Source organism: Pristiophorus japonicus, chromosome 6 (assembly GCF_044704955.1).
Source record: "Pristiophorus japonicus isolate sPriJap1 chromosome 6, sPriJap1.hap1, whole genome shotgun sequence".
Classification (NCBI taxonomy): Eukaryota; Metazoa; Chordata; class Chondrichthyes; family Pristiophoridae; genus Pristiophorus; species Pristiophorus japonicus.
The window spans coordinates 19,356,209-19,500,387 of record NC_091982.1 but is presented as its reverse complement, the minus strand read 5'-3'; the positions used below and the strand labels follow the sequence as shown (position 1 = coordinate 19,500,387).

Sequence of the window (144,179 nt, the reverse complement as noted above, 5' to 3'; positions counted from 1 at the left end):
GACAGTCTAGGGGAGGAGGAACTTAACACAATCACAATCACTAAGGAGGTGGTACTCAGTAAGATAATGGGACTAAAGGCAGATAAATCCCCTGGACCTGATGGCTTGCATCCTAGGGTCTTAAGAGAAGTAGCGGCAGGGATTGTGAATGCATTGGTTGTAATTGACCAAAATTCCCTGGATTCTGGGGAGGTCCCAGCAGATTAGAAAATTGTAAATGTAATGCCCCTATTTAAAAAAGAGGCAGACAAAAAGCAGGAAACTATAAACCAGTTAGCCTAACACTTGTGGTTGGGAAAATGTTGGAGTCCATTATCAAAGAAGCAGTAGCAGGATATTTGGAAAAGCAAAATTCGGTCAGGCAGAGTCAGCATGAATTTATGAAGGGGAAGTCATGTTTGACAAATTTGCTGGAGTTCTTTGAAAATTTAACAAACAGGGTGGATAAAGGGGAACTAGTGGATGTGGTGTATTTGGACCTCCAGAAGGCATTTGACAAGGTGCCACATAAAAGGTTACTGCACAAGATAAAAGTTCACGGGAGTGGGGGTAATATATTAGCATGGATAGAGGATTGGCTAACTAATAGAAAACAGAGAGTTGGGATAAATGGTTCATTCTCTGGTTGGCAACCAGTAACTAGTGGGGTGCCGCAGGGATCAGTGCTGGGACCCCAACTATTTACAATCTATATTAACGACTTGGAAGAAGGGATTGAGTATAACGTAGCCAAGTTTGCTGACGATACAAAGATGGGAGGAAAAGCAATGTGTGAGGAGGACACACAAAATCTGCAAAAGGACATAGACAGGCTAAGAGAGTGGGCAAAAATTTGGCAGATGGAGTATAATGTTGGAAAGTGTGAGGTCATGCATTTTGGCAGAAAAAAATCAAAGAGCAAGTTATTATTTAAATGGAGAAAGATTGCAAAGTGCTGCAGTACAGCAGGATCTGGGGCTACTTGTGCATGAAACACAAAAGGATAGTATGCAGGTACAGCAAGTGATCAGGAAGGTTAATGGAATCTTGGCTTTTATTGCAAAGGAGATGGAGTATAAAACCAGGGAAGTCTTGCTAAAGCTATACAGGGTATTGTTGAGGCCACAGCTGGAATACTGCGTGCAGTTTTGGTTTCCATATTTACGAAAGGATATACTTATTTTGGAGGCAGTTCAGAGAAGGTTCACTGGGTTGATTCCGGAGATGAGGGGGTTGACTTATGAGGAAAGGTTGAGTAGGTTGAGCCTCTACTCATTGGAATTCAGAAGAATGCGAGGTGATCTTATCAAGATGTATAAGATTATGGGGGGGCTTGACAAGGTGGATGCAGAGAGGATGTTTCCACTGATGAGGGAGACTAGAACTAGAGGGCATGATCTTAGAATAAGGGGCCACCCATTTAAAACAGAGATGAGGAGAAATTTCTTCTCTCAGAGGGTTGTTAATCTGTGGAATTCACTGCCTCAGAGAGCTGTGGAAGCTGGGACATTGAATAAATTTAAGACAGAAATAGACAGTTTCTTAAACGATAGAGGATAAGGGGTTATGGGGAGCGGGCGGGGAAGTGGAGCTGAGACCATGATCAGATCAGCCATGATCTTATTAATGGCGGAGCAGGTTCAAGGGGCAGTATGTCCTACTCCTGCTCTTCTTTCTTATGTTCTTATTGTTGTGTTCCTAACACAGATGAGACTGCACACAGGGAGGTTAAAGTAACAGTGACCTCAGTCTTTATGAAGACACTACAGAGTGAGTAACAGGCCTTAGGGGCCGGCCTATATACAGTGCTCCCAAGGGATTTTGGGTTCCCTTGGGACTTCAGGGGATGCGCTCTCTGATGGCGAAACATGGGAGTGCATGCTTTACAGATACACAACATCACTCCCCGCCAAAGTCAAAGTGAAAACTATTTACAAGGTGAGGCGATCAGGAGCCTTTCTTTCCCTGGTGGAACGCCTTGGTACAAATGTCTGTTCTGGTGTGTTGGCTGTACCCTCGCTGGGCTGGCGTGTTGTTGGCCCTGCAGGGCTGCTGGGTGACCCTGGCCTTGCTGGGCTGTTGGGCATGATGGGTTTTTATTTCCTGGTCCTGCGTGGTGTTGTTGATCCTTTGGGTGTGTGTTGTGGGCTCGAAAAAGGTGGTGTCTGCTGTGGGTTGTTCAGGGCAGTCTGTGAACAGCAGCCTCGTTTGGTCCAGGTGCTTTCTGCAAATTTGTCCATTGTCTAGTTTGACTACAAACACCCTACTCCCTTCTTTAGCTATCACCGTGCCCGCGATCCACTGGGACCATGTCCATAGTTTAACACATGCATAGGGTCATTCAGATCAATTTCCCGTGACACAGTGTCGCGACCATCATTTACATTTTGTTGCTGCCGCCTGCTCTCTACCTGATCATGCAGGTTGGGGTGAACCAGCGAGAGTCTGGTTTTAAGTGACCTTTTCATGAGTGGCTCAGGCAGTGGTACCCCTGTGAGCGAGTGGGGTCTCGTGATGTTGTTGATCCTTTGGGTGTGTGTTGTGGGCTCGAAACAGGTGGTGTCTGCTGTGGGTTGTTCAGGGCAGTCTGTGAACAGCAGCCTCGTTTGGTTCAGGTGCTTTCTGCAAATTTGTCCATTGTCTAGTTTGACTACAAACACCCTACTCCCTTCTTTAGCTATCACCGTGCCCGCGATCCACTGGCGGGTTTGGAGTGAGCCTTCTGTGACTCGTTTAAGGCTCTGTTTGATTGTTTGTACTGCCCACTCTGCCTGCCCATTGGAGGCTGGTTTAAACGGGGCCGAGGTGACATGTTTGATCCCATTGCGGGTCATGAATTCTTTAAATTCGGCACTGGTGAAACATGGCCCGTTGTCACTGACCAGTATGTCAGGCAGGATGTGGGTGGCAAACATAGCCCTCAGGCTTTCAATGGTGGTGGTGGCGGTGCTTCCCGTCATTATTTCACATTCAATCCATTTTGAAAAAGCATCCACCACCACCAGGAACATTTTACCGAGAAACGGGCCCGCATAGTCGACATGGATCCTCGACCATGGTCTGGAGGACCAGGACCACAAACTTAGTGGTGCCTCTCTGGGCACGTTGCTTAACTGAGCACACACGCTGCATTGCCGTACACAGGACTCTAAGTCAGAGTCGATACTGGGTCACCACACGTGGGATCTGGCTATCGCTTTCATCATTACTATACCCGGGTGTGTGCTGTGGAGATCCGAGAGGAACGTCTCCCTGCCCTTTTTGGGTAGCACTACACAGTTACCCCACAACAGGTAGTCTGCCTGAATGGACAGCTCGTCCTTTCGCCGCCGGAACGGCATGATCAGCTCTTGCATTTCAACGGGGATGCTGGCCCAGCTCCCATACAGTACACAGTTTTTTACTAGGGACAGCAGAGGATCTTGGCTGGTCCAAGTCCTAATCTGGCGGGCCGTGACAGGTGATTTATCATTTTCAAACGCTTCCATGACCATCAACAAGTCTGCGGGCTGCGCCACCATCAGCAAGTTTGCAGGCTGTGCCATTTCCACCCCCGTGGTGGGCAATGGTAGCCAACTGAGAGCATCCGCACAGTTCTCGGTGCCTGGCCTGTGGTACATGATATAGTTATACGCTGATAGCGCGAGTGCCCAGCTTTGTATGCGGGCTGAGGCATTAGTATTTATCCTCTTGTTTTCAGTGAACAGGGATATGAGCGGCTTGTGATCAGTTTCCAGCTCAAATTTGAGACCAAACAGGTACTGATGCATTTTCTTTACCCCGAACACACATGCTAATGCCTCTTTCTCAATCATGCTGTTGGCCCTCGGCCTTAGACAAGCTCTTGGAAGCACAGGAGACAGGTTACAACTTCCCCGCAACGTTAGCTTGTTGCAATACACACCCGACTCCGTGCGACGACGCATCACATCCTAGCACGAGTCTTACACGGGTTATACAATACAAGTAGCTTGTTGGAGCATAAAATGTTTCTGGCTTTCTCAAAAGCAATTACTTGTTTTTTTTCCCATATCCAGTTCTCACCTTTACACAATAACACATGTATGGGCTCTAAGAAGGTGCTTAACCCCGGTAGGAAGTTACCAAAATAGTTGAGGAGTCCCAGGAACGACCACAGCTCCGTGACATTCTGTGGCCTGGGCGTGTTCCTGATAGCCTCTGTCTTGGTGTCTGTGGGCCGAATGCCGTCCGCCACGATCTTTCTCCCCAAAAACTCCACTTCTGTTGCCATGAAGACGCATTTCGACCTCTTCAGCCGCAGCCCTACGCGATCCAGTCGCTGGAGGACCTCCTCCAGGTTTTGTAGGTGCTCGACGGTATCCCGACCAGTGACCAATATATTGTCCTGAAAAACCACCGTGCGTTGTACCGACTCGAGTAGGCTCTCCATGTTTCTCTGGAAGATCGCTGCAGCCGACCGAATTCCAAATGGGCATCTGTTGTAGATGAACAGTCCCTTGTGCGTGTTGATGCAGGTGAGGCCCTTCGAAGACTCCTCCAGCTCCTGCGTCATGTAGGCCGAAGTCAGGTCGAGCTTGGTGAACGTCTTGCCTCCTGCCAGTGTCACAAATAGGTCGTCTGCCTTAGGTAGCAGGTATTGGTCCTGTAGCGAGAAACGATTAATAGTTACTTTATAACCGCCACAAATCCTGACCGTGCCATCACTTTTGTGTACTGGAACAATCGGGCTGGCCCACTCGCTGAATTCCACTGGGGAGATGATGCCCTCACGTTGCAGCCTGTCCAGCTCGATTTCCACTCTCTCCCTCATCATGTACTGCTCGCGCCTTGTGGTGAATGGGTCATGCCTCTGGGACCGAGTGGATCCGCACCTTCGCCCCGGAAAAGTTTCCAATGCCTGGCTCAAAAAGGGAAGGAAATTTGTTAAGAACCTGGGTATATGAGGCCTCTTCGACATGTGATAACACTCGGATGTCATCCTAGTTCCAGCGGATTTTGCCCAGCCAGCTCCTTCCAAGCAGTGTGGGGCCATCGCCCGGGACAATCCAGAGTGGCAGTTCATGCACCGTGCCCTCGTAGGTGACCTTGACCATGCCACTGCCCAGGACAGTGATAAGCTCTTTGGTGTACGTTCGCAGTTTCGTGTGGATGGGGCTCAGGGCTGGTCTGAATGCCTTGTTGCACCACAGTCTCAAACATCTTTTTACTCATGATGGATTGGCTAGCGCCAGTGTCCAGTTCCATGGCTATGGCTAAGCCATTCAATTTTACGTTTAGTATTATAGGTGGACATTTTGTCGAAAATGTGTGCACCCCGTGTACTTCAGCATCTTCCTCCTCTCTCTGAGGCTCGAAATTGCTTTGATCCACCATGGAGCAATCTTCCTCTGCCACGTGGTGGTTAGCAGGTTTTGGAGAGCTTGCAATGGTGCCCCATTGTTCCACAGCTCTTGCAAACATACCCTTTGAAGCAGCATGAATAGGCTGAATGGAAGCCTCCACAACGCTAACAAGGTGTGAATTGCCTTGCATTCATCCTTTGTTGGGGACTCTGAGACATCTGGGTCACCTGAGGCCTGCTGGCAGTTGCAGACTCGTGGTTTCTGCCCTGTACATTTCTGCTTGCAAACACAGTTCCAGTTAATTTATGAACATTGTGTGCTGAGAGACTTGTTTGGTGTTATCACTGGTGGACACAAACGCCTGTGCTATTGCAATGGCCTTACTGAGGGTTGGTGTCTCTACGGTCAAAAGTTTTCGTAGGGTGGTGTCGTGGCCAATGAACAGTACAAAAAAGTCTCTGAGCATTTGCTCCAGGTAGCCATCAAACTCACATTGTCCTGCAAGTCGCCTTAGCTTGGCGACGTAGCTCGCCACTTCCTGAACTTCAGATCGCTGGTACGTATAGAACCGATACCTCGCCATCAGCACGCTCTCCCTTGGGTTAAGATGCTCCCGAACCAGTGTACACAGCTCCTCATACGACTTATCTGTGGGTTTCACCGGAGCCAGAAGATTCTTCATGAGGCTGTAGGTCGGTGCTCTGCAGACCGTGAGGAGGACCGCTCTCCTTTTTGCAGCGTTTCCTTCTCCATCCAGCTCATTGGCTACAAAGTACTGGTCTAGCTGTTCGACATAGACTTCCCAGTCCTCACCCTCCGAGAACTTCTCCAGGATGCCCACAGTTTGCTGCATCTTTGCATTGGGTTTTTGTACTCGTCACCAGTTGTTGTCCTAACACAGATGAGGCTGCACACAGGGAGGTTAAAGTAACAGTGACCTCAGTCTTTAATAAGACACTCCAGAATGAGGAACCGTCCTCAGGGGCCGGCTTATATACAGACTTCAGGGGATGCGCTCCCTGGTGGCGGAACATGGGAGTGCATACTTTACAGATACACAACACTTATGTTCTAGGATTTGACTTCTCAAAAATCATTGACGAGTTTATCCGACAAAAATGTAGAAAAAGACCAATGTAATGTTATACTTGTAGTTGCTTCTGTGGAGAAAATGGAATGCAAATGACAAATGATGGTCTTCCAAAGGAATTGCGCTGCATTGTTCTAAATTGTTGTCATTGTCAATTTAGTTTCAAAATGTAAAGATTTTGTTTTATTAAAGCGTATTTGTTTACTGTTTATACAGGGTTTCATTAAGGTATCGATTTGATTGTTTGGAAACATAATACAATATTAAATGAGTGCCATCATAGTATCAATGAGAACATAACCTGTAGACCTGATCTGACCATGACCTGATGCATATTGAGGATAATGCCCTATGACTTAGCTCACTAATGTCATTTACTGCAGGATGTGAGTGGAAGTAGGGGCCCATGGCCAGGGTACTGCCCAGGGCCCGTAGCACCCTTAATCCATCCCTGACTCCAAGGAAGGAATCTCAGTTGAAGGACAACAGAACTGTTGCCCAGAGCCTCCAATCTATGCACCCTTAAAGGATCGCTGGGCGCATAGAATTGAGGAATTTTGTATTTCGTACTCATCGTAGGCGGTCCCTCGAACGAGGATGACTTGCTTCCACGAGAGTTCATAGGTGTTTCAATAAAGGACCCGATGTTCCAGTCCTGAACTCCAGTTGAGGGAGTGGAAGATGCCTGTGTGTGGATTTTTTTTTAATGTGTGGTGACCGTTGCACATCAGTCACCACACGGGCTCGACAGAGCTGGACCTTTATCCAGTGGCAAGGATTAACCAGGATGACTGGAGACCTGTTCTGCTGCACGGACCTAGTGCGCACACATATCGCAGTGTGGGCAGATCCATGCTGCCCCTGGGCCCTCGGCTCTTCTGGGCCCTGTACCCTCATTCGCCGCACCTCTGCCACGATGTCCCAGGGCCCTGCGCTCCAGCTCTATTTATAGCCCCGACCTGCGGTGTTCTCACACAGAGTGGGACGGCCCACTAAGTACTAAGTATAAAATGGGTGACGTAAGTACTTTATGAATGTTATTGAAATAGCTAGAAATGAAACAAAAAGATATTCAGGGATGTTAGTTGACTCAATCCCCTTCTGTGCAATCAATGTGGACCAACATTGAATAAAGCAAGTAGAATACTAAACTATACAATAGATTACAAGTTGGAGGAATTCAAACTCTATTATGCTTTGGTCAGATCAACCCCTGGCTTAGTGATGCACTGGGCAGTACTTTTCATAGAATCATAGAATGGTTACAGCACTGAAGAAGGCCATTCGGCCCGTCGAGTCTGTGCCGACTCTCTGCACGAGCACCTTAGCTAATCCTACTCCCCCGCCCTTTCCCTGTAGCCCTGTAAAATTTTTCCTTCAGGTACTTATCCAACTCCCTTTTGAAAGCAGTGATTGAGTCTGCCTCCACCATCCTTTAATGATCTGGATTTTGGGGTTGGGGATACAATTTGCAAATTTGCAGATGGTACTACGATCTGTGCGAGTGTTAGAACTGTAGAAGATGCTCATCTGCTTCAGGCAGATCTTAATGTGTTGGGAGATTGGGCTCCAGACTGGAAAATGATGTATAACTTCGATAAGTGCAGTGTTATGCATGTGGGCAGGGCAAACGCCCAACACTCATACACCTTCCAGAGAAAGGCATTAAAGATGGTGGAGATCGAAAGAGATTTGGCCATTCTAGTGCATACATCCGTAAAGCTACACGAGCAATGCCATGCAGCAATAGGGTGCTGGGATGTATCCATAGGACAATTGAGTAGAAGACGAGGCGCACTGTTTTGTCCTTGCACAAGACCTTAGTCAGGCCGCACTTGAAATACTGTGTCCAGTTTTGGTCTCCTCACATGGTGGGTGATATTGAGGCTCTGGAAAGGGTGCAGAAGAGGGCCACTAGAGTAATTCCAAGCCTAAAGCGTCTTAGTTATCAAGATAGGCTAAAAGAGTTGGGACTCCATACTTTAGAGCAGCGTAGACTTAGGGGGGATCTGATTGAGATTTATAAGATAATGAAGGGAATAGACGGTGTCCCAGATGACAGTTTATTTCAATTAAATAGGTTAGGCAGGACCAGGGGACACAAATTTCAGTTGTATAAGGCTAAATCTAGGTTAGGTGTCAGGCTAAATCTAGGTTAGATGTTAGAATCTAGGTTCTCTTCCTAGAGAATAGTAGACCTCTGGAACAAGCTGCCGTTCCATGTGGTGGATGCAGACTCACTGAATTCCTTCAAGCAAAAGCTGGATTTGTTTCTGGCTGCGGCAGAGATCACCTCTCACAGAAGGTAGGTACAGAGGGGACTTCAAGGCCATAGTGATCTCCTGGACTAGTTTCGATCACCTAGGTGGATCGGAGAGATATTCCTCAGATTTCTTTTCCCCAAATTGGCCTGCGTTTTTATCTGTTTTTATGCCTCTCCCAGGAGATCACATGGTATTGTGTGGGGTAGAGTTCATATGTTGTGATACACAAGGTATCGCGATAGTGTGGGGCAGGCTCAATGGACCATATGGTCTTTACCTGTCCGTCATTGTTTGTATGCTCGTATGTAGTCCAGATCCTAACCACTCGCTGTATACAAACGTATTTTCTTATGTCGCCTTTGGTTCTTTTGCCAATCACCTTAAATCTGTGTCCTCTGGTTCTTGACCCTTCTGCCAATGGGAACAGTTTCTCTAGATCTACCCCTCATGATTTTGAACACCTCTATCAAATCTCCACTCAATCTTCTCTGCTCTAAGGAGAACAACCCCAGCTTCTCCAGTCTATCCACGTAACTGAAGTCCCTCATCCCTGGAATCATTCTCGTAAATCTTTTCTACACCCTCTCCAAGGCCTTCACATCCTTCCTAAAGTGCGGTGCCTTGAATTGGTACAGAATACTCCAGTCGAGGCCGAACCAGTGTTTTACACAGGTTCATCATAATTTCCATGTTTTTGTACTCTACGTGCTAGATTTTCGGCTTTGATGCTTTTGGTGCGGTAACGGCGGGGTGGTAAAATTTGCGCCCGGGGACAATTTGGGTCTCAGTATGTAACATTAGGCAGATGGGCCCTGAGTCAGGGGGCGCAACACTAAGGGAGGCATTCTACACCTCTCTTGGGAACAAGCATGGGAAACTCCCAAGCTAAAGAGCCAGGCAGGAAGCGCTCCGAGAGATGCCTGAGGGGGGGGGAGTAATCCTGAAAAAAAGCCACAGAAACATCCTAAAACATTGCTCATGCCACCACAACACAAATCGCAAAAAAATTAAAAGAAAAAACAATCACACTTATTTTGGAAGTCCATTACTTACCTCTCCGCTGTTGGTATAAGAAATTAAAAAGTAGGACCTCAAAGGTAGTAATCTCTGGATTGCTACCAGTGCCACGTGCTAATCAGAGTAGAGGGAGGAGAATAGTTAGAATAAATATGTGGCTTGAGCAGTGGTGCAAGAGGGAGGGATTCAAATTCCTGGGGCATTGAAACCAGTTCTGGGGGAAGTGGGACCTGTACAAAAGGGACGGCCTGCACTTGGGCAGGACTGGAACTGATGTCCTGGGGGTAACATTTGCTAATGCAGTTCGGGAGGGTTTAAACTAATATGGCAGGGGGATGGGAACCTATGCAGCGAGACAGGGCGAAGTAATATGGAGTCAGAAACAGATGGTAGAAAGGTAAAAAGCAATAGTGGAAGGCCGAGCAAACAAAGGCAAGAAACAAAAAGGGCCACACTACATCATCATTCTAAAAGGACAAAGGGTGTTAAAAAAACAAGCCTGCAGGCTTTGTGTCTTAATGCAAGGAGTATCCATAATAAGGTGGATGAATTAATTGTGCAAATAGATGTTAACAGATATGATGTGATTGGGATTACAGAGACATGGCTCCAGGATGATCAGGGCTGGGAACTCAACATCCAAGGGTATTCAACATTCAGGAAGGATAAAATAAAAGGAAAAGGAGGTGGGGTAGCATTGCTGGTTAAAGAGGAGATTAATGCAATAGTTAGGAAGGACATTCGCTTGGATGATGTGGAATCTATATGGGTAGAGCTGCAGAACACCAAAGGGCAAAAAACGTTAGTGGGAGTTGTGTACAGACCTCCAAACAGTAGTAGTGATGTTGGGGAGGGCATCAAACGGAAATTAGGGGTGCATGCAATAAAGGTGCAGCAGTTATCATGGGTGACTTTAATATGCATATTGATTGTGCTAACCAAACTGGAAGCAATACGATGGAGGAGGATTTCCTGGAGTTCATAAGGGATGGTTTTCTAGACCAATATGTCAAGGAACCAACTAGGGGGAGGCCATCTTAGACTGGGTGTTGTGTAATGAGAGAAGATTAATTAGCAATCTCGTTGTGCGAGGCCCCTTGGGGAAGAGTGACCATAATATGGTGGAATTCTACATTAGGATGGAGAATGAAACAGTTAATTCAGAGACCATGGTCCAGAACTTAAAGAAGGGTAACTTTGAAGGTATGAGGCGTGAATTGGCTAGGATAGATTGGCGAATGATATTTAAGGGGTTGACTGTGGATGCGCAATGGCAGACATTTAGAGACCGCATGGATGAACTACAACAATTGTACATCCCTGTCTTGTGTAAAAATAAAAAAGGGAAGGTGGCTCAACCGTGGCTATCAAGGGAAATCAGGGATAGTATTAAAGCCAAGGAAGTGGCATACAAATTGGCCAGAAATAGCAGTGAACCTGGGGACTGGGAGAAATTTAGAACTCAGCAGAGGAGGACAAAGGGTTTGATTAGGGCAGGGAAAATAGAGTACGAGATAAAGCTTGCAGGGAACATTAAGATGGACTGTAAAAGCTTCTATAGATATGTAAAGAGAAAAAGGTTAGTAAAGACAATCGTAGGTCCCCTGCAGTCAGAATCAGGGGAAATCATAACGGGGAATAAAGAAATGGCAGACCAATTGAACAAGTACTTTGGTACGGTATTCACTAAGGAGGACACAAACAACCTTCCGGATATAAAAGGGGTCTAGTAAGAAGGAGGAACTGAGGGAAATCCTTATTAGTCGGGAAATTGTGTTGGGGAAATTGATGGGATTGAAGGCCGATAAATCCCCAGGACCTGATGGACTGCATCCCAGAGTAATTAAGGAGGTGGCCTTGGAAATAGCAGATGCATTGACAGTCATTTTCCAACATTCCATAGACTCTGGATCAGTTCCTATGGAGTGGAGGGTAGCCAATGTAACCCCACTTTTTAAAAAAGGAGGGAGAGAGAAAACAGGGAATTATAGACCGGTCAGCCTGACATCGGTAGTGGGTAAAATGATGGAATCAATTATTAAGGATGTCATAGCAGCGCATTTGGAAAGAGGTGACATGATAGGTCCAAGTCAGCATGGATTTGTGAAAGGGAAATCATGCTTGACAAATCTTCTGGAATTTTTTGGGGATGTTTCCAGTAGAGTGGACAAGGGAGAACCAGTTGATGTGGTGTATTTGGACTTTCAGAAGGCTTTCGACAAGGTCCCACAAAAGAGATTAATGTGCAAAGTTAAAGCACATGGGATTGGGGGTAGTGTGCTGACATGGATTGAGAACTGGTTGGTAGACAGGAAGCAAAGAGGAGGAGTAAATGGGTACTTTTCAGAATAGTGGGGTACCGCAAGGTTCTGTGCTGGGGCCCCAGCTGTTTACATTGTACATTAATGATTTAGACGAGGGGATTAAATGTAGTATCTGCAAATTTGCAGATGACACTAAGTTGGGTGGCAGTGCAAGCTGCGAGGAGGATGCAATGAGTCTGCAGAGTGATTGGGATAGGTTAGGTGAGTGGGCAAATGCATGGCAGATGAAGTATAATGTGGATAAATGTGAGGTTATCCACTTTGGTGGTAAAAACAGAGAGACAGACTATTATCTGAATGGTGACAGATTAGGAAAAGGGGAGGTGCAACGAGACCTGGGTGTCATGGTACATCAGTCATTGAAGGTTGGCATGCAGGTACAGCAGGCGGTTAAGAAAGCAAATGGCATGTTGGCCTTCATAGCAAGAGAATTTGAGTACAGGGGCAGGGAGGTGTTACTACAGTTGTACAGTGCCTTGGTGAGGCCACACCTGGAGTATTTTGTACAGTTTTGGTCTCCTAACTTGAGGAAGGACATTCTTGCTATTGACGGAGTACAGCGAAGGTTCACCAGACTGATTCCTGGGATGGCAGGACTGACATATCAAGAAAGACTGGATTAACTGGGCTTGTACTCACTGGAGTTCAGAAGAATGAGAGGGGATCTCATAGAAACGTTTAAAATTCTGACGGGTTTAGACAGGTTAGATGCAGGAAGAATGTTCCCAATGTTGGGGAATTCCAGAACCAGGAGTCACAGTCTAAGGATAATGGGTAAGCCATTTAGGACTGAGATGAGGAGAAACTTCTTCACCCAGAGAGTGGTGAACCTGTGGAATTCTCTACCACAGAAAGTTGTTGAGGCCAATTCACTAAATATATTCAAAAAGGAGTTAGATGTAGTCCTTACTACAAGGGGGATCAAGGGGTATGGCGAGAAAGCAGGAATGGGGTACTGAAGTTGCATGTTCAGCCATGAACTCATTGAATGGCGGTGCAGGCTCGAAGGGCCGAATGGCCTACTCCTGCATCTATTTTCTATGTTTCTATGTTTCTATAAGAACATAAGAAATAGGAGCAGGAGTAGGCCATTTGCCCCTCGAGCCTGCTCCGCCATTTAATAAGATCATGGCTGATCTGATCATGAACTCAGCTCCACTTCCCTGCCCTCTCTTTAAACAGATGACCAGTGGTAACGCATCTGAGCCACAAGCAGTTTAAAAACTGAGGGCTCGTGCTGTTAGCACAGAGTGCAGCAGCTCAGAGTGGGAAAACAGAGTTTGGTAAGTGGGAGAGTTTGGTGAAGTGGGCGCGGGAGCTGTTGCTTTGCCTCGTTTTTTCTAACTGTTTCCGCAAAGTGGAGGCGTACCTGAGCGGGAGCAGACCGAGGCCAGAGAGTGGGGATAAAAGCCACAGCAGACCGCAGCATACGGCCAGGGTGATCTCCTCGACTAGTTTCCATCACCTGGTTGGGTCGGAGAGGAGTTTTCCCAGATTTTTTCCGCAATTGGTCTGGGGTTTTATCTGTTTTATTGCCTCTCACAGGAGATTGCACAGCTCCAGGTGGGGAGAACTCTGCAGTGCGACATCACAGGTAAGGCAGGTAAGTGATTGGTAGTGATTGTGGGCTAAGTTTTTCTTTTAAATTAATATATAGCATATAACTAAATTCCAAAAACTAACCTTTATTTGTTTAACTAATTTAATAAACTATATTGGGTAAATACTTGATTAACGATAAACTAATGAATTAAATAAAATAATGGGAAAACAGGAGATGTGTTGCTGCTCCAATATGTGGGAGCTTCTGGACATTTTTGGTCCAGGGAGACTACATCTGCGGTGTCTGCGTCTCGATGAACTTCGGCTCCAAGTTGAGGAGCTGGAGTCAGAGCTGCAGGCATTGCGAGACACCAGGGAGCATTAAAGTTACCTGGACCTTTTGCTCCAGGAGGCAGCCACACCCTCTAGATTAAATACTTTAGAATTGACACGTGGTCAGGGACAGGAGGGTGTGACTGCGAGTGAAGCAGGTAAGGGGGTCCAGGAGGTAGTATTGCAAGAGCCTCTCAGTCTCTGCACTTGTCCAATAGATTTGAGGTTCTTGCAACCCTTGTGGACACGTGTGCAGACTGCGGGGTGGACGAGCCGACTGACCAAGGCACCATGGTGCAGAAAGCCATTCAAGTGGGAGGAGTAAAGAGGCAGGTGGTTGTAGTCGGGGACAGTATAGTTAGGGGGATAGATAGGGTTCTCTGCAGCCGAGAGCGTGCATCCCGAAGGCTGTGTTGCCTACGCGGTGCCAGGGTAAAGGACATCTCCTGGAATTTGGAGAAGAACTTGGAGTGGGAGGGGGAGGATCCAGTTGTCGTGGTACACATCGGTACCAATGACATTGGTAGGACTAAGAAAGAGGTTCTGCTGAGAGAGTTTGAACAGCTAGGGACTAAATTGAAAAGCAGAACCACAAAGGTAATAATTTCTGCATTATTACCTGAGCCACGAGCAAATTGGCATAGGGTCAATAGAATCAGGGAGATGAACGCGTGGCTCAGAGGTTGGTGTGGGTTTCGATTCATGCGGCACTGGCACCAATACTCAGGAAAGAGAGAGCTGTTCCGTGGGGACGGACTACACCTGAATTATGTTGGGACCAGAGTTCTAGCGAACCGACTAACTCGGGAGGTAGACAGGGCTTTAAACGAAATATGTTGGCGGGGGGGTGGGGGGCGGGGGGCTGTGGGGGGTGGACGACGGTCGCAGTGGAGAGAAATCTAGAATGCTAAAGAGAAAACAAAAGGAAGCAATGCAGGAAAATGACTGTGGTAAGGATAACCAGATTATGTCAGGAAGGGACAGAGCAGCGAAGGTTCACCAGACTGATTCACGGGAAGGTGGGACTGACATAGCAAGAAAGACTGGATCAACTGGGCTTGTATTCACTGGAGTTCAGAAGAATGAGAGGGGATCTCAAAGAAACGTTTAAAACTCTGACGGGTTTTGACAGGTTAGATGCAGGAAGAATGTTCCCAGTGTTGGGGAAGTCCAGAACCAGGGTTCACAGTCTAAGGATAAGGGCTAAGCCATATAGGACCGAGATGAGGAGAAACTTCTTCACCCAGAGAGTGGTGAACCTGTGGAATTCTCTACCACAGAAAGTTGTTGAGGCCAATTCACTAAATATATTCAAAAAGGAGTTAGATGTAGTCCTTACTACTAGGGGGATCAAGGGGTATGGCGAGAAAGCAGGAATTGGGTACTGAAGTTGCATGTTCAGCCATGAACTCATTGAATGGCGGTGCAGGCTCGAAGGGCCGAATGGCCTACTCCTGCACCTATTTTCTATGTTTCTATGTTTCTAAACAAAAGAATGCATTAACAAATAGGGTCCAGGTAAGAAAAAATAACGGTAAGACAAATAGGGCTATAGTACAAAATAATGTTGAGATGTCTAATATTGTTAAAAAGAGAAATCTAAAAGCATTGTTTCTGAATGCACGAAGCATCTGTAATAAGGTAGACGAATTAACAGGGCAAATAGATGTAAACGGATATGATATAGTTGCAATTACAGAGACATGGTTGCAGGATGACCAGGGTTGGGAACTGAATATCCAAGGATATTCGATATTTAGGCAGGACAGGCAAAAAGGAAAAGGGGGTGATGTGGCGTTGATAATAAAGGATGAAATCAGAGCAACAGTGAGAAAGGATATTGGCTCAGAAAATCAAGATGTAGAATCAGTCTGGGTGGAGCTAAGGAGCACCAAGGGGCAGAAAACATTGGTGGGAGTTGTCTACAGGCCTCCAAACAGTAGTGGTAATGTAGTGGATGGCATCAAACAGGAAATTAGAGATGCATGTAACAAAGGTACTACAGTAATCATAGGTGACTTTAAACTGCATATAGACTGGCCAAAATAAATTAGTAATAATACAGTGGAAGATGAATTCCTGGAGTGTGTACGAGATGGTTTTTTTAGACCAGTATGGTGAGGAGCCTACTAGGGAATAGACTATCCTAGACCGGGTATTGTGCAATGAGAAGGGGTTAATTCACAGTCTTGTTGTGCGGGGTCCTTTAGGGGAGTGTGACCATAACATGATTGAATTCTTTGTTAAGATGGAAAGTGAAATTGTCCAATCCAAAACTAGGGTCCTAAATCTAAACAAAGAAAACTACAAAGGTATGAGGAATGAATTGGCTATGGTAGATTGGGAAGATTCATTAAAAGGCATTATGATGGATAAGCAATGGCTAATGTTTAAGAAAAGAATGCATGAATTTCAACAGTTATACATTCCTTTCTGGGGTAAAAACACACAAAAAAATAGTGGCCCAACCATGGCTAACAAAGGAAATTAAGGATAGTATTAGATCCAAAGAGGAGTTATACAAAGTTGCCAGAAAAAGTCGTAAGCCTGAGGTTTGGGCACAGTTTAGAATTCAGCAAACATAGAAACATAGAAAATAGGTGCAGGAGTAGGCCATTCGGCCCTTCAAGCCTGCACCACCATTCGATAAGATCATGGCTGATCATTCCCTCAGTACCCCTTTCCTGCTTTCTCTCCATACCTCTTGATCCTCTTAGCCGTAAGGGCCATATCTAGCTCCCTCTTGAATATATCCAATGAACTGGCATCAACAACTCTCTGTGGCAGGCAATTCTACAGGTTAACAACTCTCTGAGTGAAGAAGTTTCTCCTCATCTCAGTCCTAAATGGCCTACCCCTTATCCTAAGACTGTGTCCCCTGGTTCTGGACTTCCCCAACATCGGGAACAATCTACCCGCATCTAACCTGTCCCGTCGCGTCAGATTCTTGAATGTTTCTATGAGATCCCCTCTCACCCTTCTAAACTCCAATGTATAACGGCCCAGTTGATCCAGTCTCTCCTCATATGTCAAAAGGACCAAGAGATTGACTAAGAGGGGAAAAATAGAGTATGAGAGTCAATTTGCAAGGAACATAAAAACCGACTGCAAAAGTTTCTACAAGTACGTAAAAAGAAAAAGATTAGAGAAGACAAATGTATGTCCTTTACAGACAGAAATGGGAGAATTTATAATGGGAAACAAGGAAATAGCAGAACAATTAAATAAATACTTTGGTTCTGTCTTCGCGGAAGAGGACACAAATAACGTCCCAGAAATGCCAGGGAACCAAGGGTCTAGTGAGCAAGAGGAATTAAAGGAAATGATTATTAGTAAGAAAATAATGCTGGAGAAACTAATGGGACTGAAGGCAGATATATCCCCAGGGCCTGATGATCTGTATCCCAGAGTAGCCATGGAAATAGTGGACGCATTGGTTGTCATCTTCCAAAATTCTACAGATTATGGATCAGTTCCTGCAGATTGGAGGGTGGCAAATGTAACCCCACTATTTAAAAAAGGAGAGAGAGAGAAAACAGGGAACCGCAGGCCGGTTAGTATAACATCAGTAGTAGGGAAAATGCTAGAGTCTATTATAAAGGATATGATAACGGCACACTTAGATAATATCAACGGGATTAGACAAGTCAACATGGACTTGTGAAAGGAAAATCATGTTTGACAAACCTATTGGAGTTTTTTGAGGACGTAACTGATAAAATAGATAAGGGAGAACCAGTGGATGTAGTGTATTTGGATTTTCAGAAGGCCTTTGATAAGGTTCCACATAAGAGGTTAGTGTGCAAAATTAAAGCACATAGGATTGGGGGTAATGTACTGGCATGGATTGAAAATTGGTTAACTGACAGGAAACAGAGAGTAGAAATAAACTGGTCCTTTTCGGGGTGGCGGGCAGTGACTAGTGGGGTACCACAGGGATCAGTGCTTGGGCCCCAGCTATTCACAATATATATAAATGATTTGGATGAGGGAACCAAATGTAATATTTCAAAGTTTGCTGACAACACAAAACTAGGTGGGCTTGTGAGTTGTGAGGAGGATGCAAAGATGCTGCAAGGCGATTAGATAGGTTGAGTGAGTGGGCAAACACATGGCAGATGCAGTACAACTTGGATAAATGTGAAGTTATACATTTATACTTACTACAGTTATACAGGGCCTTGGTGAGACCACACCTGGAGTATTGTGTGCAGTTTTGGTCTCCTTACCTAAGAAAGGATATACTTGCCATAGAGGGAGTGCAGTGAAGGTTCACCAGATTGATTCCTGGGATGTCAGGACTGTCATATGAGGAGAGATTGGGTCGACTAGGCCTGTATTCACTAGATTTTAGAAGAATGAGAGGGGATCTCATTGAAACGTATAAAATTCTGACGGGGTTGGACAGTCTGGATGCGGGAAGGATATTTCCTCTGGCTGGGAAGTCTGGAACAAGGGGTCACAGTCTCAGGATATGGTGTAGGAAATTTAGAACTGAGGTGAGGAGAAATCTTTTCACTCAGAGGGTGGTGAACCTGTGGAATTCTCTCCCACAGAAGTCACTGTATATACTTAAGAAGGAGATAAATAGATCTCTAGACACAAAAGGCATCAAGGGGTATGGGGAAAAAGCAGGAATATAATGTTGAGATAGAGGATCAGCCATGATCATATTGAATGGTGGTGCAGACTTGAAGGACCGGATGGCCAACTACTGTTCCTATTTTCTATGTTTCCATGTTTTCCCATAACCCTTTTTTGCCTTATCACTCAAAAATCTGTCTATCTCCACCTTAAATATATTCAATGACCCAGCCTCCACAGCTCTCTGAGGCAGAGAATTCCACAGATTTACAACACTCTGAGAGAAGAAATTCCTCCTCATCTCAGTTTTAAATGGGCTGTTCCTTATTCTGAGAGTATGCCCCCTAGTTCTAGTTTCCCCTATGCGTGGAAATATCCTCTCTGCATCCATCTTGTCGAGTCCCCTCATTATCTTATATGTTTCGATAAGATCACCTCTCATCCTTCTGAACTCCAAAGAGTACAGGCCAAACCTACTCAACCTATCTTCATAAGTCAACCCCTCATCTCCAGAATCAACCTAGTGAACCTTCTCTGAACTGCTTTCAATGCAAGTATATCCTTCCTTAAATACAGAGATGAAAACTGCACGCAGTACTCTAGATATGGCCTCACCAATACCCTGTATCGTTGTAGCAGGACTTTTCTGCTTTTATACTCCATCCCCCTTGCAATAAAGGCCAACATTCCATTTGCCTTCCTGGTTACTTGCTCTACCTGCATACTAACTTTTTGTGTTTCATGCACAAGAACCCCCAGGTCCCTCTGTACAGCAGCACTTTGCAATTTGTCTCCATTTAGATAATAGTTTGCTTTTCTATTTTTTATGCCAAAGTGGATAACCTCACATTTTCCCACATTATACTCCATCTGCCAAATTTTGCCCAGTCACTTAGCCTGTCTATATCCCTTTGCAGATTTTTTGTGTCCTCCTCACAATTTACTTTCCCACCCATCTTTGTATCTTCAGCAAACTTGACTACATTACACTTGGTCCCTTCATCCAAGTCATTAATATAGATTGTAAATAGTTGAGGCCCCACAACCGATCCCTGCGGCACCCCATTAATCACTGTTTGCCAACCAGAAAATTACCCATTTAACCCAACTCTCTGTTTTCTGTTAGTTAGCCAATCCTCTATCCATGCTAATATATTACCCCCAACCCCATGAACGTTTATCTTGTGCAGTAATCTTTTATGTGGAACCTAATTGAATGCCTTCTAGAAATCCAAATACACCACATCCACTGGTTCCCCCTTATCCACTCTACTCGGTCCATCCAGCAAATTTGTCAAACATGATTTCCCTTTCATAAAACTATGCTGACTCTGCTTGACTGAATTATGCTTTTCCAAATGTCTTGCTACTGCTTCCTTAATAATGCACTCCAGCATTTTCCAACGACATATTAGGCTAACTGGTCTATAGTTTCCTGCTCTCTGTCCGCCTCCTTTTTTAAATAGGGGTGTTACATTTGTGGTTTTCCAATCCGCTGGGACCTCCTCAGAATCCAGGGAATTTTGGTAGATTACAGCCAATGCATCCACTATCTCTGCAGCCACTTCTTTTAAGACCCTAGGGTGCAAGCCATCAGGTTCAGGGGACTTGTCTACCTTTAGTTCCATTATTTTACCGAGTACTACTTCTTTAGTGATAGTGATTGTTTTTAGTTCCTCCCTCCCTATAGCCTCTCGATTATCCACTATTGGGATGTTTTTAGTGTCTTCTACCATGAAAATATTGGTTCAAAGTCTCTGCCATTTCCTTGTTCCCTATTATTAATTCCCCAGTCTCATCCTCTAAGGGACCAATATTTACTTTAGCCACTCTTTTCCTTTTTATGTACCTGTAGAAACTTACTGTCTGATTTTAGATTTCATGCTAGTTTACTTTCATAATCTATCTACCCCTTCTTTGCTGTTTTTTAGTCATTCTGTGCTGGCTTTTAAAAGTTTCGCAATCCTCTGGCCTCCCACCTCCCACGTGGTGTGCCCTTGTTTTCAATTTGATACCATCTTTTATTTCCTATATTTGCCACAGATGGTTATCCCTTCTCTTACAGTCTTTCTTTCTCATTGGAATATATTTTTGTTGAAAGTTATGAAATATCTCCTTAAATTTTTGCCACTGCTCATCAACCATCCCACACTTTAATCTATTTTCCCAGACCACTTTAGCCAACTCTGCCTTCATACCTCTGTAGTCTCCTTTATTTAAGCTTAGGACACTGGAATACCATGAAAGCTCAAATCAAGTGAACCAGCAACAACAAAAACAAAAACTTGTATTGATGTAATGCCTTTAATGTGTAAAACGTCCAAAGGATTTTCTCACCGCCTGATTTCCCAGGCGTTCACTGCGGGGCACGCTTCGGAGCATACGGGTTGGGCAAGAGTCAAAACTCACGCCGGTGTCACAATCAGGGACGTTGCACACCGGTGCAGCTCTTTCGGGCGGTGTTGCTGCACGCCGCCACAAAACCCGACCCGAGGATCACTGCGAGGCGCTGGAAGCTGCGTGCCCGGCCAGAACACTTCACCGCTGCCATTGCCACCACTCCAGGGTGAAAAATGGAGCAGTGAGTAGCTGAAAATTCACCCCGATACCTCTATTCATGAAGCCCAGGATCCCGTAAGCTCTTTTACCCTCTTTCTCAACTTACCCTGCCATCTTCAACGATTGCTGCAGATATGCCCCTAGGTCTCTCTGTTTATGTGCCCCTTTAGGATTATACCCTTTAGTTTATATTTCCTCTCCTCATTCTTCATACCAAAATGTATGAGTTTGCACTTTTCTGCGTTAAATTTCATCTGCCACATGTCTGCCCATTCCACCAGCCTGCCTATGTCCTCTTGAAGTCTATCACTATTCTCCTCACTGTTCACTATAATTCCAAATTTTGTGTCATCTGCAAATTATGAAATTGTGTCCTGTACACCCACATCCAAGTCATTAATATATATCAAGAAGAGCAGTGGTCCTAGTACCGACCCTGGGGAACACCACTGTATAACTTCCTCCAGTCCAAAATACAAACGTTCACCACTACTCTCTGTTTGTTGGTCCCTTAGAAGATGAGAAGGGGGATTTAATAATGGGAAATGTGGAAATGGCTGAGACCTTAAACAATTATTTTGCTTCGGTCTTCACAGTGGAAGACACAAAAACCATGCCAAAAATTGCTGGTCACAGGAATGTGGGAAGGGAGGTCCTTGAGATAATCACTATCACTAGGGGGGTAGTGCTGGACAGGCTAATGGGACTCAAGGTAGACAAGTCCCCTGGTCCGGATGAAATGCATCCCAGGGTATTAAAAGAGATGGCGGAAGTTATAGCAGATGCATTCGTTATAATCTACCAAAATTCTCTAGACTCTGGGGAGGTACCAGTGGATTGGAAAGCAGCTAATGAAACGCCTCTGTTTAAAAAAGGGGGCAGACAAAAGGCAGGTAACTATAGGTCGGTTAGTTTAACATCTGTAGTGGGGAAAATGCTTGAAGCTATCATTAAGGAAGAAAAAGCGGGACATCTAGATAGGAATAGTGCAATCAAGCAGACGCAACATGGATTCATGAAGGGGAAATCATGTTTAACTAATTTACTGGAATTCTTTGAGGATATAACGAGCATGGTGGATAGAGGTGTACCGATGGATGTGGTGTATTTAGATTTCCAAAAGGCATTCGATAAGGTGCCACACAAAAAGTTACTGCAGAAGATAAAGTCACGCAGAGTCAGAGGAAATGTATTAGCATGGATAGAGAATTGGTTGGCTAACAGAAAGCAGAGAGTCGGGATAAATGGGTCCTTTTCAGGTTGGAAATCGGTGGTTAGTGGTGTGCCACAGCGATCAGTGCTGGGACCACAACTGTTTACAATATATATAGATGACCTGAAAGAGGGGACGGAGTGTAGTGTAACAAAATTTGCAGATAACACAAAGATTAGTGGGAAAGCGGGTTGTGTAGAGGACACAGAGAGGCTGCAAAGAGATTTAGATAGGTTAAGCGAATGGGCTAAGGTTTGGCAGATGGAATACAATGTCAGAAAGTGTGAGGTCATCCACCTTGGGAAAAAAAACAGTAAAAGGGAATATTATTTGAATGGGGAGAAATTACAACATGCTCCGGTGCAGAGGGACCTGGGGGTCCTTGTGCATGGATCCCAAAAAGTTACTTTGCAGGTGCAGCAGGTAATCAGGAAGGCGAATGGAATGTTGGCCTTCATTGCGAGAGGGATGGAGTACAAAAGCAGGGAGGTCCTGCTGCAACTGTATAGGGTATTGGTGAGGCCGCACTTGGAGTACTGCATGCAGTTTTGGTCATCTTACTTAAGGAAGGATATACTAGCTTTAGAGGGGGTACAGAGACGATTCACTCGGCTGATTCCAGAGATGAGAGGGTTACCTTATGATGATAGATTGAGTAGACTGGGTCTTTACTCGTTGGAGTTCAGAAGGATGAGGGGTGATCTTATAGAAACATTTAAAATAATGAAAGGGATAGACAAGATCGAGGCGGAGAGGTTGTTTCCACTGGTCGGGGAGACTAGAACTAGGGGCAAAGCCTCAAAATACGGGGGAGCCAATTTAAAACCGAGTTGAGAAGGAATTTCTTCTCCCAGAGGGTTGTGAATCTGTGGAATTCTCTGCCCAAGGAAGCAGTTGAGGCTAGCTCATTGAATGTATTCAAATCACAGATAAATAGATTTTTAACCAATAAGGGAATTAAGGGTTACGGGGAGCGGGCGGATAAGTGGAGCTGAGTCCACGGCCAGATTAGCCATGATCTTGTTGAATGGCGGAACAGGCTCGAGGGGCTAGATGGCCTACTCCTGTTCCTAATTCTTATGTTCTTATGTTCTTATGTTTGCTGTCACTTTGCCAATTTCTTATCCATTCTACCACTGTCCCTTTTATTTCTTGGGCTTCATTTTTCTGGCAAACCTATTATGTGGCACGTTTGGAAGTCTATGTACACCACATCAACCGCATTGCCTTCATCAACCCTCTCTGTTACCTCATCAAAAAACTCGATCAAGTTGGTTAAACACGATTTGCCTTTAACAAATCCGTGTTGGATTTCCTTAATTAATCCACACTTGTCCAAGTGACTGTTAATTTTGTCCCTGATTATTGTTTCTAAAAGCTTCCCTGCTACCGAGGTTAAACTGACCAGCCTATAGTGGCTGGGTTTATCTTTACACCCTTTTTTGAACAAGGGTGTAACGTTTGCAATTCTCCAGTCCTCTGGCAGCAGCCCCGTTTCTAAGGAGGATTGGAAGATTATGGCCAGTACCTCCGCGATTTCTTCCTTCACTTCCCTCAGTGTCCTTGGATGCATCCCATCAGGTTCTGGTGACTTATCTACTTTAAGCACAGCCAGCCTTTTCAGTACCTCATCTTTATCAATTCTTATCCTATCCAGTATCTTCTCTACCTCCTCCTTTACTATGTCTATGGCTGCAACTTCTTCTTTGGTGAAGACAGATGCAAACTGCTCATTTAGTACCTCAGCTATACCCTCTGCCTCCATGCATAGCTCTCCTTTTTGGTCCCTAATCGGCCCCACCCCTCCTTGATGCGTCCTTACTATACAGTATAAATGCACACGAGGCCCATGCTTGAGAGAAGGTCAGTCTGTGACTTGTCCTTTATTTCATAGCATTCAAGTGCTCGAAGTGGGTGGAGCTTCCCCTTTTATATCTGAAGGTCTAGGTTAGGAGTGACTCCCACAAGTTCACCACCTAGTGGTCAGTGTTCTCACAGTGTACAACTTAGGTCAGATTATACATGGGTTACATGCTGGTTGAATACATGACATCACCTCCCCCCCCCAAAGTCTTATTGGGATCACAGGTTGAGTCTCTCTGGTGGTTTACGCTCCCTTGTAGAGCGCATGAGTTGGGGCTCCGGTTGTTGGGCGCTGGCCTGAGTGTCTGCTGTTTGCGGTGCCTCAGGCCTGTCCGGACTGCCCACAGTGACTGGGCTCTCCTCCCTTTGGTTCCTGTGTTCGGTCACCTGTGGTGGAGTGAACTCTACATCGTGTTCTTCCTCTGCTTCTTCTACGGGGTTGCTGAACCTCCTTTTTGTTTGATCCACATGTTTGCGGCAGATTTGTCCATTGGTAAGTTTAACTACCAGAATCCTATTTCCCTCTTTGGCAACAACAGTGCCTGCGAGCCATTTGGGCCCTGCAGCGCAGTTGAGGACAAAAACAGGGTCGTTTACATCAATACATCGCACCCTCGTATTCCTGTCATGGTAGTCATATTGTGACTGGCGCCTGCTCTCGACAATTTCTTTCATGGTGGGGTGTATAAGGGATAACCGGGTTTTGAGCATCCTTTTCATTCGCAGCTCTGCGGGTGGAACCCCTGTGAGCGAGTGTGGTCGGGATCTATAGGCCAACAGGAGGCGTGATAAGCGGCATTGTAGGGAACCCCCTTGGATTCTGAACATCCCCTGTTTGATTATCTGCACTGCTCGTTCTGCCTGGCCGTTTGAGGCCGGCTTGAACGGTGCCGTTCTAACATGGTTAATTCCATTGCCTGCCATGAAGTCCTGGAATTCAGTGCTTGTGAAGCACGGGCCATTGTCGCTGACCAAGATGTCCGGTAGACCGTGGGCGGCGAACATTGCCCATAGGCTTTCTACCGTGGCAGAGGATGCGCTTGAATTTAAAATGTCACACTCGATCCATTTGGAGTAGGCGTCTACTACAACCAAAAACATTTTTCCCATGAAAGGACCTGCGTAGTCCACATGGATGCGTGACCAAGGCTTGGCGGGCCATGGCCATAGGCTAAGGGGGGCTTCCCTGGGCACATTGCCCAGCTGGGCACACGTGTTGCACCTGCGAACACAAAGTTCCAGATCTGCGTCTATCCCTGGCCACCAAACGTGTGACTTGGCAATTGCCTTCATCGTGACAATGTCCGGGTGCCCATTGTGGAGTTCTCTGATGAACATCTCTCTGCCCATCTGGGGCATGACTACGCCGTTTCACCACAGTAGGCAATTGGCCTGAATTGAGAGTTCATCCATGCGGCTGTGAAATGGTTTAAATTTCTCAGGGCATGCCCTGTACGTGGCTGCCCAGTCCCCATTCAGGACACATTTCTTGACTAGAGACAATAGCGGGTCTCTATTTGTCCGGACTTTAATCTGACGGGCTGTCATGGGTGAGCCTTCGCTTCCGAAAGCTTCAACAGCCATGACCATCTCAGCAGCATGCTCGGTAGCCCCCTCAGTGGTGGCTAGTGGGAGCCTGCTGAGTGCATCGGCGTAGTTTTCGGTGCCCGGTCTGTGCCGAATTGTGTAGTCATAGGCGGCTAACGTGAGTGCCCACCTCTGCATTGACATCGCTCCATTTCCAGTTCATGACAGCAAGCCAACTCCTCCCCAGTAGTGCGGGACCGTCCCCTGGGACAATCTAGAGTGGCAGTCTGTTCTCCGAATCTTTGTGGGTCACGACTGCCTAGCACCGGAATAATCTGCTTTGTGTAAGTCAGTAGCTGTGCGTCAATCGGTGATAATTTTAGCCTCTTGGCCTTGGACGCCCACAACTTTTCGAACTGTTTGATACCCATCAGGGACTGGCTGGCCCCCGTGTCTAGCTCCATTGATACTGGGATGCCATTGAGGCGCACTTTCATCATTATCGGTGGCATCCTGGTGTATGAACTGTATACGTGCTCCACATGAACTCGCTGAACTTCAGCTTCCAGCGATTTCCCCCAGCGTTCATTTCTGCAATTTCTGCAGGTATTTTGCTCACTTCTGCAAACTCCGGCTGAGTGTGTGCCTCCACGCCTCCAGCATGAGCTGCTGTTTGAAACAAAAGGTCCCTTGCCAGTCGATCGTCCCTGACGGCCCCTGTTATTGCCCTTGAGTGCGCCATTAACAGGTGTTGATGGCGCCATTACTGGCTGCATTGTCCCTTGCAATGGCGTGAATCGCCGTTCAGCTTGCCATTGTCTCTGTCGAACTCCCCCTCTGGGTTCGACTACATGTTGGGGCATGCCCGACTGCCCTTGTCTGCCTGGAGAACTGTGTGCTGCTTTAACAATGTTGAATCTCTGTCCCAACCATTCCTTAATACAGTATCTCTCGTCTGTTCTGCTCGTGGCTATGCTCGCGTGGTTTAAATCCCAGTTTCTTGTCGCCATTGATACGTCCTTACTATACAGTATAAATGTACACGAGGCCCATGCTTGAGAGAAGGTCAGTCTGTGACCAGTCCTTTATTTCATAGCACTCAAGTGCTGGAAGTGGGTGGAGCTTCCCCTTTTATATCTGAAGGTCTAGGTTAGGAGTGTCTCCCACAAGTTCACCACCTAGTGGTCAGTGTTCTCACAGTGTACAACTCAGGTCAGATTATACATGGGTTACAATGCTGGTTGAATACATAACACGCCTCTTACTACCTGTTTACTATTTATATGCCTTTCGAATACTCTTGGATTACCTTTTATGTTGGCTGCCATTCTATTCTCATACCCTCGCTTGGCCCCTTTTATTTTATTTTTCATTTCTCCTCTGACCTTTATATATTCAGCCTGATTCTCCGATGTATTCTTGACCTGACATCTGTCAAAAGAGCTCTTTTTCTGCTTCATCTTACTCTTTATCTCTTTTGTCATCCAGGGTGCTCTGACTTTCGTTGCCCTACGTGGGAATGTAACTCGACTGTACCAGAACTATTTCCTCTTTAAAGGCAGCTCATTGTTCCACTATAGTTTTGCCTACCCATCTTTGATTCCAATTTACCCGGGCCAGATCTGTTTTTGGGCCTGAATTTGCACAGATGGTCTCCTGGTGTAACTTTAGCAGGAGACACGTGGAACCCTCAAGGATATGGAGGAGACCTAGTATTGTTGAGTTTTGGTCATTTCTGGCATCTTACGCATTCCCTCATAAAGGATGGAACTTCCTACGGTCGTTTACAAAGCAAAGCATCAGCCGGGGTAGGGCCAAGTGAAGGAAGCAGAATTCCTGCTGCTGAGCCTCAGATGGAGCCTGGTGTTTCAGTAGTGGCTGGTATGCCAGAGAGCTGAGGTGCACTGCCCTCCAAATGTGAGCCCCACTATGAACTGCCAAGGGGACTGGACCCCCTAAGAAAGAATTAAAAAAATAATTACTTCCTGGATTGACCCTCTCACTCAGGAGCTCACCAAAGCCACTGCGGTGGTCAGAAGTGGGGCTGAGTATTGCCCGACACCTCATTGGCAGCCACGACAGTTTCCTGGCCCATGGGGCAAGTGGGCACCAAGGAAGTGCGGGAAGTGGAACTTCCATCTGTTGGCTCATGCAAGTAAAATTCCCTTGTACTGATTTCACAACCTCTGTGTTGAAGGGTATCGGTGGGGGGGGGTGCAATCCAAGGGTTTGACATTTATGTACAATGAAGATTTGACTGGACACAGATTCTTGATGAATGCCAATTGTGCAACAACTTACTGTCTTTGATGTTTTTAAAGAATTTACCAATGATAAAAATCATTAAACCATTGATTATTATTTTCACAGGTTTTGTAGAATGGTTTCAAATTCTGCTAAATCCAGATTCAAATCCTTGCAGTTATTAATTTAATTCATTTTTCTCCTAACCAGAATGTGCTGGCACTGGCTTGGGTACAGAATCTCTGGTACCTCATCCGAGTGGCCAATCTTCATGTTTGAAGCTAAACAATGACCTTGAAATTACATTGCATTATACTAGTGTACGAATACAATGTATTTGCCTGAAATTCCCTTTTCCACTATTTTAGTGGGGCTATAAAACAGATTAGCTTTAAAGCAACTGTATTTATGAGAATCCATGCCGATACATTTAGTATTAAAGCCGCCTTTGACTTTGCCTGTCTTGCATAATATTTCTTTGACGTCAAGGTAAGTTCTGGACAGGCCATCAATGGAGACCTGGAAGGGTGTGTGGAAAGATCAGATCCAAGGTGGTGGGCCCTGGAGCAAATACACATTCAACCATCAGAGGCACCCTGAGAGATTTCTGCCAAAGGAGGGCTTTGGTAATCTCCAACAGCATTGATACTGGGGTCTTTCACTTTACAGAGTTGCTACTGACATTGTTGCTATCAGTTGGGAATAAGGCAGTTAATAAGATATCAGTTCTAAAATATCCTCAGCCAGCAAGATACATTTTAATCAAAGGTTAAAGTATGCTGTGGTATAAGTGATTGGTGATACAATGGCACATCACTGTACCAACATTCCCATGGCTGTTCCCCAAATGTTGTTTTTAAACCTGATAAAAGTGTATTGGAAAAAGATGGCAAGCATATGTGAAGGTCCAGAGAGGAAAGGCCATTTGTCCCAATTAGCCTGCTCTAACCAGAGCTCATGTATGATTATTTTATCGTATTCCCCCAACTGGTTACGCCCAACTTTAAGGAACAGTAAGTTCCTTCTCCCACCAAAACTGTTAGTTATACTTCGAAGAACTTGCATTCCACTTCTCAAGAAATGTCATTCAGTTTCCCTTTAAATGTGTTAATTGATCCAGAATCAACCATAATTTCTCAACTCTCTTTAAGACCACTGCTTGCTAAAAGAAAATATAACGTTCGAAAATAATTAATGTTATGTGTTAAATATACTTTGTCTGCAAAAAAAAAATTGCCTCAACCCAGAAAGTTAGATTCGCCACCAGCAGTAGCGCCTGTTACAACGTTGTGAGGCGTGGTCTGCTTCCTCATCGCTTAAAATGTGAACCTTTTCCTGGGTGTGGTGTCACATTCAGACATTCAAGTTCCGTTAGCAGGAAGTTGGGGTTGTGCTTCATGCTAAATGCAAGTAGAGACAGTTTGCAGCGTGTGTGTAACATCGCTCAAGGCGCACTTTCCGAGCGATCTGCTTGCAAGAGCGTGTAATTGAACCGTTTGTCCTGATTTCCATTCCGAATCGCAGCAGAGCGGCGAGAAGCCGATGGGCAGAAGACGCATCTAGTTTTTAAACGGAAAGCGACGATTTGTAGAAGGGGGGGGGAAAAGCTGGTCACTTTTTTTTTGAGCAACGTTTCAGCTGAAGGTAGAGGGAATTTGCAAGACAATAAAATGCCCAAAACGGTAAGCGGACAACTGACAAATCTACATTTTGTATGAACGTGATTGTGTAATGTCTACCGCCTCCTGTAGAATTGAACGATTCTTTTAAAAAGTCAGGTTTATAACTGGAATATGGAGAAATAGTTTTTGGGTTTTTTAAAAAAATAAATAAATTAATTAAACTAGTGCATGCTGCGATAATGTGAGTGTTGATTTAATGGTTTTATTGCAAATTTCTTCTCCAGTCTCCCTCCCCCTCTGAAACTATTGAAACTTCAGTTTCCGCTCCTGCCTGCTAACATGGTTTCAGTTGGCTGGGGCTGAGCAGGGGAGCGCCGGCTGCCAGCCCTGGCCCGCTCTCCGATTAGGAATCGGTAGGGCGCGCCGTGAATGGCTGGGCTCGCTGCCAATCGCAGGCTGCCTCTCAAGTGGAGCAGGGCGGCGGAGTGCACTGTTACTTTTGTAACGGGTTTTTACACTCGCTCAACTCTTTTTTTTTTGACAGTTTTGGACACCAAACTGGCTCAATTGGTAACTTATTATTCTGCATTGGGTCAAGCTCACTCTTGTCACTCATTGTCTTTCGTAATTAGTCAAACGTTTTTAGGACCACATTTTTTTTTGTTGTCAGTAAATGTGCTTTCACGCCATTGGGTTGTAGGTGCAATATTAAAATCTCAAATAGTTTTATTTGGCTGTTGTCCAATTTCTAACGGAACTAAAATGACTCAAAGCTTCCTGCAGTGCGTCATATATGGGATTCTTTCCTAACAGTAGTCTGGTGGGTAACGGGAGAGCCTTATTTGGCAGTTTAGTTACTCCTTGAGCTGTAAGGCCGCAGCTTTAGGACAATGGCCCTGCTTTATCTGAGTTTAACTCCGTTTAATCATTCCTCCCTTTCTTGCCTCCCCACCCTCGCTCGGCCTGTTCGTTTAGTCAAGTCTCGCTTCATTGCAACGGGGCAATTTCTCGTGAACCACCCACTCGGAATTCAGTTTTTTTTTTAAAGTTTAAAACTGCCAACGTGGTGTGCGTTTTGTGAACTTTGAGTTTATACTAAATAAGGTCGTACGAAAAGTTAATTTGAAGTAATGCAAGCTAATAATCTGGCGCCCTTTAATTCTAGCTACATAATCACAATGAATTTAATTGGCAATAAAAGGCCAGTGGAGACACTTATGGATATTCATGGGTATCTCAAAAGGAAATGGAAAGCAGTAACTTGAATGTCAACATTTGGAAGTGATTTTTTTTTTTGTTGTAGGTTTTTGATTTTTAAAACTTCTGGGTGGTGGTGAGAAATATGGGCTGTTACATTCTTGGGAGTTGGTGTGTCTAATATATGTTGGCTGCATTTTAATTCAATTATACAGTGAAGTAATGTGTGGGAAAATATACATATATTCCCCTGACAATCCTATATGGCAACAAAGTTGCAGTACAGTGGCTCTTTTTAAGAGCTGGTTAGTGTGAGCCTTCAGCTATCTTGCTCCTACACTCTGGAATTTGTTATCTCCATCACTGCCCACTGCTCTGCTGACATCATGGATTGCTGTCACAACCTCACATTGTGTTAAGGTCCTTTTTTTTTAAAAAAAAGTTGATGGGTCTCTTTTTTTACAGGAAGAGTGTGCCCTTGTTTCCTGAAGGTGCTGACTCATGTTGGATGCAGTTCTATAGATGTCTGGTGCCTCGCCCAAGGGGCCATTCTTGTGTGCGCCTTAGTGTTGAGTATCAGCAGCCACTGCCACTAGCTAAAATTAGCTAATGTAGCACAAACATAGGATTGAAACTGGCACAGTAGCCAGCCAGGTAGTGCATTTACTCTGAGCCTTCTGAGGAACTATTTAAAGTGTATTAATCAAAGTACTCTTGTGAAAATGTTGACTCTTGTGAACAGCCCTCACCATATGTAGTTTAAATTCAAGTTCACCACTTGGGAATATTTGACATAATTAAAAAAAAAGTACTTTCTAAAGGAAAGTGGGACTTTTAATATAAAGTCTTGCACTCAGCTTTTTATGATTTGGGCAATGCTCAGTTGAGGAGTCAAGTCCCTAAGAGTAATGTGGCGATGGGCTGAGAAGACAACTTTCTTCTCCTGTGTGGGGAAGAGGAGGTAGAGGAAAGGGGGAAAATGGGGTACAGCGCACCACTCGCAAGGTATTAAACTTGGCCTTGCGGCCCTCAAGGAAGCGGAGCACAAGATAGAAATCCATTTCCTTTCTGGAGTGGATATGTCAGGAGTGGGGTGCAGCGCTGCTATGTAGGAAGGGCTCTTCCCTTTTAATTAAAAGGAAGGTCCAAGCTGCAAACTCAGACTTATTTAAAAAAAAAAAAAGTCGTCCTACTTGGACCACTGGGGAGCAGGGGTGCTGTACCAACAGCCCGGCACTCGAGCAGAGTTGGGCTGACTGATCACGACACAGATCCCATGTTCAAAGTGCCAATGGGGCGCAGAAGAAAATCGGAGGATTTTTTTTTACTGCAGCACACCCCTCCTCCCTTCAAGATTCTCCCCATGAGCAGCCGGCTGCCTGGTAAGCAACCCCTGAAACTTGTGGTCATCGCCTGGCTCAGCTTCAGGGGCAAGACCCAGTTTAGGGTCCTGGTGATAACGACATCATCGGCAGAACAGGGCACTATAGATTACCACCATCGCTAAACTCCTGCAGAATTTAACAGGAGTCATTGTGGCCATGCCTGGTCATAAAGTCATTTGCGTCCCCCCCTCCCTCCCTCCCGTGCAAATTACCTGAATTTCTAGGTCTCCTGACCCAACAACTTGTGGGGTGGATTCCATATTTAGCATCTAAATGGTGAGTTCTTTCTTTAGCTTCTGTGACACACCCAAATGCATAAACTGAAAGTTGCTGACTGTTTTTAAAAAGATGCTTTGGAAATTACCCACTTTAAACTGCTGAGCAACCCATTTTGAGATTTCTTTTCTCCACAATAATTTGTTCCTGTTTGGGTTGCTTTTCCAGAGGTGGTAGTTGCTGCTCCATGTTTAAGCAGACTTTTCAACCATGGGGTGGGTGGGGGAGGGGAGGGAGAGGTGTTGCTAACCAAATCCTGCTTTGGCCTGATGTATGTATGCACTTTCTAGGTGATAATTGAGTGTGAGAATCCTGCGATCTTTGCCTTTTCTGGCTCTGGGGTGCTGAAGCCAATTTAGTGCTCCTATTTTTGCTGACTGAGATTGGCTAACTCAACACAGACTGGGGATCAAGCCTGTGAGCTTTATGGTTCCACTACATACTGCCTTTGCCACCCAAGTTAGCTGTTGGGGAAAGTTGTGATGAGGAATGTTTCATAAATACTCATGACTTGTTTCAGGATTAATTGGTACTAGATCTCCCATGGCATTGCTCACCAAGATGGAAGCTATGCTGCATTATAAAGACGGGGGTTTTATATCCTGTAATACACATTTGTACCCTTCCTTTCCAGCAGACAAGTCGAATTGTAAAGTGAACAAAAGTTCTAATTGCTTAGTTTAACTGTTTGGGAACTTTGCAGATTGTGGTGTCCGTTTATCCCCTGGCTCTTGTTGTTTTTGTATCTGTAATGTAGTCTGGCATCATATTCTAGATGCATGTGTTTGGCATTTAGATATCTCATTTGTGGTGCTGGCAGTGGAGGAAATATTTTCCACAGAAGCCATACTAAAATTACTTACTGGTATCCCCAGTGCCTTGCAGTGGTTTTCCTCTGTCTGATTAGCTTTCTGTTTTTAGTTGTTTGGGCAATACTGTGCTTTGCTGTGGAAGACATTTGTTTCATAAATGATGTGCATCAGCCTGCTGGCATTGATCACGAAGATGAAGTGTTTTTGCAGGGAGGAATAGAATATCTCGTCTCGCATAGTGTATTTTATCACCACTCTCCTTTGACTTCTAATGGGATGCAGTTCACATGTTGGATGCTTCCTAGTTCCTTGCCCTCATAGTTTGTTTCCTTCCACCCTGGTGTGAGTCTTGAGGGTAAATATCTCTGTTTGTTGAGTGTTGTAACTGTCCCTGATCCTTCATAAAACCAACACCCACTCTTGCCCAGCAGGAGTCACCATGAGTGGGAACCCTGACAGACTTTCAGGTTAGGGAGCGGAGGGCAATCAGCCAAACTGCTACACTGGCTGACCTCAACTAAGTCAGTACAGACCAGAAATCCACTCTTGAGGCCATCTGGTTTATCGAGTTTAGTGCTTTTTCCTACATTACTGATAGAGTATTCAAACAGGCTCATTTAGACAGACGTTGAAAATTCACAGACCCCCAAGTCAAAGCTACTGCGTGCTGCTCAGCATGTTGCATTAACTCATCAATCAACTTGACATTTTTGGACCTTGGGTAGCGAGCCAATAAAACATTAAAAGACTTTCAATTGAGCCAATAAGGTCAAAGAAGGCGAGTTCTTTTCTGTAAATTGATCCAGGTATAAAGTACAGCCAGTTTGACCATGTGTCTCAGTAAGACAAAGAAACTGGCAATCAGCCAGCAGTTTGTTGCTCTCTGCCGAGATTAAAAAGTTAAAACTACCATCGGAGTTTGTATTTCATTGGAAATTAAGAGATCTAACAATTACAATGGTGACTGCACTCCAAAAGTACCTCATTTGGCTGTAAAGCACTTTGAGGCGTCCTGTGATTGTGATATAAATCCCAGTCTTTATATACCAGGGGATCTGATTTAACTATTAAACTTATTTCTTTGAGGGTTTTGTGATTGTTTCTATGTTGCTTACTCTTTTTTTTTAATAGTGAGGCTGGGTTGGAAACTCAAGCCTTTTTCAGATGCTAGATGAAGGTCTTGCATTTGCTGAAGTGGCCCTGAATGATATAGTATTACAAGTAAACAAATTGCTGTAAGGACAACTAAGACATTTCTGGCAGTCTTGGACAGCATGCACATAGGTATTTGAATTGTGCACCTTGACCACAGTCATTGAAGATAGCTTTTGGGCATTGTACTATCCTTCAACAACACTGGTACAAATCTATGGGCACTGGTCATATTCCCATGCCTTGCCTGAGCAGCCAGTCCATGTATAAACCTTGATGTGCTGTGTGGAGCCCATCCCAGTGAAGTCCAACTTTATTCTCAACTGATATCCAAATGGGTTTATTTTACAGCAGCAACCAAATCACTGGCTAACAATTGGGCGTGGTGACTTTAGGGGGCTGAAATTGCCCCCGACTATGTGTGTGCACTTATTGGTCTTTAAGATTCTATGGGGCGGATCTTGTGCAAGTAATCAGCTTTGTCTTGTATTTCTAATTGGGGCAATGTTGAGGGGTGGAAGTGCCGTTGGATTGGGTCAGCCGCCCCAACGAGTTGCCAGCGCTGCTGATGTCAGCATGATGTGCACGTGCTGTGTCACGCTGCATCGTCAAGTCACTCGCCTTCAGTTAAAGGGGAGGGCTGCTGCGAGCTCTGCAATCATTTTAGTTTGGTCCATTGGGCCAGCGGCCCGGTACCCAAGAGGGGCTGCCGGGCTATCTGTTGGAGGCCTGGCTGAATTCGTAGCCATCATTGTTGGGCCAACCTTGGAGTCGGCTGACAATTAAACTAAAATGGCGGCCGTGGTGGCGCGCCCTCTAAAGGCAGAAGCGCTGCCCAGCCACGGACAACTTCCCACAAGGGAAACCGGTCAGCGGCACCGACTGGCGGCCGCTCCACTCCCGCGGGGGTTGGAAAGGGGGTCGCTGCCAGTCGGAAGGGGGTTGGCACGTGCCCAAAGGGTGGCAGCATGGGCAGTGCGGAAACCCGTTCTGCCGCTCCCAGCCCAAGTCGGCCTATCCATCTGCCACTGGTCAGTAAGGCCTATCGACTCCATTACTGCCTCTTACAGGCAGTACTGGGTCTTGTTTTTTTTCTCTCCTATTCCCACCCCATGACCTGTCTGATATAATTTCCTGTGCTGGCCTTTCTAACTGACACATCAGGAAGTGAAGATAGAATGGTACAGTTGAAATGGAGGCCATTAACTTTGTACTCTGTTTTTTCTCTTTCCTCCCTTTCCCCCCCCCCCCCCCAAATTCTTCTACATCCCTCCCAAAATTGGTTTAAGGCTAAGGTAGCCCAGCTCATGGAAAACGTTGCACATCCAGTCACTTGTATGCCTTGTGTTGCCACTCAGAAGCATGTTTAGTGTTGGATGGTATTTTCTTCAGTAGGCTTGACTAGGATTAGCATACCATGCCTGCTGTGGACAATATAGTTTAGTTCCCAGTTGCAGTTCTGATCTCGTCTCCGGCCTATAGAGAACAAACCACATCAACCAAGGCTGTGGGATTATTGTTAAGCTTTTCTTGTATTGGTGGCCAATTACACTTGAACTACAACCACTACTAGAAAAAGTGCTTCTGTTTGTGGAATTTGCTGCTCTTTTTAAGAACAAATAAAGGGAAAATCTTTCATAACATTTTCCATTTTGTCTTATGGTCTCGAACTTGCTACATGTGATTTTTATAGTGGATAATTTACCAGAGGACTGCTGGCACCCATAGAACTGTATCCCAGCAAAGGGTTCTTCAGAGCTGTGGAGAAAACTTTCCTTTTTTTTTCTTAGTAGAAACATATACAATTGTGCAAAACATTCAGATGTTAAAATAACTGCTGCCATTTGGGTTAATCCTGGGAGATTACAATTTTTATCAAAACATATTCAAACTGATCTTTGAAAGTTCTTTAGTATGTTTTTCCATGAGTTGCTATTACTAGTTTATGACTTTATTGAGTCTTTTTCTTGCAGACATTTTCACATTTGCCCACATGGGCTTAAAAGATTTGTCAATTAATTGAGCTATTTGGTGTGAAACTTCCAAAACCTAAAAGACATTAACTTTCAGCCTATTGACAGATTCTTTGTGCCAGTTTAAATCAGAGTATGAAATTACATCATCTGCACAAATACACTTTTTTTTTAAAGTTTTTATATTGAATTTAGTTGGGTGCTCTGGAGGCTGACTCCAAGTCTTGTGCAACTGGTGGTACCCAAAGTAAACTTTCATTTACTGAGGCTAGTACCTGGGGAAACCAGAGTAAAAATATGTCTTTACTGTGGTCTTAGTGGATGATTCTGGTGAATTGAGCAAATACAAGTTTAATTTAGGGGCTCCACCAGCTATGTGACTTGCATGTTAGAACCTGCTCCACGAAATCCAAGCAGCTTTTTAAATGTCATTCTATACTAGTAGAATGGATAAGATTGAGTTTTCCCCCCCCCCCCCTCCCAAAAAAAATCTCAACTATTGACTAGATCAACTTGCTGAGCCATCTAGAAAGCTTGTACTCAGCATTAATGGCAAACAAATCTCTTTCATTGTGTAAGTTCAGCTGTGTGTTGGCTCAAATGAATTGTTTTTCTTTTGAATAGCATGCTTAATGAAAACCTGCATTTAATTTGAGTTTTGTTGTGGATTTGTAGGGGTTGCAGAGTTTGTTGGTATGCTGGGAGTCTTGGTGCCGGTGAAAGTTACTAAGCAGAGTTAAAAAGCTTGGCCAACTGATAAAGAAAACAGTGGGTGGCAGTGAATTCTTAAGCAGCTAAAATTTATGTATGGTAACCTCCTAGAGGTAAAAAGGCTACTACTTGTGGTTTAGAAACAACTTGCCTTATTGTAAAAGTATCTGTCAAAATGATGAATGCAAAATTTAAAAAATATATTCAACAATTGGGTAAGTTTTCACTTGTGCTGACGATTTGACTTTGAACAAATGAGGCATTATGGGACAAAGCAGTGCATGCTTTTGCTCTGCATCCAACCTCAGAATTCCTGATGTGACTTCAGTGTCCCATTCCACAGCACAAACCTTCTCAAATCAAACCTCCCATTTTGAGGAAGGGCAAACAGTAAGTATGTGATGTTCACCCAGCTCCTGACCCCTTGTATGCGTTGAAGCTTTCAAAACATGAAAAATGTCACTAAGTTGCAGCATATTTTTGTAAGACTCTCTATTCCATACTAAATCTTTCTCTGGGATTGTTCTTTTCCCTTTTCAACAAGGCAGTATTGTTTTTTTTTAAAGCTTGGATTTAATTATTGTGTACTTGCATGGTGACCATATGGAACAAAGATGCAAGGAGGTAGTGTGTCAGCAAATTCGAGATTGGATGTGGCTCAGAAGCCATGAGACTGAACCCCCAAGTGTCAGGGAAAGACTCCAGCTGAGTGGTGTTGGAAAGTTTGTGTGTGTTGGGGGTGGTTGGGATTGTATTTTTATAGCACCTTTCACATTTTGTGGAATATCTTAAATCTGCTCAGAACAAATTTATTTATTTATTTGAAATTTTGATCATTTGTGTAGGTAAATGTGGCAGCTAATTTGCACACAGCTAGGTCCCAAAAGTACTAATTAATCTGTTTGTATTGTTCAGGACAATACTGCACCCCCCCCCCCCCCCCCCACCATTCTTTAAAATGTACCGTGGAAACTTTTATATCCATCTGAACAGATGGATAGGGCTTGGTTTAATGTCTCATCTGAAAGACAATGCTGTATTCCCTTAGTTGTGCATTGAAATGTCGGTCTAGATTTTGTGCTCCATGCCTAGAGTGGGACTGGAACCCAGGACCTCTTGACTCGGAGATGAGTGCTACCACTGAAACAAGATGACACTAGTGAAGTTGAAAGATACTGAAGTGCATTTAAAAAAAAAAACGCTAATCTAGGAGGATAAACTAAATCTTTTTTGTAGTAGTAAAAGGTGGAGTAAATTGGGGCCTGGGATTGGACTAGGCAGCTCCTATGGAGAAAAACACTGGTGCAGACTTGATGGACTGTAACATAATTACAAGAGGGAAATGGATATTTTGGCAGTGTGTCAATGCTGGTGTTCATCCTCCACACAAGCAGTAGTCCTAGTCTCGTGTCTGCCTGTTCTATATCCCTTTTTCCATCAATTACCTATTAAATGTTAACATAGTTTCTGCTTCAACTCAAGTGTGTTCCACAGCCTTAAAACTCTCTCTCTCTCTCTCTCTCTCTCTCTCTCTCCTTTTTTATAATCTGTTTTTTTTCCCTAAAATCTTTTGCATCTATGTTCCCTTATTGAAATTGGTAACTAGGCAGGCTTGGTTCTGACATCTGCTTTTGCTGTCCATGTATCTGATGGGGCAGAAATTTATATTTGCAAACCAAGCAGCTTCTGTTTGTTTTGTTGCGAAAATGTGGGTTGCTTAGTTCAAAAGGCTTGCCTACAATGTAAGCTGGTGCTGATCGTGATGTATGAAATGTTTTGTTTGGATAATTTCACTTATTGATTGTCCAATCTTCCACCAAAGTTTTTCGGTTGCCTTCTCTGAATACTAAGGTTTTTATTTGAGAAAGTGCCAAGGCCCATGATGTAAGACACCACCAAGCTTGAAAAGAATGGGAGATAATGTAAATCAGTGGATTGTGCAAGGAAAAGAATGAATTCTGTAACTGAATCTTGGAAAAGATGAATTCAAGCAGGAAAACTGTAGTGAGCATTGGGTGAAAGATGAATTTTTTTTTTTTGTTTGAAGCTGTTTTTTTTGGGTGGTGGGGGAAGATCGAGATGAGGAATTAATTCTATATCAATTTGTAGTCAGTCACCGGTTACGATACTAAAATGTTTGAATGTGAAATAGCGCAGATTTTTGCCAGTGATATTGTTTTTTAAAAGAAAAATACATATTCATATTCCGGTCTAATGAGAATTTCAAACAATTGCTGTTCCACTTGACTGACACGTAAAATCTTGTTAACGTGGCTGCTTTAATGGGGCCCATGCAAATGTTGACACAATTCTTGGGGGTGCAGGTGGGGGCAACATCCTAACTTCCAAAAGATGGTGTTAGCTGCTTAAAGGCAAACAATGCTATGGTAGAAAACATTTGGTTATAACCAGGAATATTATCCCAATAATAGAATACATTTAGAACTCTGTTGCAAGAGTCCAGGGACCCTCTAACCAATACTGTTAACTTGACAAGTAACCTGTTTAGCACAAAGTCCTGGATTAGTTAATTGTAGATGAACACTTCATTTCATTTACTTAGCTGAACAAAGATAATTGCCAAAATCTTGGAACATCTTTGATGTACTTTAAGATTTTTTTACTAATGCCTATTGAGGTGCAGTACTGTGTATATGAAGCATTTTTTTATAAAGTTTGGGGGCAGATTCTTGACTGGATTTTCTTGCTGAGAAGGGATGTCATATCTCAGAACCACAATTGCTACAGAATATTTGGTGATCTGTGTCACGACCGTTCTCTGCTGCCTCTGAACAAGTTCGAGCTCTTTTTTTAAAAAAAAAAATACACAATTTGGAACAAGCTTTGCTGCCACTTTTTTCTCTAGAAACTACTGCAGAATAACAATGTGTCTTTTATGCAGCATCCTTTTTAACGTGATAAAAGTCCCACGGTGCTTTTAATTAAAATATTTGGTTTCAATCTGCTGCAAATGGTATTTGATGAGCTGGAGACATTGTTTAGTCCATTTTCTGAGTCCAAGTTGTTAACTTGGCTGCTTTAATGGGGCCCATTATTGAGGCTTTAAAGATTTGTACAAAATCTATCTAGCACTGAAGGTAAGTCATTACTAATTACAATCGTTGTTGTCCTTCATCTTGGTTCTTAAGAGCCAAAGATTTTGTTAACTAAACTGAAAAGGAATTTTTTTTTTTTAAGTTGTCTAGTTTTCACTGTTAATGCTGTAGAATTGAGGTCAGATGCAGATGCTTGAAAATTAGTTTTAAAAAAAAAAACCCCAATGCATTTAATAAAACGGGAGGTTGCGAGCAGTTCTACTTGCTCCAGAGCGGAGCTACTGACCTCATAGCCTCTCCATCACACAAGCCACTTATTTCCCCCTCTAATATTATCTGTCCCACCTCAGCCCATTTTGCTGCTGAAACTGTCACCATGCCTTTGTCTCTTCCAATGCTCTTGTGCCAGCTCTCGAGTTTGTCCAAAACTCTGCTGCCTGTATTCTGTCCCACACCAAGTCCAGTCCACCCATCATCAAGGCACTATATGAATGGATGTGGTGCAGATTTGATGTTTTTATGCTAGGCCACTGCAATTAGCTGGTTTCCAGTACCATACTGCACCTGTACCACCAGCTGCAATCCAGATATATTTACTGGGATTTGCTAAGCCTTTACCTTTTTTTTTTATATATAAAGAAAGAAACCTGACCTTGGAAAATGCAGGGCATGTTAGCCTTCAGATCACAACTGGCTGTGTGCAATCTGTGTTGGGAACCAGCAGTACTTTGCACTGGTCTTGTAACTTTAGCTGCAAAGTAGTAGTCATGGATGCTGTTGAACCTGTACTGTTCACCAAAATGAAGGGGATTCCCCATTTGAGATGGTATTCATCTGTGATACAGCAATATCCAGAGATTTTGTATCTGCCTCCTTTTTGAAGGTTGAGATGTTTCTACAAGTGTACAATTTTTTTTTGGCATCCTGTTTCTCCCTTGCCTTCACCCTCCCCCACTTCCCAATTACACCTTTATTTACTTCGTTAACATAAATCGTTTACATATAAAATCTATAACATCAGTACAAAAAAATTTCAGTCTTGCTTATGGATGCTGAAGGGGAATAAGAGAATTGTGTGGTACTGAAGAACATCTGCATTTTTCTTTCTTTCTTTTTGTTTGAAAGTGCAAATCTTAACTGCAGGTCAATCATGTTTTCTTCCCTGTTACTAATGGAAGAAAGGACTGATTCCCTGCACAATTATCCTGTTCTAAAAATAACTTTAATTATGAGCATGTATTTCTGTCCTTGCTCTCTTCCTACACACACACTCCATGGGTTTTGTAGCTTTTTTAAAAATAATTATTCTTTAGAAGTGACTTGTACTGTGTACACCCTGAACATTATTTCTTCCTTCCAATCATAAGAACATAAATAAGGCTCCTCGAGCCTGCTCCGCCATTTAATAAGATCATGGCTGATCTGATCATGGACTTAGCTCCACTTCCCTGCCCACTCCCTCCCTCCCTCCCTCCCCTTATCAACTCAAAAAATCTCTGTCTTAAATATATTTAATGACCCAGTGCTCTGGGGCAGAAATCCACAGATTTACAATCTCCAAGACATTCTTCCTCTTAACCGTTTTAAATGGGCGGCCCCTTATTCTGAGAATATGGGCCCGAACTTGGTGAAGGCCTCCATCTACAAAAGGGCTGCTGAGGGTTCTTTGGTTGGGATTTTCATCACCCAGGTCCCTCTTGAGGTCGGCGGGCAGCAAATGTTCAACGACGTTGGCAATCTGGGCGGGAGCTCTCATCCTCGGCGGCAGAGGCGCTTGCTGCCCAAGTGCTGCTGAGGATGGAGACGGACCCACGGAGGATCGAAGAACTAAATTTAAAAAAAAAAAAAAAAAATCTGCTGACCTTCATGGGACCCCATCCAGGTAAGTATCTGTAAAGAAATAATTTAAACAAACTTTTTTTTACTACATCTTCACACTTGCCGTTGAGAACGGAGCTGCCTGCACTCAGCAGCCTGCCGCTGACTACCACCCGTATGAATATGGCATCTCGGCGGGCGGGAGTGTACTTGCGTGCATCGGCCGTCAGCAGGCACTTCCTGGCGGCTCTCCCCTCGCACTTGCTCCAGGCCATGATGAAAGTGGCACTGGGTGGTTCGAGAGGAATGTCGGCAATTGCTGTAAGTTCTCCAATTTCGGCGCTTATGTGGAAATATCCTCTGCGTCCACTTAGTCGTTCCCCCTAATTATCTTGTATGTTTCGATAAGATCACCTCTCGTCCTTCTGAACTCCCATGTGTATAGGCCCAACCTATCTTCATAAGTCAACCCCCTCATCTCCAGAATCAACCTAGTGAACCTTCTCTGAACTGCCTCCAATGCAAGTATATCCTTAAATACGGAGAATAAAACTGTACGCCGTACTCCAGGTGTGGCCTCACCAATACCCTGTACAGTTGTAGCAGGACTTCTCTGCTTTTATACTCTCTTTTTCCCCCCCCCCCCCCCCCTTGCAATAAAGGCCAACATTCCATTTGCCTTCCTGATTACTTGCTGTGCCTGCATACTAACTGTTTCATGCACAGGGACCCCCAGGTCCCTCTTTTGCAGCACTTGCAATTTTTTTCCATTTAAATTATAATTTTGCTCTTCTAATTTTTCTGCCAAAGTGGATAACCTCACATTTTGCCTCATTATATTCCATCTGTAAAATTTTTGCCCGCTCACTTAGCCTGTCTATATCCCTTTGCAGATTTTCTGTGTCCTCACAATTTACTTTCCCACTCATCTTTATCATCAACAAACTTGACTGCATTACACTTGGTCACTTCATCCAAGTCATTAATATAGATTGTAAATAGTTGAGGACCCAGCACCGATCCCTGCGGCACCCCATTAATCACTGTTTGCCAACCAGAAAATGACCCATTTATCCCGACTCTGTTTTCTGTTAGCCAATCCTCTATCCATGCTAACATATTACATAGAATCATAGAAAATAGGTGCAGGAGTAGGCCATTCGGCCCTTTGAGCCTGCACCACCATTCAGTATGATCATGCAATTTCAGTACCCCATTCCTGCTTTCCCTCCATACCCCTTGAGCCCTTTAGCTGTAAGGGCCACATTTAACTCCCTTTGAATATATCTAACGAACTGGCCTCCACTTTCTGTGGTAGAGAATTCCACAGATTCACAATTCTGAGTGAAGAATTTTCTTCTCATCTCAGTCCTAAATGGCTTACCCCTTATCCTTAGACTGTGACCCCTAGTTCTGGACTTCCCCCAATATTGGGAACATTCTTCCTGTGTCTAACCTGTCCATTCCTGTCAATTTTATGTTTGAGATTCCCTCATTCATCTAAATTCCAGTGAAATATAAGCCTAGTTGATCCAGTCTTTCTTATGTCAGTCCTGGGAATCAGTTTGGTGAACCTTTGCACTCCCTCAATAGCAAGAACGTCCTTCCTCAGATTAAGAGACCAAAACTATACACAATATTCAAGGTGAGGCCTCACCAAGGCCCTGTACAACTGCAGCAAGACCTACCTGCTCCAATGCTCAAATCCTCTCGCTATGAAGGCCAACATGCCATTTGCCGCCTTCACTGCCTGCTGTACCTGCATGCCAACTTTCAATGACTGATGTACCATGACACCCTTAACCCTATGAACTTTTATCTTGTGCGGTAACCTTTTAGGTGGCACCTTATTGAATGTCTTCTGGAAATCCAAATACATCACATCCACTGGTTCTCCCTTATCGTTACATCATCCAAGAACGTCAGCAAATTTGTCAAACATAATTTCCCTTTCATAAAACCATGCTGACTCTACTTGATTTATGCTTTTCCAAATGTCCTGCTACTGCTTCCTTAATAATGGACTCTAGCATTTTTCCAACGACAGATGTTAGGCTAACTAGTCTATAGTTTCCTGCTTTTTGTCTGCCTTTTTTTTAAATAGGGACATTACATTTGCGATTTTCCAATCCACTAGGACTGCCCCAGAATCCAGAGAATTTTGGTAGATTACAACCTCTGCAGCCACTACTTTTAAGACCCTAGGATGTAAGCCCATCAGCTCCAGGGGACTTGTTCGCCTTTAATTGAATTGACTGACCGTACTGCAACTTGATGACTCTGCACAACTGCAAAACTATGGGATCAGCACAAATTTATTGCATGTTGAGATGAGGCCAATACAGTATTTGCTAATGAGAGATTTAGAAGTTGGTCCTTGGCACTTCCGACACAATGGGGGATGTTTGTTTTACTGAAGGAGTGGGTGAGGTGCAAACCAGAGAAGTGCAGTAATTCTGAAACCTAGTGTTCTGTCCACATTATTATTTAAATTGGGGGGGGGGGGGGGGGGGGAACCAGCCAGGATATAATAAATCTTGTGCTTGTTGTATACTGCATAAGGAACTACATTTCCAAACACTTAATATACAATGAATTAATTTGAAGTGCAGTGACTTGTGTAGGTAAAATCATTTTATGTAGAAATTAAAATACTTTGAATTTAAAAGCTGCTTTGATGTTAGGAATAGTATGATCTTGGGTGTGTGACTTTTGTGATGTCCACTTGAGTTTATGAAACACCCAGCAAAATGTACTAAATGTCGTTTCAAATCTGGGCTGTGCGCAGAAGGAACATTTTGCACTTTAACAATAGGGCAAAGTAATGATGGCTACAAACCTGCCACTGCTGGGAACAATTTGATAGAATTAGGTTTATTACATAAATATGTTGCGCGACATTCAAAAATGATTTTTATTGAGCATCCAAAGGTAAGGGCCAAGGTTGAGAAGAGTAAGAGAATGCAAGGTAAATCAAACGTATGATTGATTTTAAATGATATCAAGCTTTTGCTTTAAAAAGGAAAGATGGGAGGATGGCAGAGAGCTCTGCTGATATGGGCTAAGATTTTTTTTCCTCCCTTATACTTTAATAGTATTGTGTGAAATAAGTAACCACATTGCTGCCTGCATAAACTCTAATGTGATTTTTTTTTTAAAACCTAATTGTAATAATTACCCTTCAACTAACAGCATGATGTGACTTTTTTGGTGTTTTTCTTCCCTCTCTGAATTTGCTCAGATGTAGATTTTGGGTAGCAGTCACCAACTGGCCAATCAAGTGGGCATCAGCAGGCTCTCGAATTGCAACAGCATTACATTTGAGTCCAGCCTTGTTATCTGATGTCCACACATCTCTGGTTGCCAGCAGAGACGACAACTGAAAGAATAAAAGATAAACCAAGTGAGCAACTGGAGTGCTCCACTGGATTAGGAGTGGGTATTCTCTGACTCACCCCCTTCCCCTGACCATTCCAGGGGCACTGAAGCTACTTGTAGTACACTAACAGGCATTTGACTAATGTTTGGTTAGGTTTTTAAAATCTGCATATTACTAAATTGATCTGAAACATTCAAATATCAAGCGCATTAATTTAAACATTAGGAAGTTAGTACGGGTGAGGAAGACTCTCTTGCATAAATAGCCAATAGTTAGTTACAAGGATGACCATAAATAACATTTTGGAGCCTGACAAAAGGATTGAGGAAGATGTTGAGCAGGTTTTGTTTTTTGGATGAAAATGAATGGGGTAGTTGGCTTGAAGTCTCTGTTCCTTCATTTTTTTTTTTAGAGCTCTTATCTGGGCTTGCCACCTGTCTGGCTTTGGGCTGACAGTCCAGTTTTTCAAAGCATTCTGGAAATTGCTAAAACGCAAACTGAGAAAAGTGGTCTTTCAGAATACACACATTCACATTCCTGCCAACCAGCCTCCTTCTTCCCCCCCCGCCCCCCCCACATAGCTTTCAAGACCTGTTTTTTTTTATGGTTTTCATAAACTCTTCAATTGTAAGACATGAGAACTCAAACTATGAACCTCCTTTGGCCATCTGTTCTGGTATGATTTTTGAAATTGGCAATGTTCATATAAACTTTAATGTAAAACTCCCATGTCTTACTGCAGTACAATTTTAAAACACCATTTTGAGGGCAAATCCGATGCTTTCTCTCAATAATGGGGTCACTGTCATCTTTTGTTCTTGGAGGTATTGGACTGTCTTGTAAACATCAACATGTTGCCAATCAAACTAATTCAACCTCTCATTCATTTCCATAGTAAGTGAAGTTTGCCTATAATTGCATTTATTTATTTTGAGGGACTACAACAACGTGGGTGTGGGGTATATATGGGCAGCATCATTTTGATTTGGTTGACTGCTACTCTTTAAAATTAAGCTGAATTTGAAGTGTTTATGGCTGCAGAATGTCATACTACTACACCATTTTTTAACGTAGAAAAATATCCCGTGTGGGAGGGAGGTGGTTGGAAAGAATAAAGGAGTGGCTTTCACATGCCCAAGAAAGTGTTGCCACTAGAGTTGGTGAAATTGGGTGTGTGAAATGATATACCCAGCATTATTTTTAACGACAAACTTTCCAAAAATTGTTTGTGCCTGGACAATATCTTGAGCTGAACAACACTTTGATGAAATAATGGTTGCTGCATGGCTGTTGATGGTCATGACAGCAGTAAGTATTAAGTGGCAGACACTTTTGGGGGTGGAGGGAGGGGGAGGGGGGCAAAATTGTCCTTTCCAATGAGGCCTCTGGCCATTTGAAAGCAGTGGCCACGGGGCCGCGAGGAATGGCTGTATACTCTCCTCCGCGGGACAGCCGTTTTGGAGCAGTGCCCGGGACTGCTCCGCCTGCTTTCTCATCACGGCGTGCACACGCCGACCCCCTTACCGACTGGCGGGGACCCCCTCTCGAATTTGTCCCTTTTACTGTCGGTACACTCTGGCTTGGTGGGCCGGGCGCACTGTCGCAGCCGGCATGTTAACCTTTTTTTTTTTTGTCGGCTGACTGCCAGGTCAGTCATCGTTGTGGCCGCAGGTTCAGCTGTGCTGCCAATGGGCACCCTGGCACCCCCCTCCCTCTTGGGCACCAGGCCGCTGGCCTGGCCGAAACCCTCCCTGGTGGCCTAGTGATTTGCCACTAAAGTGGCTGCAGGGTTCGCAGCGGTTCTCCCCTTTGTAACTGAAGGGGTGTGATAACTTCGTCAATGACTGACCGCTTCGGCTACTCTGCCCCGCCCCCACTTCTGCCCCGCTATTGACAGGCATTCTTCCCCTTCACACCCCCCCCCCTCCCCACTTCTGCCCCCATAATGAGGCCACCCCGAAGTGATGAATTTTGACAGACTGCCCCAGAACACACCAACAGTAGGTCGCCTAGTTTCTAGCCCCTTAATGTGTTGTGATTTATTCTCCCCCCCCCCCCCCCTCCCCACAACCTAATACCAATATGCTAATTATCCCATGCCAGTGACCAGTGTTTCTGAATCTCCCTTGTTAAATGGTTGCGATCATGAGGCTTCACAACCTGCTGTGGGGGTTTTGGCACAAAGCCTCTAAATTACTTTCATAAATTCAGCAGAGCTGCTGAAATGGCAGGCATTCTCTAGCACATACCAATTGCTGGATTGTAATAGTAGGAAATGAAGTTCAGAAATAGAATTTGAGCACAAAGACCATTATACAGGCTGTATTAAGAATTGGGAAGGAATTCATTGTTTTTGGACGCTCGCTCAGGCTGGTGTTCTTTGGAATAGACAAGACATTTCAAAATGTGAAGTGTTTAAATTAACTTGGCACCTTTTTCAAAGGACCTTGGGAACTGTGTGTGCAGAGCTCTGTTCCATTCCTGTCTACCCAGTTGTAGCCAGAGAATCACTTGCAATGGGTTCTCATCCCTCATCGTTACCTGTGGGATCCTTGGCCCCTTTCCATTTCTCGTCTACATGCTGCCCCTTGACAAAACCCAACTCCACCTCCTCGCCTCTCGATCCCCTTCACTGCTTCGGGTTTCTCACTGCTTGTTAGACATCAGTATTGGATGAGCAGAAATTTCCTCCAATTAAACATTGGGGAGACTGAAGCCATTGTCTTCGGTGGCCGCTACTAACTCTACTTCCTAGCCACTGATTCCATTGCTCTCCCTGGCCACTGAGGTTGAACCAGACTGCTTGCAACCTTGGAGTCCTATTTGACCCTTGGAGAGGTCAAGGGGTCAGAAACTCAGCTATCACCAAGAACGCCTACTTCCAGCTCCATAACATCGTTTGTCTCTGCCCCCTGCCTCCACTCATCTATGCCTTTGCTTGACTATTCCAATGCTTTCCTGGCTGGTCTCCCACCTTGTATACTCCATAAACGTTAGCTCATCTGAAACTTTGCTGCCCATATCCTAACTTGCCCCAAGTCCCGTTCACCCATCACCACTCACTGCCCTACTACATTGTCTCCTGGTCTGACAATGCCTCTTTTTTTTCTTTCCCCCCCCCCCCCCCCCTCATCCTTTTTGTTTTCAAATCCCTCCATGGCCTTGCCCATCCCTATCTCTAACATCCTACAGCCCTCCAACATCTCTGGGTTCCTCTAATTCTGACCTCTGGCACATCCCTGATTACTAATTGCTCCATTGCTGGTTGTGCCTTCAGCTGGCAACACCAAGTTCTAGAATTAATCTCTTCTATTGTTTGTTTCTCCCCCCCCCCCCCCCCCCCCATATAAAAAAAAAAGCACCTCTGCCTCTCTCCCCCTCTTTGGCATTCCTTAAAACCTACCTCTTTTGGTCACCTGTCATAATTCTTCTGTGGTTCGGAGTATCAAATTTTGTTTGATCATACTCCTGTGAGGTGCCTTGGGACATGTTGGTATATTAAAGGTGCTATATAAATTAAAGTTGTTTCAATTGAGTGGGTTGACTAGGATTGGTTCTAACTTGTATATCTTTGACCAAATGTTCTATTTGTATGTGAGGTTTACTCTGCTCACTGACCAGTTCTGTTTGTTAGCGACTTGCTTAGCCTCCTTCCATGATGTGAAAGCCATTACACTACCTAGTCAGTTGAGGAAATCCTTGGAGTGGCGGAAGAGGTAAAGTGAAAGTCCATCGGCATTACATTTTGCAAGTTTGACTCTTCCCCAAGGGGTTCTAGAAATTTAAACATTGTCATCCAAGTTAGGCTCCCTGTTGTCTTTTCAGTGTCAAAATCAAAATGGCTGCCTGATGGTTATTAGCCAATAACATAATCTCCATTTTATAGTGCAGAGCATAGTTGGGTCTATGATATCATTGGTACCAAGTGGAAATGAATTGGTTGTTACTGTGGTTAGCCTATCTAGTGAACTGTGCAGTAGCAAAAACTGTGTAGTTTTGAAGTACTTGGACATGTGATGTGGCAATGTTTCATAGATGTGGTTTACAAGTGGCCAGACTAATGTACATTATTTGCTTTGACAATTATGCAAATTTAAGTTAAAATTTTTTTTTGTAATTTAATGCTTTATTTCTTTCCCCACCCAAGGCTGCAGCAAAGGAGAGGAATGGGTGTTAACTCTCTCTCTCTCTCTCTCTCTCTCTCTCTCTCTCTCTCTCTCTCTCTCTCTCTCTCTCTCTCTCTCTTTCTTCCCCCCCCCCCCCCCCTCCCCCCCTCCCCTGCCTCTGGCTAACTTGGCACATCACCAAGTTAAATTTTGGACTTTTTTTTTTTAAATCTGTAGAGTATGGGATTTGGTTGTGTGCTGCAAAGCTGTATGATCTCTTCCTTCCCCTATCTCTCCATGAATTTTTACATTGGATAATGTCATCAATGGAACAGAATGCATGTATTGAGAGCCAGCCTATAGATCATTGGAATACTTCATTTGACAGCAAGGAAAAAAATTCTATTTAACTGCTGAAACAATGTAGCCTAGGTTTCTAAATCATCACAAATGTTCTCACAAGAGGTTCAATTGTTAGAACTGCATATGTTGTAATGGATTTGCCATCTGGCGGAGGCAGCTGTTCTGCCATCCAGTAGCACATATTTTGCAACTTCCCTTGTTTTAAAGTGACTGTGTTGAGCTTCCATTTAGAAATGCAGATCCCCACACACACCTCTTTTTAGGATCTATAACTTGACAATTTTTATTTTGTGATTGTCACCCACCCTTCATCTGTTTCTTGAATTTGCTAGTTTCTGTACCGCCTGGCATGTATTTTCCTTATTTCTGAGAGCCAGAAGTTTGGGTTTACTGCAAGTCACAGCAAGAGTTAAGAGAATTTTGTTGGGATTTACAGAGCATTTCGATGTGCCAACAGATCAGCCCTGTAGTATTACTAACAGAAAGTAGCATAGTGATAGTCTGCATATCAGTTGAATTTAATAGCCATCAACAAAACACTTCATAAATAAAAGAATTACTGCTTCTGGTATACTATTATCTAGCATGCTTAAGACCACAGCTCCTCCCTAGGAGCTGATGGTATTTGCAAACTCCAATAGCTGGACCTCCAAAGCTGTAATCTCTCTCCAGCAGTTTGTTAATTGCAATCTTTCATTATGTTGAAATTGAATATTTAAGTATTTCAAACAAAATGATTTATTTTCATATAAACTTAAAATAAAATTCCCATGAATATTCAAACATTTCTGAGCCTGTTTTTTTTTTAAAAAAGTGGTTGTTCTATGAAATAGAATAGCCATTCAATCTGGGTTGTAAAATATAACTTTAAAAAAAAAAAGCTAGAAGTTGCTTTCCTGCATAAAGTGTCTATAGTTGGAATATAAGATTGTGTATAAATGGCACCATGCAATAATTCTAAACATGTGCTCTGACAATAATTCAGTCTACTTGGGTTTTTTTAAAACAAAAGTGCAATTTAGAATATTGATAAAACAAACCGAGGAGGGAAGAAGCAATCACTTACCAATACATGCAGCACTATCTTGCACAGGATTTACTTGCTGTCCAAGTTGTATAATAGTGGGTTGCTGCTGTTTTCAACCACAAGAATGGGGCTTTTTGAGATCTGTTCAGTGGCCAAAGCACAAAACAATGAAAGATGGCAATGGACTAGGCTAGGGATCCTAGATTTGATTCTCTGGGTGGTGGTCGCAGATCTTGTTAAGAGGAGAGAATTAGCAGAAAAAAGTCAACCCATTTTTTTTTTCTCCAACTTCTGTCCGGATTTGGCCTCCAACTACATACAAATCTTGGTGGGAATTTGTCTTTTTTAAATTTAAACTTTAGCCATTCTGTGGCAAAACAATAAACTATGCATACATTTTGTTTTCTACATTAAAGAAAGTATAGGAAAGCAGGTTAAAATCCATCTTAACATGAACATAAGAATTAGGAACAGGAGTAGGCCATACGGCCCCTCGAGCCTGCTCTGCCATTCAATAAGATCAGCTCCACTTCCCCGCCTGCTCCCCATAACCCCTTATTTAAGAAACTATCTATTTCTGTCTTAAATTTATTCAATGTCCCAGCTTCCACAACTCTCTAAGGCAGCAAATTCCACAGATTTACAACCCCCTCAGAAGAAATTTCTCCATCTCTCTCTTTTTTAAATGGGCGGCCCCATGTTCTAAGATCATGCCCTCTAGTTCTAGTCTTTCCCCATCAGTGGAACCATCCTCTCTGCATCCACCTTGTCAAGCCCCGTCATAATCTTATACATCTAAGATCACCTCTCATTCTTCTGAATTCCAATGACCTTTCCTCATGTCAACCCCCTCATCCCCAGAATCAACCTAGTGAACCGTCTCTGAACTGCCTCCAACGCAAATATATCTTTTTGTAAATATGGAAACCAAAACTGCACGCAGTATTTCAGGTGTGGCCTCACCAATACCCTGTATAGCTGTAACAAGACTTCCCTGCTTTTATACTCCATCCCCTTGCAATAAAGGCCAAGATACCATTGGTCTTCCTGATCACTTGCTGTACTTGCATACTATCCTTTGTTTCATGCACAAGTAGCCTAATACTGAAGTGGCTTCCCCCTGTGGTGCTCTGGGCAGGTGCAGCTTCACATGCTTCTGGATCTTTTATGATCCGTCGAGTTGGGCAGTATTTTCCCTGAGGAATTTATGCTGTGACTAGAGAATGTAAGAAGCTACTTTTTGGGAGGAAAGGTTGTCCCAGTTTCTATAAAGCAAGTTAAAGGGCCCTCTTCATGCAACTAATTGGTTTTGTAGCTTTGCATCAGACCCCGCACCCCACCCCACCCCACCAACCTCCTTTTTTGGTTATGGGGAAATGCCTGACCTCCACATGGCAACTGATAGAATGAGCATCGGATTTCAATCATCCTGTCGGAAATCTTGAAGCTCTGACTGTCTCAGTATCTTGTGATGCAGCATTTGAAAGTGGCCCTCGAGTTATTGGTTAGGCTTGTGGCCTTTACCACTGAATAACACAATCACGGCTGTTATGAAATTGTAGTTATGTATTAGATTAAAAATATACAAAATAAAAATGACTACATTTTGGACAAAATTAAAACATCTAATTGTTTGATTTTTAAATGGTATCAAAATAAATCCTTGCATTTATATAGTACCCAGACAGGAGATCCTACTGTGCTTTGCAGCCAGTAAATTGCTTCTGAAGTGTCTCAATTTTTGGTTTGGAGATGCAAGTGGCAGCTAATTTGTGCAGTGAGGTCTCGCAGTCAGGTAAATGATCATTTGATCTGTCGTTTTGAGGGATAATTGTTGGCAAAGGCACCAGGAGAAATTTTCTGCTCTTGCCACAGGATTATTGTCCACCTAAGTGAGTAGATGGGGCTTCAGATTAACGTTTTCATCCAAAAATGTGGCATTTTTGACAATGCAGCACTCCTTCAATACTGTCATCCGTTTGGATGATGTGCTCCAGTCTCTAAATTGTGGCTTGAATCCAGAATCTGAGGGAGTGTTACCATTGGGCCAAGCTGACCCTTTTTTTAGAATGGCTTTTATTGTTTTAAAATGGCATTATCAGCATTTCAAATCTCTGAATTTTGTTCCCCTTTCCTCCCTTGCTGATTTCACTAATCACTTGCTATGGTAAAAAAATTATTTTGGGATTTCCCATGACTTAAATAGTGTAGTGTGTGGTGCTCCACCCAAAGCAGCATTAAGTGTGGAATCTGGTGCTAGTCAGTTCTGCTTTCCTGTAACTAGACATTTTTTATTATATTGGTCAAGTGGCCTAGTGACCTTGCTGGATATCTCTTCAGATGTAGTTTTTAAATAGGTCTGTCTCTTTGCAGGATGTGACTCAGACAATGATCTGGTAATTTCAAAGGAATGGGCTCATTGCCTCTAATGATTCTGCCACTAAGTTACTGCGGTGTTCATGTTTTTAATATCTAGTTTTCTTGTTGAAACACATTTTGTTTCACATTTCCAACCGTGCTGTTTAATGTAAGATATTTATTCGTGTTGGGGCACAGTTTGATAAATACTGGCAGCCCTACTCAAGTTTTTGTGATCCCAAGCATTTAGTATCACCAATAGATTAAAGATCAGCTTGATGTGTATGGCTTGCTGCAATGTGGGCGGTCTTTACCCACAGAATAATGGCAGGAATCTGGTTGAGTTCTTGATGGCCTGCATCATGCATTACCCCAAGACTCTTCTCTACAATCAGCTGCTAGAAGGTGTAAAAAGAAAGCAAGACTTGGATTTATATAGTGCCTTTCACTGCCACCGGATGTCTCGCAGCGCTTTACAGCCAATGAAGTACTTTCGGAGTGTAGTCAATTGTAATGTAGGAAGGGAGGGAATGAGCTGTGAGGGAAGACTGGGAAACTTTGGACTTTTCAGCCTGGAAATAGGGTATCTGAGAGCTAATCTTATAACGGTACATGACTGTTAAGGGAATGGAAAAAGTAAATCCCAGCGTAGGACAAGGACGTAAACTCGAAGTAGTAATTTTAGGGGACTGATGCCAAGAAATTCTTCTTTACACTGATCAATGTATGAAAAAGTAATAAATTCTGCAATCTTTGAGACCATTGGATGCTGAAATGGGGGACTAGTACAATCACTCTGGTTAGATGTTCCTTGTCAAATGTAATGATCTTGTGTTTGCTTTTAAATATCATTTATGGCTTGGCGCATTCCTTTCCTGCAGTGGCTGTTCTGTTGAATAAAAGCTTAATAATTAAATTGCCTTTTAAACCAGGCCCTTCAACATCCCAGCCAGAAAAGACCCAGTCCAGTGTGGTACTACTTGCATATATTCAGAAGGTTCAGTTGGTTGTCTGTGCTGTATGAACAGGTTTCACTCAGTCAGGACTGCAGTTGGGTTGCTACAAATGGCCTCTGGTGAGATTTCTGCTTCTAATGGTTGGTGATCGGCTCTTTGAGAAAGGGAGAAGTCTGTGTACTATCGGAGAAGGAGCAGTACAAAGTAAGTTTGTTTGTGAATGGTGTAGGTACAATTATAACTTAATTGTACAAAGTAATTAGGGGGTATTGTGTATGAATTTTCAGTACACATTAGCAGAATAGGGTGTACATCCTATAGCAGGATGTTGCCACACTGCATCTGCTCAGCTGAATGAGTTTTTAAGCTTGTACTTTTGTTGAACTAAAGCAGATGCATCTTTATCAAGGACTGTAGAACTATACTCAAGCAGGAGTATAGGAGAACTGGGGGGGTGGGGAAATAGGACAAACTGAGCGATGCCTAATCCTGCTTTGCTACCAACACCTGAGATGGTGTCCACTGGTATGTTTGAAGTCTTTGACACCAACTGCATTATTGATGATAAACAGCATCCTGAACTGACTATATTTTACTTTGGGCTTGGCCACTTGCAAAAGGGCAAGACACCACTAATACAAGTAAGGGGCAGCACTTGTCAGTTGTAGTGTTTTTTGTCTGTTGGTGTTGGGAAGACACCATGTGTCATTCTGAGCCTGTTCAAAGTGGATCAACATCCAAGTATTGATTGTGGCAGCGGGCCAAAAATCTTTAAATCAAATGTTAATTAAGTAAAAAAAAGTCAAATGATTTTTGTCTGGTTTTGGTGTGTGCCTGCCTATCATTATTTTCTAATGGCTGGACAAGTGACTAATGCAGCAAAACTTACAGGGGATATTTTTCTTTTGGGTGAGCCAATGATGCCGGTTAAAATTGAACTGCTGATGTCCTGCCCATCTTCACCCGTTCAAACATTGAAGGAAATTTCCAGCTGGTGATCATTGACATGCTTCCACTCAGTTCTCGGGTAACTGCACAGTCCAATTCAGAAATTAGTCTCTGTCTGTCCCACCTGTGAGTCGTTGAAGGAAAGGGTGGGTGGGGAGTCTGGTTTGCCACACACTACTTTCACTGCCTGTGCTTGTTTTCTGCGTGCTCTTGGCGACAGGACTCTGGGTGCTCAGTGCCCTCCTGGATGCACTGCCTCCACTTAAGGCAGTCTTTGGCCAGGGACTCCCAGGTGCCGGTGGGGATGTTGCACTTTATCAAGGAGGCTTTGAGGGTGTCCTTGAAACATTTCCTCTGCCCACCTGGGGCTTGCTTGCCATGTAAGAATTCTGAGTAGAGCGCTTGCTTTGGGATTGTGGAGCTGATTGAATGTGACTGACTGACCTCGCTCGACTCCCAACTCCTTTTTTTTTTTCTTGGCACTATTGTTCAGATTCTTAAATTTTAAAGTTGCCAGTGAGCAGAGCTGATTTGTAAGACCAGTTTTCATTACCAGTTGGAAACAAACTTACGTTGCTGTTGAGTGTGTGAAGAGGTAGAACATCAGTACTTGAAAACATTGCTGATTTTGAAGTGCTATTGAGGGGGAAGTCATCTCCAGTGAGAATCATTGTATTTGTCACCGGATGTTGTCTTGAAGTTGTGTGCCATATTAATGCTTGATGGGGCTCTTTATGTATTAAAACAAAATGTGTGAAAAGTCTTAATTATGGGCCAGAATATGGCACTTAAATCAAGTGCCGCTTAATGAGCAAATGCTCTCTACTTTCAGGATTTAGAACCTATGGTAGATTTTTGTGGTTGGCTTCATGTGAAATCAAGTTTCAAGCTTTCTATTTAAGGTGCTACACCAGCTCTGTTTGTGCTTAACTGCTTGCTATTCCCTTCTTTTCACCTAATCATTACCTCCTGACTTATATTTTTTTTAAAATAACTCTTAACTTGGTTTTCCCTTATGGGTCTTGACCCTTCATATGGACTGAGTTTTAATAATCTTGCAATTCATGGGGGATGGCCAGGAGGGAACAAGAGGAAAGACACTTTCCAGTGTGTGTTCTATGTAGCCACACCTGGTTTCCAGTAGCTGTGATGGGCCATTTCATTGTATCCCAGGGGGTTTGTATCTCGCAGAATCCTCCTGTTTTGGAGTTGTTTTGGATTTGTAGGGATGAAAGTTGTGTTTTTAATCAAAGCCAAAACGGGGCATGGCTTTAATTAAATATAATCCTCACACATTGCAAGCCCTTTCATGTGACTTAATGTGAGACCTGAGCCGGTCTGCAAGCTTGTGTTCTCTTGGAATAAGAGACCAAACATCTGAAGTTTTAGCGACGTGTCTTTTAAAAAAATTTCTTAAACGCATTTATTCTTGTTGGAAGAAATTTGCAGGAAAGAAGTGGAATATTTAGCTTTATTCAGCACTGCCTGCTTCTGTTAATCAAACACTGAAAATAACAGTCCAGTATGTTACAAATATCTAATGAAAAGCAAGGTGGGGAATGTCTTTTTTTTTGTGTATAAAATCAAAAAATGGCAGATAAATACTTGACATTGGTCTTTTACTGAAGAGGATATCCAAGGTGAATTCTGAAATGTTTGAGCGAGATCAGTGACATGATGGATAAAGGGAAAATTTTACATAAATTAGTTAAATGAAAGGAAGACATGGCACCAGGGCTTAATGTGATACATCCTAGGATCCAGAGTAGCAATTTGCTAAGGCTGCAGATATTGCTTTTGGAGCTCTTGAATGTGGGTGTGCCAGAGGACTGGAGTGGTAAATGTACCTTTTTTTTTTAAAAAAAAAAACAATTTAGACAAAAACGAATTCAGATAATTAGGGGAAAATCTTAATCTCCGAGGATGAAATTGCAGGTATCAAGATGAAGAGAAAATAGTTAGAAATGGCCAGTATAGATTGCAAAAGGGATGGTCGTGCTCAACAAACCTCAATCAAATTGTTTGAGGAAGTAACAGATGTGGTAGATGGGAGAAATGCAGTGGCCTTTGACGATTGTGGTATGGAATTGGGGAGAGGATATAAAATGCATTAATTACTGGTTAGAAGTGGGGGAGGGGGGGGGGGGCGTGGAAACAATAGTCTGGTTGGAAGTGGATAGCTTTGCCCCAAGGAGTTCACATCTGGGGCCACAACTGCTCTCTTTTCTATATCAATATTCAGATGTAGGCCTAGATGGAGTGGTATTGACATTTATTGCTGATGCCAAAATAAGAGGCATACTTAATTCTTTAGAAAACCAAAGGAAGCTGCAAAGGGATATTGATAAGATGGGGGAAATGGGCTAAAGCGGCAGATGGCACTCCATATCAGTGAGCGTGCGATGGTACATTTTGATAAAGTAACAGCAGTAATTTATTTTCTGAATGGAAGTGGCTCAATGCTGTGGAAGAGAAGTGTTTAGTGGTACAGGTTCACAGAATATTTAAAGGAAAAACTTCGGGTTTAGAAGGCCGTAAAAATAACTTGTACAATTTAGGTATAGAATATGAAATCCAAAAGTAATTGGGAGCCTATGTAAATCCTTGGGCAGGACCTTGACTATGATCTGTATATCTATATCATCTATATATCTATCTATATATGTAATCAGTGCCTGCAATTAGGAAATGGAAATATGATGATTGAACAGATGGGACAGTGGAGATAAAAGCTGACGTTTGAGTTGTGGGGCCTAAAATCAAGGGTCCACGGGTACACCTTTATGCAGAGTGAAGCAGAAATCAACATCTGTGGGTAGGTGCATGAAGGTATGAGAATAGGGGAGGTAGATGTGAATATAACTTTTACTCCAGTGGAGGCTGACATGGCCTGTGTTGTAACTTCTATGTATGGGCTGCTTTTAATAAGATGACGAATATTACTTTCCCACAGTATAGAATACACTCGGGATTGTTTCATACATCTATTTCTTTTCCTCCTTGGAAGGGGAAATGATTCCTGTTTTTTTTTTTTAGAGGAATCACTTGTTACTGTCCTGTTAGTGTTGTGATAATGTTGGTCACAGGTCAGACAGCCAAAATGGCCCTTGCAGTTGATCATTACACTACTGAAGGTGCTTTCCATTGACTAGTGTAGGGAATACCCTCTTTGCAAGTTATAGATTGTTTTCACTGGGTGTGGTGCTGCTGTGTGTATCTTGAGCTGCAGCTGTGAAATTTGACAGCAGATTTTCTTGAAGGTCAGGCTAAATTTCAAGTGAATACTGTGGAACCCCTCATGGCCAGTTATTGGCCAGAATTTTCATAGGACAAAGCCTTGGTTATCTGCACACCTTGTATAATTCAGCACTGATTACACTTTTTTTTTTATTGCTTAACAATTTATTTCTATTGGGGCAACTATCGTGTGAAATGTCTTTTTTTGGTGGGATGGGGAAAGAAAGCTACCTGTTGTCACTAGGATTGTGGTGAAGTGTAATGGGTCTTTCACAAATCAAAAAAATCATACCAACATTTTCAATTCAAATAGACATTGTATGAAAATGTTGTTCTCTAAACCTTGGTTATGCCCAGAGAACACATTTTATCAGTAACCATTAGGGTGAAGTACTAGTAATTATGGGCCCAAGTTTCCACATGATTTGCACCTGATTTTTTAGGAGCAACTGGTGGAGAACTGACTATCTTAGAAATCGCAATTCTCCACTTTTTTTTTTCTGCAGTTCTAGTCAGGTAGAACAGTTCTACTTTGGAACAGAATTTTTTCTTCAAAAGGGGGCGTGTCCGACCACTGACGCCTGATTTGAAAGTTTCCACAGTGAAAACTTACTCTAAACTAAAGTAGAATGGAGCAAGTGAAGATTTTTGTAAAACTGAAAAAACCTGTTCTACACTAAAAAAAAATCAGGCGCAGGTTACAAATTAGGCGTCCAGAACGAGGTGGGGGGGGAAGGGAACTCATTAAATTCTACAATAAATCCTTATTTATACTTCTACAAATATTATACAAATAAATCCAACCTGAATAAACATTTATAAGCAAAGATTAAATAAACCATCTTCCTACCTGTGAAAGTGCTTCAGCCAGGGAGAATTCTGCAGCCGTTTGTTGCCGCTGAGCGGGAGGGGGGGGGGAAAAGGAGAAAGTGGTTTGTTGCTGCGGAGGGGAAGGAGACAGCAGGTTGTTGTTGGGGAGGGAGGGGAAGGAGACAGCGGGTTGTTGTTGGGGAGGGAGGGGAAGGAGACAGCGGGTTGTTGTTGGGGAGGGAGGGGAAGGAGACAGCGGGTTGTTGCCGCGGAGGGGAGGGAGGGGAAGGAGACAGCGGGTTGTTGTTGGGGAGGGAGGGGAAGGAGACAGCGGGTTGTTGCCGCGGAGGGGAGGGAGGGGAAGGAGACAGCGGTTTGTTGTTGGGGAGGGAGGGGAAGGAGACAGCGGGTTGTTGTGGAGGGAGGGGAAGGAGACAGCGGGTTGTTGTTGGGGAGGGAGGGGAAGGAGACAGCGGGTTGTTGTTGGGGAGGGAGGGGAAGGAGACAGCGGGTTGTTGCCGCGGAGGGGAGGGAGGGGAAGGAGACAGCGGGTTGTTGGGGAGGGAGGGGAAGGAGACAGCGGGTTGTTGTTGGGGAGGGAGGGGAAGGAGACAGCGGGTTGTTGTTGTGGAGGGAGGGGAAGGAGACAGCGGGTTGTTGTTGGGGAGGGAGGGGAAGGAGACAGCGGGTTGTTGCCGCGGAGGGGAAGGAGACAGCGGGTTGTTGTGGAGGGGAGGGAGGGGAAGGAGACAGCGGGTTGTTGCCGCGGAGGGGAAGGAGACAGCGGGTTGTTGTGGAGGGGAGGGAGGGGAAGGAGACAGCGGGTTGTTGCCGCGGAGGGGAAGGAGACAGCGGGTTGTTGTTGAGGGAGGGGAAGGAGACAGCAGGTTGTTATTGTGGAGGGGAAGGAGACAGCGGGTTGTTGTTGTTGAGGGAGGGGAAGGAGACAGCGGGTTGTTGTGGAGGGGAAGGAGACAGCGGGTTGTTGTTGTTGAGGGAGGGGAAGGAGACAGCGGGTTGTTGTTGTTGAGGGAGGGGAAGGAGACAGCGGGTTGTTGTGGAGGGGAAGGAGACAGCGGGTTGTTGAGGGAGGGGAAGGAGACAGCGGGTTGTTGTTGGGGAGGGGAGGGAGGGGAAGGAGACAGCGGGTTGTTGTTGAGGGAGGGGAAGGAGACAGCGGGTTGTTGTGGAGGGGAAGGAGACAGCGGGTTGTTGTGGAGGGAGGGGAAGGAGACAGCGGGTTGTTGTTGTGGAGGGGAGGGAGGGGAAGGAGACAGCGGGTTGTTGCCGCGGAGGGGAGGGAGACAGCGGGTTGTTGTTGTGGAGGGGAGGGAGGGGAAGGAGACAGCGGGTTGTTGCCGCGGAGGGGAGGGAGGGGAAGGAGACAGCGGGTTGTTGTGGAGGGAGGGGAAGGAGACAGCGGGTTGTTGTGGAGGGAGGGGAAGGAGACAGCGGGTTGTTGTTGTGGAGGGGAGGGAGGGGAAGGAGACAGCGGGTTGTTGCCGCGGAGGGGAGGGAGACAGCGGGTTGTTGTTGTGGAGGGGAGGGAGGGGAAGGAGACAGCGGGTTGTTGCCGCGGAGGGGAGGGAGAGGAAGGAGACAGCGGGTTGTTGTGGAGGGGAAGGAGACAGCGGGTTGTTGTTGTGGAGGGGAGGGAGAGGAAGGAGACAGCGGGTTGTTGTGGAGGGGAAGGAGACAGCGGGTTGTTGCCGCGGAGGGGAGGGAGAGGAAGGAGACAGCGGGTTGTTGTTGTGGAGGGGAGGGAGAGGAAGGAGACAGCGGGTTGTTGTGGAGGGGAAGGAGACAGCGGGTTGTTGCCGAGAAGGGTAGCCTCAGTGCTGATGTGCTGATGGCAATGTGATTTTATTAAAAAATGTTCAAAAATTAAACGGCTACAAAGAACTACAAAAATGGCCGAGTGCCAATGGTTTTTTTCACACTGCGTGAATGCTCCAACGTGCACGCGCAGCGTTGCCGACAGGAAAAAACTAATTTAAAATAGTACCCGCCCCCTCCCACTTACAAAATCGGTGAGAGTGTAGGCTCCGCCCCCCTGGGCGCTGCGCCAAACCGACAAGGAGCTGCAAAGCGCTCGAATAGCGCGTCTTTTTTCTGGCGCCGTTTTAGGTGTGAAAAACGGGCGCCCAGCTCAGAGGGGTGCCTGTTTTTTTATCCTGTGGAAACTTGGGCCCTACAGATCTGTTACTAATTGGAGCAGTTTAAGGTTATGAATGAGGCACAGACACAATGTATTGTACGAACATTGCGTAAGGGAAACTATATTTAAGCCCAATCATATTGGTATGACTATCAATGGCAATATTCTAGTTATATTGAGAATTAGGAGTAGGCCATACAGCCCTTTGAGCCTGCTCCTTACATAATTGGTACTGTAGATGAATTTTTTTCATTGTGGGTGTGGGAGCAGCAGATGTAATGGCTGTGGTTGGAGTCCTGTTCTGTCTGCCTGATTTGAGGTGTGATGGTATATGTGCAATCGGGATTTTAATGTAATGTGTCCAATAATTTGGATGAACCAGGATCTTTTTTTAAAACTTAAATACATTAACTTTTAAGTCAAGACAGGAATTTATCTACCTGACCTATTTGCAGAATCTGTGGTAGACCATGGAGTAGTCATGGTCGTCCACAGCTATCTGCTCCAGTTAAAGGAGAAAGTGTTTTGAGGTTGTACTGGAGACCACGGAATACAAGAAGTCATTAGAGGGTTTTTTGAGTATTGGCTAACCTTTTCATTAACACACATTCATTGGCTATGCTGGGATCATTCCATTTTTTTAAAACTTAATGGAGAGGTGGTTGCTTTGTTAACTTTTTTTTTCCTCGCTCATTTTTTTCCATTTGATCTGATTCCTGTAACTGAAGGTAGGTGTATAGGCTGCTGAATATTTTATGACCATACCCCAGGTGGGAACAGGCAGAGTCCCATCTCTGAACAACTTTCAATGGTGGGTAGACATTATCTGTTAGTGTGGACTGCAATAAGCACGGAACAGGATTTTATTTTTGAGTAGCAAGGGTGAGCATTTTTCTTGTGGTTCCACAGGTACCAGTGTCTTGTCAAATGACCTGATAGCGATTTGGTTATTTGACAATGCAGCACTTGGTCTTGTCTTCTACCATCCATTTGCATGCTCTTGAGGATTGGTCACTAGATAGCAATACAAAGTAAGAACCTTGGATGATTTTTTTAAAAATTGCCTGACATTCTGTGTATAGAACTGTTCATTTCATTTCAAAGATTCAAATCCCAGCCATCTCCTCTTCATACCAAAAGCATTTAGTAGTTATTTCTGAATTAAAATAAAACTTTGGAAATGCACAGTAGTTCCATCAGCATCCAAAAGAGGAGAAAAGGTGGTTTAATCTTAAGATCCTACATTTAGGGCTGTTCTTCATCCAAACACACTTTATCCCCGCTTATTTTTATATAAATGTCAATGGGCCTCTTGTACCTTATCTGTTTATTTCTGTTCCAGTGCATTTTTCTTTGGCCTGTTGAATTTGCTTCTGCAGTAAAGGAACAATAAAGCAGAAGTTCTGGCTCCACACCCTAAAGTCAGTGGCTCATCAATTCCTTGATGCGTGAAGCAATACTCCGAACGTTTTATTGGGGAGGGGTGTGAGTGAGGAGAAAAACACCAGATTTCCAAAAGACGTGCAGATTTTGGAAATGCCTCAAGAGTTCACGAAAGTGTTGACCCCTGTCCTGGGCATGGTGTCATGTATAGTATGACCATTTGTCTGGCAAGTTGCTTCAATTCCTTGGAATGCTCCCCATAAAGTTCTTCCATTTTGACTACTTTTTAATCATTGCAGGAAAGCTTTAATGAGGTGAAACAATTGCCTTGAATTACTTTTGCATGTGTAGCCAAACTTTGTCAATTTAAAAAAAAATTGCTGACCTAAAGAATTGGCTGATTCTTGTGAAATTTTATATTACAACTGTTTCTAAATGTGTTTTGTGAAATTTGATAGCTTCATACTAGAATTTATTTATTAAAACGTTCTTCTTTTGGGGGACAAATTTGAGCTTGCAAAAGAATATACAGAAACAAGTGACCATTTTGATCTGCCTGCCTGTCACTGATAAGCAGCCTACTAAAGGTCCATTCATTTACTGAAATGAAATGAGGTAAAACAATAATTCACTTGTCTCAATTGGAAGCTGCCTGGAAAAAGAATTGCAACACTAAAAGGACGCTTACTAATTTATTCACTCAGAAAAAGCCAATGGTGTAAATGTTACACTTTTTCTTGTGGATTTTTTAAATTGTGTAGTATTTACAAGAATTGCTGATGCTATTTGGTCATATGATGTTTACTTTGCATTTGGCATGGAGGAATGGGAGCCTTTAGTACCTTGTAGTGTGGTGGTGGGGGTGGGGAGGAGAGAAGGTGTTAAGTTTTTCATGTTAAACCAAATCCTAATTCAAAATATTGAAGCTCCCAGAAGTGTCTCCTACCTCCCATAGTGGAATTTGCAACTCTTGTGCAGTAGTGAAATTGAACACCTTTTTTACTTCGTTTCCCATTACCCCTGAAATACTGATTTTTGGATCAGACTGAGGAGCTATTCTCCAGTGTCTTGCCCTTCATGTTAGACTATTTAACCACTGAATGCATTGCATTCTCTCTCGACACCTGGGTCAGTGAGGCCAGGCTCAGTTCAATGAACTCCTCATAGACTGGGAATAAAACTGGTTATGCATTGCTTAGTTTAAAAATCCATGAAATAGCAGAGCATCTGGGGTCTTGGCATATCTGGTAAACGTGGGAGTTTTGCATTTATGTTAGCAGATTAATTGAAATATTGGCTTGAGTGAATTTCTGAACTCTTTGACCCACACTCGTGTGCAAACTTGATCAATGTCCTGATCTATAGATGGGTGCAGGGATTTTTCTGCACTGGTCCTCATTGTTTCTTATCCCCTGTGGATGATTAGCTACAGTGTTTGTTTTGTCATCTACTGTTTCTGCAGTTTGAGGACAAACTGCAGAAATTGAGTTTTTGTTTCATTTCCTGTTTAAGCATGAAGCCTACAGAGTGACTTCCTCATGAAACAAAATCTCTTTTTTTTTAAAATAGGTAGAAGGAAACTGTTGCGCTGAGAATGCAAATGAAAACTTGGCTGCATGTTTGGGGTGAGGTAAAGGTCCCTCTCTGTCACCTCCTTGCAGGTGTCTGCAATGTGAAAATGACTGATTTTAAATACTCTGATATCCTGTGTGTGTTTTCTCCTCCTTTTCACCCACCATCCAACAATTTTATTGCAAATTCTGAGACCAAATGTGTAGGAACTGACCGCTGTCTGATCAGTTTATAAAAGGTGGATTCACCCAGTAGTGCAATTTCATTTAAACATTTTTTTAAAAATTGGTTCAAAATCAGTTTGATTAAGTTTTTCGTCCAGTATGTGTTTTTTTTTTGTAGTCTGGTATCTGCTCGATGCCCTCTTGGCAATGTTGCTTCTCTTGGTAAATGGTGCTCAGAATTCAGTGACTCCATCCCAGCATGCTTTCCAGTAGGCCACTGAAGATTGGTTTAAGGGCATCTCTAAAGCATTTTTTTTTTAGGAGCCAGATAGAAATCTATTGTCTTGCAGCAGACATCTCCCATGAATTTAGCCCCTTCACCATGATGTATAATCCATCCTAACATTTAAGCCCGTTTAGTCAAGTATTGGTTTCCTTTTTATGGAGCAAGGCTGCATGGCTTTCAACAATGTTGACTGAAATAGTGCAGTACTTTTTAAAATACTAGTAAAGGATACTTTATTTTTTAGTTCTAATGTATGTGCTAGGATCGGTCAGTTGGTAGGAGTTGCAGGAGTCAAAAGATGTGGTTTTGAGCCCTATGCCAGTGCATAAGCAAAGCAGATACTCCAGTGCATTGTTGGGGCTGTTGGATGAGTAAACTGAGGTCCCATCTGTTCCGGTGGTTCATGTAGATGTTTAAAAACCCATGACACAATTTGGAGAGTCGGGAGGCTTCCTGGTGTCCTGGCCATTCATCACCTGTTGCTGTTTGTGGGACAATTTGGCTACTGAGCTTGCTTCCATTTTGCTGCATTTCAAAATTTAATTATGTCCAGCACAATGAGTTATTTGATGTGACGAGTTTGAAATTCCAGTGTCTGTCTTTCACCCATCCTTGACCTGAAGATTGATTGTACCTTTGCCAGGTGATGAGAGTAGAAGTGATGGCTTGGGGGTGAATTCAGTGCGGTGAGAATTTTCTTGTTGAATATTTAGTTCCGAGTCCACCCAGTTTAAAATCAATTGGCCTCATGTAAAGGCTAAGATGTGAGCCTTGACTTTGCATTATTTCATACCTTTTTTTAATCTATATCCAGTCTAAAAGGGCAGTGAGTTCCTGACCTATTATAAATGTTGCAGTTGACCTAATGCTGAAGTATAACGTGATTGGTATTGCAAATACTTGACTGTGTAGCTTGTTGCAAAGGATTGATTATTGACATCTTCCAGTATTTGTCATGTGGTCATTGATAGTTATTCAAAAAAAAATTCTCATGTATAGAAAGATGCTTTTTATTTTTTGATCTTGGATTTCAGAAGTCTAGTAACTGTAGCAAAATGTAACTGCTGTATGGTTAGCTTAAGATTTTTTTACACTTAAATTTCATCTATCCTGAACTACCTCCTAGGAAGCTAAAATTCCTAGTTAATTGAAAAATGTTCAGATTTCACATTCTTGTGGAGATTTATATAAATGAAACTCCTGTAGTGCACAGTAAGTCACACCTAATGCCTACTCTTGCCTTCAAAAGGACTTGGTAGGAATGTGACCCATATTTTACTTTTTTGAAATTCATCATTCTCACAACCTGTTGAGCAGTAGGATACTGTTGAACTGTCAGGTGGATGAAATTGTTATAAAAAGCAGTAGGACTAATCCAATGTGCTGTTGTACTGTTATAAGATTTTAGTGGAGCTGTAATGACTACATGCCCTGGGGAAGGATGATTTGGGTGATGGCTGCCAGAGTCCTCCTTCATGGCTGATTTTATTCTTTATTGACAAAGAGGTTGACTTTTTTTTATAAAGGAAGGTAAAGTTAGTGTCTGCAGTAGAGAGAAGGCTGTTGGAGAGATTTTATTTGTAATATGTAAAATAAAATGTCTTCGATATGGCTATTTTTCTGTGACTTGCAAACTTTGGGGCTGAACTTGCAGTTGGCGGCTTCCTGCGAGCGGATGCTTCCGACCAACAAAACAAATGTACACATTTCTGCCTCTGGATCCACAGACTTGCGCTCCTGGGCCTATAGGCGTAGGCCTGCGGTTCACCAGCGCCCCTGGGATCAGGTGGGCCGGCCCAACCAAAGGGGGAATCTCCATTCATGCGTATGGGGATTCTGTGTACAGAATTCCCATAAGGTATGAATGGGAATACCCCCCCCCCCCCAAAAAAAAACGACATCAAATAAAAAGAATTACATCCTTAAAATGGTATTTAATTAAATATTTAAAGCAAATGTAATTTTTTCAAATTTGCATATCAGGGCTAAAAAAATTGCTTTATTGCACAGGGTTTTAAATGTGTAAATATGTTTTAAAACTTGCGCTGTTAAAACCAGTGCAAGAATTTTAGTCATTCACTGGGCAAAAGTTGGGGAAATAGCCCAACTCTCTGCCAGCAGAGGTACTTTTCCTGGGGGTGTGCGCATGCCTAAATCCAGAACTTGCGTGGCCTCTACATGCGCACCTCGTAGGGGACGTAAATTAAGGCCCATTGTGTTACTTTCTATTTAAAATTCTACAAATCTGCAACCATTAAAATACTACAAGTCCACATTTTGCAGGTTAAAGGTCAATCCTGTCACTGCTTGGCTGGTTATTCCTATTCCTGATTTGCTGTCCATGTTGAATTGTTTGGTTTACTCCCTCCTAACTCAAACAGTTGGGCTTGCTGACGCACTGCTGTCTAGCCCTTTATTATTTTGTCCCTGTGTAGGGAACCCACCAACTATTAATACATTCTGAGAATTTCCTATCCTAACTTTCAAAAGACAATGTTGGCTACCTACACCAATGCGGAAATATGGCAATCGTAGAATCCCCTCCAGAACTCCCAACATCTGGAAGTCATAGTTTGAAAATCCAGTCTAGCCTTGTACATGTAGAATGGCCACTTGGGTAGGTTATTGAAGGCTGTGCCCAAGAATTGTATCCCAGCAAGGTCAGTGCCTTGGGAGAGATGAAACATTTTTATATGGACACATCTTGTCAGGGTGTTGAATCTAATTCAATATTTTTAGAATATTGGGATCTGCCATTATGAAATGGACTAATCGTGTCTAGTTTCTATTTGAAAGTTGGTAACCTTTTAGGTCTAATGCAAGTGTCTCTTATTTCAACAGATCAATGTTCGGGTTACCACTATGGATGCAGAGCTGGAGTTTGCTATCCAGCCCAACACTACTGGCAAGCAACTCTTTGATCAGGTATGTTGAACCAAATCACTTTGCAAACTTGGCCTCATCTGATCATGTAAAACAGCTGATAACCTGTGTTGTGCCCTGGCTCTTTGCAGGAATGCATTCATATTCTTAAAAAAAAAAATACAAAAGTGCTTTTCCAACCAATGCACATTTTAATGTACACCTCTTTCAGTATACTGAAAGATGACCAGAATGGTGTAGTCCAGTGCTTCATAGCATTTTTTATTTTTTCCACATAAACCCCCCCCCCCACCCCACAATCATCTGAATAGAGGCTTGGATCCATTAAGCCCACAACACTTAATGGGATGTACCATAGCATAAAATGGCTGATGTTCAATTGCCTTAAAAAAAATACATGGAATCATGGTTTTTATTGCATTCTTAGTCTTCCAAACGTTAATTATTTTAATATAGTCTTGCACTGTGTCCTACGTTGTAAATGAAAAGCTCTTCTCCATGCAAAGATCGTATACTTGATAAGCAAACATTGGTTGTAAAATGGTATCCAAGTAACCTCGCTGCTTTAAATGTTTAGAGCATACTTCTGAGTTTTGTCTTTGCTGTGAGCAGAGGTGAGGTATTTTTATCTGTTGAACCTAAATCCAGAGACGAACCAGACCCATATCATTCTCTGGCACCTCGAGGGTTGGCTGAGCATTTGCAGTCCTCTCAGCCGGTCGTTTGGCATCATGTTGGGTAACGTGAATGATGTAAAGGATCCTGGGGAAAAGTTTTTCCGTGGAGAATAATGCATATTTATGTTTTATTTAAAAAAAAAAAAATTATTAGCAATTTGCAGCTCAGATGGGGGATCGAGGGAATCCTAATGTGTATGTAGTTTGAATGTTTCCACATAGGTTTATAAAAAAATGCCAATATTGGGTAAGGTTAGTGTCCTGAATTGTCTTGGTGACATTTTATTGGCAATCCATTCTGCAGAACTAGAAGGTAAAATGACTACTTTCCATGCTCTGCATTTTATGCCATTTCCTGAGTATAAAATTCCAATCCGATCCTTGCTTTATATCTTTAACTTATGCCATGGATTTGCATAAGGGGCTGGAGCTATGCAAGCTCATTGCATTTGGGAAATTCATTCTTTGGGCTGAATTGAGACCCAGGTCATAGTGTGGCAACACAATTTTAATTCTCTGTCCCACCAAGTTTAATGCTTTAAAGAACTTGCCATTTTAGATTTTTTTAAAACCCATCAAAAAAGACCTTGACATATCGGCAATCTGTAGATCTAACACTTAATCTGTTACAGTGCTGCAGCGTGCTTTGACATGATCTTTGAGTGTTGTCTAAGCCAGTAATGGGGTTTCTCTGCTGCCCTGCACTTTAGCCAAGGGCAGGATGTGAGAACTTCCTGTGCACTTAAGACTGTTGAGCAGACTTGCTAATAATCCTTTTTTTAATCTTGAGTTTACATCCTGTTTTATGACACACAAGCTCTTGTTGCCCACGTTGACGCTTGCTTTATTTGTAGAAGGTGGTGAATATGTTGCCCAGGGTAGCCGTGAAGATTGATCGTGAAGCAACTGGATAGATATTTGGAGAAAGGTTTTGATTATAGTGTGAGTTGGTGGGTGATCATGACGGAGGTTCGGCGAGGAGCGGTGAGGGATCGTGGCGAATAAGGGTACGGGACCCAGAAGAGGCGAGGGCCCAGGGGCAGCATGGGTCAGCCCACACTGCGTGTGTGTGTGTGTGTGCGCACTAGGTCCATGCAGCAGAGTAGGTCTCCAGTTGTCTTGGTTCAACCTTTGCCACTGGATAAAAGCCTAGCTCTGTCAAGCCCGTGTGGAGGCTGATGTGCAACGGTCACCACAAATTAAAAAAAATCCACGCACAGGCATCTTCCACCCCCCTCAATTGGAGTTAAGGACTGGAACATCGGGTCCCTCATTGAAACAACTGTGAACTCGTGTAGCAGCAAGTCATCCTCGTTCAAGGGACCGCCGATGATCATGACACTCCCTTAATCTTTGTAACAAGCCTTTCATGTGGAAACTTGGCAAACCCCTTCCAACATTCACAACACTTTTTTAATGTTGATTTTCCTCTGATGCTGATTAGTCTTCCTTTCCTATTATCTCTTTCACTATTCTCTAATGCATACCATCAGGGCGTGACCTTTTTTTAAATTTTACTTTTTAGTGATGTTTCCTTTTTTATAAATATTTATCTCCAGTAGTGGCTCTTCTACATTTTCTTCTGGTGTTCCTACAGTACCACATTTGCCTTTCTCTACTTAAAAACTTAGCTGAAATTGTGAGATATCCGTAGTCCCATGCTCCAGTACAAGATGGCCTTTGATCCCACTGCTTCTCGACCTCGCTGTTCATCAATTGTATATTAAATCTGGTACATCGGGTGTGCATTTCATTGAACACTCGTAAGTACTTGTTGGCTGCTATTTTAGTGAGCAAGAAAGACTTGCATTCATATAGCACCATTCACAACCAGCTGACGTCTCGAAGCACTTTACAGCCTCCACGGGTGCACAGGGCCGAGGAGATTAGAGATAAGGAGGGGTGAGGCCATGGGGGGGGATTTGAAAACCAGGATAAGAATTTTGAAATCGAGGCGTTGCTTAACCGGAAGCCAATGTAGGTCAGCGAGCACAGGGGTAATGGGTGAGCGGGACTTGGTGCGAGTTAGGATACAGGCTGCCGAGGTTTGGATCACCTCCAGTTTACGTGGGTAGAATGTAGGAGACCAGCCAGGAGTGCATTGGAATAGTCAAGACTCGAGGTAACAAAGGCATGGATGAGGGCTTCAGCAGCGGATGAGCTGAGGCAAGGGCGGAGACGGGCAATTTTATGGAGGTGGACATAGGCAGTCTGTTAGGCTGTGGATATGTGGTCATGCACATTTCAGAGTCAAATCTGATGCCAAGGCTGTGAATAGTCTGGTTCAGCCTCAGACAAGTTGGGCAGAGGGGTGTTTCGGGAATGGAGTTTGTGGTGGGGACCGAAAACCATGGTTTCAGTCTTCCCAATATTCAATTGGAGAAAAATTACTACTCATCCAGAATTGGATGTCTGACAATTTGGAGACCGTGAAGTGGTAGTGAGGTAGAGCTGGGTGTGATCAGAGTACATATGGAAACTGACAGTTTTCTCGGATGATCATCATATTATAGGCAGTCTTTCGGAATCGAGGCAGACTTACTTCCACTCTTAGAATGAGGACTGTTCAGCCACCTAAGGACAATGCGAGCCACAGTCACTGTCACAGGTGAGACAGACAGTCATGGAGGGTGGGACAGGTTTGCCACACATTCTTTCCGCTGCCTGCTCTTTTCTGCATGCACTTGGCGATGAGACTTGAGGCGCTCAGCGCCCTCCCGGATGCATTTCCTCCACTTAAGGTAGTCTTTGGCCAGGGACTCCCAGGTGTCGGTGGGGATGTTGCACTTTATCAGGGAGGCTTTGAGGGTGTCCATGTAACATTTCCCCCCTCCACCTTTTGGCTCGTTTGCCATGGAGTTCAGAGTAGAGCACTTGCTTTGGGAGTCTCGTGTCTGGCATGCCAGACACGTGGCCAAGTGTGTTCAATGCTGGGGATGTTGGCATGGTTAAGGACGCTAATGTTGGTGCGTCTGTCCTCCCAGGGGATTTGTAGGATCTTGTGGAGGCATCGTTGGTGGTATTTCTCCAGTGACTTGAGGTGTCTCCTGTACATGGTCCATGTCTCTGAATCTTACAGGAGGGCGGGTATTCATGGTAGACCATGAGCTTGGTGTTAGATTTGAGGGCCTGGTCTTCGAGAACACTTTTTCTCAAGCAGCCGAAGACAGCGCTGGCACTGGAGGCGGTGTTGAATCTCCTCATCAATGTCTGCTTTTGTCGGAGGCTTCCGAGGTAGAGGAAATGGTCCACGTTGTCCAGCGCTGCTCCGTGGATCTTGATGACTGGGGGGGACAATGCTGTGCACACCAGATGGAATTATGCAGAGAAGCCATTGAAGGTGATTTTCTAGCTATGATTAGATAGATAAGAATGGAACCAGGTGAGTGCAGTCCCACCCAGCTAGACGAGGGTGGAGCAGCGTTGAAGGATAGTGGTCAATTGTGTCAAAGGCTGCAGACAAGTCAGTCACAAAGGATGTCATTTGCGACTGAGTCATTTCGGCACTGTGGCAGGTGCGGAAACCGGATTGGAGGGATTCAAACATTGAATTGTGGGAAAGATGGGCACAAATTTGAGGCGACAACACGTTCAAGGACTTTGGAGAGGAAATGGAAGTTGGCGATGAGGCGGTAGTTTGCTAAGACGGAGGGGTTGAGGGTTGGTATTTTGAAGGGTAATGACGGCAGATTTGAGGGAGACTACATGAGGGAGAACGGTTAAATGTCAGCTAACCTGGGAACCAGAAATTGAAGTTGGGTGGTCAGCAGTTTGGTGGGAAATAGGTTCAAGGGGGCAGGAAGTGGGTCTTATGGACAGGATGAACTGAGGTCCTGAGATGTAATGGCAGGGCTAGGGCAGGGGGTTCCTTAGAGGAAGGTTGACCCGTTAGGCTAGGGAAAGGGAAGAGGCAGAGGCGACCGAATGGATGGTCTCAATCTTTGAGACAAAGGTCCATGACCACCTCGCGCTTATTGTCAGGTGAGGGTGGAGACTGGGGAGAGGGGTTTAAAAAGACAGTTGGCAGTGGAGAATAGAAGCCAGGGTTTATCTTTACATTCCAGAATGATTCTGGAACAGTGAGCAATTTTGCCAGACGAGAGCAGAACCCGATAATGCTTTGTGGTCCAGCCAGATCTGGCAGTGAATGGCCAAACCAGTTGTCCACCATATTGTTCAAGTCTGCGTCCCTTGGACTTGAGGGACCGAAGATCAGGGCTGTACTGGGGGAATGGCCAGGGTGTGAGTAATTGTTTTAACTGGCTCTAGGGCATCAAAGGTGGTGGTGAGGGTGTGATTGAGCAGATCGGTGGCTGCAGAAATATCCTGGTGAATGGAGGGCCAAAGGCTGGACAATTGGGAGTTGATAAGTGCAGTTGTAAGAGAGTTGAGAAGACCCCCTCCTCTTTCTCCCCCCCCCCCCCCCCCCCCCCTCTCCCCCAAGGCAGACAAGGTGGGGATGGGTGGGGTGGAAGGGGGATATGGGTGGAGAGTGATGTGAGGAAGTGGTCAGAGATGGCCATGTCTGCGGTTGACACGATGGGAGTAGCGAAGCCACACGTGATGGCAAGGCTGAGAGTGGTCATGAATATGGGTTGGGAAGATTACATGCAGGATAGGAGGAGAGAGCATGATGAATTGAGATGGAGGTTGAAATCACCGAGGACGAGATGTTGCATGGTACAGAAAATTTGTCACGGAAAATTCTAATGTACAAAGAGTTTAAAGAAAAGCAAATCACTTGTTTCACAGTAACATGCATATCTTTACATTTATGCATTGAAATTTTTCTGTCGTGTTTTAATGCTTTTGTGTTTTTTCCTTTTTGAATGTCTTGGCCTCTTTTTTTTTCTCTAAAAGCCTAGGCTTGGACTGGATACAAGGAGCTATTAACCTCGGTGGGGGTGTAAAAGAAAAAGGCTGTTGTGCATTGGTCAGTGGAAAGGAAAATAGAGCAGCTGATTAGCTACTGCCTGTTTTATGTCCCTGCCAGAGTTGATGGTTGCACCCGATTTTACTTTTACTTTTTTTTTTAAAAACCCAGAGTGGTGACTCTGCAAACTGAATTTGGATTGTGCAATGTGCCTAATTTCACAGGATGCATCTGTCTATGACTTCTGTTACAGTAGTGTTGACTACTACAAAATGCACCTTTATCAACTTTGCCATTGCTGGACAATAGTTATTAATGGGTTGTTATTGAAACTGGATAATACTGATGTCTCCTCTTAATCATAAGGTAAAGGGTTTTGTCTTGATAGCTGGTCCCTGAACAGTCTCATTTGTGACTAGCTTAGCATCTCTTGATTGCCCAGTTGGTGAAGATGCAGCCTATTATAGCACTGAGCCATATAGAACCAAAGTTTGCCAGTTCATTTCAAATCTCTGCTGAGTTAGCTGTTCTTAGCCAGGGTAGTACAGCAATTGGATGACTATAACTGGTCTCACACTCTCTGGTTTAGAGATGGGAAAAATTAGCTGGGATTCTCCTAACCATTAACTACTAGAAAATGGCTGCATACAGATGTTTGAGAGCAGGATCTACAGTTGAATATCCTGTTGACTTCTGTCTAGGATTATGTACAAAGATTTGTCTCTTGGGTGAGATAATGGCATGTCTTGGAATTCTACTCTTGGCATGTGGGAGAGAAGTAGAAACCAAATAAGAATATAGCAACTTTTGTACAAGGCTGGCATGTGGTTGGATGGATTTAGCATGTGTTTAAATGCTAATGTAAAACATGAGGGCAGAGGAAGATAAATGAAGGGTGTGCCCCATGATGAATCTAATATTGGAATAAATGCATTCTGACAGGAATGGTGAGCATGAGATTTTTACAATGTCTACTTGAACCATGCAAAACAACTGGTAGTACAAATAGAGATTTTTTTTTTGTACATCAACCAAAAGGGACCATTTTGGTGGTTGGGGGCAACTTGAGGGTCCTCGAGGATTGATAAGAGCATGTAAATTTGCATAACTTTAAACTCTAGCACTTAGCCTAGTGAAAGTACCAAAACTTACTTGTCAGAGATGCTTGTGCCAATTTATATGCTGATCAGTTATCAAACTGGCAGCAAGACTTTTGACCTGATCTACACTATTCTGGTTGACTTGTATTAGAATTTTACACAAGCCTGGGCATGCTATGTTTAATAGAATTGCCAATTGTTTTTAAGCCAGTGCTGCCATCAGCATGAAAAAGGCAGTGTTGCTGCATTGTTACTTGGGTGTTGAATTGTTGAGGTTGGATAAAGTTGCCAGGTCTCTAGATCAACACATTAGTGATACTTGCATAACTCGGGATATTTTGGGGCATTGCAAGGTGCTCGAGTAAATGTATCAACTTCTCGTCTCGTGTCTAGCTGACTGAACCAAGTAGTACTGCACCTCTTGCACAGCAGCCAACCATTTCCTGCTTTCATGTTCAGGAGTGTCCTGCAAGCTCAAAAGATTGGTGTGTGGCCATATATGGCCTTGTACTTGTTGACTACCTCAGCCAAGAATATTAGTAATGTACTGCCAAAGTGACCCCAGACATTCCAGTCTCTTGTGTTATGTCTGAATGAGATGATGGGCTTGTGTAGATCATTGCACTTTAGAGTTAATTAGATTGCTGTGGAACAGAATGACTGACTTGAGAGCATTCAAAGCACAGCTCATTAACCCCTTCCCCAGCCTCCTGTTAAAAAGGACAGGCTCTTTGATCAAAACAAAGTACTAGTTACTTTTTAACTTTCTGTAGTTTGCTCAAATTATTCACATGAAGCTACATTACCACAGGTTGTCTTGAGCCCAGCCAGTCAATGTGGGTTGAACATTCAACTATCAGTGGTACAGAGTTGAGGAAAGCATAATAAGCTGTCTTGTCTGAGATCAGCTGACTGATTTAAAATGTGACTACAACATTCAAGACTATTAATGCCCGACTCATTTTGCTGAATTTTAGGATGAGCATTTGAATCTAGGTGAGTGGAATAATGTCTGGAAAAACACCGACTGTTAAGATTAAAAAATAAATTCGTGTTAACAGCACTTTTGTTTAGGATGAGAAATTTCAGCACACTTGCTTTTTCCTTTACCTGCCCGCTCCCCTCTTTGTTCAATTGGTCTTCAATATTGCAATTGCTAACCTATAAGATTTTTTAAAAATCCTTTAAGCTATCTACTATTCACTGCCAACCTTGTGTTTGGAGAAAGAGGAAGAAAAGAAGGCTTACAAAAGCCCATGGTGTGGCTATGTAGCAGTCCATTGACTCTCTAGATTGCCCAATGATGAAAAGGAAAAAGACTTGGATTTCTATTATGCCTTTCTCGACCACCAGACATCTCAAAGCGCTTTCCAGCCAATGAAGTACTTTTGGAGTGTAGTCACTGTTGTAACGTAGGAAACGTGGCAGCCAATTTGCACACAAGCTCCCACAAACAGTAACTATAATGACCAGGTAAATAATGAATAGATGGTTGATAACCAGAAAAGGTGGGGGGGACAAATAGACCAACCAAACATCAAAGCACAGTGATTGATACTGATTTCTTCTGACCGGGCCAGGAACGCAGACTGGACCAGGAGACACCACTGCCATAACCGGTTCTGGTTTGTGTTTACTATCGGAGTCCGACCTGCTAGTCACTCAAATTACTGAAGGACAACAAATCGGAATAGGCCTTATTCAGCACCTGCCCAAAGGAATCTGACCCATGAAGAGATTGACCAGAAAAGAATGCACATGAAATTGCATGGGTTAAGTAGACCAACAAAAAAGTAAGGCTTTAAAGCAGCTGACTGATCATCCACACAACCTAATGGAGGCATGGAAGTTGAATAGTGCATTTTGAAATTCAGATTTCGTTTAGCGATGCTTTTGCCTTTTTTGAAACTTTTTTTTTTTCCCCCTAGAAATGGCTTTTTGTAAATAGCTCTACTCTGAACTTTTTTTCTTAACTGATTTCCAAGGAAGCATAATTAAAATAAAACTAGTGAAAGCACTTTACTATAGCTTAACATTTTAGGTTGAGCTTATAAACTGGCTTTGCTGTAATGGTGTCTAGTTTTTTGGCACTGATCTTGCTGCTTGGTGGTTTCCACTGTTTCAGACATCAGCAATTGATTCCCCTCTTTATACTTCTGATGGGGGGGTGTAGGAATTCTAAAGTGAAGAATTGGTACATAACTTTTTAATTTGTACAACACTGATTGGCAAGAGCATTGGTGATGTACATAGTCTACAGCACAGAAAGAGGCCATTTGGCCTAATTGCTCTATGCTGGCATTTATGCTCTACACAAACCTTTCCCCGCCCTTAGGCCTATCAGCATATCCTTCTATACCTTTCTCCCCCTCATGCTTATCTAGCATCCCCTTAATGCATCTGTGCTCCTTGTCTCAACTATTCCTTGTGGTAATGTTTCACATTCTTAACCATTCTTTCGGTAAAGAAGTGTCTCCTGAATTGCCTGTTGGATTTATTAGTGATTATCTTGTATTTGACCTAGTTTTGGAATTACCCACAAATGGAAACATTTTATCTGTCAACCATTTCATTGGCCCAGATTTTGCAGTCAGCGGCGAAGAAACAGCGCTCGTCATTTGTTGTACTTACAGATGCCCCCACGCTTTTCGTGAACTTCTTGCAGTTCCTGGAGATCACTCCGTAGTGTCTTGCAGGATATGTGTTGGGCAAACATCAGTGTGTCTCTTCAACCAATCAGATTGAAGAATCCTCACTGACATGCAGAATATAAACCAGGAAGTGTAAATTAGAATACTTGGTGTGCAGAAAGTGAAATAAAGAGAAGGCATGAAAGCTGGGATTGAGATAATCAAAGTTTAAAAAAAAAAAATTATTTAAAATCTCCAATTAAATTCTAAAAGAATGAGACTCCAGACTTGTAAAATTTAATTTTCTGGGTCAGTGATTTGTTTGGCAGTAATTATTACTTATCACAGTTAACTTCACTTACACCTGAATGCACCAGCATTTTCTTGCATTTTCTGTGGCTAACTAATGGGCAAGTACAGTAACTTCACTGTGGAATTCAATGCCGAGTCTTTCGGAAGTGCTGGTGTAGTGAAGCTTGTGACCAGATTGGACAGCAACGTCCTGATTTGCGCATTCTAACCGCGCGTGTGGACACCAGAAGTTGCTGTCCGATTTACTCCATGTTGACGGTGAGCACTGATGGCCTCGCTGTTATTTATATTGCAAAATCTGGGCATTATCTTAAAGACCACCTATCTGGTCACCCCTCCGCTGCCTTCTAGAGGAGAGTCCCAGCCTGTTCAGCCTTTCCAGATAAGTATATCCTCTCTGATTTGGTGTCATCCTTATAAATCTTTTTTGTACCCTTGCCAGTGCCTCTATTTTTTTTTATAATCTGGAGACCAGAACTGTTCACAGTACTCCAAATGTGATCTAAATCAGGTTCTGTACAAGCTTAACATGATTTGCCTACTTTTCAGTTCTATCCCTCTGGAAATGAACCCTGGTGCTTGGGTTGCCTTTTTTTTTTATGGCCTTATTAACCCATTCAGACTCTTGCAATCAAAACAGTATGTGACCGCCTCCTTATTCATCCCAAAATGGACCACCTCACACATTTATCTATCTTTAAAATCATTTGCCATTTTCACACCCATTCTGCAAGCTTAATGTCTTCCTGTATTTTGTCACATTCTTGTGTTGTATTAACTACATCTCCCAATTTGGCGTCATCTGAAAATTTTGAAATACACAATTGGATAATGTGATGGTTACTAAGATCTCAGTAAAATGTAATGGGTGTACATTGTTCATGATTGAACAGTAAACAATTGAAGTGGAAAAAACCCCCAGCAGTATAATTATAGATTTTCGTCCTTCCAAATCTTTTTGACTGTGTCTAGATTTTAAGCTGTAGAACAAGGGTGAAATTCTTATGAATGATAGCTGTCACTGAAGGTGGAAACAATTGGAGATGGTGAATGGGCCATATGACCCAACAAGCAGTTCAACATACTAGCTTTTATTTTGCTAGCAGTACACTAAAGTTCAGTATACTGATGCAGGGCACTTTTTCTGAGTAGTTCAGACTTCATTTCCTAACACCAATTTGAGTTAATTCTTTTTTTTGTACTTCTATTTGTAGATGGTGTTGAGTATGCTCCTTGGATGTTGAATTGCAATCAGAAAATTGTTAATTTCGATGCAATAAAGAATTTGGTTAACTGATTTTTGATTTTTAATTAATGTAGTCATTTAATTGGACTAAGAGCTGTGTTCCAGCAATATCGCAAGACCAGTCATTGGCACAGGTATAAATCAACATGGAGAGCTTCTGTAGGCACTGAGTAAATGAACACCTGTTGGAAGCAAGTTACCATGATTGGGTTATTTGAATCAAAGTTGGTTGAAGCATAAAAATCTACAGCGCAGAAGGCGGCCATTTCGGCCCATCGTGTCCACGCCAGCGGCAAAGAGCCGCACGGTCCTCGGTCAGCAGCCCTGAAGGTTGCATATAAACCTATGAACAATGTTGGAAAGGTAAAGATCACCCTGCCCAACCAGTCCGACCCCCACAACTGCGACACCCCTTCCACTAAAACATTCTGCATTCCACCCCAACCGGAGCCATGCGATCTCCTGTGAGGTAAAAACCCAGGCCAATTGGGGGAAGTCGGGGAGGGGGGGGTGCGGCGGGGGGAGATATATGGGAAAATTCCTCTGACCCATCCAGGCAATTGAAACGAATCCAGGAGATCATCCTGGCTGTATTCGATTCTCTGCGGTACTTGCCATTGTACCTGCACCAGCCAAGAGGTCATCCAGTCTAATCCCAATTATCAGCTCTAGGTCCGTAACCCTGCAGGTTATGGCACTTTAAGTGCCCATCCAAATACCCTTTTTTTTTAAAATGTGGTGAGGTTTTCTGCATCGGCCATCCTTCCAGGCAGTGAGTTCCAGACCTCCACAACCCTCTGAAGAAGCCCCCCCCCCTCAAATTCCCTCTAAACCTTCCACCAACCACCTTAAAACTATGCCTCGTAATTGACCCCTCCACCAAGGGAAATAGGCCCTTACTGTCCACTATATCCAGGCCTCAATTTTGTACCCCTCAATGAGGTCTCTTCTCAACCTCCTCTTCCAATGAGAACAAACCCAGCCTATCAAATCTGTAATCATAACTAAGATTCTCCATTCTAGGCAGCATCCTAATAAATCTCCTCTGCACCCTCTAGTGCAATTATGTCTTTCCTATAATACGGCAAGCAGAACTGCACGCAGTGCTCCAGCTGTGGCCTAACCAAAGTATTATACAATTTAAGCATAACCTCCCTGCTCTTTTATTCGATACCTCGGCCAATAAAGGCAAGCATTCCATATGCTGCCTTATCCACTGGGCCTACTGTCAGGGATCTGTGGACAAGCACTCCAAGGTCCCATTGTTCATCTACACTATTAAGTGGCCTACCGCTTAATGTGTATACCCTTTCCTTATTAGCTATCAATCACCTCACACTTCTCTGAATTAAATTCCATTTGCCACTGCTCTGCCCACCTGACCAGTAGATTGATAGCCTCCTGCAGCCCATGACTTTCCTTTATCATTATCAACCACTAATTTTAGTTTCATCTGCAAACTTCTTAATCATACTCCCTATATTCAAATCTATATCATTGATGTATACCACAAAAAGCAAGGGACCCAGTACTGAGCCCTGCGGAACCCCACTAGAACCATCCTTTCAGTCTCAAACATCCATCAATCATTACCTTTTGCTTCCTACCTCTAAGCCAATTTTGGATCCAACTAGCCACTTTGCCCTGGATCCCATGGGTTTAACCTTCGTGACCAGTATACAATATGGGACCTTATCAAAAGCTTTGCTAAAGTCCATATGCACTATCCTCATCGACCCTCTTGGTTATCTCCTCACAAAATTAAATCCGGTTAGTCAAACACTATCTTCCCTTAACAAATCCGTGCTGACTGTTCCTAATTAATCCTTGCTTTTCCAATAATTTTCCCACCACTGAAGTTAAGCTGACAGGCCTGTAATTACTCAGCCTATCCCTTTCTTCCACCCCCCCCCCCCCCCCCCCCCCCCCAAACAAGGGTACCACATTAACAGTCCTCTGGCACCATGCCCAAATCCAGAGGACTGGAAAATGATGGTCAAGGCCTCTGCTATTTCCTCTTCACACAACAGCCTGGGATGCATTTCATCTGGGCTTGGGGACTTATCTACTTTCAAAGTTGCTGAACCCCTTAATACCTCCTGTTTATTTATTTCATCCAGAATTTCACACTCTTCCTCGATAGCAGGATCTGCATTGTCCCTTTCCTTTTTGAAAACACACAAAGTATTAAGAACCATACCAATATCTTCTGTCTCCACATAAAAACTACCCTTATGGTCTTGAATAGGCCCTACCCTTTCTTTAGGTACCCTCTTGCTCTTGATATATTTAAGAACATCTTGGGGTTTTCCTTAATTTTACTCGCTAAGAATTTCTTGTGCTCTCTCAGCATTCCTAATATCCTTTTTTAACTTTACCTCTTAACCTTCTATATTCCTCCAAAGATTCTATATATTTAGCCATCGGTATGACACAAGCTTCCCTTTTTTTCTTTATCCTACCTTGTAAGTCCCTAGACATCCAGGGGGCTCTAGAATTGTTGTTCCCACCCTTTTTTTCTTTTAAGGGCACATGTTTGGCCTGAGCCTTCCACTGTTCTGACACTGATTTACCTACAAGTAGCTGTTTCCAGTCCACTGTGGCCAAATCACTCCTCAACTTAGCAAAGTTAGCTTTTCCCCAATTTGGGACTTTTATTCCAAGCATATCCTTATCCTAATCCATAACTAACTTGAATCTCGTCACTGGCAACCAAGTATTCTCCCACTAATACTCCTTCAACCTGGCCAGCTTCATTCCCCAGAACTAAATCCAAAACCGTCCCCTCGTGTTGGGCTTGTTGCAAACTGACCAGTTCTCTTGACTGCATTTCAAGAATTCCACACCACCTCTACCCATCACACTATATTTGTCCCAATCGATATTTGGATCGTTTAAAATCTCCTCCTATTACTACCCTTTGATTTTTGGACTTCACAGCAATTTGCCTACTTATTTGCTCCTCTAGCTCCCTCCCACTGTTTAGGGGTCTGTAATACACACCCAGCAATGTGATCACTTTATATAAAAAAAAAAATTCAATTTGACCCAAATGGCCTCATTTTTTGATCCCTCCTCATTACTGTAATAGTTTCTTTAATCAATACCTTTACCCCCCTCTCTGACTTGTCTAAAAATCCTGTAACCAGGAATATTGATCTGCCAAACCTGCCTCTCTTTCAGCCATGTCTCTATTGACTATAATGCCATACTCCCAAGTATCTACCTGCGCTCTTGGCTCATCTGCCTTATTTGCTATACTCGCATTAAAGTCTATACCATTTGAGCACAGGAAGACCTCCTTGATTACAACTTACTAAGCCTTGTTTCCTCTGTCTTACAGATTTGCTTTCTAAATTCTTGCTATCCACTTTCTGCTTTACTTTCTTCCCTATTGAGTCTATTCTTAGGTTCCCATCCCACTGCCAAGCTAATTTAAACTCTCCCCAACAGCACTAGCAAAACTCCCTGCGAGGATATTGGCCCCAGTGCTGTTGAGGTGCAACCTATCTGATTTTGTAAAAGTCCCATCTCCCTCAAGTGTGGTCCCAATGCCTCAGGAATTTAAAGCCCTCCCTCCTACAACTCTCCAGCCATGCATTCATCTCTATCCTTCTATTCTTGTACTCATTAGCATGTGGCACTGGTAGTAACCCAGAGATTACTACCTTTTTGATGTCCTACCCTTTAATTTTCTTCCTAGCTCCCTGAATTCTGCCTGTAGGACCTCATCCCTCTTTCTACCCATGTCATGTCATGGGTCACAACCTCCTAGCTGTTTACCCTCTTTCTCTCTCTTTCCTTTCCCCCCCCCCCCCCCCCCCCAGGAACCATACCATCCTGGAGTCATGTCTGCAGCCACAAACTCCTGTCTGTTCCCTTAACTATAGAATCCCCTATCACTAGAGGTCTTTTATTCTTCGTCTCTTTCCCCCATCCCCGGTGCAGCTGTGCCTTGGAATTGGCTCTGACTGCACTCTCCAGAAGCACCATTGCCCTCACTGATACTCAGTGAATATCGGTTTGAAAACGAGATGGACTCACTGGGTGACTCCTGCACTACCTGCCTAGTGTTCTTTCTTCACCTGGTGGTCACCTATTTCCCCTCTGCCTGCACACTTTTAAGCTGCAGGGTGGCCACCTCCTGAAACGTGCGATCCACGTAGCTCTCAGCCTTACGGACGCACCGTATTGACTCCAGCCGTCGCTCAAGCTCCGAAACACAGAGCTCGAGTAGTTGAAGCTGGAGACACCACCTGCACACGTGGTTATCTAGGCCGCACGAAGTGTCCAGGACTTCCCACGTACCGCAGGATGTGCACTCCATGGGACTGAGCTGACCTGCCATCTCTCTCATTAAACTGATCTAATTAAAAATCCAATTAAAAGAAAAAGACACTTACCAAACAGCCAACCACTTGTCCTCCCAGAAGAGGGTTGAGCGATCCTCATCAGACTTGAACTCCTCACCGACCTTCAGGCCTCCTGCTTCTCGGAACTCGTGACCTCTCTCTCAACTCCCGCTAATCGTATTCTCGTATCGCATTAGAGGACTGGAAATATTGAAGTCATATATTTTTCACAGGCTAAACTACTGTACTGGATTTATTTACAACTGTAGCAGAAAAACATGTGCATGATATATTGCATAATCAAATTTGTGCTTCATACATACTGGGTTGACTTGTTTTGAAGTGGTTTGCAATTCTTCCAGCTTCTTGACGAACATTTGTACACGCGTATGATTCATCTTCGTGTTCGAGCTTGTTGATTTTTTTAAAAACTGGCTTCATGGCCTGACATTTCATTTGGATTGAATCTGGTTGATGTGATACTGTACAGCAGAGCAGATTTGTATTTTTGGCTTTCTCATTGCTGCCTCTTTTAGAATTTATTCACACTAATTTTATTCTGATTTAAATCATTGTATTATAAATGGTGGTTGTGCATCTATTCATCAGTCTTCGTGGCTCTAGTATACAGTTCTCCGCAATTACTGCTTTGTCCAATACTGTGGGTTCAGGTTCTTCGACTTACCCCAGATTTTTATATATTTAAAAAAAAAGTTATTTCCTCCATGGGTGCAACTCGTGTTAAACCCAAAAATGCACTTTTTTGTCTCCCATTCAGTGTCAATTTATACTCCAATGAATCTCATCAGAATATGTTTGATAAACAAAGCATCTCTCTCTTGACTCCGATGACTTGCTTCCACACTAAAAATTGGACTCTTCAGTCACCTGCGAACTCATGTGGGACCTATAGTCTCTGTCATGGGGAGCAGACGGTGATTGAAGGAACGGGTAGGTGGGTTGCCGCAAGCTCATTCTACTGTCGACGCTTGGCTTCTGCGTGCTCTCAGCGAAGAGACTGTGTGTTCGGTGCCTCCCTGAATGCTTTTTCTTCACTTGACTGGTCATGGGCCAGGGATCCCCGGGTGTCAGTGGGGATGTTGCACTTTTTCAAGGAGGCCTTGCATGTGTCCTTGAGTTTCCTCTGCCCACCTAGGGCTCGCTTGCCGTGTTGAAGCTCCGAGTAGCGCGCTTGCTTTGGGAGGCTCGTGTAGGGCATGCAAACGATGTGGCTCATCCAGTGGAACTAATCGAGCGTGGTCAATGCGAGAACACACACGTTGCTGCACTTATCCTGCCAATGGATTTGCAGGATCTTGTGGAGGCAGCGTTGGTGGTACTTCAGTGTTTTGAGGGGCCTGCTGTACAAAGCAAAGCAACAAACTCGCACCATGAATATCAAAGAACAAAAATTGAAGTTTCAACTCATTCAACCATCGATCTTGCACAATAGGCACATGCTTAAGAACCTGCAATCGTGAAACCATTTCAATTTTTAATGTGACTTCTACTTGTGCCATAAAAATGCATTAAAAGGAACAAAATGCCAAGCAAGTCAGAATAGCTTTTTAAATTTGGGATGGGGCCAGTTTTATGGGTGGAGATGCATTTAGGTAGAGGACTTTATTTTTTAAATGAAGATTTGGTGTGTACTTGCATGTGTAACTCGCCTACACCCAAATGCTGCGATCTCTTGGGTGTAAATTATTTGTGGCCTGGTTATGCATGTCTGGGCACAAATGCAGGGGAAATTCAAGGCCCTGGTACCTCCTGCAGCTAGCATGCTTTCACTTGTCAAATGTTGACCATGTTCTGCTAGCAGTAGTCTGCCACTTATTACATCCCTGTGCAGGCCTAGGGCAGCATTGGTGCTAACTTTTTTTTTTCTATCTACCTTCTTTTTTTTTTTAATAAGCATTAGATTAAGTTTCAGGTGAAAAAATAAATTACATAGTACGAATGGGAGATCAGTTTTTTTTTAGTACTTAATCCATAATCTAGCAGCCTCTTAATATTTTGGGAAATATCTTGAGTCGTATTAATGACTTGGCATACATACAATCAAATGGATTTTAGTACTCCACAATATCCAAAACTGAGACTTCCTGGAAAAAATGTATTTAAATCAGCTGGGTATGACCAGAGTCAAAAGGAATGTTGCTATCCTGAACGGGCTGTGAATGATGACCTCCGCTGACGGATGCAGATTACAAATGGGTTCCACTTTGGATTGAACCTTGTGTTGGCAGGGCAGCCTTGGAACAGGAAAGAACACTGACTTCTTTAATAGTCTGGTCAATTCAGTAATATGACTACAAAATAGGTTTGTGACTCCTCCCCTGTGTACCCGCAACCCAGCAGCATTTGATATCGGCTATCACCATGTTTCCCTTTTTCTTTGGTTATGTAAAGCGGGAGGTTTTCTTGTGACTTCTGTAGGGTATGCAGCCAGCTTTTTTTTTTCTCTTCCCCCTCTTAATCCTCCTGTTTGTTTCCTCACTAGGTTGTGAAAACCATTGGGCTTCGTGAGGTCTGGTTTTTTGGTCTCCAGTACCAAGATACAAAGGGCTTCTCCACCTGGCTGAAACTCAACAAAAAGGTCTGTTACTAAGAAATGTGCTTGCAAGTACCACATCTTCCAGTTACCATTGCTGGTCCATGTTCAGGGGATAAATAAATAAATCCTTTGCTGTAAAGGAGATTGCAGCTGTTTTTTGTGTAGTGTTTGGGATTGTACATTGCGCAGCAATGACTTGTATTAATGTAGCAGTTTTATAAATGGGGGAGGGGAAAGAGAGAAACACACATCCCAAGGCAATTAAGGTGTGAAGAAAGAACATGGGTGCTGAGCCAATGGATTTAGCAGTGACGTTCCCAGTACAGTCAAGAAGTCTCTTTCAAGTGATTTATTGAACGACATTTTCTGAAATGCACCCACGGTAGCTCATTGTTGGAATGGTTAAAACTAGTCCAGTATGTCAGTTGTGAGAAGGGAGCCAAAAGATGGATTTTTGGGGCCGAGCATATTGTGAAGACTAGATACACCTGGTAAAAGTCTGTCCAAGTGATTTCAGTCAAATTATTGCTCATAACTTGAGCCACTGAGGATAATACAAGCTTGCTGGTGGATTACATTCAGACTGGCTGTTTAACCCCTTCCAGCAAGTGCTTCTTGCACCAACTGTTGAAGTCGAGACACTATCTAACTTGTGTTTTTCCTCCAACAAATTTTTACAAATTATAAAATCTGAACTCGTGCACTTAATTTTTTTTCCCCCAGATTGTATGTAACATTGGTGGTATTTGAACTATTGATATTCACACTTCACCTGAGTTTCTTGCTCTGCTGGCCAAGGCATCTGATCCTTGCTCTGTAGCTGAAGTGCTTAACCCATTTTTTTTTTTAAATGGGCCACTGTTTTGATATAGTTTATAAAACTGAGACTATTTGAAGTCAGCACAAGACTCTGCAGGTAGAAATATTTCCATGATTCACATTTAAGGGATTGTCTACTATGCCTGTGGGGGAAATGAGACAGATGGCAGAATGTCTAGTCATTGAATAACATAAGGGGGTACATTCGAATTGGGATGGATAATGCCTCAACTACAACTTGGGCAGTTTCTCAAACATGTCTTGTGTGCCTTTTTATCATGGGTTTTCTGTTCTGTACAAACACAGCAAATTCCACTCTTGCTTGCCAAGACATAAAATTAAATCCCATAATGCCCTGGTGTGGCTGGAAATGGCACATTGCCACCACACTGACTTGCACTGTGCATTGACTGGCAGTGTAATGCTTTGGATGATATTCAAAACAGTTGGTGTCATTATCAGCACCAGCAAGTCATATTAGTACTGAACAAAAGATTTTGCCTCTGCTATTTAAAGCATGTAGTATTCACTTTTCTGACTGAATCTGTTCTGTTTATGTATGGTGTTCAGAGCTGGGTGGTGGTAATTGGGCAAAGCTATATAATTCAGTGCATTTTTATAAAATCTGGTCAGAAGTAGTTTTTTAGTTTTATAATGCAGTATCCATATTGAGTGCTGTTTTGTCAGATGTACCATCCTTGGCGAGGCACCAAGGCCCTGCCTGTCTGTGGTGCCCTGGGGCCTGCCTGTCTGTTCGGGTGGGTTTTATGATTCCATGATGTAATTCAAAGAAAAGCCAGTAGTACTCCTGTTATCTTGGCCAATACTCATTCGTCTTGTTATTTTTGGTGTATTACACTCCTAGTGGCTGGCATATTTGTGGATACAATTCATGCACTGTGATTTTTGTGAACTGTTTTGAAACCTTGCAATGATGTGGTAATGTGCTATATAACTTTTTTCCCCCACTTTGTCCTGCATTATTTGAGTGGGCAAGCAACCCGTTGCTTGATTTCGGCCAGCATGTTTTCTTTTTAAATCTGCTGCTGGGAGATGGGAAAGAGTAGCCCATTGAAACATTCCCAATTGTTTTCCTTTCTCCCTATGAGCATCACCTGGCTTCTTTCAGCAGAGCATGCAAGTTTTACATAGAAACATAGTAAGTGCAGGAGTAGGCCATTCAGCCCGCACCACCATTCAATATGATAATGGCTGATCACGCAACTTCAGTACCCCATTCCTGCTTTCTCTCCATACCCCTTGATCCCTTTAGCCGTAAAGGCCACATCTAACTTTTTTTTTGAAAATATCTAACGAACTGGCCTCAACAACTTTCTGTGGTAGAGAATTCCATAGGTTCACAATTCGGAGAAAAGTTTCTCCTCATCTCGGTCCTAAATGGCTTACCCCTTAGCCTTAGACTGACCCCTGGTTCTGGACTTCCCCAACATCAGGAATATTCTTCCTGCATCTACCCTGTCCAATCCTGTCAGAATTTTATGAGGGGATCTCAAACATCTAAATTCCAGTGAATATAAGCCTAGTCGATCCAGTCTGTCTTTGTCAGTCCTGCCATCCCAGGAATCACTGCACTTCCTCAATAGCAAGAATGTCCTTCCTCAGATTGGGAGACCCAAAACTGCGCACACAATTCAAGGTGTAACCTCACCAAGGCCCTGTATAACTGCAGTAAGACCTCCCTGCTCTTATACTCACATCCCCTTGCTATTAAGGCCAGCATGCTATTTGCTGCATGCCTACCTTCAATGACTGATGTATCATGACACCCAGGTCTCGTTGCACCTCCCTTTTTCCTAATCTGCCGCCATTCAGATAATCTGCCTTCCTGTTTTTGCAACCAAAGTGGATAACCTCACTTATCCACATTATGGGTAAATGCATGGCAGGTGCAGTATTCACCTAATGTGTCCAAGTCCCCCTGCAGCCTCCTATCATCCTCCTCGCAGCTTGCACTGCCACCCAGCCTAGTGTCAGCTGCAAACTTGGAGATATTACATTCAATTCCTTTGTCTAAATCATTGATGTATATTGTAAATAGCTGGGGTGCCAGCACTGAACTCTGTGGTACCCCACTAGTTACTGCCTGCCATTCTGAAAAGGACCCATTTATTTCCACTCTTTGCTTCCTGTCTGCCAACCAGTTCTCTATCCACGTCAATACATTACCCCCAATACCATGTGCCTTAATGTTGCACACTAATCTCTTGTGTGGGACCTTGTCAAAAACCTTTTGAAAGTACAAATACACCACATCCACTGGTTCTCCCTTGTCCACTCTACTAGTTATATCCTCAAATTCTAGATTTGTCAAGCATGATTTCCTTTCATAAATCCATGCTGACTTGGACCGATCCTGTCACTGCTTTCCAAATGTGCTGCTATTTCATCTTTAATAATTGATTCCAACATTTTCCCCACTGTCAGGCTAAACAGTCTATAATTCCCGGTTTTCTCCCTCCCTCCTTTTTTAAAAAGTGGGGTTACATTCGCTGCCCTCCAATCCATAGGAACTGAACCAGAGTCTATAGACTGTTGGAAAATGATCACCAATGCATCCACTATTTCTCGGGCTACTTAGTCTGCATCCCAGAGTACTTATCAGGCCCTGGGATTTATCGCCCTTCAGTCCCATCAATTTCCCTAACACCATTTCCTGACAAGGATTTCCCTCAGTTCCCCCTTCTATATACACCCTCGGTCCCCTAGTATTATCGGGAGGTTATTTGTGTCTTCCTTAGTGAAGACAGCACCACAGTATTTGTTCAACTGGTCTGCCATTTCCTTGTTCCCCATTATAAATTCCCCTGATTCTGACTGCAAGGCACCTATATTAGTCATCACTAATCTTTTTATCTTCCCATATCTATAGAAGCTTTTGCAGTCAGGTTTCTGTTTCCTGCAAGCTTACACTCATACTCTATTTTCCCCTCCTAATTAAACCCTTAGTCCTCTCCTGCTGAATTCTAAATTTCTCCCAGTCCTTGGGGTTTGCTGCAACTTATATGCCTCTTCATTGGGTTTAACACTATCCCTAATTTCCCTCATTAGCCACAGCTGAGCCACCTTCCCTTTTTTATTCTTGCGCTACTCGGATGTACAATTGTTGCAGTTCATCCATGTGATATTTAAATGTCTGCCATCGCCTATCCACCATCAACCCTTTAAGTATAATTTGCCAGTCTATTCTAGCCAATTCACATCTCATACCATCGAAGTTACCTTTCCTTAAGTTCAGGACCCTAGTCTCTGAATTAACTGTCTGTCCATCTTAATGAAGAATTCTACCATATTGTCACTCTTCCAAGATTAATCCCCCTCTCGTTACACAAGACCCAGTCTAGGATGGCCTGCTCTCTAGTTGGTTCCTTGATGTATTGGTCCAGAAAACCATCCCTTATAGACTCCAGGAAATCCTCCTCCATAGTATTGCTACTCGTTTGGTTAGCCTAATCAATATGCAGATTAGTCACCCATGATAACTGTTGTACCCTTATTGCATGTGTGCCTAATTTCCTATTTGATGCCATCCCCAACCTCCCTCCTGTTTGGTGGTCTGTACACAACTCCCACTAATGTTTTCTGCCTTTTGGTGTTTTGCAGCTCTACCCATATAGATTCCACATCATCCATGCTAATGTCCTTCCTTACTATTGTGTTAATCTCCTCCTTTAACCAGTAATGCTGCTCCACCTCCTTTTCCTTCCTGTCCGTCTCCTTCCTGAATATTGAATACCCCTGGAAGTTGTGTTCCCAGCCTTGGTTACCTTGGAGCCATGCCTCTGTAATCCCAATAACAGCTATCTGAGCAGTCACTCCATCCACCTTATTGCAAATGCTCCTCGCATTGAGACTCCGAGCCTTCAAGCTTGTTTTTTAACACTTTGTCCTTTTTAGAATTATGTTGTCGTGTGGCCCTTTTTGGTTTTTGCCCTCGATTTCTCTGCCCTTAACTCTTGCTTTTCTCCTTCCTACCTTTTGCTTCTGCCCTTTTTTTTAGTTCCCTCTGCCTCCCTGCATAGATTTCCCATCCCCCTGCCATATTAGTTTAAACCCTCCCCAACAGTACTAGCAAACACTCCGCCTAGGACATCAGTTCCAGTCCTGCCCAGGTGCAGACCATCCGATTTGTACTGGTCCCACCTCCCCCAGAACCGGTTCTAATGTACCAGGAATTTGAATCCCTCCCCCATGCACCATTCCTCAAGCCACATTTAGCTGAGCTATCCTGCAATTCCTGCTGACTAGCATGTGGCACTCGTAGCGATCCTGAGATAACAATTTTTTTGAGGTCCTACTTTTTAATTTAACTCTTAGCTCCCTAAATTCAGCTTGTAGGACCTCCTCCTGTTTTTTTTTTTTACCTAATATGTACCATGACAGCTGGCTGTTCATCACCACCACCACCACCACCACCCCCCCCCCCCCCCCAAGAATGTGCTGCAGCTGTTCCAACATCCTTGACCCTTGCACCAGAGAGCTAACATACTATCCTGGAGTCTCGTTTGCGGCCACAGAAATGCCTAGGTATTTCCCTTGCAATAGAATCCTCTATCACTATAGCTCTCCCGCGCTCTCTCTTTTCCTGCCCTCCTGTGCAGCAGAGCCACCCATGGTGCCATGGACTTGGCGGCTGCTGCTGTCTTCCCCTGATGAGTCATCATCCCCCAACAGTATCTAAGGTGGCTTATCTGTTTTGGAGGAAGATGCCTGCAGGGGACCCCTGCACTAACTGCCTTCCACTGCTCTTCCTGCTGGTCACCCATTCCCTATCTGCCTGTGTAACCTTTACCTGCGGTGTGACCACCTCACTATTCACGCTATCCTCAGCATCGCGGATGCTCCAGAATGAATCCATGTGCATCTCTAGTGCCACGATGCGGTCTGACGGGAGTTGCAGCTGGATACACTTCCTGCACATGCCGTCATCGGGGACACTTCCGTGTCCCTGACTTCCCACATAGCACAGGAGGAGCATGACATGGGTCTGGGCTCTCCTGCCATGACTTGACTCTTAAATTACTTAATTTGGCAATATGCCAAAGGTTTCACAGCTAGGAACAAAGGTTATAGCTCTCCATCTAAAATGATCAGGAATGAAGAGCTGTGTACCTGGATTATAGTTTTGTTGACACTTGCGGCCCAAGTTCTCGTTGAGCTGTGCAGCAGTCTGGAGGTCCCGCCCAGGTCACACACATGCCTGAAAAATTGGGGCTGCACAGCCAGGTAAAGGGCCTGTGTACCAAAAACAAAATTAGAGGGAACATTGCACACAGCCCTCCAGTACCTTGTCAAAGTTGCAAATCATATGTTCTACTTGGTACACATTTGGGGCTATTTTACCATGAGCAACATCATGGCCGAGTTCAATTCTGTTGTCCTTTTAAAGAATTGGGTTGAGGACTTTATAGTCCTTCTGGTTCAATTGCACAGGTGAGCTATTAGAGTAAACTAAGACATAAATGATGTAAGTGAAATTATTCAAATAGAGATAATGTACTTGTTTTTGATCTAAATTTCTGCATGGACTTGGAGATGCATGAAGTTGTGATTTTTATCAACTGTTCTGTGCTTTTAGGTGACTCAGCAGGATGTCCGTAAGGAAAGCCCACTGCTTTTCAAGTTTAGAGCAAAATTCTTTCCAGAAGATGTATCTGAGGAGCTGATTCAGGAGATCACCCAACGCCTCTTCTTCCTGCAAGTGAAAGAGGGTATTCTGAATGATGACATCTACTGCCCCCCAGAGACTGCAGTGTTGCTGGCTTCTTATGCCGTCCAGGTCAAATACGGGGATTTCAATAAAGACTCCCACAAATCTGGCTACCTGTCAAATGACCGTCTACTTCCACAGCGGTAATTGTCTCTTTTTTTTCCAACAATGGCCACAGTTTGAAATTAACTCACCTCAATGCAAACGGCCTAGTGTCCATTCTGTGACTTGTAGGCGGATAAATGACAAGGCAGATCTAAATGACAACACTTAAGGCAAAAAGTGCTTTCTATAATGCCAGACTGTGATTCAAATGATTAATGAGAACCACAGTTCAGGGGTTCTGTGCAGGGTCTAAGTTTTGCACTTGGAATTTTTAAGTTAAGTGGTTGGTTGTAACAATCCACCTGTGGTTAATGTGCAGGCTATTGAATAAGATGAGCTTTCTTAAGGTCAGTGTGATTTATGCAGACTACAAAATCCTGAGTTTCATTTGGAGGCTGTGCTGAATGAGTTGATCTCTGCCAAAGTAGCAGTTAAAGATTGGGTGAGGTGGTGGTGGTGGTTGAGAGGATTAGTTATGGCTCTGCTTCTGATCACTGTTCAGAAACCAATGCTAAAATGCACACATGTATGGATGTTGGGTGGGGATGTGATTGGTCTTGGGGTGTCCTTTGCAATGGAACAAACTGATACTCATGCTTGCATTGGTTGCCTATTTTAGCTGGTCCAATGTGATTATATTCTGTGTAGTAATCACATTGCCTTGCTTATGCAGACAAGTCTGATGCATTTTTTGGGCATGTTCTCAGCCATCTCATGGTCCAGTGCCATGGCCACACACAGGCTGGTGTGCAACAGCCACCGCACGTTTATATATTTTGTTTTAAAAATCCACGCAAAGGCATCTTCCACCCTTCCAAGATATAGCTCGCAACCTGGAATATTAGGTCCTTCATTGAAACCCCTGTGAACTCATCCCTTTTTGGCGTGGAAGCAAGTCATCCTCGTTTTGAGGGACCGCCTATGATGGTCAAGTGCCCAGCTGGTTGGATACAATCCAAGTTCTGTAGCCTTTTTCAGTATGACTAGTTTCTAGTTAATCCTGGCATGTAATTATTAAAATATTTTTGAATCCAATTTTGTTGTTTAAATTTTTAATGAGTTAAATATTCACACTTTTTTTTCAATGGCCGAAAACACAGGTGACTCTCTTTTTGTATGTCTTCAATAGCCTGAGGGTAATACTGGGATTGGAAGACTTTCCCTTCGTCTCCCAACTTCCGGATCTGGTATGGTAGAGCAAAGCTCCCTATCTAAATCCCAATTGTAGAAGAGCACCTGCTACTGCACCAATGCAACACTGTTCCACACTAGCCATGCTATAGAATCTCTGGGGGAGACTGGCAGAGGATGGTTTTGTGGTATGGATCCATAGCCACTAAGAATTTGACTGTGATTGCCCCAACTATTTGTTTGCTCAAAGTGAGGATATTAGTCCTGGGGAATAAACTCTCTCCATTTCAGTTAACTCATGTCAGTACAGAGTACTCCCAGGTCATGCATAGAGCACTGACTGAGGCAGAGTAAAGCTTCCTCTACTTTACCCCAACAATACTCCTTTGCCCCAATCTTGAGCACTCCTTACTTCACACTGGTTTCCATTGCACATACCAATCATCTTATAGCCTTTCAGTGAGCTTGCCAATTAGTGCTGAATTAAGGACCATTTCATGCCACTGGAAACCAAATTGAGATTCCACAAATTTAGTTAATTTGGGGACCTTACAAGCAGTCTGAACAGGATGAGCCCAGGTTCCACTACACCTCTCCCTTCCTCCCCAACACACCAGGTTTACATTTGTTCTCGTAGGAAGGATTTGTACTAATCCAATGCATAAATAACTTTGTTGAATTTTTTCTAATTCTGGTTATCATTCCTTTTAATGAGTGGACATGGGCTGCTCCACATCTCTAGTACTTTGTAAGCAGCTACTAGGCTGTGCTCAATAGTTCAGGATGACTGTTTTCCCCTTCACTTTTTTTTCCCTTTTCTCTTTCCTCTCTCGGGAATGAAAGGGTGGGGTAAAGAGGAGAGTGCTTGAGCACATCATTATCATGGGCAGTCCTTCGGAATTGAGGAAGACTTGTTTCCACTCTTAAAATGAGTCCTTAGGTGGCTTAACAGTCCAATATGAGAACCACAGTCCCTGTTACAGGTGGGACAGAGTCATTGAGGGTAAGGGAGGGTGGGACAGGTTTGCCGCACACTCTTTCTGCTGTCTGCGCTTGATTTCTGCATGCTCTCGGTGATGAGACTCGAGGTGCTCAGCGCCCTCCCGGATGCAATTCCTCCACTTGGGGCAGTCTTTGGCCAGAGACTCCCAGGTGTCAGTGGGGACGTTGTACTTTATCAGGGAAGCTTGTAACGTTCCCTCTGTCCACCTTTGGCTTGTTTGCTGTGAAGGAGTTTCAAGTAGAACGCTTGCTTTTGGGAGTCTCGTGTCTGGCATGCAAACAATGTGGCCTGCCCAGCGGAGCTGATCAAATGTGGTCAGTGCTTCAATGCTGGGGAAGTTGGCCTGGTTGAGGACACTAACGTTGGTGCGTCTGTCCTTCCAGGGGATTTGTAGGATCTTGCGGAGACATCGCTGGTGGTATTTCTCCAGCAACTTGAGGTGTCTACTGTACATGGTCCATGTCTAAGCCATACAGGAGGGCCATACATGTAGACCATGAGCTTGCTGGCAGATTTGAGGGCCTGGTCTTCAAACGCCCTTTTCCCTCAGGCAGCCAAAGGCTGCACTGGAGGCAGTGTTGAATCTCATTGTCAGTGTCTGCTCTTAAGAGGCTCACGAGTTGTAGGAACTAGTCCTCGTTGTCCAGGCACGACTGGCCTATTCATTTGAGCTTACAAGTTTTGAGAACTCTCCACATAAAAGAATTGGGAAGATAAGCTGCAAATAATCTAATACATGCTCTTCCTTGTGTTGAAATCTATGCATTGCACAGTCTCCTCCTCACACACTTCTTTTCCAAGACCTCCTGTCTGGAACTCTGCCTGCCTAGGTCTATCCTTCCTCTTGTCTAAATGCTTTGAGCCTAAGCTTGGCATCGCCTAATCCCCATTTCCAGGTTTACGTAATCTTTATTCTTTGGCTTCCTGCACTGAGCAGATTTGGTACATTTCAAATTCAATTGAAGGGTCAGCTGTACATCTAAAACTATGACTGTTGCATTGATGACGTCAGTGAGACAGAATAGGAACACGGCTAGCTGATGCTTTTTCAGTTGCTAGGGATCTTGCTGATCAGAATTTGATTATTCCTGAAAGTCAGTTGGTATGTCAATGAATATAACCCATTACAGACTGACTCTGAAGCTGTTCTCCATTTTAGGTGACTTTTCTGTGGGAATCTGTTTTATGTATAATGTATATGCTAACTGTTCACTTCTTCAGTGTCCTGGAACAGCACAAGTTGAACAAAGAACAGTGGGAGGAAAGAATCCAGATTTGGCACGAGGAACACCGAGGAATGATCAGGTAATACCAGGTGTTGCCAGTTTAATCCTTTTTATAGAACAGAAGCAAATGCCTCTGGAGACTTTGCTTTCCTGGTTAACCTTTAACAAAACGAGTGTCGGCTGTGGCTCAGTGCGTAGCACACTTGATCTGAGTCAGAAGGTTGTAGGTTCAAGTCCCACTCCAGGGGCTTGAGCACAATCTAGGCTGACCAGTGCAGTGCTGAGGGAGTGCTGCACTGTTGAAGGTGCCATCTTTTGGATGAGATGTTAAACTGAGGCTCCGTCTGCTCTCGGGTGGACATAAAAGATCCCACGGCACTATTTCAAAGAGCAGGGAAGTTATATCTGCGCTCCTGGCCAATATTTATTCCTTAATCAAAATAACAAACATGATCTGATCATTATCACATTGCAGTTTGTGGCAGCTTTCTGTGTGTGAATTGGCTGCCACGTTTCCCACATTGCAACAGTGACTACACTCAAAGTACTTAATTGGTTGTAAAATACTTTAAGATGTCTGGTGGTCATGAAAGGTACTATATAAATGCACGTTGTTGTCGTCTTCTAAATTTATAATCTTCCTTAGCCATGCAAGAGAGTTGTGGTCACTCCAACTATAAGCTGGTGGTCTTTCTGCCCTAGATTCTAATATTGACAAGTGGTAATTCCCTCATCAGTAAATGTCTTTGTTCAGGACTAAAACAGTAACCACGTATTGACACCTGGTAGGAGCAATAGTGCTGAGCACAAACATTGCCATCTCTGCATGCTGTGACTGCTTTTGGTCCCTGGTGTAACCAATGTCTCGATTTGTGGGGTGAGGATAGATAAAAGATTGTACCATATTCTGTGCTATGCTGGAAGATGGCCCTGCAGCTCATGGTGAAATGTAGGCCTACATGCCTTTTTAATCTCCATCTCCAAAGTGCACCTTGTAGTTCCCTTGAGTTTCTCACTCGAACCACTGTTTTTGAAGGAAGTTGTCTGTTTTGATGGCTTGTGGCCAGTTTTACATTGGGATGAGGCTCTCCAGGCTTTGTTTAATCTCTCTGCTGGATTTAGAACACCCTGGGATTTCATTGTACCTCCCAATTCTTTTCTTTTCTCATCCATCTTTTTTTATGGTGAATATATGACACTTGGATTAATGGAACCAATACAAAAATAAACAGTGATGATGCCAAATATTAAAACCATAAATCCCATGGTTTCATGTGCTGCTATAACACCACCACCTTTGTGGCTGCTGCCAACCAAGTAAAATGATTCTATACTACGAGTTGAGCTCTAGATAAATTGCTTCTGCATTCGTTGTGCTGCAAGTGTATTGTATGTACTTATTTTTATGGGTTGATGGCTTTGTTGTTTGCTGCTCTGGGTCTGTTTTGGAGTATATAAGGGCCAGTGGAAATAAGTAGGATTTCTGCTTTGTATATTTCCCATTCTTAGTATTTTGCCCAAATTAATTTAATCAAAATTAAACCATTGCTCAATTCAGAACTAACTCAATTGTTTACCTTTTTTGGGAGCCTGTGTTCAAACCTGGCTCCGATTGATGGGGACCAAACTCAACACTCTTTGCTGCCTTTAAGCGTTTCATGTCAGTTATTGCAAATGGTATTTTTATTTATTTGTTCACATGATTTGGTTGTTCATCCTTATGTGGCCTTGAGAAGGTGGGGTGGTGAGCTGTTTTCTTGAACCGCTGCAGTCCGTGTGCTGAAGGTACTCCCACAGTGCTGACTTTGTTGATACAATTGAGTGGATTGCTAGGCTACTAAGAAGGCTTAAGAGTCAACCACATTACTGTGGGTCTGGGGTAAAGTTTCCTTTCCCCACAGGGTATTAGTGAACCAGATGGGTTTTTACGACAAACTGGTAGTTTTATGGCCACCATTACTGATGCTTTTTTGTTCCCGATTTTATTTAATTAACTGAAGTTAAATCCTCAAGCTGCTGTGGTGGGATTTGAACTTGCGTCTCTAGATTATTAGTCCTGTAACATAACCACTATGCTACCGTAGCCCTCATTGGCCCATTGAAAAGTTGTATTCTGAGTGCAAGGCACTTGGTGAAATGCTTATTGCATAGAATGTGTACCAAGTACTAATGAAGTCCACTGAACAGAACACCGATATCTAGAAAACTGAAATGTCCGATATTAATATTAGGCCTGACATCAGTATTAAGGAAAATGCTAGAATCTATTAAGGACATGGTAACGGGGCATTTAGAAAAGAATAAGATTGGACAGAGTCAACATTGATTTATGAAGGGGAAATCATGTTTGACAAATTGTTTTTTGATGTAACTAGCAGTATAGATTAGGGGAAACCCACATGAGTGGATGTGGTGTATTTGGATTTTCAGAAGGCATTCAATAAGGTGCCACACAAGAAGTTATTAAACAAAATTAGAGCTCATGGCACTGGAAGAAATATACTAGCATGGATTGGTTAACATAGAAACCAGTAGGAATAAACTGGTCATTTTTGGGTTGGCAGGCTGTAACTAGTGGGGTACTGCAAGGATCAGTGCTTGGGCCTCAGCTATTCACAATCTCAATGATTTGGATGAGGGAGCCAAATGTAATATATCCCAAGTTTGCTAATAATACAAAGCTAGGTGGGAATGTAAGTTGAGGAATATGCAAAAAGGCTTCAATGGGATAAAGAATGGCTACGTGAGTGGGCAGAACATGGCAAATGGAATATCATGTGAAAGTATCCACATTTTTTAAATGGTGAGCAATTTGGGGAAATGTTGTTCAGAGGGACCGGAGTGTCCTTGTACACATCACTAAAAGATAACGTGCAGGTACAGCAAGCAATTAAGAAAGCAAATGGTATGTTGGCCTTTATTACAAGAGGATTTGAGTGAGTAAAGATGTTTTACTACTATTATATAGGGCCCTGGTGAGACCATACCTGAAGTAGTGTGTACAGTTTTGGTCTCCTTGCCTAAGGAAGGATGTACTTGCCATAGAGGGGATGCAACAAAGATTCACCAGACTGATTCCTGGGATAGTGAGAGGGGAGAGGAGTGGCCTGAGTAAACTAGGCCTATATTCGCTAGTGTTTAGAAGAATGAGAGATGATCTCATTGAAACATACAGAATTCTTACAGGGCTTGACAGGGTAGCTGCAAGGAGGATGTTTCCCCCTGGCTGAGGAGTTTCGAACCAGGGGTCACAGACCGAAATTCAGCCTCCCAAACAGGCCACTTACCACCAGAAAGCAGCCGTGGAGTCGAGCGACTTCAGACTTCTGGTCCAATGGTCATTGCCAGTGAAATTCGGGGGGGGGGGGGTGGTTTTGCCCCCACTTTGCCCCGCTGCTACTGACCAGCCTATGTGCATTAAAGGGCGCACCGTCTATCTCCCTCAGCTCCATGACACCCCCCGCCCCCATGAAATTTAGCTGAAAAAGCCATAAATTTGCCGTGGGGTGCCCCCGACAGCTTTTTCTGTCGGTGCACCTTCCTTTCACTGAGCATGGGGAGGACGCACTGCCGTGGCTGCCACCTCTTTATTGCTGGACGACTTCCCGATCGCCAGGCAATTATGGCCTCTGGTTCGGCCGGGCTGCCAACAGGCAGTCTGGCACCCATTTTTGGGTGCCAGGCTGCTGGCCTGGCCGAAACCCTCCCTGGTGGGCCGAAGTTAAATAATCGCCGGTTCGCTCCCTTTAAGTGAGGGAAAGACACGTGGTGAGGTACACAAGCACTGACCCGCTCCACCATTGACTGACTGGCAGAGACTCCACCCCTCACGTATTTCCTGCAGCACTTCCGCCCCCATTATGACCAACTTCCGGTCCGCTCCAAAAAAATTGCCAAAGAGCTGAAAATCGATCAAGAGGCCACCTCCATCGGACACTTTGAAAGCAGTAGGTACGCCAGGTTTTTGGCGGGGGCGAGTTTTAAACCCCACAGTCTCCGAATAAGGGGTTGGCCATTTAGGATTGAGATTAGGAAACATTTCTTCAGAGGGTTGTGAATCTTTGAAATTCTGTATCCCATAGGCTGTGGAGGCTTAGTTGACACCGATCGATAGATTTTTGGATATTAAGGAATCCAGGGATATGGGATAGTGCTGGCAAGCGGAGTTGAGGTAGATCAGCCGTGATCTCATTAAATGGCAGAGCAGTCTCAAGGCCAAATGACCTCCTGCTCCTATTTATGTTCTTATGACCTTTATTTTTTTTAAGTCAGCAGTGTCACTTTCCATTATTCTCTTCCAGTCCCCTGCCAATGTTTGTTTCACTAAAAAGCAGTTTGAAAATATTTGTTTACAGGTGGGTTTTAGTTTAAATTGGATTACCTAATTCAAAGCCATAGTCGTTTCAATTGATTTCTGCTTCAAACATGTTTTTATAATATACTCCAGCCAAATATTAGCAGATAAATTTCAACAGAAGTGTCTGTTTGTTTGAAGGATTTGAATTGTTTTATATTTCTCCTCTTGTCTGTCTTCTCTCCCTCCTCGCCACCCCCCCCACCCCCCGCCACTTCTTAAAAAGTTGATCTTTAAACATTGGAGTTTAATATTGACACCTGCTTTCATTAACAGGGAGGATGCCATGATGGAATATCTGAAAATTGCTCAAGATCTTGAAATGTATGGAGTTAACTACTTTGACATCAAAAACAAAAAAGGCTCTGAGCTGTGGCTTGGAGTTGATGCTCTTGGATTGAACATCTATGAACATGATGATCGGTAACTTTCTCCATGGGGAATGCTGTCTAATATAGGCAAATGGGTGATGAAATGTTGATGATTTTGAGGTAATTGTTTGGACCCTTGCCCTATCCCGCTAACCAACACTGATGGGTACCTCGAACCCCAGGAGTTGTAAGCCAAGATCGGTGTTGGCCACATGGTTAATTGGAAATCACGATATAGCTAATTGCACTTAGTTATTAAGCGGGAGTAATGGATGCTGTTACTCAGCTCTATGGAACCACCAGCAACATTGTGTGAAATGGCAATGGGCCAGTAGCATCTAACCCCATTCTGGTATGTCTCATTTTGCAAGTCGAAATTTTCAGCAGGTACTGCTTGTAACTGCTGGACAAAAAGTTGGAAGATGCACTAATATCCTGTCTGACCATGCCATTGTTGTAAAGTTTGGTGAAAGAGTGACTGAAAAAACACTGATGGTAGATGTTTCTTGAGTAAATATGCACGTGAAGTACATTGCTTTAGCCATGCCTGTAGCTCATCAGCAATTTCTAATGGACAACAGTGGCCTAGAGAGGTGAGTGGCTGGGTATTGGACAGTGAATTGCCACCACAGCCAAGTCCAATCCTGTCCTTGCCTGCCATTTACGCATGCATCTTACGGCAGGAACCCTGTCATGGAATTTTTTTCCCCCACTTTGCCCACTCACTTAGGTGAGTGGGCAAATGCATGGCAGATGAAGTATAATGTGGATAAATGTGAGGTTATCCACTTTGGTGGTAAAAACAGAGAGACAGACTATTATCTGAATGGTGACAGATTAGGAAAAGGGGAGGTGCAAAGAGACCTGGGTGTCATGGTACATCAGTCATTGAAGGTTGGCATGCAGGTACAGCAGGCGGTTAAGAAAGCAAATGGCATGTTGGCCTTCATAGCGAGGGGATTTGAGTACAAGGGCAGGGAGGTGTTGCTACAATTGTACAGGGCCTTGGTGAGGCCACACCTGGAGTATTGTGTACAGTTTTGGTCTCCTAACCTGAGGAAGGACATTCTTGCTATTGAGGGAGTGCAGCGAAGGTTCACCAGACTGATTCCCGGGATGGCGGGACTGACCTATCAAGAAAGACTGGATCAACTGGGCTTGTATTCACTGGAGTTCAGAAGGAATGAGAGGGGACCTCATAGAAACGTTTAAAATTCTGACGGGGTTAGACAGGTTAGATGCAGGAAGAATGTTCCCAATGTTGGGGAAGTCCAGAACCAGGGGACACAGTCTAAGGATAAGGGGGAAGCCATTTAGGACCGAGATGAGGAGGAATTTCTTCACCCAGAGAGTGGTGAACCTGTGGAATTCTCTACCACAGAAAGTTGTTGAGGCCAATTCACTAAATATATTCAAAAAGGAGTTAGATGAAGTCCTTACTACTAGGGGAATCAAGGGGTATGGTGAGAAAGCAGAAATGGGGTACTGAAGTTGCATGTTCAGCCATGAACTCATTGAATGGCGGTGCAGGCTAGAAGGGCCGAATGGCCTACTCCTGCACCTATTTTCTATGTTTCTATGTTTCTAACCCCCAGGGGCACTGAGGTAAATTGTAGTGCTTCAATTGCTGCTCGGGCTGAAATTGGCAAACTCTGCCTAAGCCAGAAATTGAGCCTCGAATCTTGTCTAAACACTGTTATACTGGGGGTGGAACTTTAACCCACGAATCTGCTGGTTCAGTTGTTTGGGGAGAAACTAACCACTATGTTCCCATTTGTTGATCCAGAATTCAACCTTGCAGTTGTCAATTGCTGTAGGCTGGCTCGAGTGCTTGTCAAGCTTGGAGATTGGTGTTCAATCTGATTGTGAGCAGTTTGTGTTTACAATGAAGGAAATGATTGCTGGAGAGGGAGGGAGGGAGAGAGAAAGTTAATTAAAATCAATAATGCTGGATGCAGTGTGGGTATCCTTTTGTGCTTGTTGAACCTGTATCTCTAAATTTTAAGGTTGACACCCAAGATTGGATTCCCATGGAGTGAAATCCGAAACATTTCATTTAACGACAAGAAGTTTATCATCAAACCAATTGATAAAAAAGCACCAGTAAGTACATAGAATATACAGCAATTTGCAAAAATACATTTTGGATGAAGAAGCTGCCCCAATTGGTCTTCACCTGAATACCAATTCTACCATCTTCTGTTTACAGCGTCTAGTCTGTACCCTGACCTCAACCACTTTATCCAGTAGTGCAGCTGCAACTTGACCAGAGCACTGTATAGCTTAATGTTACTTGAGGATTTGGTAATGCAATCCAGTACCTGGTATTCACAAGATCAGCCAGCATGGTGATAATCTGCATGTCCGTATATTTACAATGAACATGATTGCACATCGCAATGAATTTGAATTTGAACCTGATCTTGACCAGAATTCACAACTCGAGCATGCCAGCTGCTCTTAAATTGTTTGCTTCAGATGTTGCTGATTTTAAAATTCTGGTTCAGCAGTTCCCCGCTGCCTGTAAACGTAACTATATTTATGCTGGGAGTTGACAGCTCTATCGACAATGCAGCCATCTCTTTGCTTTCTTTTTCCCACCCTTTCTAACGACAAAGCTACTTAAAAGTGGAAAATATTAGTTGGCATCTACCCAGTGTTCACCTCCTGCATTGTGCCAATTTTTCCATTCTGCACTGAATACAGTGCACTCTTAGCAACAGTTGCTATGGTGAAATCTCTAGCTTGGGTTCATATGACTCTCCAAGCTGAGAGGCTGGGGGAACCCTTGGGGAGCAACACCAGATAGTGGAGAAAAAGTAACCATATTGGTTTGTTCCGATGAGGCTGTCACACTCTGCAGAATGGGCCTGCATTTAATGCATTCTTTTTAAATATTGAAACCTTTATGCCAAGTTCTCCCTTATTTTCATAGGATTTCATATTCTACGCACCTCGACTCCGCATTAACAAGCGCATCCTGGCATTGTGCATGGGGAACCACGAACTGTATATGCGCAGACGTAAGCCAGATACCATTGAAGTCCAGCAGATGAAGGCCCAGGCTAGAGAAGAGAAGCATCAGAAACAGGCGGAAAGGTCAGGAATATTTTACGATTTGAAGCAATCAAAATCACAAAGGGTGTGGACAGAGTAGATAGAGAAACTGTTCTCTTGGTGGATGGTTCAAGAACCAGAGGACGCAGGTTTAAGGTGATTGGCAGAAGAACTAAAGGCAACATGAGGAAAAACTTTCCTGCGCAGCGAGTGGTTAGGATCTGGAATTCACTGCCTGAGGGGGTGGTAGGGGCAGATTCAATTCTGGGTTGCAAAAGGGAATTGGATAAGTACCTGAGAAATTGCAGGGAAAGAAGTGGGGGGCAGGACTAGCTGAAGTGCTCTTGCATGGGCCAAATGGCCACCTTCCTTCCGTGCTGTAACCATTCTGTGACTCTATAGTGAGTTTGTTTGTAAACTTTTGAAGTATTATTTCTCTGATGTGGAGTGCACACACACTGCTTGGGACATGCCCCACTAAGGTACTTCGACAGGAGATTGGCTAAACATCCAATGCAACGCAACTTACAAGTTTCTTGGGTGTGGTTTGGAGACACTTCAAGCAGGGTGAGAGCGAAAAAGCTTTGTTGTAATCAATACTATTTTCATTGTATCCCATCCTTCAAATGAAACCTTACACCAAGGTCCTGTTGCCTCTAAGTGGATGATATGCCAATCACCTGAAGAGGAGCAGAGTTTTGGCATATTGAGGCCAAAGTTCCTCCTTCAGCAGAGTTGCTGTTGTGGAATGTTTATGGCATGAAATTGCTGTGGCATTTGCCTGTACAAGTCACCTGCGCTCAGTGTAATTAATTCAGTTGGAACATGTTAAAGCATTTCAGCCGTAAAAGTGTGTGTGTCTCTGTACTGGTGATTTATATGTGCTGGTGTTCTTGTCCCTAGAGCACAGCTAGAAAATGAGAGAAAGAAGAGAGAGCAAGCTGAGAAAGAAAGGGAAAACATAGAGCGTGAGAAGGATGAATTGATGGAAAGACTGAAACAGATTGAAGAACAGACTCAGAAGGCTCAAAGAGGTAACATTGATCGAGAAACTAATTGACCTGAGTGAGAAACATGCTTCCAGTGTCATAAAGTGGATTCTTGAATGAATGAAGGACTTTGAACAAAAAGTGTCTCCTTTCCCTGTGTGTGATGTATAATTACAAATCATTGCTGAATAATACAGGACCTACTGAATATCCTATTCTCTATGAAATAAATGGCCTCCTTGGGGATTAAATATTTTTGTAAACCTGAAGAGACTGATCCATTGACCCTCTGCCAAATATGTGTGATGCAACTAAGCATCATGACCCCCCCCCCCTTCCTTCCCCACCACCACCAGCCTGTGTGTTCTTCTCACCAACAGTCATGTCATCTCCAAGGAGAGGTTTTAAAAAAGAAACTTTAAAAAAAAAACCCTTAGGAAATTCCTCTTTCCCAAGGTGACCAGGTTTGAGATCTGGGACTGAGGTACATACCCAACACCTACCTACCTTTTTTGTATAGTCCTCTTAGTCTCTGCTGGAACTCGTTAAGACAGCTGGTTAAAAATCTCCAGGGGAGGGAGAGGAATCATTTGGTCAATTTATTTTTAAAAATCTGATTAGAAAATGTGATCAATATTCTTTGTAGAGGCCTGTGAGCTTCACTGCAAGGCTGTTGCTTAGCATTGCTGATGGAGCAACTTTGTGTCTTGGAGCTGCTCAAGAACCAATCTAGAGCCACCACCTCTCTAAACCCCGACCTACGAGGAAACACCAGCCCAGGTCGGGGATAAGAGGAGGAGCATGTCACTGCGAGGTGCAGCGCGAGCTGTCCCAGGAGGGCAACGGGTCTGAGGTGGGTGACTGGATTAACATTTTCAAAATCCAGGTTGCCAATTAGTGTGGGCAGGACCACCAGTGGGGCCCAAGTACAGCAGAGGAGCGATGAGAGGTGAGGGCCCAGGGGCAGCACAGGCCAGCCCACACTACGGTCTATGTGCACACTAGGTCTGTGCAACAGAGCTTGGTCTCCAGTCGTCTTGGTTAACTCTTGCCACTGGACCACGATCTAGCTCTATCAAGCCAGTGTGGTGGCTGGTGTGCAACGGCCACCCCATGTTAAAAGAATTCACGCACAGGCATCTTCCACCCTTCCACATGTAGTTTTGGACCTGGAATCCGGTCCCTCATTGAAACACCTGTGAACTCATCCCTTTTTGGTGTGGAAGCAAGTCATCCTTGACACAAGGGACCACCTAATACTAAACTATACTGTATGGCAAGTACTCTTGTCGTTCTTCAACTTGCACCAGCTTTCATTCTTTGGGAACCAAGGGAAAAGAGGGTAACTGCAAGGAACACACTGCATGGGCCTCTTCTGGAAACTCAACAACTTGATGATCTGATTAATAGAGCTCCACTGACCAGGATATGCCAGATTGAATCTCTGGCAGCTGGATTAGATGATATTGGCCAAGGCAATGGTAGAAGTTGGCCTTCCAGTGATGGAGAGGAAAACTGGCCAAGATTCCTGCTTTTCACTTCAGTAGGCCTTACTGGAAAATGTTTCTTTCTGCCGTGACTGTGGAGCCCCTATAGATAAATAAGTTGCTGACCCTGTCTAAATTCATGAAGATTGGACACTTGGACAAAATACCAAACAGTAAGCAGAAGTAACTACTTCAGGATAGAATGAGGAAAAATATTGGACAAAACCACAGAAATGGTGAAATACAATTTTGCTGGGTGGGGGGTGCAGAAAGGGACTTCAAAATGTTGATGACCTCGTACTCCTTGCCTTCCCCTGCTCTGCCACCTTCCTCCCTGCAACATGGGCCATGTTTTTTGATTTTGAAAACTGAGTCAGGAAGAGTGAGTTCTATTGTGGCTGCTTTTTGAGAGCACAGAGCCAAATACTTTACTTCACTTTTCAGTGACGTGGACCTGTTGGGCTGGAGGCAGTGCCACAGTTAGTCGGGTTTTTTTTTAGATTTGGGTGGGCAGGGCTTAATTTGTTTTTTTGCAAAACCTTGTGGCAGATGAAATTTAATGCAGAAAAGCTCTGCCACCTTTGGCGATTTGTGCACATAGACCCCCAGGTCTCCTCTGTGTCCATGCACTGCCTTTAGAATTGTACCCTTTAGTTTATATTGCCTCTCCTTGTTCTTGCTATCAAAATGCATCACTTGATATTTTTTTTTAAAAAGACTCTGCTGCCTTTTTTTTTTAAAAGAACTACAGTCGCCCGGGCTGAATTGTCCAGGGTTTATGGACCACAATAAATAATGCTTTTTTAAAAAACTTTTTTAATAGACGGGCCAAGTAGGGAAATAGGCAATGGGGCTGCCATAGTTTTAAAAAGGTGGGGCTGACTAGGGCGACATGATGTAAATGGATCTGAAATAAACAGTGGAGGAGGAAAGGTGGGACATGCAGTGGAGCCACACAGATGACCTAAGCTGGGCACGGGCTGCAAATTTTCCATTTTATTTTTGATTTTAGGCAGGGGGGCCTCAATGAGCAGAAATGGCCAAGTGGTTGTCATGGGGGTTTTAGGGCTGACTTTTTTTTTTCAAACAGGGCCACGGAGTGGGGCAGTTTTTTTTAAACTTTGTAACTATGTAATTTGCATTGTTGCTGTCTTAACTAGCCCATAGGGGAGGCTGAGAAGGTAAGAGTGCCACCTAATGGTCATTGGCCTGCGTCTATACATGGTGGCAAGCATTTACAAAATATTCTGTATTTAAAAAAAAAAGTGTGACAGGAAATAAACTTTTGTGGACAGGAAGTACATGCCATACACAAGAATTGTGATGTAGATATTGATACTCGGCATGTTGTAACAAGCTATTTCCATGTTGTCTTCTAGAACTGGAAGAACAAACTCGCAAAGCACTCGAGCTGGAGCAGGAGAGGAAATGTGCCCAGGAGGAGGCTGAACGAATGGAAGTAGAGCGCAAGACTGCAGAGGAGACCAAGAGTGTTTTAATTGAGCAGTCTAAAAACCAGATGAGAAATCAGGAGCAACTGGTAAATAGCACCATTGCTGACATCAAAAAGGAATTTCAAATTCCTGTATTAACATGCTCATTATGAATGTTGTACAGAGGATTTTCAACCCAATAGATGACTGGTCTGGACTCTAATCCCTGCAGAGCAATAAAACACTTACAATTGTTGTTCCTTTCTTGTCCTGCTACCTTCCTACTCAGATCCGACAATCCTAAAGGAGTCCCAGGTAGAAGACCCACAGTGCTCAACTGGCCAACTGCAAAGTGAGGTGGGAGGGCTGGGAACATAATCTGTCTGATTGTAAATGAACATGTTGGCCTTGCATCTATTGCAGTCGAAGACACTGCTCTGTCCTTGAAGGAAACCCTGACCGTATGTAAAAGGTGGGGGAGGGGGTGGAGACCTGTGACATCAGCTCTCAAACCTCTTTCTCCTGACCTTTCCACTTGAGAAATAACATCTGGAAAATTGTCCTCTGATTGTAGAGTAATTCTTCAATAAGAGAAACCTGTGAACGCTGGAAATAGTAAACACACTAAGTGCTGGAATAGACAGGCTGTGTGCATTTTAAATACAAGATGGGTTAATTTTCTGGGTGGGGAGTTCTGATGCAGGATCTCTTCCCCCAGCTGTTTGCCTTTTGTCTTGATGCAACTACTGAAATTTCCAGCATTTCCTGTTTATAATGATCCATATCTGGGCTGTGGCTTGATAACGTATTGGGTGCCACATGGTGTTTGCTATGAAGCCCACTTCAAGAACCTGCTGACATCCAATATTGGTAACTGCTGAGACACAAATGTCCTTTTCTGATGTTTTGCCTGGCACTGGTTCAACTTTAATTTTCCTATCCCGAGCTCATTTATCTCCTGATAACTGACATTTACTGAAGGGGCTGTACCACACAGCCTGACTGAGGCATTGTCATTTCACTTGCTGACCTGCTAACAGCTGTATTTTCTAAGTGACATGGGCAACGCTAAAAGCAGGTTAGCACTTTTCAGTAAGAATTAGTTTTAGGAAGTGAGTTTAAATTTGGGAGAGCAATATATGTTTGCATTGCTAAAACGTGCTCTATTAGTGCAACAGAAGTGTAGGGATGAGGGTGATGGTTTGAACAATATAAATGTGTGGAGAGCTAGTGTGCACATGTTGCTCTTCCCATTCTAAACCACAAACACCAAATATAAAACTGCTTCCAGATGACAATTGAGATCTCGTCCTACATCCTATTGTGACAAAATTGAGCTAATTGTTCAGTCAAGCCTACTTTGATATCAAATATTTGGTCTTGACTTATGTACATAACCCTAACTGCAAAACCCCATTCTTGGAAATAATTTGTCAGCTTTTATTATACAGTCAATTGTTTGCATTGATTGTATTCAGAAAAATTACTTTTGATGTGACTATTTCCAAACAAAGTGAAAGATGCTACTGCCATGGAATGGAATCTGTCATTTCAGGTACCTAGTCTTGGCATCAACCTTTGCTAGGATAGGTATAAGCAGTGTGATGCTGAGTAATGTGCTTTCTACTTTGCCCTAATACATACCTCAGCCATTACCTCCAAAAGAGCATTCTCTGCTGAATCAGTGTGGCATTTTTCCATTTCATGCACCAGCCATTCTGTGGCCTCTTGAGTTAGTGTTAGTTTTGTGCTGAGAGTCTGTGTACATTAGGAATTCGAGTGATGCTCCCCAAACTCATTTGACATAGCATTCCTGGAGCCAGAAAATGGATTTCTGTTAAATATTGATGTTTACACAAATGAACGTTTGTGGCCTGGAATTTCTGTTTTTTTTTCCAGCGCAATTCACCCCAAATCAGCAAAGCCAGAGCAAACTATTGTGGAATTTTAAGCGGGAATCAAGTTTCACCGATCTTTTGCTTTTTTTTTTTTTAAAAACATCGTCCCGACCTTTTGGGATAGCTTTTTTTAAAAAAAAAAACATTGCTCTGGAAAGTTGGCCATGCCTGGAGATTGAATGAATCACCATTGTGAATTTCTGCTAATTAGGCCTGCAAACAGGCACAAGAGGAGGTTGGGCACAAGGACACAAATGGGCACACTTTTTAAAAGCTTTTGAATATTTTTTATAATTTGCTAAAGTGACTGCAGTAGCCCACTATAACTAGCAAATGGTTCTGTATAGTTTGTCATTTTCAGTTATTTAAATTGGGTTACTCAAGTGGTCAACTAGACACTGATTAAAAATGCTTTTTTCTGATCAACCCATTTTCACCTGTTAATCAAACTGCACCAGGTTACCAGGAATATTTTTAAAGCAAACATGTTTATGAAAAAAAAGTACGTTCTAAAACGCTGCTCGATTGCACTAGTTTATGGCAGATTTTGTTTGATATGCAAATGAGTGCAGAAACTCGGGTGGGACTAACGCCCAGATTTCCAACTGTGTCCAAAGCAGAAACTCTCTCTCCATATTTTAATTCAGTTGCTTTCTAATTATGCTTCTCAAATAACTAGTTGAGTTGATGCAACATTTTTTTTTTAAATGTATGAATGGGGGAAAAAAAAAACCCTATTTGACTTGAGTTTGCTCCTTCCATTTTGAAACTGGTGAAGGAAAAGTAACAATTTTCCATTCCTTGTAGGCCTCTGAACTTGCAGGGCTGACTGCTAAAATAAATCTATTGGAGGAAACCAAGAAGAAAAAGGAAGATGAGGCCTCCGAGTGGCAGCTGAAGGTAAGGCTATATGACCGTGAGGTATTGGAATGTCATGGATGCTTGTATATTTTTCTCCTCGCCTCTCTCCCTCAAATTGCTGACTCTTGCTGGGACACTGTTCCATGTGAACCAGCTGATCTTGCCCAATTGCAATTCTTCGAGTGCAGGCAATGCATGCTGACAGACTATGGAAGGTGTCACAGTCTAACCTAATCTGGTCCTGTTACGATGCCCACACATAGGGTTTATTTCCCTCCTCTCCATGAGTTATCAATAAATGGTGACATTTAATATAGGGTATTCCTGTTATAAATGTTGACCTAGGAAGTTTCAATATTAAATGTTGAGTTTTTTTTTCTGCCTATCATGACTAGAAGTATTGTATGTGGTTTGAGCTTGTACACAATGTTTTACATGAGCAAATACTTAAAGGCAAATATTTGTTGATATTCTTCACTTATAAGGATATTTCTGATTCTATTTATGGATTTTGACTTTCCTGCTTTGTCCCTGTAAATGGTAAATCATGTTCTTGGCTGTCACCAGCCTTCAGTTGGCTTGAAAGGCTGTTGGGATACTACCTTGAATTAGAGGCAGAAAAAACACTGCCAAGGTTCCCAATTTTAATCAGAATACGGTACTCCCTGCTGGAAAATATTATTGTGGCAGTGGTGTCCTCTGTAGTTGAATAGCCAGTCACCAATTGCTCATGAAAAACAGTTTGATTTGAGGTACCAGAGGGCTTCTGATGTCTGTAGAACCACAACCTAGAAGAACATTTGGCTCAATTGCACTCCACTTTAAAAGCCAAATCATCTAGTGAATACCATATTCAGTAGTGAATGGGTGTTCTCTCACTGTAATAAGTGGTAACTGGTGTTTGCAAACTGCTTACTGAACAGCTTCCTATATTTATTGTGAACAATGTGTGTTTGCGCTTTGCATACTCTTCATACTTGAAAACTGAAAACCATTCCTGGGTAACTAATAGTGACTGTGCAGCTGCTTTTATTAAAAAAAAAATAAAACTCTTCCGCAGCAGCAAGGTTCAGTTGAGGAAGTGTGCATGCTACACACTTGGCGTAAGGAAGAAAGCTGCTCATCTGGGATTTCTATATGGGAAGTGACCTTGAAAGGGATTCCACACTCCCCCCCCATTCTCTGTCATGCACTCCTAAAGGTACTGCCTCATGCTGGAGGATGCTACAATAAGCATCAGCTCTTGCTTTGTCCGATTGAGTGTACTTCAGTGAGTTCTTATTGGTACCAGTTCATTTAACATGTCAAAAACGCTCGTGGGTGTTGTTGTCTGCAACATAATGCTGGCTGGGCTGCTTTCTGTCTGTTTCAGACTAAAAACCATCTGTACCCCATTGTCCTTTTTTGGTTTGATTCTCTTTTGGTTGTCATCAGTAGCAGCACTTGTAATACTCCTGTCTGGATTAACTTGGTTGCATCTATGAATCACCTGTCCATTTCTTGAATCTGGCTTATTCCACTAGCTGGGAAGGTGGCTTTTTTTTTAAGGGTTTATTTTTACAATGCAACTGTAGTGGCGGTGAAAGTGGTTTCACTGCACAACTGTAGCCTGAATCCAGGCCGGACCCACCGTCCACTTGTTCCACTTTTCAACTCTGTTCAGGCACTTGGTTTTCACTTCAAGTTTAGTGTTGCTGCAAAGCCAAAACCACTTGCACTGACACATGTAGTGTCAATGCACCCTAAATCTAGTTTCCTGCCAGTGTGGTGGTTTTTAAAAAAAAATAATAAAAAAAAATTCCTTGTCTTTTAGCATCTCTATTTTGGGCAAGCTCATCAAGCAAATGTATTCAGTAACCTCAAAGAACCAGTAATAGTTCTGACGCAACAACAAAAAAATCTTGTGATGTTTGATCTTGGGCCATAACAAAATGGTATTGTGACTGACTTCAATATGGATGAAATCAAAGTTCCAGTGAGGGATGTAGTTATGTGGTAGTAATTGCAATTGTGCACTTGTACAGGCTGCATTAGCACAGCAAGATCTGGAAAAGACTAAAGAGGAACTTAAAGTGGCCACAACAGTCCCACCCATCCAGGTGACCATCCTGCAAGCTGAGGATGAACGTGCAGACGAGCATGATGAGAATAATGCAGAGGCTAGTGCTGAGCTCAGCTCCGAGGGGACCGTTCAAGATCGCAGTGAGGAGGAGCGGCTGACTGAGGCCGAGAAAAACCAACGTGTACAGAAGCAGCTACAGGTAAGCACATTTCCCAATCTGACCTACAGGCACAATGTGGTTAGGATTAAAGCCATTTGGGTATTGAGCAGGCTATCTGGGGATTTTTAAGTGACAAAGAAAAACTGTTTATCCATTCCCCCCCCCACCCCAAAACTACAATTTCTCCATCTGACGTGAAGGCTTTTAATTACTAGAGCTCATGTTTATAGCCAATTTATCAATAAGAACCAGAGCTTGCTCCTGTTGGGCTTTTGGGAAGATAACAAAGCTATGTGTGGAGAGAATATCCTCCCTTAAGATTCTGTCCTTGTTCTAGATACCCCTACAAGATGGAAAAAATTCCTTTATCTACCATTTCAATTCCATCATTATTTTAAGTACCTCAATTAGATTACCTTTAACCTTCTCATCTCTTGGGGAATATAGTCCATATTCACCCAGTCATGCTCACATCTAAGTTCCTTCATCCCAGGTATCTTCTCTTGATTCTTCCAGCCTAGTAGAGGGGTGCCTTAATTGAACTCTACTCCAAGTGCTGTTGACTAATGTGAGATAACTCTGGTTGTATTTCCTTGTTTTTATATGCTTGTGATTACACTACCATTAGCCACTTTGATTGCTTTTTGTACCTCCTGGGTAAGCTTTTAATTTTTTTTTACACCTTGATCCCCAAATCTTTGTCAGTTATCCCGTCCCCTCTTTTCCCCATGACTGGGGCAGTGGGTTCGATGCAGGTCATGGATTTGCTGCTTGTACCACTCCCACCTGCAAAGGTGTTTCCTCATGCTATGTTTTTTTTAAAAAGCTTAAAAAGCTCCTGTGTACTGCTAGCGACTTGAAACCAACTATGGGATAATTGGATTTGAAGTGGATTATTCTGATCGTTGCTAGACATTTATTGAATTCTGTTCAGCAAAGTTTCATAAGCACATCTAAATGGGAAGGAACATATTCCCATTCCCATTGTGTTTTTCCATTTTGTGGGATGGGGAGGGGTGGAGGAGGAAAAAGATGTCTTTCAAATTGTGAAAATTTGGATTTGAGTTTCCTTGGAAAGCCAGTAATTTTTTTTTTTTTTGGAGCTGTGCAGATAGGTTAGGTCTCCTTTGCCACAAGACTGTTCTGGTGAGGTTAATAACAAGAAGCATCCTAGAGTAGCTCAATTAATTTTGTACTTGGGGCCAGCTAAAAATGTAACCTTGGGGAAGCTGTGCTGTCTGCTGCAGCTGTTTACGGTGACTGACAAATGCTACTTTTCCCCACAGGCATTGACTTCTGAGCTGGCCCAGGCACGGGATGAGACCAAGAAAACCCGGAATGACCTGCTGCATGCGGAGAACATGAAGGCAGGACGAGACAAGTACAAGACCCTGAGGCAGATTCGACAGGGCAACACCAAGCAGCGGATTGACGAATTTGAATCCATGTAAATCCCCATTTCCTGTGACCTGCGTAAGCCACTACATGGGAATGAATTCGGTTTCATTAGGAGTTGCCGAGAAACCCTTTTTTTTTTTAAATTAAAATATATAGCTTGTGCAGATCAGCAACAAAGATGTATTAAATTGTTCCAGTTCGGAAGTGTAGCGCAAAATGTAGTCTTTGGTTGTGAAGTTCAGAAAAATTGTTCATTTTCCCCCCCCCCCTCCTCACAATTACACCAAGTAGAATTCTCTCCAGAAGCCATGCTCTCTTCACCACTGTTTTTGTACGCCATTCATTATTTGAAGCTTAAACTGAATATTTTAAGTAACACATTTTGGCCCATCTTTGAAATTAAAATATTCACTATCCTAAGCTACATATTTAATTTAAAAAAAAACTAATTTTGTGAAAGAGATTATCCAAGTTAGATATGATATTGGTTCAAATAGATATGTTTCTCCACCTGGAATGGTCATACTAGCAACTGTTTTCTACTTCTCACTTTAATGTGTGGGTTGGTTTTCACAGTTGGAGAAGCTACCTGGTATTCGTTATATCTTTAGTCAATGATTATTGCCAAGTGAATGTCAGAACATTGATCTTTTGATTGCGTAAGCTTTTGCGATGGCATAACTTAAATTCATGAATGGACATGAAGCTCCATTCTGATGAAATTAACTTTCATTGAATATAATAGTCAATATTTAGGGAGATCCCTGTATTTGTTTCACAATTTACATTCAGCATTTTTTAGAGATAAATATATATGCGCACACATCTCCCTATTAGTTGGCTGAAGTTGGAGAGACTTTTCCTATTTATTTTGAACTGCATACAATTCAGCTATGTAAACTAGCATTTTAAATTCTTCATAAATTGCTAAATTTATGTGGTGTGGGTGGATTCCCTTTCATAGTACCTGGGAGGAGATGGTGCTACCACAGGTCACTGGGTAGTTGCAATACCACTTTTTGTATTAATAGGAAGAGTTAATTTGGAAAAACTTTGGCAGATTTGAAATGAAATGCAGCTCTACTAATTTCTAGGTTCTAAGCTATGTTGGGATTTCAAATGTAATCTACTTCAACTAAAATCATTAAGTTGTGCATTAAGGCTAGAAGAACGTGAGGTGTTATCAATGCAGACTGTTTTTGAGCTTCCTATTCTGAACTGAACCTCTTGCCAAGGGCTACCATTTGGGTTGCATTCTTTTTTTATATATAGAAATGAAAGTGCCAAAAAAAACTCCTTTTCAGTGTTATAGTGCCTGTGTTATATTTACAACCAAGATCACTCCTGGTGCAGTTGGTTGCTTTTCTTTTTTCTAAATAGTATTATGTACTTGATGTCGTTACTTTGGACTTTAACTATGCAAAGTAGAAAGAGCAGAATTATTTTGTCTTTTGTAACCGGTTTGTTGGTTTGCAGACTTATCATGTAACCATGCATCATGTATTTTGCAGGATAATAAGAAAAGTGCAGTATTATATTAAGGAGACACAACTGTTCATTTTGGAGTCGAGTGTTGATCTTTTGTGGTTTCTATTCAATGACTTTGTAAAATGGGCAATTCCATTCAATAATAATGGGGCTCTTCAGCTCATTGACGAAAGCTGCTTCATCTCATTCTCAGTGGTTTGGACTTTTTCTGTAAATTCAATAGAAAATTGGCCAGTGTAAATTTCTTCACTAGTGGAATCTACTCCCGATTTACCAAATGGGGTCTCGGTAACAAACTATTTGCTGTTTTGGGGTTTGTATTCAATTTGGTCTTTCAGCGCTAATAAATTTTCATATTTCTGCACTAGTTTTGGTTGCTTTTTTTCTTTTCATTTTCAAGACACTTAATAGGTTTTAAACTTGTATCCTAGGAAAGTGGTTTTCATCTGTGGGGGAACTGGAACTCCTCCTCCAAATATTGACACAATCTGGTACACCTCTTAAAAAGAGAAAATAAAGACTTGGATTTATATAGCACCTTTCACAACCACCTGACGTCCTGAAGTACTTTTGGAGTGTAGTCACTGTTGTAATGTAATTGCCCACTCACCTAATGTGTCCAAGTCACCCTGCAGCCTCTTAGTGTCCTCCTCCCAGCTCTCACCGCCACCCAGCTTAGTGTTATCTGCAAACTTGGAGATAGTACACTCAATTCCTTCATCTAAATCATTAATGTATATTGTAAATAGCTGGGGTCCCAGCACTGAGCCCTGCAGCACTCCACTAGTCACTGCCTTGCATTCTGAAAAGGACCTGTTTATCCTGACTCTCTGCTTCCTGTCTGCCAACCAGTTCTCTCTCCACGTCAGTACATTACCCCCAATACCATGAGCTTTAATTTTGCACACCAGTCTCTTGTATGGGACCTTGTCAAAAGCTTTTTGAAAGTCCAAATACACCACATCCACCGGTTCTCCGTTGTCCATTCTACTAGTTACATCCTCACAAAATTCTAGATTTGTCAAGCATCATTTCCCTTGCATAAATTCATGCTGACTTGGACTGATCCTGTCACTGCTTTCCAAATGCACTGCTATTTCATCTTTAATAATTGATTCCAACATTTTCCCCACTGTCAGGTTAACCAGTCTATAATTACCTGCCTTCTCGCCCTCCTTTGTTTAAAAAAAGTGGTGTTACGTTAGCTACCCTCCAGTCCATAGAAACTGATCCAGAGTCGATAGACTGTAGGAAAATGATCACCAATGCACTCACTTTTGAGGGCCACTTCCTTAAGTACTCTGGGATGCATCCCAATCAGGCCCCAGGGATTTATCATCCTTCAATCCCATCAATTTCCTGAACACAATTTCCTATCTAATAAGGATTTACATAGCATAAGAACATAAGAATTAGGAACAGGAGTAGGCCATCTAGCCCCTCGAGCCTGCTCCGCCATTCAACAAGATCATGGCTGATCTGGCCGTGGACTCGGCTCCACTTACCCGCCCGCTCCCCATAAACCCTTAATTCCCTTATTGGTTAAAAATCTATCGATCTGTGATTTGAATACATTTAAATGAGCTAGCCTCAACTACTTCCCTGGGCAGAGAATTCCACAGATTCACAACCCTCTGGGAGAAGAAATTCCTTCTCAACTCGGTTTTAAATTGGCTCCCCTGCATTTTGAGGCTGTGCCCCCTAGTTCTAGTCTCCCCGACCAGTGGAAACAACCTCTCTGCCTCTATCTTGTCTATCCCTTTCATTATTTTAAATGTTTCTATAAGATCACCCCTCATCCTTCTGAACTCCAACGAGTAAAGACCCAGTCTACTCAATCTATCATCATAAGGTAACCCCCTCATCTCCGGAATCAGCCTAGTGAATCGTCTCTACCCCCTCCAAAGCTAGTATATCCTTAAGAAAGGTGACCAAAACTGCACGCAGTACTCCAGTTGTGGCCTCACCAATACCCTGTACAGTTGCAGCAGGACCTCCCTGCTTTTGTACTCCATCCCTCTCTCAATGATGGCCAACATTCCATTCGCCTTCCTGATTACCTGCTTCACCTGCAAACTAACTTTTTGGGTTTCATGCACAAGGACCCCCAGGTCCCTCTGCACCGCAGCATGTTGTAATTTCTCCCCATTCAAATAATATTCCCTTTTACTTTTTTTTTCCCAAGATGGATGACCTCACATTTTCCAACATTGTATTCCATCTGCCAAACCTTAGCCCATTCGCTTAACCTATCTAAATCTCTTTGCAGCCTCTGTGTCCTCTACACAACCAGCTTTCCCACTAATCTTTGTCATCTGCAAATTTTGTTACACTACACTCTGTCCCCTCTTCCAGGTCATCTATGTATATTGTAAACAGTTGTGGTCCCAGCACTGATCCCTGTGGCACACCACTAACCACCGATTTCCAACCTGAAAAGGACCCATTTATCCCGACTCTGCTTTCTGTTCGCCAGCCAATTCTCTATCCATGCTAATACATTGCCTCTGACTCTGCGTACCTTTATCTTCTGCAGTAACCTTTTGTGTGGCGCCTTATCGAATGCCTTTTGGAAATCTAAATACACCACATCCATCGGTACACCTCTATCCACCATGCTCGTTATATCCTCAAAGAATTCCTTCAGTTCCTCCTCACTCGACCCTCAGTCCCCTAGTATTTCCGGAAGGTTATTTGTGTCTTCCTTTGTGAAGACAGAACCAAAGTATTTGTTCAACTGGTCTGCCATTTCTTTGTTCCCCATTATACTACTGCAAGGGATCTACATTTGTCTTCACTAATCATCTTTTCTTCACATCTATAGAAGCTTTTGCAGTCAGTTTTTATGTTCCCAGCAAGCTTCCTCTCATACTCTATTTTCCCCCTCCTAATTAAACCCTTTGTCCTCCTGCTGAATTCTAAATTTCTCCCAGTCCTCTGGTTTGCTGCTTTTCCTGGCCAATTTATAGGCCTCTTCCTTGGATTTAACTATCCCTAATTTCCCTTGTTAGCCACAGTTAAGCCACCTTCCCCCTTTTTTAGTTTTGCTCCAAATAGGGATGTACAATTGTTGAAGTTCACCCATGTGATCTTTAAATGTTTGCCATTGCCTATCTACCATCAACCCTTTAGGTATCATTTGCCAGTCTATTCTAGCCAATTCATGTCTTATACCATCGAAGCTACCTTTCCTTAAGTTCAGCAACCTAGTCTCTGAATTAACTGTCACACTCCATCTTAAAGAATTCTACCATATTGTCACTCTTCCCCAAGGGGCCTCACACCAAGATTGCTAATTAGTCCTTTCTCATTACACGTCACCCAGTCTAGGATGGCCAGCCCTCAAGTTGGTTCCTCAACATATTGGTCTAGAAAGCCATCCCTAATACACTCCAGGAAATCCTCCTCCCACCATATTGCTACCAGTTTGGTTAGCCCAATCTATATGTAAATTAGTCACCCATGATGACTGCTGTACCTTTTATTGCATGCATCCATAATTTCTTGTTTGATGTTGTTCCCAACCTCACTATTACTGTTTGGTGGTCTGTACACAACTCCCACTAGCGTTTTCTGCCCTTTGCTATTCAGCAGCTCCACCCATACAGATTTCACATCATCTAAGCTAATGTCCATCCTTACTATTGCGTTAATTTCCTCTTTAACCAGCAACGCTACCCCATCTCCTTTTCCTTTGTCTATCCTTCCTAAATGTTGAATACCCTTGGATGTTGAGTTCCCAGCCTTGGTCACCCTGGAGCCATGTCTCAGTGATGCCAATTATATCATATTTGTTAATTGCTGCCTGTGCAGTTAATACGTCCACCTTATTACGAATACTCCTTGCATTGAGACACAGGGCCTTCAGACTTGTCTTTTTAACACACTTTGCCCCTTTTAGAATTTTGCTGTAATATGGCCCTTTCTTGATTTTTGCCTTTGGTTTCTCTGCCCTTTACTTTTACTTCTTTCTATCTTTTGCTTTTGCCCTCAGACTTCCCTCTGTCTCCCTGCATAGGTTCCCATTCCCCCTGCCATATTAGTTTAACCCCTCTCCAACAGCACTAGCAAACACTTCCCCCTAGAACATTGGTTCTGGTCCTGCCCAAGTGCAGACTGTCCGGTTTGTACTAGACCCACCTCCCCCCAGAACCGCTTCGAAGGTCCCAGGAAATTGAAATCCTCCCTTCTGCACCACTCGAGCCATGTATTCATCTGTGCTATCCTGCAATTCCTACTCTGACTAGCACGTGACACTGGTAGCAATCCTGAGATTACTACCTTTTTTTGAGGTCCTATTTTTTAGTTTGACTCCTAGCTCCCTAAATTCAGCTTGTAGGACCTCCTCCTGTTTTTTACCTATATCGTCGGTACCTATATGCACCACGACAACTGGCTGTTCACTCTCCCCCTCAAAAATGTCCTGCAGCCGCTCTGACATTCTTGACCCTTGCACCAGGGAGGCAACATACCATCCTGGAGTCTCGATTGTGGCTGCAGAAACGTCTATCTTTTTTTTTTTTTCCCCCTTAAAATAGAATCCCCTACCACTAGCTCTCCCACTTTTTTTCCCCCTGCCCTCCTGTGCAGCAGAGCCACCCACGGTGCCATGAACTTGGCTGCTGCTGTCCTGTTCTGATGTCATTTCTTCCCCCCCCCCCCCCCCCCCCCCCCCCCATAGTACCCAAAACGGTGTATCTATTTTGGAGGGGGATGACCGCAGGGGACACCTGCACTATCTTCCTTCCACTGCTCTTCCTGCTGGTCACCTGTTGCCTATCTGTGTGCACTATGACCAGCTCCCTAAATGTGGTATTCACGGCGTCCTCACCATCACGGATGCTCCAGAGTGAATCCACCAGCAGCTCCAGTGCCGCGATGCGGTCTGTCAGGAGCTGCAGCAGGATACACTTCTCGCACATGTAGTCGTGAGCTACACTGGAAGAGTCCGAGTTCCCACAGCACAGGAGGAGCATGACACGTGTCTGAGCTCTCCTATGACTTGCCAAATTAAGCTAATCTAGGGGTTAACAGCAATGATAAAGGTTACCTACTGATAACGGAAAAGAAAACGACTCACCAAGGGGAAAAACTACCCAATCACTTACCCCCTTGGCTGTGACGCCACCCTTCGATTTCTTTCTACTTTTTTGCTTTCTCTCCCTGCTGCAGCTGGCCTCCTGACTCACTGCGCTGCCTCCGTGACAGCTGCAAGAAAAATGCAGGGAACAGCACCAACCCTTATACATGGCCGCCTTTGACTTTACAAAGGCCTTTGACACTGTCAACCGTGAGGCACTATGGAGCGTCCGGCTGCCGCCAAAAGTTTGTCACCATCCTCCATCTGCTTCACGACGACATGCAAGCCGTGGTCCTGACCAACGGATCCACCACAGACCCATTCCACATCTGGACTGGGTCTAGCAGGGCTGCGTCATCGCGACAACCCTCTTCTCGATCGTCCTCATTACAATGCTCCAACTCGCACTCAATAAGCTCCCCGCCTGAGTGGAACTAAACTACAGAACCAGTGGGAACCTGTTCAACCTTCGATTCCAGGCCAGATCCAAGACTGTCCCAACCCCTGTTGTCAAACTACAGTATGCAGACGATGATTGTCTGCACACATTCAGAGACTGAACTCCAAGTCATAGTCAACATCTTCATTGAGGAGTACAAAAGCATAGGCCTGACACTAAACATCAGTAAGTGCATTAGCAGGGCAAAAATGGTGCAGGAAATGTTCTGAGTTGGGATAATGTGGAAGTCTGTTGTGCTGTTCTCTGGTACTGCCCAGAGTGTCTCCTAGCCTATTTTACACATCCCCAAATGAGGGCCTGGCGAATGGGAGCTGCATGTTTCCTGGATTTAATCCTGGGTGCGTTAGATTAAAGATGAGGTGCAGCAGCTGCCAGGATCACTTTTGCTTGTGTTGGAGGATTTAAATGTTTTTTTTTTAAGCTGATCCTTTTTTTATTTTTTGGATTTAAATGCCTGTGTTTTGCTTCTCCCGGGTCTGCCCAGACATTTTCATATTTTCCCCCCAACTAAAATCAGGGCTTCTTGGGAGCAGATATGACATACCACTATGCCATTCTCATGGAAGAAGAGGAGCAGCACAGATGGAGCTAAGGAGAGTCGGACACCATTTAAGGAGGATGTAGCCCACTAGATATTATCCCCCTCTCTGGAATATATAGGCAGCACAAGTCATTGGAGGACCTCCTCGGAAGAGCTGCGCGTAGTGTACAATTCACCCAAGAGGCAATAGGGCATCTTGTGACTTGTTGCAGTTAGACCTCAAGTCATGCCTTTCTGCCTGCACTGCTCTCTGTAACTATGAAGGCGACCATAGCCGTAATCTTCTACAGTCCACGATCATTTCCGGCAACCACAGGGCTCTCTACCATTTGCCAGGGCGCAGTACGGGCAATTGAGAGGTGAAAAAACATCCATTTCAAATAGGATGACTACAAGGATTACACATCTTTGACTTCTGTTTGTAAACCACCTATAAACTTCAGAATGTACCTAACTGAAAGATGAAGTGTCTTTCCTCCTCCTAATTTGAAACAAAAAAACATTTAATTGAATTTTGAAAGCTTCTTGGGCAAAGGCTCTTGTGTTTTAATTGTCAGAAAATATAAACATTCTAATTACTGATGGATGGAGACACAGCCAGCAACCAATGACAAAAATTCTAAATTCAATGTTTGCAAAGATCTCTTGGAAACGTACAGCCCTGGGCCAGCCATTTTTTTTTAAATTAAAATTTTGGGTCCCATTCACTAGCAGTAAAAATCCTCACGGGGTAATCAATTTCTGATTGAGTGCCTTCATTACTGTAATATATTAAATGTTATATTACAAAATGGAAACCCAAAGTATTAAATGGGCACTTCAATTCTATTCTGCCAGGGTTTCCCTCTCCTTCAAGGGTAAGTAGGGATGGATAATGAATGCTGGCCTTGCTAGCGATGCCCACATCCTGTGACCAAACAATTAAAAAAAAAAAATCCCCTTTCACTACTCCATACTTGCCATATAAATTTTTATTTTGTATTTTTAAAATATCCCATACAATTAGGGAGAACAGGAATCTTCAGCAGCAGCCTGTGATACTAAAATAAATGAAAATTCCAAACTCGTGAGAATGTATAAGGTGGATAATTTGCAATACTAGAAAGGATTATGTATTTCTGTTCAAAAGAAATCTATTGTGTGCAAAATTAATGCTTTAAGTGCCAGCTGTGGCTCAGTGGGTAGCACTCTGAGTCAAGGTTGTGGGTTCAAGTCCCACTCCAGGGACGTGAGCACGAAAAAATCTAGGCAGACATTCTAGTGCAGTGCTGAGGGAGTGCTGCACTGTCTGAGGTGTCATCTTTCAGCTGAGACGTTAAAACTGAGGCCCTGTCTGCCCTCTCAAGTGGACGTTAAAGATCCCATGGCACTATTTCGAAGAAGAGCGGAAGAGTTAACCCCGGTGTTCTGGCCGATATTTATCCCTCAATCAACATAACGCAAACAAATGATCTGGTCATTACCACATTGCTGTTTGTGGGAGCTTGCTTGTGCGCAAATTGGCTGCTGCGTTTCCTACATTATGATAGTGACTACATTCCAAAAGTATTTAATTTGGCTGTAAAGCATTTTGGGACATCCAATGGTCATGAAAGGCGCTATATAAATCCCAAGTCTTTCTTTTACCAACTTAGTGCCTAGTAGCAGCATTCCTACTGTTTTCTTCCCACCCCCACCCCCCAAACAATCTTTTGCAGAACAGTAGACAGGACTGCAAAGCATCTTGAATGGGTCCTGTAGTGGCTGTAATAGGCTACACTGCACTCACATTTGAAGCACATAACAGCACAGTTGTTCTCTTTCATAAGTCTTTTATTATAACCGGTTTGTTCACCAGAATCCAAATAGCAGTTAAGCTTTAACATTTAGCGGATGTTATTACTTTCTGAAAGACATCAAAATCATAAAATATTTAGTTGAAAATTTATTGAGAGCCTTTGGAACTTTAAACAAAATTGGCTTCCTACTGTGTTTGTTATACTCCCGAGATAAGGTCAGTCTTCCAGAATACCAATGCTACTGTCTTTCTACTACAGCATCAAACTGTTCCAGCTGTTCAACTTTTGTGTCAATAAATACTTGCTGGCTTCTATCCTAAACCTTTCCTTCACAGCAGTTGTAGAACCAAAGACCATCTCATGGAGAGGGTTCCATACTTCTTGATTAACTGCACTTTAGGCAATTTCACACCTGAATTATGCTGCACAGTTTAGTGAAGCAAGTCCCAAACCATTTTGCATCGATGCAAACTGTGTGATGTAACTGCATCATACTGGGTTATAGTGGTGGTGTATCCGTGAGCATGAAATTGCACAGTTGTATCTTTAAATAAAAATTCTTGGGATATGGGCAACACTGGCAAGGCCAGCATTTATTGCCCATTCCTAGGTGCACTTGAGAAGATGGTGGCGAACCACTTTCTTGAACCAGTGCAGTCAGTGTGGTGAAGGTACTCCCACAGTGCTGTTAGGTACAGAGTTCCAGGAATTTGATCCAATAATGATGAAGGAACAGTGATATGTGTTCCAAGTTCTTCACTACTTATCTACTTGCCCTTTCTTTCTTCCCAAATGTTTTCCCCGTCCTGTTTGCCCGCCCACTTAGCCAAGCTGAGTGCTTCCTGGCTTGCCTGTCCACCTACTTGATTGCCCTTCCTGAGTATTTCCAAGAGCTGTCCCAGTGCTTTCCACCCTGCTGAGACATGAAAGGGAAAAGAAAAGTGAAGGAGCAGACAGAACTGGTGTAGAAGAGAGGTAGAAGTTGAAGGAGTGGGAAGAAGACAGAAATGGAGACACAGACATGGAGGAGGAAAAAAAAGAGACTGTTTTTGAAGATTTGCCAGTATGCAAGGAGCCATGGATTTTTTTAGTGAGCTTTAGCCCACCCCCCCAAAAAAAATTTGAGAACTATGTTAGATGATTTTTGATGATATTGTAAAAAAATAAACAGACATGTTGCTTGTGTGAGCTGTGAACTGAGGAGGGCTTAAAATATGAAATGTAATTCCGCAGTTTCAGGATTTAGCTCTAAAGGTGAAGCCAGTCAGCCCCTCCCCAGGGTCTGGGCTCATTTAATTTGCTCATTCCCTTCTAGCACCTCTGAAATGCTCCTCATCTAAAAATATCATGGTCTCTTCTGTTTTGCTTTCCATGCAATATCACTGCCTGACGCTTCTGCTTCCTGACAATTGCTGTCAACGATGCTGTGGCATCGCAATTGTGCTCCCAACTGGCAGCTGTGCTCTGTTCCAGGGTCTGACTACTCCAGATCTGGGTGTGAGCATAGTCCTGATGTGAGCTTATATGTAGGGTCCAGATGTGTGTCCCATCTCCTTCCTCAGTTACATCCAAAACTCTGCCGCCCATAGAAACATAGAAAATAGGTGCAGGAGTAGGCCATTCGAGCCTGCACCACCATTCAATAAGATCATGGCTAAACATTCCCTCAGTACCCCTTTCCTCCTTTCTCTCCATACCCCTTGATCCCCTTAGCACCAACTCGCTAAGGGGAAGTTTTAACTCGCACCAAGTCTCATTCTTCCATCTCCCCTGTGCTCGCTGACCTACATTGGCTCCCAGTTAAGCAACACTTCGATTTAAAAATTCTCATCCTTGTTTTCAAATCCCTTCATGGCCTTGCTCCTCCCCATCTGGGCAATTTCCTCCAGCCCTATAATCCCCCGAGATCTCTGCACTCCACCAATTCTCGTCTCTTGAACATCCCTGATTTTAATTGCTCCGCCATTGGTGGCCGTGCCTTCAGCTGCCTAGGTCCTAAGCTCTGGAATTCCTTCCCCAAACCACTCTGCCTCTCTACTTCTCTTTCCTCCTTTAAGACACTCCTTAAAACCTAGCTCTATGCCCAAGTTTTTGGTTATCTGCCCTAATATCTTATTTGGCTCAGTGTCAAATGTTTTTTGATAACGCTCCTGTAAAGCACCTTGAGACATTTTATGTTAAAGGTGCTATATAAATATAAGTTGTTATTGTTCAAAATGCTTTGTGATGTCTCAACTTAAGGCACTGTGAATATATATATATATATATAATATGCTGGCTGTATAAATGTAACTTTCAAGATTTGAAATGTTTTTTAAATTCTAAAGAGACTAGATAAGGTAGACCATGACTAGCTATTTTACCTTGTCCAGAACAGTAGAGCCAGAGGACATGGCCTGCACTTGAAGTGGTGTAAATTCAACATTTGCAGAATCTGCAGCAACAATATTTCAGTGAGCAAGTGGTTAATCTATGGAAATGGCTCTCTAGGAGGCGGGAAGAAGATAGTATTGATCAATTCAAATGCAAATTACATAGATTTCTTTCAGAAAATAATATTTTGGGATACAGTATATGAGTAATTTGAGACACGACATGGTAGGAACAGGTGACTTTGGACCAATGGTTCCCAAAAGCTCTCTACCATTGGAGTTTTCCACATACAATGTCTGGGTCTGTTGCCGACTACTTGATGGAGATTGATGCTATGAAAGTCAACAACTCCTTTATTGTAGTAGCATCCAACTCATCATCATCATCATAGGCGGTCCCTTGAATGAGGATGACATGCTTCCACAAGAGTTCACAGATGTTTCAATGAAGGACTCGATGTTCCAGTCCTGAACTCCAGTTGAGGGGGTGGAAGTTGCCTGTGCGTGGATTTTTTTAACGTGTGGTGACCATTACACATCAGCCACCACACAGGCTCGACAGAGCTAGACCTTTATCCAGTGGCAAGGGTTGAACCAGGACAACTGGAGACCTGCTCTGCTGCACGGACCTACTGCACACACATATTGCAGTGTAGGCTGACCTGTGCTACCCCTGGGCCCTCGGCTCTTCTGGGCCGTGTGCCCTCATTCGCCGCACCTTCTCCCACGATGTTCCAGGGCCCGCGCTCCAGCTCTACTTATAGCCCCGACCTGCAGTGGTGTTCTCACACAGGGTCAGCATAGCCCAAGATGTATGCAATTACCAGGATGGTAGAAGAAGAACTAGATGGACCTTGGTCATTTTTCATTTAACAATTCCTATTTTCCTATGTGCCTTTCCATTTAGAATCATAGAATGGTTACAGCACAGAAGGAGGCCATTCAGCCCGTCAAGCCCGTGCCGGCTCCCTGCAAGAGCACTTCAGCTAGTCCCACTCCCCCGCCCTTTCCCTGCAGCCCTGCAAATTTTTTTCCTTCAGGTACTTATCCAATTCCCTTTTGAAAGCCACGATTGAATCTGCTTCCGCCACCCTTTCCAGCAATGCATAATATTCTCTGAAGCATGGTTTTGTGTGAAGAACATTTGTGAAAGTAAACGTTGCGAGAGAAGTGGGTTTCGATTTGTGGGGCACTGGCACCAATACTCGGGAAAGAGAGAGCTGTTCCGTGGGGATGGACTACACCTGAACTATGCTGGGACCAGAGTTCTAGTGAATCGAATAACTAGGGAGGTAGACAGGGGTTTAAACTAAATAAGGGGGGCGCGGGGGGAAGGAGGGTCGCAGTGGAGAGAAATCTAGAATGCTAAAGAGAAAAGAAAAGAAAGCAATGCAGGAAAGTGATTGTGGTAAGGATAGCCAGATTATGTCAGGAAGGGACAGAGCATACAAACAAATGAGTGCACAGTATGCGGACGACGCCTGCGTCTGCGCACACACAGAGGCTGAATTCCAGGACATAGTCGACGTATTAACTGAGGTGTACGAAAGCATGAGCCTCACGCTAAACATCAGTAAGACAAAGGTCTTCCACCAGCCTGTCCTCGCTGCACAGCACTGCCCCCCAGTCATCAAGATCCACAACGCGACCCTGGACAAAGTGGACCACTTCCCTTATCTCAGGAGCATCCTATCAACAAGAGCAGGCATTGAAGACAAGATCCAACACCGCCTCCAGTGCAGCCTTTGGCCGCTTGAGGAAAAGAGTGTTTGAAGACCAGGCCCTTAAAACTGTCACCAAACTCATGGTCTACAGGGCTGTGTTAATACTCGCCCTCCTGTATGGCTCAGCAACATGAACCATGTACAGTAGACACCTCAAGTTGCTGGAGAAATACCACCAACGATGTCTCCGCAAGATCCTACCAATCCCCTGGGAGGACAAACACACCAACATTAGCGTCCTCATCGAGGCCAACATCCCTAGCATTGAAGCACTGACCACGCTTGATCAGTTCTGCTGGGTTTGCATGGCAGACATGAGACTCCCAAAGCAAGCGTTCTACTCGGAACTTCTTCATGGCAAACGAGCCAAAGGTGGGCAGCGGAAACGTTACAAGGACACCCTCGCAGCCTCCCTGATAAAGTGCAACATCCCCACTGACACCTGGGAGTCCCTGGCCAAAGTCCGCCCTAAGTGGAGGAAGTGCATCCGGGAGGGCGCTGAGCTCCTCGAGTCTCGTCGCCGAGAGCATGCAGAAATCAAGCGCGAGTAGCGGAAGGAGCATGCGGCAAACCAGTCCCACCCACCCCTTCCCTCAACGACTATTTGTCCCACCTGTGACAGGGACTGTGGTTCTCGTATTGGACTGTACAGCCACCTAAGAATTCATGTTAAGAGTGGAAGCAAGTCTTCCTCGATCCCGAGGGACTGCCTATGATGATGATGCACGAACAAATAGGGTCCAGGTATGAAAAATTAACGATAAGACAAATAGGGCTATAGGACAAAATAATGTTAAGATGTCTAATAATGATAAAAAGACAAATCTAAAAGCGCTGTATCTGAATGCACGAAGCATCTGTAATAAGGTAGACGAATTAACAGGGCAAATAGATATGATAAACGGATATGATATAGTTGCAATTGCGGAGGCATGGTTGCAGGATGACCAGAGTTGGGAACTGAATATCCAAGGATATTCGATATTTAGGCAGGACAGGCAAAAAGGGAAAGGGGGTGATGTGGCGTTGATAATAAAGGATGAAATCCGAGCAACAGTGAGAAAGGATATTGGCTCAGAAAATCAAGATGTAGAATCAGTCTGGGTGGAGCTAAGGAGCACCAAGGGGCAGAAAACATTGGTGGGAGTTGTCTACAGGCCTCCAAACAGTAGTGGTAATGTAGGGGACGGCATCAAACAGGAAATTAGAGATGCACGTAACAAAGGTACTACAGTAATCATAGGTGACTTTAATCTACATATAGACTGGCCAAACCAAATTTGTAATAATACCGTGGAAGATGAATTCCTGGAATGTGTACGAGATGGTTTTTTAGACCAGTATGGTGAGGAGCCTACTAGGGAACAGGCTATCCTAGATTGGGTATTTTGCAATGAGAAGGGGTTAATTAACAGTCTTGTTGTGCGGAGTCCTTTCGGAATAACATGATTGAATTCTTTATTAAATGGAAAGTGAAGTAGTCCAATCCAAAACTAGGGTCCTAAATCTAAACAAAGGAAACTACGAAGGTATGAGGAATGAATTGGCTATGATAGATTGGGAAGATTCATTAAAAGGCATGATGGTGGATAGGCAATGGCTAATATTTAAGAAAAGAATGCACAAATTGCAACAGTTAAACATTCCTTTCTGGGGTAAAAACACAAAATGAAAAGCGGCCCAACCATGGCAAACAAAAGAAATTAAGGATAGTATTAGATCCAAAGAGGAGTTATACAAAGTTGCCAGAAAAAGTAGCAAACCTGAGGATTGGGAGCAGTTTAGAATTCAGCAAAAAAGGACCAAGAGATTGACTAAGAGGGAAAAATAGAGTATGAGAGTAAACTTGCAAGGAACATAAAAACCGACTGCAAATGTTTCTACAAGTACGTAAAAAGAAAAAGATTAGTGACGACAAATGTATCTCTTTTACAGACAGAAACAGGAGAATTTATAATGGGGAACAAGGAAATGGCTGAATAATTAAATAAATACTTTGGTTCACAGAGGAGGACACAAATAACGTCCCAGAAATGCCAGGGAACCAAGGGCCGAGTGAGCAAGAGGAATTAAAGGAAATGATTATTAGTAAGAAAATAATGCTGGAGAAACTAATGGGACTGAAGACCAATAAATCCCCAGGGCCTGATGATCTCAGAGTACTAAAAGAGGTAGCCATGGAAATAGTGGATGTATTGGTTGTCATCTTCCAAAATTCTAAAGATTATGGAACAGTTCCTGCAGATTGGAGGATGGCAAATGTAACCCCACTATTTTAAAAAAGGAGGGAGAGAGAAAACAGGGAACTACAGACCAGTTAGCCTAACATCAGTAGTAGGGAAAATGTTAGAGTCTATTATAAAGGATGTGATAAAGGGACGCTAAGCTAATATCAACGGGATTAGACAAAGTCAACGTGGATTTATGAAAGGAAAATCGTGTTTGACAAACCTATTGGAGTTTTTTGAGGATGTAACTGATAGAATAGATAAGAGAGAACCAGTGGATGTAATGTATTTGGACTTTCAGAAGGCCTTTAATAAAGTCCCACATAAGAGATCAGTGTGCAAAATTAAAGCACATAGAATTGGGGGTAATATACTGCCACGGATTGAAATTTGGTTAACTGACAGGAAACAGAGAGTAGGAATACACGGGTCTTTTTCAGGGTGGTGGGCAGTGACTAGGGGGTACCACAGGGATCAGTGCTTGGGCCCCAGCTATTCACAATATATATATATAAATGATTTGGATGAGGGAAGCAAATGTAATATTTCCAAGTTTGCTGACTGTTATATATGTGGACTTGTATTTACTCTGTACAGCCACCAGAGAGTTCATCCCCTGGAGTCCCAAGGGATCCCATAATCCTTGGGAGCACAGGTATTTAATGAGGCTTCACAGGTTGGAGAGGCACTCTGGAGACCTGCAATAAAAGTCTAAGGTCACACTTTACTTTGCGCACACAGTGTTCAGTCTGACTCTTTCTCCATACACAACACTGACGACACAAAACTAGGTGGGATTATGAGTTGTGAGGAGGATGCAAAGATGCTGCAAGGCGATTTAGATAGTTTGAGTGAGTGAGCAAACACATGCATATGCAGTATAATGTGGATACATAGAAACATAGAAAATAGGTGCAGGAGCAGGCCATTCGGCCCTTCGAGCCTGCACCATCATTCAATATGATCATGGCTGATCATGCAACTTCAGTACCCCATTCCTGCCTTCTCTCCATGCCCCCTGATCCCTTTAGCCTTAAGTGCCACATCTAACTCCCTTTTGAATATATCCAACAAACTGGACTCAACAACTTTCTGTGGTAGAGAATTCCACAGGTTCACAACTCTCTGGGTGAAAAAGTTTCTCCTCATCTCGGTCCTAGATGGCTTACCCCTTATCCTTAGACTGTGACCCCTGGTTCTGGACTTCCCCAACATCGGGAACATTCTTCCTGCATCTAACTTGTCCAATCCTATCAGAATTTTATATGTTTGTATGAGATCCCCTCTCATTCTTCTAAATTCCACTGAATATAAGCCTAGTCGATCCAGTCCTGCCATCTCGGGAATCAGTCTGGTGAATCATCGCTGCACTCCCTCAATAGCAAGAATGTCCTTCCTCAGATTAGGAGACCAAAACTGCACACAATATTCAAGGTGTGGCCTCACCAAAGCCCTGTACAACTGCAGTAAGACCTCCCTGCTCCTATACTCAAATCCTCTTGCTATGAAGGCCAACAAGCCATTTGCTTTCTTTACTGCCTGCTGTACCTGCATGCCTTCTTTCAATGACTGATGTACCATGACACCCAGGTCTCATTGCATCTCCCCTTTTACTAATTTGTCACCATTCAGATAATCTGCCTTCCTGTTTTTGCCACCAAAGTGGATAACCTCACAATTATCCACATTATACTGCATCTGCCATACATTTGCCCACTCACCTAACCTGTCCAAGTCACCCTGCAGCCTCTTAGCATCCTCCTCACAGCTCACACTGCCACTCAGCTTAGTGTCATCTGCAAACTTGGAGATACTACATTCAATTCCTTCGTCTAAATCATTAATGTATATTGTAAATAGCTGGGGTCCCAGCATTGAACCTTGCGGTGCCCCACTAGTCACTGCCTGCCATTCTGAAAAGGACCCATTTATTCCCACTCTTTGCTTCCTGTCTGCCAACCAGTTTTCTATCCATGTTAATACATTACCCCCAATACCATGTGCCTTAATTTTGCACACTAATCTCTTGTGTGGGACCTTGTCAAAAGCCTTTTGAAAGTCCAAATACACCACATTCACTTGTTCTCCCTTATCCACTCTACTAGTTACTTCCTCAAAAAAATTCTAGAAGATTTTTCAAGCATGATTTCCTTTTCATGCTGACTTGGACCGATCCTGTCACTGCTTTCCAAATGCGCTGCTATTACATCTTTAATAATTGATACCAGCATTTTCCCCACCACTGATGTCAGGCTAACCGGTCTATAATTCCCTGTTTTCTGTCTCCCTCCTTTTTTAAAAAGTAGGGTTACATTAGCTACCCTTCAATCCATAGGAACTGATCCAGAGTCCATGGAATGTTGGAAAATGACCACCAATGCATCTACTATTTCTACGGCCACTTCCTTAAGTACTCTGGGATGCAGACTATCAGGCCCTGGGGATTTATCAGCCTTCAATCCCATCAATATCCCTAACACCATTTCCTGACTAATAAGGATTTCCCTCAGTTCCCTCAGTTCCTCTTTCTTGCTAGACCCTCGGTCCCCTAGTATTTTCGGGCGGTTATTCGTGTCTTCCTTAGTGAAGACAGAACCAAAGTATTTGTTCAATTGGTCTATTGGCCATTTACTTGTTCCCCATTATGAATTCACCTGAATCTGACTGCAAGGGACCTACGTTTGTCTTCACTAATCTTTTTCTCTTGACATATCTATAGAAGCTTCTGCAGTCAGTTTTTATGTTCCCTGCAAGCTCACTCTCATACTCTGTTTTCCCCCTCCTAATTAAACCCTTAGTCCTCCTTTACTGAATTCTAAATTTCTCCCAGTCCTCAGGTTTGCTGCTTTTTCTTGCTAATTTATATGCCTCTTCCTTGGATTTAACACTATCCCTAATTTCCCTTGTTAGCCACGGTTGAGCCACCTTCGCCATTTTATTTTTTACGCCAGACAAAGATGTACAATTGTTGTAGTTCATCCATGTGATCTTTAAATGTCCGCCATTGCCTTTCTACCGTCAACCCTTTAAGTATAATTCGCCAGTCTATCCCAGCCAATTCACGTCTCATACCATCGAAGTTACCTTTCTTTAAGTTAAGTTCAGGACCCTAGTCTCTGAATTAACTGTGAAGTTGTCCACTTTTAGTAGGAAAAACATAAAGACAAAGTATTATTTAAATGGTGATAGCTTGGGAAAGGTTGATGTAAAAAGGGACCTGGGTGTCCTTGTACACCAGTCATTGAAAGCAAACATGCAGGTGCAGCAAGCAGTTAGGAAGGCAAATGGTATGTTGGCCTTCATTGCAAGAGGATGTGAGTACAGGAGCAAGGATGTCTTACTACAGTTATACAGGGCCTTGGTGAGACCTCACCTGGAGTATTGTTGCAGTTTTGGCATCTTTACCTAAGAAAGGATATATTTGCCATAGAGGGAGTGCAGCGAAAGTTCACCAGACTGATTCCTGGGATGGCAGGACTGTCGTATGAGTAGAGATTAGTTCGACCAGGCCTGTATTCACTAGCATTTAGAAAAATGAGAGGGGATCTCATTGAAACGTATAAAATTCTGACAGGGTTGGACAGACTGGATGCGGGGAGGATGTTTCCCCTGGCTGGGAAGTCTAGAACAAGGGGTCATAGTCTCAGGATACGGGATAGAAAATTTAGGGCCGAGATGAGGAGAAATGTTTTCACTCAAAGGGTGGTGAACCTGCCAGAAGGAGGCCAAGTCACTGAATATATTTAAAGAGATAGATAGATTTCTAGACACAAAATGCATCAAGGGGTATGGGGAAAAAGCGGGAATATGGTGTTGAGATAGAGGATCAGCCATGATCATATTGAATGGCGGTGCAGATGCGAAGGGCTGAATGGCCTACTACTGCTCCTATTTTCTATGTTGCTCGTTATCTCCATCATGTGGTAAAAAAGAGTAATGGCAAGGGATAGTTTCCACTTTGAGCATGGAGAATGTATCACTGCTTCAAACATTTTAGAGTTTGATTTCCGCTGGTAGCACAATGGCTAACATGATTGCGGAAAATTCCGTTGAGCACTGTTTAAAATCACTTGTTAACTTGTTTATTTAAACGTATTAATCAGTGCACTATCAGAGGAAGTTAAATTCCGTTGTTCTGGGATAAAACATTAATTTTCTTTGATAGCTGTGCATGACGAGTGTTAGTGAAATTCCATCAGTTTCAAAAAGATTGAACAACATATTAGTCGACATGAGTGCGCATTTAGATTAAGACTGCTATCTCTAATGACAATATCCTCCTTGCCTCATTGCCTGGTAGTGTTGACTCTTGCTGGAGTCCAGTTCTACCGGCTGGGGAGAACAATTTCTGCTCACGATTTCCCCTGCCCGATCTCCCCTAGGTGTGCACCGGCTGTCAGATTGGAAGCTGACAACTTCTAGGTGTGCAGGGTACCCGCCTGAAACAGGCATTAAGTGCCCTGTAAATACCAAATCAAGGTCCCAACGGAGTTATAGGACCCCAAGCAAAATGAGTCAGAAAATCAGAGGAGTTTGTGTTGAGTATGTTGTTCCAGATCTTCAGCAGCTTAACTAACGGTCTTTAAATGGGCTGCTGGAGGCCAACTCAAACAGACAAGAACAATTTTTAGTACTTCCATTTCTGTGGAGCCAAGAGGGGCAGGAGCTTGTCCTCTTTGCTTTCCTTCCCCCGGTTTATAACTTACACAAACAACTGGACAATCGGCATATCATTTTACTTACTGAGAGGCGAGAGAGGCGGGAGGAGAGGAGAGGAGAGGATGTGAAACTCTGCTATACTAAGAGTTGTAACCCAGGGGGCATACCGCAGCCTGCTGCGAGCACCTTGCTCAGCGCTCACCTTCTCGCCTCCACAATTCACGTCGTGGCCCAGGTGGGAAAAGAAGACAATGAAATTCAGTTCTTACAAACTGTAAATACCACTCGACAACTAATATTACACAAGCCCTCGCTGTAGCTAAAGGACGAAAAGTTGATTTCTGTCTTGTGACATCGGTGTTTCAAGGCCTTGATAATCGTTCCATGCCATCCACTCTTGTGTTGTTGCTTAACATTCGGTCAACTATTTTTATGTTATCGCTTGCAAAGGTGTCTTTTCACGATCATATGTGTGTATCATTGTCGGGGTCCCGCCCCGAAACTTTACCGGCAAGGCAAACGCCGCTCCTGGCCCTGACCGACAAGCCGCAATGGATACCCGATTGGTGGCTGCAGCTTGCCAGTTGCATGCAGATGAGGCCCAATTTTGATCGGGTCTTGGGCCAATGTCCTAGAGCGGCACTTACATCGTGTCACCACGCACAGTTGAATTTCTTCCCCCGGACCCGAGCCAATCACTTCTATTTCCACTTTTTTCTCCCCCTTTTTCTTAATTTCTCATTACCCCTTCTAGTCCCCTCGCTCCTGTCATCATGTCTGCTTTCATTTCTCCCCTCTCAAGTACTCTGTCCTCTCAAATCCCTACCCCAACTCTTCAGCACGCCTCGGCATTCCTACTTTCCTGTCACCGTCCAAGGCTCAACTCCCTCTTAGATAAGCCTTCAGCTTCCCCCTGTGCCGCCATGGCATCTTCCAAAGGACCATTCGAGCACGCGTCACTACCTCGTTACGAGCAGCAACCCTACCTGTCCCATTCCACTCTCTCGCTGACCTTCCTTCCCACTGGGGGCTAATCTTTCCTACCTCCTTCCTATCCCATTCACCCCTCCCTGTAGACTCTGCCAATGGATCAGCTAAAATCGCCCTCTTCACATCTCCCTCCAGAATGTCCGTTCACTTGTGAATAAGGCCTTTGCCATCCATGAGCATTTTGTGGATGATTGCATTGACATCATGGCCTTAAAGGCAATCTGGCTGAGGGGTAAAGACACATTCCCCCTAAATGAAGCCTCCCTGTCTAGCCATACTCTTCCTCCACTTGCCTGTCCAGACCACCGAAGTGGTGGTGTGGTCCTTATCACCAAATCATCAAATCACCAAATCACACCTTGATCTGTTCCCCTACTCCTCTGGCACTTTCTCCTTCTTTGAGCATCTCACCTTATTCCATCCCTCTCGCCTATCATTTAAATCCTCGTTTCTATCACTCACCCAAGTACCACGCCAAGTTTCTCACCGAGATATCTTCACCGCTTTCTTCCCTCAGCTTTTGCACCGTGCGACTTCTCATCCTCTGTGATTTCAATCTCCATCTCAACGCATCGTGCTCTCCTCGGAGTTCACTTTTCTCCTATCCTCCCTTAATCTCTCCCTCCATATAAACTCTCCCACCCATATTTATGGCCACCCCTTTGACCTTGCCATCTCACATGGTCTTGCTACTCCCATCATGTCAATCACAGATAAGGCCATCTCTGATCACTTCCTTATATTGCTCTCCAAACACATCCTCTTCCCCCTTCCAACCCCATTTCCTTCCATGTCTGCCCCAGAAAAAACAGCACCCAGTCTCTTATAACTGCACTTTCAAATTCCCAAATATCTAACCTTTTGGCCCGTCATTCACCACAGCATTTCTGCAGCTACTAATCTGCTCAATCACAATATTTCTCACCTACATGCTAACCCTCAGTGACATGGCATCAGTTTACCACATGTATGCTGACAACGCCCAGCTCTACCTCACCACCACCTCTCCTGACCCCTCCACTGTCTCCAAATTGTCAGACTGCTTGTCCAACATCCAGTTCTGGATGATCAGAAATATCCTCCAACTAAATATTGGGAAGACCAAATGTCTTCGATCCCCACCACAAATTCCATTCCATTACCATCCTTCTCCCTGGCAGCTGTCTGAGGCTGAACCATACTGTTCGCAACCTTGGTGTCGTATTTGGCCCCAAGATGAGCTTCCGACCACATATCTGCGCCATCATCAAGATTGCCTATTTCCACCTGTCCCAGCTCATATGCTGCTGAAACCCTCATCCATGCCCTTGTTACCTCTAGACTTGACTATTCCAATACTCTCCCAGCCAGCCTCCCATCTTCCATCCTCTGTAAACTTGAGCTCATCCAAAACTCTACTGCCCGTATCCTAACTCGTCCCGTTCACCCATCACCCCTGTGCTCGCTGACCTACATTGGCTCCCAGTCTGGCAATGCTTCAAACTTTAAAATTTTCATCCTTGTTTTCAAATCCCTCCATGGCCTCACCCCTCCCTCTCTCTGTAACCTTTCCGAACCCTACAACCCTCGAGATCTCTGCGCTCCTCCAATTCTGGCCTCTTGCACAACCCTGATTTTAACTGCTCCATGATTGGCGGCCATGCTTTCAGCTGCCGAGGCCCTAAACTCTGGAATTCCCTCCCTAAATCTCCCTGCCTCTCTTTCCTCCTATAAGATGCTCCTTAAACCTGCCTCTTCGATGAAGCTTTTGGTCACCTGTCCTAATATCGCCTTATGCGGCTCCGTGTCAAATTTTTATGATAACGCTCCTGTGAAGTGGCTTGGGACATTTTAGTACATTGAAGGCGCTATATAAATGCAAGTTAATGTTGTTGATATTGAGCGCGCGATCGCATCACGCCACCACGTGAGTTGAATTTCTCCCCCGAATGTCACAGCTGAGCATGATCCTGTCCTCACCTGTGATCAGGAGAGAGAACCCAGGCTGGTTTGTCCTTCCCGATGTTAGTTCAATTGTAATGCCCAATTGCTGCCCCAGCACAGATCTTGGAAACTTCTTGTCCAGTGTCTGTATTATAGTGAGCAACATTGGTATCAATGATTACAAATGACGTGGAGACTGTTAAGTATCGAATAACTCCACGAGGCTAAGTACGGTGAGCTAGTTTCAGGCATGACCTTACTCCAGTTTATTTATTCTCAAAGTGAGGATTCAACATGGCTGCCAACATTATATACACGGCTTGCACGTGTCTGCCAGTGACCATTAGGACTCCGACAGTCGCGCCCTCTGGTGGCAGGTAAAACCCAGATAACATACATAACATCATTCCCCCCCAAAGTCCTTGGTACAGGTTGTATTTACAAGTTGAGATGGTCCGGGGCCTTCCGCTCCCTGGTTGATCTTCTCAGTTTGAACCCAAGCTTGGGTGAGTTAGTAGGACCATTGGTGCATTGCGGAGCAGTCGGTCTGACAGGACTGTCGGGGATGGTAGGTTCGTCTTCGTGAATGACACAAGGGCCAACTGATGGTTGGATGTGTGTTGGTTGGTCGATGATGATGTCATCTTCAGTTTGTTCTGGGTTGTCTGTCAATCACAGTTTGGTTTGGTCGATGTGCCTCTTGCACGTTTGGACATTTAACAGTTTGACTACAAACACCCTGTTCCCCTCCTTGGCAAAAACCGTGCCAGCAACCCACTTTGGACCATGACCATAATTCAGGACAAACACAGGGTCATGAACAGCAATGTCACGTGATACGGCCGCGCGATCATGGTACCATTGCTGCCGTTGCCTTCTGGTTTCGACAGGATCATTGAGATCCGGGTGTACAAGGGAGAGCCTGGTTTTGAGGCCTCTTTTCATTAACAGCTCGGCAGGAGGTACCCCGGTGAACGAGTGGGGTATCATCCGGTAACTGAGCAGAATGCGGGACAAGCGGGTCTGTAGGGAGCCGTGAGTCACGCGTTTTAGGCTCTGCTTAATGGTTTGGACAGCCCGCTCCGCTTGACCATTCGACGCGGGTTTGAAAGGGGCAGACCTGACATGCTTGATGCCATTATGGTTCATAAATTCATGAAACTCCAAACTGGTGAAACATGGTCCGTTGTCGCTGATAAGGACGTTGGGCAGGCCATGGGTGCCGAACATGGCCCGGAGGCTTTCAATAGTGGCTGTGGACATGCTGGATGATATGATTACGCATTCAATCCATTTGGAGTAAGCATCTGTTATGTATTGTCCATGTACATTAAATGTATAGTTACAATGATGCGCCACAAGGGGCACTGTGGTGGGAGACCCGAAAGTACCTGCGAGACAGAGTATAAAAGGCTGACCACCACACCTGAGGGGCAGTCTGGAGTTACACAATAAAGGACCAAGGTCACAGCAGTTACTACCACACCAGACTGTGTGGAGTCAGTGATTTGAGTGCTGCATACATCACAAATTGGCGACGAGGACACGGACGAGGTCTTCATGCAATCATGGCTACTTTGGGCACGCTAAAGGATTTCACAGAGGGTAATGGCTGGGATGCCTTTACGGAAAGGCTCGAGTACTATTTTATAGAAAACAACCTGACAGGGGACACGAACGCACTAATAGAGAAGCGCCAAGGACAAGTCATATGAGCAGCTGATTGAACTCATTCGTAACCAACTGAAACCGAAGGAGAGCATCCTCACGGCCAGGCACAAATTCTACCACCACTGCAGACCTGAGGGCCAGGATGTCACAAAATATGCTGCGGACATCAGGAGACTTGAGGCGCCGTGCGATTTTGGCACACACCTTGACGAGGCGTTGCGAGACATTTTTGTTATGGGGATTGGCCAGGAGGGTCTCCTTCACAGGCTGCTATCTACTGAACCTACAGTCAGCCTGCAGCAAGCCATCACTATCAGCCGGGTATTTATGACCTCGACTTGCAGCACCAAGCAGATGATCCACACGGTCTCGAACCTGGCAGGTACCATTCACAGGATAGCGCCCGTCACGGACAAAACTGCAGAACGTGGCTCTGCCCAGGGCAGAGAGCACAGACCTCAGGGTCCTGGAACTTAGAGTCTGCCGAGGGGGGCTAATCGAGCAGCATCATGCTGGCACTGCGGAGGAAGCCAAGGGGCTCACCGGTGCAGGTTTGCGGAGTATACGAGCAATACCTGCCACATTAAAGGCCACCTTCAGCGTATGTGCAAAAGAAACATGACTTACCGTGTGGCTGAGGAGATGATAGATGATCTGCTGTCCAGCGAGGAGCATTGCGGTTTGGCTCGACGGGCATCCCAGCCCCAGGCAGAAGAAGATGAGGTGTTTGGACTGTATACGTGTACCGACGATTCAGCCCCAGTGATTATAGAAGTCAAGATTAACGGAGTCCCAGTGAGTATGGAAGTGGACATGGGGTCGGGTCCGTCGCTGATGAGTCAGGAAACTTTTGATAAACTGTGGATCAACCCAGCTGCACGACCCAAGCTGGTCCCGGGTCACGGTGAAGCTGCGTACCTACACCAAGGAACTGATACCTGTTCTTGGCAGAGCGGATGTGCAGGTATCTCACGGGGGCAAGACGCACGGTTTACCTTTGTGGATCATTGCAGTCGATGGGCCGACGCTACTCGGCAGGAGATGGACGGGGAAGGCCCGTGGGAGCTGGGAAGACTTCATTCCTCCACAGACCGCTGTCCCCCGTGTTCACAGGCAGAGCAGGCCTCCACCTTGGGATCGGATGGCAGCGAAGGAAGCGTGTGTGGGGTTGGGCAGAGCAGCGGTGGCGGCCGTCGACTCTCCCCTGCAAAGTCTGAGAGTGAGGAAGAGGCGCTGGAACCAGCAGCAGCACCGAGCGAGCTGGAGAAGAGAGAGGGAGAGCAGGCAGCAGCTCGGTGGATTGCTGGCAGCGGCGGATCTCCCTCAGAGCCACGGTGCCGGGTCTGTAGCGATGAGGCTTCTTCACTCCGTCCGTGGCTGGAGCGCTCTTCCGGGCCGTTTTGGTCGCCAGCTGTTTGCGGGGCGAGAGAGAGGGAGAGCAGGCAGCAGCACAACGAGCTCATGGCAGCAGAGTTCTGCAGAGAGAAGCAAGCAGAGCACCTAAAATGGCGGCGCCCAGTAGAAACCTCATGGAAAAATCAAAATGGCGTCTTAAAAGGGAAATGTACCCAGGAGTCTTAAAGGGGCCTTACAGCGTTGGCGGTCCCCACAAAGAGACTTTTGTAAGGGCAAGAGTGAGTCAAGATGATTACTGTGATTTGTATGATGACGTGATTTATGACAAGAGTTAATATTTTGATGCTAAAATGATTACTGTGATTAAAATGATTGAGATGATTGGTGAAAAGAGTTAATATCACAATGCACAGTTAAAAGGGTTAGTGGATCTGTGACTAACATGACTAATGGATTAATGCGATTTCTGATCTTATGTGATTTATGCAATTGTTCAGCGACTGCAGACAAGCCGCAAAAGGCAACTATTTTCTGAGAACAGAGGCAACGCACTAGTTGCGATACCCTGTCTCAGCGCAGCCCATTACCTCGGGCTAAAAGGGCAGTATGCCGCCACCATACCTCACCCAGTGGAGCTGGGATTTAATAAATGTTCAGTGTACCTGCACCTTTTGATATAACTCTTCAACGCATCTATGTACTGTCCATGTGTACCTGCTTTCTACTGGAGATTATGTTTGTGTACTTGTATCACCCAGGTAAGGACTGCAAACACCACATGCTTGCACTGGATCGCAAGCATAATCTCTACATGGGGGGGAAGAGGAAGTGGATGGTCATGGACACACACTCACAAATCAACCAGGACGAACAAGGCCGAGGTTACCGGCAATTTGCTTTTGGAACTGCGGGGGGGGGGCGGGGTGGGGGGGGGAGTGAGATGTTATGTATTGTCCATGTACATTAAATGTATAGTTACAATGGTGCACCACAAGGGGCACTGTGGTGGGAGGCCCGAAAGTACCTGCGAGACAGAGTATAAAAGGCTGCCCACCACACCTGAGAGTCACTCTGGAGTTACACAATAAAGGACCAAGGTCACGGCAGTTACTACAACACCAGACTGTGTGGAGTCAGTGATTTGAGTGCTACAATACATCACAGCATCCACTAACACTAAAAACATTTTGCCGAGAAAGGGGCCGGCAAAGTCTATGTGGATCCTCGACCACGGTTTGGACGGCCATGACCACAGACTCAGTGGAGCCTCCACAGGTGCGTTACTCAGTTGCATGCAAGTGTTACACTGATGTACGCATGACTCCAAATCCGAGTCAATGCTGAGCCACCAAACGTAAGACCTGCCAATGGCCTTCATCATGACAATGCCTGGGTGGGTACTGTGTAAATCTCGCACAAAAGTTTCCCTGCCTTTTTTTGGCATAACAACACGATTACCCCATAACAGACAAACAGACTGAATAGACAATTCATCTTTGTGGCGGCACTAAGGCTTAATTTCATCCTGCATTTCCCTGGGAATGGCAGACCAATTTCCATTTAGGACACACCTTTTCACGCTTGATAGTTTCGGATCCTGGCTGGTCCAGCTCGCAATTTGGCGAGCCGTGACGGGTGACCCCTCGCTCTCGAAGGCACCTATGACCAGCAGCAAGTCTGCGGGCTGCGGCATTTCTACCCGGTTGTGGACAATGGTAGCCGGCTAAACGCATCAGCACAGTTTTCAGTGCGTGGATTGTGGCGGATGACATAATCATAAGCGGATAATGTCAGTGCCCATCTTTGGATGCAGGACGAGGCATTGGTATTTAAACCTTTGCTCTCAGAAAACAATGAAATGAGCGGCTTGTGGTCTGTTTCAAGCTCAAACCGAAGCCCAAACAGGTATTGGTGCATTTTCCTAACCCCACATACGCATGCTAAAGCCTCTTTCTCTACCATACTATAGGTTCTTTCAGCCTTAGACAGACTTCTGGACGCGTATGCAACTGGTTGGAGTTTGCCTGATACATTGGCTTGCTGGAGCACACAACCGACCCCATATGATGAGGCGTTGCAGGCCAGCACTAACCGCTTACATGGGTCATAGTATACCAGTAATTTATTGGAACATAGCAGATTCCTGGCCTTCTCAAAGGCTCTGTCTTGAGATTTGCCCCAAACCCAGTCGTTACCCTTTCTCAGCAACATGTCCAAGGGCTCTAGCAATGTGCTCAAACTAGGTAGAAAGTTACTGAAATGGTTGAGAAGACCCAGTTAACATACATAACAGAGACATTTTGCCTTTCTCATTCAAACCTGTGGGCAAGTTAGCACCTCAGAAGGCACATTTGGTAACTACATGTAACAGCATGTATTCTCAATGTTGTCTATCAATCCAGTTTGCATGCATCAGCAGCAGCAGAATTTTACACACACCAGTTCTCTTGCCTGGGGAAGTCTTGATACCTGAAGTCTTGGGTGGTATGTAAGTTGATAGCTCGGGTGACAGTAGAGGCATTATAATGAGCTTCAGTACCTTAGACTCGGAAGGGAGGATCAGCTGGGAGTCATGTTTCTGATTGCTATCCAGTGACCCCTAGTGGTCTGCCAGTGTATGGATGTGAAGGCCAGATGAGGACAGAATTGGGGCTGGCTTTGATGCCGCTCCACAATTGAATAGCCTGCTGACACTCCGATCTAGGCTTACAGGTGAAGAGCAGGCCGATGAGGTACGGAGAGCTGCCGCCTCCCGTGAATCCACACCGCAGCCGATCCGTGCCTTCAGGAGAAGCAGAGCAAATGAAAAACAAAAGCTGTACACAAGTTGTTCCTGCAGTAGACTGGACGTTCTCTCCCAACCATTTCCTCTGGTTTCTTACACAATAAGTCATATTTATGCGCCCATATGAATAATGTTAAAAATTGAAAGTGTTGCTTTTAAATACAGTTTTAAGTTGGTTACTCCCAAAACAGGAAATGATACAATGAAGCTTCCTCCAGGCACAGTTCTGAAGTACAAAGAAAAAATGGCGCATTCATTGAGTTTAACATCTCAAGGGAACTACCTGGAATTTTTTCACACAAACAGCTTGGACACCAACGTATTTTTTAAAAATAAAGTTTAACTCATCAAGAGTCTAAATGGGGTGGAGGAGCAAAGGGATCTGCGAATGCAGATGCACAAATCACTAAAAGTAGTGACGCAGGTTAATACGCCATATTAAAAGGAAACCAAGTACATTTCTAGAGTTACGTTAAACTTGTATCAAATCTTGGTTGGACCACATTTGGTGTACTGTGTACAGTTCGGGTGTCCATATTATACAAAGGATATAGAGTCACTGGAGAAGGTGTAAGAAAGATTCACATTGGTGATACCAGAACTGAGAGGATATACTCATCAGGAAAAGCTGAAGAGGCTGAGGTGCTTTACTTTAGAAATGAGAAGGCTGAGGGGGGACGTGATAGAGGTCTTTAGGATTATGAAAGCGTTTGATAAAGTAGATGTAGAGATGTTTCCCACTTGTGGGGGAGTCCAAAACTAGAGGCCATAAATATAAGATAGTCACTGATAAACCAAATAGGGAATTCAGGAGAAACTTTTTTACCCAAAGAGTGGTAAGAATATGGAATATGCTGCCAACAGGAGTGGTTGAGGTGAATAGTGTAGATGCATTTAAGGGGAATCTAGATAAACACACGAGGGGGAGAAGACTGGAAGAATATGCTGTTAGGGTTAGATGAAACGTTTAAAATTCTGATGGGTTTAGACAGGTTAGATGCAGGAAGAATGTTCCCAATGTTGGGGAAGTCCAGAACCAAGGGTCACAGTCTAAGGATAAGGGATAAGCCATTTAGGACCGAGATGAGGAGAAACTTCTTCACCCAGAGAGTGGTGAACCTGTGGAATTCTCTACCACATAAAGTTATTAAGGCCAATTCACTAAATATATTCAAAAAGGAGTTAGATGTAGTCCTTACTACTAGGGGGATCAAGGGGTATGGCGAGAAAGCAGGAATGGGGTACTGAAGTTGCATGTTCAGCCATGAACTCATTGAATGGCGGTGCAGGCTAGAAGGGCCGAATGGCCTACTCCTGCATCTATTTTCTATGTTTCTATGAAATGGGTTGGGAGCAGGCTTGTGTGGAGCATAAATGCTGGCATAGACCATTTGGGCCAAATGGCTTGTTCCTGTGCTGTAAACTCTATGCAAGTTACATAGTCACCACGATTATATTGTTAACAACAGTTCAAATTTATAAGAAAAATACTGGATTGCAAGCTTAGACTGGAAAGAAAGTGAGTAAGGAGGGAACTCATTCAGGTGACAAAGTAACATCGGGGTGACCCACTGATCCAGCACTGCCAGCGAGGAGTTGCACTCTCAGGGAGTGCTGGCTGAGACCAATTAACGTGAAAGAAAAGCAGTTGAAATCCAGAAAGTGTTCGGAAACATCAAGAGATGGGCTGAGAATGTGAAAACCTTGCGGAGAACATTTTAAGGAGATTACACAGTGTGAAAGCTTTGTATTATCAGCAAATGAAATGAATCAAACATTCACTCCCTTCCAAATCTCTGA

General features: G+C 43.8%; 1 protein-coding gene across 1 annotated transcript; it reads left to right on the top strand.

Moving 5' to 3' along the window:
* Positions 1 to 29,212: 29,212 nt before the first annotated feature.
* On the top strand, positions 29,213 to 115,176 carry msna (moesin a). The gene is made up of 13 exons (XM_070882687.1): positions 29,213 to 29,545; positions 67,454 to 67,537; positions 85,189 to 85,284; positions 91,658 to 91,932; positions 95,250 to 95,333; positions 99,885 to 100,031; positions 101,986 to 102,082; positions 102,915 to 103,078; positions 103,940 to 104,070; positions 106,892 to 107,052; positions 109,651 to 109,743; positions 111,729 to 111,965; positions 113,213 to 115,176. Exons 1-13 carry the CDS (start codon positions 29,534 to 29,536, stop codon positions 113,375 to 113,377), a joined length of 1,746 nt encoding a protein of 581 aa, XP_070738788.1. The 5' UTR covers positions 29,213 to 29,533; the 3' UTR covers positions 113,378 to 115,176.
* The last annotated feature ends 29,003 nt before the right edge of the window (positions 115,177 to 144,179 follow it).

What these genes read in the sequence shown, in the direction of transcription:
- msna (XM_070882687.1), top strand. An exon ending in GGCTGAAACTCAACAAAAAG is followed by an intron (nt 85,285 to 91,657) that starts GTCTGTTACTAA and finishes CTGTGCTTTTAG; the next exon opens with GTGACTCAGCAGGATGTCCG. An exon ending in CATCAGAAACAGGCGGAAAG is followed by an intron (nt 103,079 to 103,939) that starts GTCAGGAATATT and finishes TCTTGTCCCTAG; the next exon opens with AGCACAGCTAGAAAATGAGA.